The sequence below is a fragment of the Haliotis asinina genome, chromosome 15 (assembly GCF_037392515.1).
Source record: "Haliotis asinina isolate JCU_RB_2024 chromosome 15, JCU_Hal_asi_v2, whole genome shotgun sequence".
Lineage (NCBI taxonomy): Eukaryota > Metazoa > Mollusca > Gastropoda > Lepetellida > Haliotidae > Haliotis > Haliotis asinina.
This window is the reverse complement of record NC_090294.1, coordinates 39,907,916-40,052,094: the sequence shown is the minus strand read 5'-3', so window position 1 is coordinate 40,052,094 and position 144,179 is coordinate 39,907,916. Positions and strand designations below refer to the sequence as shown.

The 144,179-nt window shown below is 41.9% G+C and overlaps 3 protein-coding genes and 1 pseudogene across 4 annotated transcripts; 1 reads left to right on the top strand and 3 right to left on the bottom strand.

The window, feature by feature from the left end:
- Window positions 1–59,141: 59,141 nt before the first annotated feature.
- Window positions 59,142–75,903, bottom strand: LOC137265748 (negative elongation factor A-like). The gene is made up of 11 exons (XM_067801197.1): window positions 75,694–75,903; window positions 73,158–73,329; window positions 71,810–71,971; window positions 71,352–71,441; window positions 69,824–69,972; window positions 69,531–69,594; window positions 69,145–69,278; window positions 68,103–68,226; window positions 66,687–67,024; window positions 63,858–63,957; window positions 59,142–62,600 (listed from the first exon to the last, which is right to left on the bottom strand). The coding sequence occupies exons 1-11, from the start codon at window positions 75,892–75,894 to the stop codon at window positions 62,422–62,424; spliced, it is 1,713 nt and encodes a 570-aa protein (XP_067657298.1). The 5' UTR covers window positions 75,895–75,903; the 3' UTR covers window positions 59,142–62,421.
- Window positions 75,904–80,376: 4,473 nt separating this feature from the next.
- LOC137266460 (insulin-like growth factor-binding protein-related protein 1) lies at window positions 80,377–93,773 on the bottom strand. Its single transcript, XM_067801958.1, has 4 exons — window positions 93,059–93,773; window positions 85,639–85,782; window positions 83,552–83,730; window positions 80,377–81,328 (listed from the first exon to the last, which is right to left on the bottom strand). The coding sequence occupies exons 1-4, from the start codon at window positions 93,447–93,449 to the stop codon at window positions 81,323–81,325; spliced, it is 720 nt and encodes a 239-aa protein (XP_067658059.1). The 5' UTR covers window positions 93,450–93,773; the 3' UTR covers window positions 80,377–81,322.
- Window positions 87,134–89,357, top strand: LOC137266136 (uncharacterized; annotated as a pseudogene).
- Window positions 93,774–96,060: 2,287 nt separating the features above from the next.
- LOC137265950 (SH3 domain-binding protein 2-like) lies at window positions 96,061–129,541 on the bottom strand. 2 transcript variants are annotated; one of them, XM_067801435.1, is made up of 13 exons: window positions 129,474–129,541; window positions 111,876–111,980; window positions 108,504–108,629; window positions 107,684–107,786; window positions 106,176–106,287; window positions 105,511–105,569; window positions 104,423–104,523; window positions 103,937–104,029; window positions 101,853–101,995; window positions 100,807–100,994; window positions 99,222–99,288; window positions 98,995–99,051; window positions 96,061–98,457 (listed from the first exon to the last, which is right to left on the bottom strand). In XM_067801435.1, exons 2-13 carry the CDS (start codon window positions 111,913–111,915, stop codon window positions 98,320–98,322), a joined length of 1,227 nt encoding a protein of 408 aa, XP_067657536.1. In that variant the 5' UTR covers window positions 111,916–111,980; window positions 129,474–129,541; the 3' UTR covers window positions 96,061–98,319. The 2 variants fall into 2 exon arrangements, with proteins under 2 accessions (XP_067657536.1, XP_067657535.1); XM_067801434.1 differs by lacking the exon at window positions 129,474–129,541 and adding an exon at window positions 118,229–118,405.
- Window positions 129,542–144,179: the final 14,638 nt, after the last annotated feature.

Sequence of the window (144,179 nt, the reverse complement as noted above, 5' to 3'; positions counted from 1 at the left end):
CAACACCAGACACACGACCGAATACATCAACACCAGAAACACGACCTTACACATCAACACCAGACACACGACCTTATACATCAACATCAGACACACAACCGAATACATCAACATCAGACACACGACCTTATACATCAACATCAACATCACCAGAAACACGACCTTACACATCAACACCAGACACACGACCTTATACATCAACATCAGACACACGACCTTATACATCAACACCAGACACACGACCGAATACATCAACATCAGACACACGACCTTACACATCAACACCAGACACACGACCTTATACATCAACATCAGACACGACCTTATACATCAACACCAGAAACACGATCTTACACATCAACACCAGACACACGACCTTATACATCAACATCAGACACACGACCTTACACATCAACATCAGACACACGACCTTATACATCAACATCAGACACACGACCTTATACATCAACACCAGACACACGACCTTATACATCAACACCAGTCACACGACCTTATACATCAACACCAGAAACACGACCTTACACATCAACACCAGACACACGACCTTACACATCAACATCAGACACACGACCTTACACATCAACATCAAAATCACCAGACACACGACCTTACACATCAACACCAGACACACGACCTTATACATCAACATCAGACACACAACCTTATACATCAACACCAGAAACACGACCTTATACATCAACACCAGACACACGACCTTACACATCAACATCAGACACACGACCTTACACATCAACATCAAAATCACCAGACACACGACCTTATACATCAACACCAGACACACGACCTTATACATCAACACCAGAAACACGACCTTACACATCAACATCACACACACGACCCTAGACATCAAATCAGACACACGACCTTACACATCAACATCAACATCACCAGAAACACGACCTTACACATCAACACCAGACACACGACCTTATACATCAACATCAGACACACGACCTTACACATCAACACCAGAAACACGACCTTATACATCAACACCAGACACACGACCTTACACATCAACACCAGAAACACGACCTTATACATCAACACCAGACACACGACCTTATACATCAACATCAGACACACGACCTTATACATCAACATCAGACACACGACCTTACACATGAACATCAGACACACGACCTTATACATCAACACCAGACACACGATCTTATACATCAACACCAGACACACGACCTTACACATCAACATCAGACACACGACCTTACACATCAACATCAAAATCACCAGACACACGACCTTACACATCAACACCAGACACACGACCTTATACATCAACATCAGACACACGACCTTATACATCAACACCAGACACACGACCGAATACATCAACACCAGAAACACGACCTTACACATCAACACCAGACACACGACCTTATACATCAACACCAGAAACACGACCTTACACATCAACACCAGACACACGACCTTACACATCAATATCAGACACACGACCTTACACATCAACATCAAAATCACCAGACACACGACCTTACACATCAACACCAGACACACGACCTTATACATCAACATCAGACACACGACCTTATACATCAACACCAGAAACACGACCTTACACATCAACATCAGACACACGACCTTACACATCAACATCAAAGTCACCAGACACACGACCTTACACATCAACACCAGACACACGACCTTATACATCAACATCAGACACACGACCTTATACATCAACACCAGACACACGACCGAATACATCAACACCAGAAACACGACCTTATACATCAACACCAGACACACGAGCTTATACATCAACACCAGACACACGACCTTATACATCAACACCAGAAACACGACCTTACACATCAACACCAGACACACGACCTTACACATCAACATCAGACACACGACCTAACACATCAACATCAAAATCACCAGACACACGACCTTACACATCAACACCAGACACACGACCTTATACATCAACATCAGACACACGACCTTATACATCAACACCAGAAACACGACCTTATACATCAACACCAGACACACGACCTTACACATCAACACCAGAAACACGACCTTATACATCAACACCAGACACACGACCTTATACATCAACATCAGACACACGACCTTATACATCAACATCAGACACACGACCTTACACATCAACATCAGACACACGACCTTATACATCAACACCAGACACACGATCTTATACATCAACACCAGACACACGACCTTACACATCAACATCAGACACACGACCTTACACATCAACATCAAAATCACCAGACACACGACCTTACACATCAACACCAGACACACGACCTTATACATCAACATCAGACACACGACCTTATACATCAACACCAGACACACGACCGAATACATCAACACCAGAAACACGACCTTACACATCAACACCAGACACACGACCTTATACATCAACACCAGAAACACGACCTTACACATCAACACCAGACACACGACCTTACACATCAATATCAGACACACGACCTTACACATCAACATCAAAATCACCAGACACACGACCTTACACATCAACACCAGACACACGACCTTATACATCAACATCAGACACACGACCTTATACATCAACACCAGACACACGACCTTACACATCAACATCAGACACACGACCTTACACATCAACATCAAAGTCACCAGACACACGACCTTACACATCAACACCAGACACACGACCTTATACATCAACATCAGACACACGACCTTATACATCAACACCAGACACACGACCGAATACATCAACACCAGAAACACGACCTTATACATCAACACCAGACACACGAGCTTATACATCAACACCAGACACACGACCTTATACATCAACACCAGAAACACGACCTTACACATCAACACCAGACACACGACCTTACACATCAACATCAGACACACGACCTAACACATCAACATCAAAATCACCAGACACACGACCTTATACATCAACACCAGACACACGACCTTATACATCAACATCAGACACACGACCTTATACATCAACATCAGACACACGACCTTACACATCAACATCAGACACACGACCTTATACATCAACATCAGACACACGACCTTATACATCAACACCAGAAACACGACCTTATATATCAACACCAGAAACACGACCTTACACATCAACACCAGACACACGACCTTATACATCAACATCAGACACACGACCTTACAAATCAACATCAAAATCACCAGACACACGACCTTACACATCAACACCAGACACACGACCTAATACATCAACATCAGACACACGACCTTATACATCAACATCAGACACACGACCTTACACATCAACATCAGACACACGACCTTATACATCAACACCAGACACACGACCTTATACATCAACACCAGACACACGACCTTATACATCAACATCAGACACACAACCTTATACATCAACATCAGACACACGACCTTACACATCAACATCAAAATCACCAGACACACGACCTTACACATCAACACCAGATACACAACCGAATACATCAACATCAGACACACGACCTTACACATCAACATCAACATCACCTGAAACACGACCTTACACATCAACACCAGACACACGACCTTATACATCAACAGCAGACACACGACCTTATACATCAACATCAGACACACGACCGAATACATCAACACCAGACACACGACCGAATACATCAACATCAGACACGACCTTATACATCAACACCAGACACACGATCTTACACATCAACACCAGACACACGACCTTATACATCAACATCAGAGACTCGATCTTACACATCAACATCAGACACACGACCTTACACATCAACATCAGACACACAACCTTAAACATCAACACCAGAAACACGACCTTACACATCAACACCAGACACACGACCTTATACATCAACACCAGACACACGACCTTATACATCAACACCAGACACACGACCTTATACATCAACACCAGAAACACGACCTTACACATCAACACCAGACACACGACCTTATACATCAACATCAGACACACGACCTTACACATCATCATTAAAATCACCAGACACACGACCTTACACATCAACACCAGACACACGACCTTATACATCAACATCAGACACACGACCTTATACATCAACACCAGACACACGACCGAATACATCAACACCAGACACACGACCTTACACATCAACACCAGACACACGACCTTATACATCAACACCAGACACACGATCTTATACATCAACACCAGACACACGACCTTATACATCAACATCAGAGACTCGATCTTACACATCAACATCAGACACACGACCTTACACATCAACATCAGACACACAACCTTAAACATCAACACCAGAAACACGACCTTACACATCAACACCAGACACACGACCTTATACATCAACACCAGACACACGACCTTATACATCAACACCAGACACACGACCTTATACATCAACACCAGAAACACGACCTTACACATCAACACCAGACACACGACCTTATACATCAACATCAGACACACGACCTTACACATCATCATTAAAATCACCAGACACACGACCTTACACATCAACACCAGACACACGACCTTATACATCAACATCAGACAGACGACCTTATACATCAACACCAGACACACGACCGAATACATCAACACCAGAAACACGACCTTACACATCAACACCAGACACACGACCTTATACATCAACACCAGACACACGACCTTATACATCAATACCAGAAACACGACCTTACACATCAACACCAGACACACGACCTTACACATCAACATCAGACACACGACCTTACACATCAACACCAGAAACACGACCTTACACATCAACACCAGACACACGACCTTATACATCAACATCAGACACACGACCTTACACATCAACATCAAAATCACCAGACACACGACCTTACACATCAACACCAGACACACGACCTTATACATCAACATCAGACACACAACCGAATACATCAACATCAGACACACGACCTTATACATCAACATCAACATCACCAGAAACACGACCTTACACATCAACACCAGACACACGACCTTATACATCAACATCAGACACACGACCGAATACATCAACATCAGACACACGACCGAATACATCAACATCAGACACACGACCTTACACATCAACACCAGACACACGACCTTATACATCAACATCAGACACATGACCTTATACATCAACACCAGACACACGACCGAATACATCAACATCAGACACGACCTTATACATCAACACCAGAAACACAATCTTACACATCAACACCAGACACACGACCTTATACATCAACATCAGACACACGACCTTACACATCAACATCAGACACACGACCTTACACATCAACATCAGACACACGACCTTATACATCAACACCAGACACACGACCTTACACATCAACACCAGTCACACGACCTTATACATCAACAGCAGAAACACGACCTCACACATCAACACCAGACACACGACCTTACACATCAACATCAGACACACGACCTAACACATCAACATCAAAATCACCAGACACACGACCTTACACATCAACACCAGACACACGACCTTATACATCAACATCAGACACACGACCTTATACATCAACACCAGAAACACGACCTTATACATCAACACCAGACACACGACCTTACACATCAACATCAGACACACGACCTTACACATCAACATCAAAATCACCAGACACACGACCTTATACATCAACACCAGACACACGACCTTATACATCAACACCAGAAACACGACCTTACACATCAACATCACACACACGACTAGACATCAAATCAGACACACGACCTTACACATCAACATCAACATCACCAGAAACACGACCTTACACATCAACACCAGAAACACGACCTAATACATCAACATCAGACACACGACCTTACACATCAACATCAAAATCACCAGACACACGACCTTACACATCAACACCAGACACACGACCTTATACATCAACATCAGACACACGACCTTACACATCAACACCAGAAACACGACCTTATACATCAACACCAGACACACGACCTTATACATCAACACCAGAAACACGACCTTATACATCAACACCAGAAACACGATCTTACACATCAACACCAGACACACGACCTTACACATCAACATCAGACACACGACCTTACACATCAACATCAAAATCACCAGACACACGACCTTACACATCAACACCAGACACACGACCTTATACATCAACATCAGACACACGACCTTATACATCAACATCAGACACACGACCTTACACATCAACATCAGACACACGACCTTATACATCAACACCAGACACACGATCTTATACATCAACACCAGACACACGACCTTACACATCAACATCAGACACACGACCTTACACATCAACATCAAAATCACCAGACACACGACCTTACACATCAACACCAGACCCACGACCTTATACATCAACATCAGACACACGACCTTATACATCAACACCAGACACACGACCGAATACATCAACACCAGAAACACGACCTTACACATCAACACCAGACACACGACCTTATACATCAACACCAGAAACACGACCTTATACATCAACACCAGAAACACGACCTTACACATCAACACCAGACACACGACCTTACACATCAACATCAGACACACGACCTTACACATCAACATCAAAATCACCAGACACACGACCTTACACATCAACACCAGACACACGACCTTACACATCAACATCAGACACACGACCTTATACATCAACACCAGACACACGACCACAGACATCAACATCAGACACACGACCTTACACATCAACATCAAAATCACCAGACACACGACCTTACACATCAACACCAGACACACGACCTTATACATCAACATCAGACACACGACCTTATACATCAACACCAGACACACGACCGAATACATCAACACCAGAAACACGACCTTATACATCAACACCAGACACACGAGCTTACACATCAACACCAGAAACACGACCTTATACATCAACACCAGAAACACGACCTTACACATCAACACCAGACACACGACCTTACACATCAACATCAGACACACGACCTAACACATCAACATCAAAATCACCAGACACACGACCTTACACATCAACACCAGACACACGACCTTATACATCAACATCAGACACACGACCTTATACATCAACATCAGACACACGACCTTACACATCAACATCAGACACACGACCTTATACATCAACACCAGACACACGACCTTATACATCAACACCAGACACACGACCTTATACATCAACATCAGACACACGACCTTACACATCAACATCAGACACACGACCTTACACATCAACATCAAAATCACCAGACACACGACCTTACACATCAACACCAGACACACAACCGAATACATCAACATCAGACACACGACCTTATACATCAACATCAGACACACGACCTTACACATCAACATCAGACACACGACCTTATACATCAACACCAGACACACGACCTTATACATCAACACCAGACACACGACCTTATACATCAACATCAGACACACGACCTTATACATCAACATCAGACACACGACCTTACACATCAACATCAAAATCACCAGACACACGACCTTACACATCAACACCAGACACACAACCGAATACATCAACATCAGACACACGACCTTACACATCAATGTCAACATCACCAGAAACACGACCTTACACATCAACACCAGACACACGACCTTATACATCAACAGCAGACACACGACCTTATATATCAACATCAGACACACGACCGAATACATCAACATCAGACACACGACCTTACACATCAACACCAGACACACGACCTTATACATGAACATCAGAAACACGACCTTATACATCAACACCAGACACACGACCGAATACATCAACATCAGACACGACCTTATACATCAACACCAGACACACGATCTTACACATCAACACCAGACACACGACCTTATACATCAACATCAGACACTCGATCTTACACATCAACATCAGACACACAACCTTAAACATCAACACCAGAAACACGACCTTACACATCAACACCAGACACACGACCTTATACATCAACACCAGACACACGACCTTATACATCAACACCAGACACACGACCTTATACATCAACACCAGAAACACGACCTTACACATCAACACCAGACACACGACCTTATACATCAACATCAGACACACGACCTTACACATCATCATTAAAATCACCAGACACACGACCTTACACATCAACACCAGACACACGACCTTATACATCAACATCAGACACACGACCTTATACATCAACACCAGACACACGACCGAATACATCAACACCAGAAACACGACCTTACACATCAACACCAGACACACGACCTTATACATCAACACCAGACACACGACCTTATACATCAATACCAGAAACACGACCTTACACATCAACACCAGACACACGACCTTACACATCAACATCAGACACACGACCTTATACATCAACACCAGAAACACGACCTTACACATCAACACCAGACACACGACCTTACACATCAACATCAGACACACGACCTTACACATCAACATCAAAATCACCAGACACACGACCTTACACATCAACACCAGACACACGACCTTATACATCAACATCAGACACACAACCGAATACATCAACATCAGACACACGACCTTATACATCAACATCAACATCACCAGAAACACGACCTTACACATCAACACCAGACACACGACCTTATACATCAACATCAGACACACGACCGAATACATCAACATCAGACACACGACCTTACACATCAACACCAGACACACGACCTTATACATCAACATCAGACACGACCTTATACATCAACACCAGAAACACGATCTTACACATCAACACCAGACACACGACCTTATACATCAACATCAGACACACGACCTTACACATCAACATCAGACACACGACCTTATACATCAACATCAGACACACGACCTTATACATCAACACCAGACACACGACCTTATACATCAACACCAGTCACACGACCTTATACATCAACACCAGAAACACGACCTTACACATCAACACCAGACACACGACCTTACACATCAACATCAGACACACGACCTTACACATCAACATCAAAATCACCAGACACACGACCTTACACATCAACACCAGACACACGACCTTATACATCAACATCAGACACACGACCTTATACATCAACACCAGAAACACGACCTTATACATCAACACCAGACACACGACCTTACACATCAACATCAGACACACGACCTTACACATCAACATCAAAATCACCAGACACACGACCTTATACATCAACACCAGACACACGACCTTATACATCAACACCAGAAACACGACCTTACACATCAACATCACACACACGACCCTAGACATGAAATCAGACACACGACCTTACACATCAACATCAACATCACCAGAAACACGACCTTACACATCAACACCAGAAACACGACCTAATACATCAACATCAGACACACGACCTTACACATCAACATCAAAATCACCAGACACACGACCTTACACATCAACACCAGACACACGACCTTATACATCAACATCAGACACACGACCTTACACATCAACACCAGAAACACGACCTTATACATCAACACCAGACACACGACCTTACACATCAACACCAGAAACACGACCTTATACATCAACACCAGAAACACGACCTTACACATCAACACCAGACACACGACCTTACACATCAACATCAGACACACGACCTTACACATCAACATCAAAATCACCAGACACACGACCATACACATCAACACCAGACACACAACCGAATACATCAACATCAGACACACGACCTTACACATCAACATCAACATCACCAGAAACACGACCTTACACATCAACACCAGACACACGACCTTATACATCAACAGCAGACACACGACCTTATACATCAACATCAGACACACGACCTTATACATCAACACCAGAAACACGACCTTATACATCAACACCAGACACACGACCTTACACATCAACATCAGACACACGACCTTACACATCAACATCAAAATCACCAGACACACGACCTTATACATCAACACCAGACACACGACCTTATACATCAACACCAGAAACACGACCTTACACATCAACATCACACACACGACCCTAGACATGAAATCAGACACACGACCTTACACATCAACATCAACATCACCAGAAACACGACCTTACACATCAACACCAGAAACACGACCTAATACATCAACATCAGACACACGACCTTACACATCAACATCAAAATCACCAGACACACGACCTTACACATCAACACCAGACACACGACCTTATACATCAACATCAGACACACGACCTTACACATCAACACCAGAAACACGACCTTATACATCAACACCAGACACACGACCTTACACATCAACACCAGAAACACGACCTTATACATCAACACCAGAAACACGACCTTACACATCAACACCAGACACACGACCTTACACATCAACATCAGACACACGACCTTACACATCAACATCAAAATCACCAGACACACGACCATACACATCAACACCAGACACACAACCGAATACATCAACATCAGACACACGACCTTACACATCAACATCAACATCACCAGAAACACGACCTTACACAGCAACACCAGACACACGACCTTATACATCAACAGCAGACACACGACCTTATACATCAACATCAGACACACGACTGAATACATCAACATCAGACACACGACCTTGTACATCAACACCAGACACACGACCTTATACATCAACATCAGAAACACGACCTTATACATCAACACCAGACACACGACCGAATACATCAACATCAGACACGACCATATACATCAACACCAGACACACGATCTTACACATCAACACCAGACACACGACCTTATACATCAACATCAGACACACGATCTTACACATCAACATCAGACACACGACCTTACACATCAACATCAGACACACAACCTTAAACATCAACACCAGAAACACGACCTTACACATCAACACCAGACACACGACCTTATACATCAACACCAGACACACGACCTTATACATCAACACCAGACACACGACCTTATACATCAACACCAGAAACACGACCTTACACATCAACACCAGACACACGACCTTATACATCAACATCAGACACACGACCTTACACATCATCATTAAAATCACCAGACACACGACCTTACACATCAACACCAGACACACGACCTTATACATCAACATCAGACACACGACCTTATACATCAACACCAGACACACGACCGAATACATCAACACCAGAAACACGACCTTACACATCAACACCAGACACACGACCTTATACATCAACACCAGACACACGACCTTATACATCAATACCAGAAACACGACCTTACACATCAACACCAGACACACGACCTTACACATCAACATCAGACACACGACCTTACACATCAACACCAGAAACACGACCTTACACATCAACACCAGACACACGACCTTACACATCAACATCAGACACACGACCTTACACATCAACATCAAAATCACCAGACACACGACCTTACACATCAACACCAGACACACGACCTTATACATCAACATCAGACACACAACCGAATACATCAACACCAGACACACGACCTTATACATCAACATCAGACACACAACCGAATACATCAACATCAGACACACGACCTTATACATCAACATCAACATCACCAGAAACACGACCTTACACATCAACACCAGACACACTACCTTATACATCAACATCAGACACACGACCGAATACATCAACATCAGACACACGACCTTACACATCAACACCAGACACACGACCTTATACATCAACATCAGACACACGACCTTATACATCAACACCAGACACACGACCTTATACATCAACATCAGACACGACCTTATACATCAACACCAGAAACACGATCTTACACATCAACACCAGACACACGACCTTATACATCAACATCAGACACACGACCTTACACATCAACATCAGACACACGACCTTATACATCAACATCAGACACACGACCTTATACATCAACACCAGACACACGACCTTATACATCAACACCAGTCACACGACCTTATACATCAACACCAGAAACACGACCTTACACATCAACACCAGACACACGACCTTATACATCAACATCAGACACACGACCTTACACATCAACATCAAAATCACCAGACACACGACCTTACACATCAACACCAGACACACGACCTTATACATCAACATCAGACACACGACCTTATACATCAACACCAGACACACGACCGAATACATCAACACCAGAAACACGACCTTACACATCAACACCAGACACACGACCTTATACATCAACACCAGACACACGACCTTACACATCAACACCAGAAACACGACCTTATACATCAACACCAGACACACGACCTTACACATCAACATCAGACACACGACCTTACACATCAACATCAAAATCACCAGACACACGACCTTACACATCAACACCAGACACACGACCTTATACATCAATATCAGACACACGACCTTATACATCAACACCAGACACACGACCTTATACATCAACACCAGAAACACGACCTTACACATCAGCATCACACACACGACCCTAGACATCAACACCAGACACACGACCTTATACATCAATACCAGAAACACGACCTTACACATCAACACCAGACACACGACCTTACACATCAACATCAGACACACGACCTTACACATCAACACCAGAAACACGACCTTACACATCAACACCAGACACACGACCTTACACATCAACATCAGACACACGACCTTACACATCAACATCAAAATCACCAGACACACGACCTTACACATCAACACCAGACACACGACCTTGTACATCAACATCAGACACACAACCGAATACATCAACATCAGACACACGACCTTATACATCAACATCAGACACACAACCGAATACATCAACATCAGACACACGACCTTATACATCAACATCAACATCACCAGAAACACGACCTTACACATCAACACCAGACACACTACCTTATACATCAACATCAGACACACGACCGAATACATCAACACCAGACACACGACCTTATACATCAACACCAGACACACGACCTTATACATCAACATCAGACACGACCTTATACATCAACACCAGAAACACGATCTTACACATCAACACCAGACACACGACCTTATACATCAACATCAGACACACGACCTTACACATCAACATCAGACACACGACCTTATACATCAACATCAGACACACGACCTTATACATCAACACCAGACACACGACCTTATACATCAACACCAGTCACACGACCTTATACATCAACACCAGAAACACGACCTTACACATCAACACCAGACACACGACCTTATACATCAACATCAGACACACGACCTTACACATCAACATCAAAATCACCAGACACACGACCTTATACATCAACACCAGACACACGACCTTATACATCAACATCAGACACACGACCTTATACATCAACACCAGACACACGACCTTATACATCAACACCAGAAACACGACCTTATACATCAACACCAGACACACGACCTTATACATCAACACCAGACACACGACCTTACACATCAACACCAGAAACACGACCTTATACATCAACACCAGACACACGACCTTACACATCAACATCAGACACACGACCTTACACATCAACATCAAAATCACCAGACACACGACCTTACACATCAACACCAGACACACGACCTTATACATCAACATCAGACACACGACCGAATACATCAACACCAGACACACGACCTTATACATCAACACCAGAAACACGACCTTACACATCAGCATCACACACACGACCCTAGACATCAAATCAGACACACGACCTTACACATCAACATCAACATCACCAGAAACACGACCTTACACATCAACACCAGAAACACGACCTAATACATCAACATCAGACACACGATCTTACACATCAACATCACACACACGACCCTAGACATTAAATCAAACACACGACCTTACACATCAACACCAGAAACACGACCTAATACATCAACATCAGACACACGACCCTAGACATCAAATCAGACACACGACCACAGACATCAACATCAGACACACGACCTTACACATCAACATCAACATCACCAGAAACATGACCTTACACATCAACACCAGACACACGACCTTATACATCAACATCAGACACACGACCTTATACATCAACATCAGACACACGACCTTATACATCAACATCAGACACACGACCTTACACATCAACATCAGACACACGACCTTATACATCAACACCAGACACACGATCTTATACATCAACACCAGACACACGACCTTATACATCAACATCAGACACACGACCTTGTACATCAACATCAGACACACGACCTTACACATCAACATCAAAATCACCAGACACACGACCGAATACATCAACACCTGACACACGACCTTATACATCAACACCAGACACACGACCTTATACATCAACATCAGACACGACCTTATACATCAACACCAGAAACACGATCTTACACATCAACACCAGACACACGACCTTATACATCAACATCAGACACACGACCTTACACATCAACATCAGACACACGACCTTATACATCAACATCAGACACACGACCTTATACATCAACACCAGACACACGACCTTATACATCAACACCAGTCACACGACCTTATACATCAACACCAGAAACACGACCTTACACATCAACACCAGACACACGACCTTATACATCAACATCAGACACACGACCTTATACATCAACACCAGACACACGACCGAATACATCAACACCAGAAACACGACCTTATACATCAACACCAGACACACGACCTTATACATCAACACCAGACACACGACCTTACACATCAACACCAGAAACACGACCTTATACATCAACACCACACACACGACCTTACACATCAACATCAGACACACGACCTTACACATCAACATCAAAATAACCAGACACACGACCTTACACATCAACACCAGACACACGACCTTATACATCAACATCAGACACACGACCTTATACATCAACACCAGACACACGACCTTATACATCAACACCAGAAACACGACCTTACACATCAGCATCACACACACGACCCTAGACATCAACACCAGACACACGACCTTATACATCAATACCAGAAACACGACCTTACACATCAACACCAGACACACGACCTTACACATCAACATCAGACACACGACCTTACACATCAACACCAGAAACACGACCTTACACATCAACACCAGACACACGACCTTACACATCAACATCAGACACACGACCTTACACATCAACATCAAAATCACCAGACACACGACCTTACACATCAACACCAGACACACGACCTTATACATCAACATCAGACACACAACCGAATACATCAACATCAGACACACGACCTTATACATCAACACCAGACACACGACCTTATACATCAACATCAGACACACGACCTTACACATCAACATCAGACACACGACCTTATACATCAACACCAGACACACGATCTTATACATCAACACCAGACACACGACCTTATACATCAACATCAGACACACGACCTTGTACATCAACATCAGACACACGACCTTACACATCAACATCAGACACACGACCTTACACATCAACATCAGACACACGACCTTATACATCAACACCAGACACACGACCTTATACATCAACATCAGACACACGACCTTACACATCAACATCAGACACACGACCTTATACATCAACACCAGACACACGACCTTATACATCAACACCAGACACACGACCTTATACATCAACATCAGACACACGACCTTACACATCAACATCAGACACACGACCTTATACATCAACACCAGACACACGACCTTATACATCAACATCAGACACACGACCTTACACATCAACATCAGACACACGACCTTATACATCAACACCAGACACACGATCTTATACATCAACACCAGACACACGACCTTATACATCAACATCAGACACACGACCTTATACATCAACACCAGACACACGACCTTATACATCAACACCAGAAACACGACCTTACACATCAGCATCACACACACGACCCTAGACATCAACACCAGACACACGACCTTATACATCAATACCAGAAACACGACCTTACACATCAACACCAGACACACGACCTTACACATCAACATCAGACACACGACCTTACACATCAACACCAGAAACACGACCTTACACATCAACACCAGACACACGACCTTACACATCAACATCAGACACACGACCTTACACATCAACATCAAAATCACCAGACACACGACCTTACACATCAACACCAGACACACGACCTTGTACATCAACATCAGACACACAACCGAATACATCAACATCAGACACACGACCTTATACATCAACATCAGACACACAACCGAATACATCAACATCAGACACACGACCTTATACATCAACATCAACATCACCAGAAACACGACCTTACACATCAACACCAGACACACTACCTTATACATCAACATCAGACACACGACCGAATACATCAACACCAGACACACGACCTTATACATCAACACCAGACACACGACCTTATACATCAACATCAGACACGACCTTATACATCAACACCAGAAACACGATCTTACACATCAACACCAGACACACGACCTTATACATCAACATCAGACACACGACCTTACACATCAACATCAGACACACGACCTTATACATCAACATCAGACACACGACCTTATACATCAACACCAGACACACGACCTTATACATCAACACCAGTCACACGACCTTATACATCAACACCAGAAACACGACCTTACACATCAACACCAGACACACGACCTTATACATCAACATCAGACACACGACCTTACACATCAACATCAAAATCACCAGACACACGACCTTATACATCAACACCAGACACACGACCTTATACATCAACATCAGACACACGACCTTATACATCAACACCAGACACACGACCTTATACATCAACACCAGAAACACGACCTTATACATCAACACCAGACACACGACCTTATACATCAACACCAGACACACGACCTTACACATCAACACCAGAAACACGACCTTATACATCAACACCAGACACACGACCTTACACATCAACATCAGACACACGACCTTACACATCAACATCAAAATCACCAGACACACGACCTTACACATCAACACCAGACACACGACCTTATACATCAACATCAGACACACGACCGAATACATCAACACCAGACACACGACCTTATACATCAACACCAGAAACACGACCTTACACATCAGCATCACACACACGACCCTAGACATCAAATCAGACACACGACCTTACACATCAACATCAACATCACCAGAAACACGACCTTACACATCAACACCAGAAACACGACCTAATACATCAACATCAGACACACGATCTTACACATCAACATCACACACACGACCCTAGACATTAAATCAAACACACGACCTTACACATCAACACCAGAAACACGACCTAATACATCAACATCAGACACACGACCCTAGACATCAAATCAGACACACGACCACAGACATCAACATCAGACACACGACCTTACACATCAACATCAACATCACCAGAAACATGACCTTACACATCAACACCAGACACACGACCTTATACATCAACATCAGACACACGACCTTATACATCAACATCAGACACACGACCTTATACATCAACATCAGACACACGACCTTACACATCAACATCAGACACACGACCTTATACATCAACACCAGACACACGATCTTATACATCAACACCAGACACACGACCTTATACATCAACATCAGACACACGACCTTGTACATCAACATCAGACACACGACCTTACACATCAACATCAAAATCACCAGACACACGACCGAATACATCAACACCTGACACACGACCTTATACATCAACACCAGACACACGACCTTATACATCAACATCAGACACGACCTTATACATCAACACCAGAAACACGATCTTACACATCAACACCAGACACACGACCTTATACATCAACATCAGACACACGACCTTACACATCAACATCAGACACACGACCTTATACATCAACATCAGACACACGACCTTATACATCAACACCAGACACACGACCTTATACATCAACACCAGTCACACGACCTTATACATCAACACCAGAAACACGACCTTACACATCAACACCAGACACACGACCTTATACATCAACATCAGACACACGACCTTATACATCAACACCAGACACACGACCGAATACATCAACACCAGAAACACGACCTTATACATCAACACCAGACACACGACCTTATACATCAACACCAGACACACGACCTTACACATCAACACCAGAAACACGACCTTATACATCAACACCACACACACGACCTTACACATCAACATCAGACACACGACCTTACACATCAACATCAAAATAACCAGACACACGACCTTACACATCAACACCAGACACACGACCTTATACATCAACATCAGACACACGACCTTATACATCAACACCAGACACACGACCTTATACATCAACACCAGAAACACGACCTTACACATCAGCATCACACACACGACCCTAGACATCAACACCAGACACACGACCTTATACATCAATACCAGAAACACGACCTTACACATCAACACCAGACACACGACCTTACACATCAACATCAGACACACGACCTTACACATCAACACCAGAAACACGACCTTACACATCAACACCAGACACACGACCTTACACATCAACATCAGACACACGACCTTACACATCAACATCAAAATCACCAGACACACGACCTTACACATCAACACCAGACACACGACCTTATACATCAACATCAGACACACAACCGAATACATCAACATCAGACACACGACCTTATACATCAACACCAGACACACGACCTTATACATCAACATCAGACACACGACCTTACACATCAACATCAGACACACGACCTTATACATCAACACCAGACACACGATCTTATACATCAACACCAGACACACGACCTTATACATCAACATCAGACACACGACCTTGTACATCAACATCAGACACACGACCTTACACATCAACATCAGACACACGACCTTACACATCAACATCAGACACACGACCTTATACATCAACACCAGACACACGACCTTATACATCAACATCAGACACACGACCTTACACATCAACATCAGACACACGACCTTATACATCAACACCAGACACACGATCTTATACATCAACACCAGACACACGACCTTATACATCAACATCAGACACACGACCTTGTACATCAACATCAGACACACGACCTTACACATCAACATCAAAATCACCAGACACACGACCGAATACATCAACACCTGACACACGACCTTATACATCAACACCAGACACACGACCTTATACATCAACATCAGACACGACCTTATACATCAACACCAGAAACACGATCTTACACATCAACACCAGACACACGACCTTATACATCAACATCAGACACACGACCTTACACATCAACATCAGACACACGACCTTATACATCAACATCAGACACACGACCTTATACATCAACACCAGACACACGATCTTATACATCAACACCAGTCACACGACCTTATACATCAACACCAGAAACACGACCTTACACATCAACACCAGACACACGACCTTATACATCAACATCAGACACACGACCTTATACATCAACACCAGACACACGACCGAATACATCAACACCAGAAACACGACCTTATACATCAACACCAGACACACGACCTTATACATCAACACCAGACACACGACCTTACACATCAACACCAGAAACACGACCTTATACATCAACACCAGACACACGACCTTACACATCAACATCAGACACACGACCTTACACATCAACATCAAAATCACCAGACACACGACCTTACACATCAACACCAGACACACGACCTTATACATCAACATCAGACACACGACCTTATACATCAACACCAGACACACGACCTTATACATCAACACCAGAAACACGACCTTACACATCAGCATCACACACACGACCCTAGACATCAACACCAGACACACGACCTTATACATCAATACCAGAAACACGACCTTACACATCAACATCAACATCACCAGAAACATGACCTTACACATCAACACCAGACACACGACCTTATACATCAACATCAGACACACGACCTTATACATCAACATCAGACACACGACCTTATACATCAACATCAGACACACGACCTTACACATCAACATCAGACACACGACCTTACACATCAACATCAGACACACGACCTTATACATCAACACCAGACACACGATCTTATACATCAACATCAGACACACGACCTTACACATCAACATCAGACACACGACCTTACACATCAACATCAGACACACGACCTTATACATCAACACCAGACACACGACCTTATACATCAACATCAGACACACGACCTTACACATCAACATCAGACACACGACCTTATACATCAACACCAGACACACGATCTTATACATCAACACCAGACACACGACCTTATACATCAACATCAGACACACGACCTTGTACATCAACATCAGACACACGACCTTACACATCAACATCAAAATCACCAGACACACGACCGAATACATCAACACCTGACACACGACCTTATACATCAACACCAGACACACGACCTTATACATCAACATCAGACACGACCTTATACATCAACACCAGAAACACGATCTTACACATCAACACCAGACACACGACCTTATACATCAACATCAGACACACGACCTTACACATCAACATCAGACACACGACCTTATACATCAACATCAGACACACGACCTTATACATCAACACCAGACACACGATCTTATACATCAACACCAGTCACACGACCTTATACATCAACACCAGAAACACGACCTTACACATCAACACCAGACACACGACCTTATACATCAACATCAGACACACGACCTTATACATCAACACCAGACACACGACCGAATACATCAACACCAGAAACACGACCTTATACATCAACACCAGACACACGACCTTATACATCAACACCAGACACACGACCTTACACATCAACACCAGAAACACGACCTTATACATCAACACCAGACACACGACCTTACACATCAACATCAGACACACGACCTTACACATCAACATCAAAATCACCAGACACACGACCTTACACATCAACACCAGACACACGACCTTATACATCAACATCAGACACACGACCTTATACATCAACACCAGACACACGACCTTATACATCAACACCAGAAACACGACCTTACACATCAGCATCACACACACGACCCTAGACATCAACACCAGACACACGACCTTATACATCAATACCAGAAACACGACCTTACACATCAACATCAACATCACCAGAAACATGACCTTACACATCAACACCAGACACACGACCTTATACATCAACATCAGACACACGACCTTATACATCAACATCAGACACACGACCTTATACATCAACATCAGACACACGACCTTACACATCAACATCAGACACACGACCTTATACATCAACACCAGACACACGATCTTATACATCAACACCAGACACACGACCTTATACATCAACATCAGACACACGACCTTGTACATCAACATCAGACACACGACCTTACACATCAACATCAAAATCACCAGACACACGACCGAATACATCAACACCTGACACACGACCTTATACATCAACACCAGACACACGACCTTATACATCAACATCAGACACGACCTTATACATCAACACCAGAAACACGATCTTACACATCAACACCAGACACACGACCTTATACATCAACATCAGACACACGACCTTACACATCAACATCAGACACACGACCTTATACATCAACATCAGACACACGACCTTATATATCAACACCAGACACACGACCTTATACATCAACACCAGTCACACGACCTTATACATCAACACCAGAAACACGACCTTACACATCAACACCAGACACACGACCTTATACATCAACATCAGACACACGACCTTATACATCAACACCAGACACACGACCGAATACATCAACACCAGAAACACGACCTTATACATCAACACCAGACACACGACCTTATACATCAACACCAGACACACGACCTTACACATCAACACCAGAAACACGACCTTATACATCAACACCACACACACGACCTTACACATCAACATCAGACACACGACCTTACACATCAACATCAAAATAACCAGACACACGACCTTACACATCAACACCAGACACACGACCTTATACATCAACATCAGACACACGACCTTATACATCAACACCAGACACACGACCTTATACATCAACACCAGAAACACGACCTTACACATCAGCATCACACACACGACCCTAGACATCAACACCAGACACACGACCTTATACATCAATACCAGAAACACGACCTTACACATCAACACCAGACACACGACCTTACACATCAACATCAGACACACGACCTTACACATCAACACCAGAAACACGACCTTACACATCAACACCAGACACACGACCTTACACATCAACATCAGACACACGACCTTACACATCAACATCAAAATCACCAGACACACGACCTTACACATCAACACCAGACACACGACCTTATACATCAACATCAGACACACAACCCAATACATCAACATCAGACACACGACCTTATACATCAACACCAGACACACGACCTTATACATCAACATCAGACACACGACCTTACACATCAACATCAGACACACGACCTTATACATCAACACCAGACACACGATCTTATACATCAACACCAGACACACGACCTTATACATCAACATCAGACACACGACCTTGTACATCAACATCAGACACACGACCTTACACATCAACATCAGACACACGACCTTACACATCAACATCAGACACACGACCTTATACATCAACACCAGACACACGACCTTATACATCAACATCAGACACACGACCTTACACATCAACATCAGACACACGACCTTATACATCAACACCAGACACACGATCTTATACATCAACACCAGACACACGACCTTATACATCAACATCAGACACACGACCTTGTACATCAACATCAGACACACGACCTTACACATCAACATCAAAATCACCAGACACACGACCGAATACATCAACACCTGACACACGACCTTATACATCAACACCAGACACACGACCTTATACATCAACATCAGACACGACCTTATACATCAACACCAGAAACACGATCTTACACATCAACACCAGACACACGACCTTATACATCAACATCAGACACACGACCTTACACATCAACATCAGACACACGACCTTATACATCAACATCAGACACACGACCTTATACATCAACACCAGACACACGATCTTATACATCAACACCAGTCACACGACCTTATACATCAACACCAGAAACACGACCTTACACATCAACACCAGACACACGACCTTATACATCAACATCAGACACACGACCTTATACATCAACACCAGACACACGACCGAATACATAAAAACCAGAAACACGACCTTATACATCAACACCAGACACACGACCTTATACATCAACACCAGACACACGACCTTACACATCAACACCAGAAACACGACCTTATACATCAACACCAGACACACGACCTTACACATCAACATCAGACACACGACCTTACACATCAACATCAAAATCACCAGACACACGACCTTACACATCAACACCAGACACACGACCTTATACATCAACATCAGACACACGACCTTATACATCAACACCAGACACACGACCTTATACATCAACACCAGAAACACGACCTTACACATCAGCATCACACACACGACCCTAGACATCAACACCAGACACACGACCTTATACATCAATACCAGAAACACGACCTTACACATCAACACCAGACACACGACCTTACACATCAACATCAGACACACGACCTTACACATCAACACCAGAAACACGACCTTACACATCAACACCAGACACACGACCTTACACATCAACATCAGACACACGACCTTACACATCAACATCAAAATCACCAGACACACGACCTTACACATCAACACCAGACACACGACCTTATACATCAACATCAGACACACAACCGAATACATCAACATCAGACACACGACCTTATACATCAACATCAGACACAAAACCGAATACATCAACATCAGACACACGACCTTATACATCAACATCAACATCACCAGAAACACGACCTTACACATCAACACCAGACATACTACCTTATACATCAACATCAGACACACGACCGAATACATCAACACCAGACACACGACCTTATACATCAAAACCAGACACACGACCTTATACATCAACATCAGACACGACCTTATACATCAACACCAGAAACACGATCTTACACATCAACACCAGACACACGACCTTATACATCAACATCAGACACACGACCTTACACATCAACATCAGACACACGACCTTATACATCAACATCAGACACACGACCTTATACATCAACACCAGACACACGACCTTATACATCAACACCAGACACACGACCTTATACATCAACACCAGAAACACGACCTTACACATCAACACCAGACACACGACCTTATACATCAACATCAGACACACGACCTTACACATCAACATCAAAATCACCAGACACACGACCTTACACATCAACACCAGACACACGACCTTATACATCAACATCAGACACACGACCTTATACATCAACACCAGACACACGACCGAATACATCAACACCAGACACACGACCTTATACATCAACACCAGACACACGACCTTATACATCAACACCAGACACACGACCTTACACATCAACACCAGAAACACGACCTTATACATCAACACCAGACACACGACCTTACACATCAACATCAGACACACGACCTTACACATCAACATCAAAATCACCAGACACACGACCTTACACATCAACACCAGACACACGACCTTATACATCAACATCAGACACACGACCTTATACATCAACACCAGACACACGACCTTATACATCAACACCAGAAACACGACCTTACACATCAGCATCACACACACGACCCTAGACATCAAATCAGACACACGACCTTACACATCAACATCAACATCACCAGAAACACGACCTTACACATCAACACCAGAAACACGACCTAATACATCAACATCAGACACACGACCTTACACATCAACATCAAAATCACCAGACACACGACCGAATACATCAACACCTGACACACGACCTTATACATCAACACCAGACACACGACCTTATACATCAACATCAGACACGACCTTATACATCAACACCAGAAACACGATCTTACACATCAACACCAGACACACGACCTTATACATCAACATCAGACACACGACCTTACACATCAACATCAGACACACGACCTTATACATCAACATCAGACACACGACCTTATACATCAACACCAGACACACGATCTTATACATCAACACCAGTCACACGACCTTATACATCAACACCAGAAACACGACCTTACACATCAACACCAGACACACGACCTTATACATCAACATCAGACACACGACCTTATACATCAACACCAGACACACGACCGAATACATAAAAACCAGAAACACGACCTTATACATCAACACCAGACACACGACCTTGTACATCAACACCAGACACACGACCTTACACATCAACACCAGAAACACGACCTTATACATCAACACCAGACACACGACCTTACACATCAACATCAGACACACGACCTTACACATCAACATCAAAATCACCAGACACACGACCTTACACATCAACACCAGACACACGACCTTATACATCAACATCAGACACACGACCTTATACATCAACACCAGACACACGACCTTATACATCAACACCAGAAACACGACCTTACACATCAGCATCACACACACGACCCTAGACATCAACACCAGACACACGACCTTATACATCAATACCAGAAACACGACCTTACACATCAACACCAGACACACGACCTTACACATCAACATCAGACACACGACCTTACACATCAACACCAGAAACACGACCTTACACATCAACACCAGACACACGACCTTACACATCAACATCAGACACACGACCTTACACATCAACATCAAAATCACCAGACACACGACCTTACACATCAACACCAGACACACGACCTTATACATCAACATCAGACACACAACCGAATACATCAACATCAGACACACGACCTTATACATCAACATCAGACACAAAACCGAATACATCAACATCAGACACACGACCTTATACATCAACATCAACATCACCAGAAACACGACCTTACACATCAACACCAGACATACTACCTTATACATCAACATCAGACACACGACCGAATACATCAACACCAGACACACGACCTTATACATCAACACCAGACACACGACCTTATACATCAACATCAGACACGACCTTATACATCAACACCAGAAACACGATCTTACACATCAACACCAGACACACGACCTTATACATCAACATCAGACACACGACCTTACACATCAACATCAGACACACGACCTTATACATCAACATCAGACACACGACCTTATACATCAACACCAGACACACGACCTTATACATCAACACCAGACACACGACCTTATACATCAACACCAGAAACACGACCTTACACATCAACACCAGACACACGACCTTATACATCAACATCAGACACACGACCTTACACATCAACATCAAAATCACCAGACACACGACCTTACACATCAACACCAGACACACGACCTTATACATCAACATCAGAAACACGACCTTATACATCAACACCAGACACACGACCTTGTACATCAACACCAGACACACGACCTTACACATCAACACCAGAAACACGACCTTATACATCAACACCAGACACACGACCTTACACATCAACATCAGACACACGACCTTACACATCAACATCAAAATCACCAGACACACGACCTTACACATCAACACCAGACACACGACCTTATACATCAACATCAGACACACGACCTTATACATCAACACCAGACACACGACCTTATACATCAACACCAGAAACACGACCTTACACATCAGCATCACACACACGACCCTAGACATCAACACCAGACACACGACCTTATACATCAATACCAGAAACACGACCTTACACATCAACACCAGACACACGACCTTACACATCAACATCAGACACACGACCTTACACATCAACACCAGAAACACGACCTTACACATCAACACCAGACACACGACCTTACACATCAACATCAGACACACGACCTTACACATCAACATCAAAATCACCAGACACACGACCTTACACATCAACACCAGACACACGACCTTATACATCAACATCAGACACACAACCGAATACATCAACATCAGACACACGACCTTATACATCAACATCAGACACAAAACCGAATACATCAACATCAGACACACGACCTTATACATCAACATCAACATCACCAGAAACACGACCTTACACATCAACACCAGACATACTACCTTATACATCAACATCAGACACACGACCGAATACATCAACACCAGACACACGACCTTATACATCAACACCAGACACACGACCTTATACATCAACATCAGACACGACCTTATACATCAACACCAGAAACACGATCTTACACAGCAACACCAGACACACGACCTTATACATCAACATCAGACACACGACCTTACACATCAACATCAGACACACGACCTTATACATCAACATCAGACACACGACCTTATACATCAACACCAGACACACGACCTTATACATCAACACCAGACACACGACCTTATACATCAACACCAGAAACACGACCTTACACATCAACACCAGACACACGACCTTATACATCAACATCAGACACACGACCTTACACATCAACATCAAAATCACCAGACACACGACCTTACACATCAACACCAGACACACGACCTTATACATCAACATCAGACACACGACCTTATACATCAACACCAGACACACGACCGAATACATCAACACCAGACACACGACCTTATACATCAACACCAGACACACGACCTTATACATCAACACCAGACACACGACCTTACACATCAACACCAGAAACACGACCTTATACATCAACACCAGACACACGACCTTACACATCAACATCAGACACACGACCTTACACATCAACATCAAAATCACCAGACACACGACCTTACACATCAACACCAGACACACGACCTTATACATCAACATCAGACACACGACCTTATACATCAACACCAGACACACGACCTTATACATCAACACCAGAAACACGACCTTACACATCAGCATCACACACACGACCCTAGACATCAAATCAGACACACGACCTTACACATCAACATCAACATCACCAGAAACACGACCTTACACATCAACACCAGAAACACGACCTAATACATCAACATCAGACACACGACCTTACACATCAACATCACACACACGACCCTAGACATCAAATCAAACACACGACCTTACACATCAACACCAGAAACACGACCTAATACATCAACATCAGACACACGACCCTAGACATCAAATCAGACACACGACCACAGACATCAACATCAGACACACGACCTTACACATCAACATCAACATCACCAGAAACATGACCTTACACATCAACACCAGACACACGACCTTATACATCAACATCAGACACACGACCTTATACATCAACATCAGACACACGACCTTATACATCAACATCAGACACACGACCTTACACATCAACATCAGACACACGACCTTATACATCAACACCAGACACACGATCTTATACATCAACACCAGACACACGACCTTATACATCAACATCAGACACACGACCTTGTACATCAACATCAGACACACGACCTTACACATCAACATCAAAATCACCAGACACACGACCTTACACAGCAACACCAGACACACGACCTTATACATCAACAGCAGACACACGACCTTATACATCAACATCAGACACACGACCGAATACATCAACATCAGACACACGACCTTACACATCAACACCAGACACACGACCTTATACATCAACACCAGACACACGACCGAATACATCAACATCAGACACACGACCTTACACATCAACACCAGACACACGACCTTATACATCAACATCAGAAACACGACCTTATACATCAACACCAGACACACGACCGAATACATCAACACCAGACACGACCATATACATCAACACCAGACACAGGATCTTACACATCAACACCAGACACACGACCTTATACATCAACATCAGACACACGATCTTACATATCAACATCAGACACACGACCTTACACATCAACATCAGACACACAACCTTAAACATCAACACCAGAAACACGACCTTACACATCAACACCAGACACACGACCTTATACATCAACACCAGACACACGACCTTATACATCAACACCAGACACACGACCTTATACATCAACACCAGAAACACGACCTTACACATCAACACCAGACACACGACCTTATACATCAACATCAGACACACGACCTTACACATCATCATTAAAATCACCAGACACACGACCTTACACATCAACACCAGACACACGACCTTATACATCAACATCAGACACACGACCTTATACATCAACACCAGACACACGACCTTATACATCAACACCAGAAACACGACCTTACACATCAACACCAGACACACGACCTTATACATCAACACCAGACACACGACCTTATACATCAATACCAGAAACACGACCTTACACATCAACACCACACACACGACCTTACACATCAACATCAGACACACGACCTTACACATCAACACCAGACACACGACCTTACACATCAACACCAGACACACGACCTTACACATCAACATCAGACACACGACCTTATACATCAACATCAAAATCACCAGACACACGACCTTACACATCAACACCAGACACACGACCTTATACATCAACATCAGACACACAACCGAATACATCAACATCAGACACACGACCTTATACATCAACATCAACATCACCAGAAACACGACCTTACACATCAACACCAGACACACGACCTTACACATCAACATCAGACACACGACCTTACACATCAACATCAAAATCACCAGACACACGACCTTACACATCAACACCAGACACACGACCTTATACATCAACATCAGACACACAACCGAATACATCAACATCAGACACACGACCTTATACATCAACATCAGACACAAAACCGAATACATCAACATCAGACACACGACCTTATACATCAACATCAACATCACCAGAAACACGACCTTACACATCAACACCAGACATACTACCTTATACATCAACATCAGACACACGACCGAATACATCAACACCAGACACACGACCTTATACATCAAAACCAGACACACGACCTTATACATCAACATCAGACACGACCTTATACATCAACACCAGAAACACGATCTTACACATCAACACCAGACACACGACCTTATACATCAACATCAGACACACGACCTTACACATCAACATCAGACACACGACCTTATACATCAACATCAGACACACGACCTTATACATCAACACCAGACACACGACCTTATACATCAACACCAGACACACGACCTTATACATCAACACCAGAAACACGACCTTACACATCAACACCAGACACACGACCTTATACATCAACATCAGACACACGACCTTACACATCAACATCAAAATCACCAGACACACGACCTTACACATCAACACCAGACACACGACCTTATACATCAACATCAGACACACGACCTTATACATCAACACCAGACACACGACCGAATACATCAACACCAGACACACGACCTTATACATCAACACCAGACACACGACCTTATACATCAACACCAGACACACGACCTTACACATCAACACCAGAAACACGACCTTATACATCAACACCAGACACACGACCTTACACATCAACATCAGACACACGACCTTACACATCAACATCAAAATCACCAGACACACGACCTTACACATCAACACCAGACACACGACCTTATACATCAACATCAGACACACGACCTTATACATCAACACCAGACACACGACCTTATACATCAACACCAGAAACACGACCTTACACATCAGCATCACACACACGACCCTAGACATCAAATCAGACACACGACCTTACACATCAACATCAACATCACCAGAAACACGACCTTACACATCAACACCAGAAACACGACCTAATACATCAACATCAGACACACGACCTTACACATCAACATCAAAATCACCAGACACACGACCGAATACATCAACACCTGACACACGACCTTATACATCAACACCAGACACACGACCTTATACATCAACATCAGACACGACCTTATACATCAACACCAGAAACACGATCTTACACATCAACACCAGACACACGACCTTATACATCAACATCAGACACACGACCTTACACATCAACATCAGACACACGACCTTATACATCAACATCAGACACACGACCTTATACATCAACACCAGACACACGATCTTATACATCAACACCAGTCACACGACCTTATACATCAACACCAGAAACACGACCTTACACATCAACACCAGACACACGACCTTATACATCAACATCAGACACACGACCTTATACATCAACACCAGACACACGACCGAATACATAAAAACCAGAAACACGACCTTATACATCAACACCAGACACACGACCTTGTACATCAACACCAGACACACGACCTTACACATCAACACCAGAAACACGACCTTATACATCAACACCAGACACACGACCTTACACATCAACATCAGACACACGACCTTACACATCAACATCAAAATCACCAGACACACGACCTTACACATCAACACCAGACACACGACCTTATACATCAACATCAGACACACGACCTTATACATCAACACCAGACACACGACCTTATACATCAACACCAGAAACACGACCTTACACATCAGCATCACACACACGACCCTAGACATCAACACCAGACACACGACCTTATACATCAATACCAGAAACACGACCTTACACATCAACACCAGACACACGACCTTACACATCAACATCAGACACACGACCTTACACATCAACACCAGAAACACGACCTTACACATCAACACCAGACACACGACCTTACACATCAACATCAGACACACGACCTTACACATCAACATCAAAATCACCAGACACACGACCTTACACATCAACACCAGACACACGACCTTATACATCAACATCAGACACACAACCGAATACATCAACATCAGACACACGACCTTATACATCAACATCAGACACAAAACCGAATACATCAACATCAGACACACGACCTTATACATCAACATCAACATCACCAGAAACACGACCTTACACATCAACACCAGACATACTACCTTATACATCAACATCAGACACACGACCGAATACATCAACACCAGACACACGACCTTATACATCAACACCAGACACACGACCTTATACATCAACATCAGACACGACCTTATACATCAACACCAGAAACACGATCTTACACATCAACACCAGACACACGACCTTATACATCAACATCAGACACACGACCTTACACATCAACATCAGACACACGACCTTATACATCAACATCAGACACACGACCTTATACATCAACACCAGACACACGACCTTATACATCAACACCAGACACACGACCTTATACATCAACACCAGAAACACGACCTTACACATCAACACCAGACACACGACCTTATACATCAACATCAGACACACGACCTTACACATCAACATCAAAATCACCAGACACACGACCTTACACATCAACACCAGACACACGACCTTATACATCAACATCAGACACACGACCTTATACATCAACACCAGACACACGACCGAATACATCAACACCAGACACACGACCTTATACATCAACACCAGACACACGACCTTATACATCAACACCAGACACACGACCTTACACATCAACACCAGAAACACGACCTTATACATCAACACCAGACACACGACCTTACACATCAACATCAGACACACGACCTTACACATCAACATCAAAATCACCAGACACACGACCTTACACATCAACACCAGACACACGACCTTATACATCAACATCAGACACACGACCTTATACATCAACACCAGACACACGACCTTATACATCAACACCAGAAACACGACCTTACACATCAGCATCACACACACGACCCTAGACATCAAATCAGACACACGACCTTACACATCAACATCAACATCACCAGAAACACGACCTTACACATCAACACCAGAAACACGACCTAATACATCAACATCAGACACACGACCTTACACATCAACATCACACACACGACCCTAGACATCAAATCAAACACACGACCTTACACATCAACACCAGAAACACGACCTAATACATCAACATCAGACACACGACCCTAGACATCAAATCAGACACACGACCACAGACATCAACATCAGACACACGACCTTACACATCAACATCAACATCACCAGAAACATGACCTTACACATCAACACCAGACACACGACCTTATACATCAACATCAGACACACGACCTTATACATCAACATCAGACACACGACCTTATACATCAACATCAGACACACGACCTTACACATCAACATCAGACACACGACCTTATACATCAACACCAGACACACGATCTTATACATCAACACCAGACACACGACCTTATACATCAACATCAGACACACGACCTTGTACATCAACATCAGACACACGACCTTACACATCAACATCAAAATCACCAGACACACGACCTTACACAGCAACACCAGACACACGACCTTATACATCAACAGCAGACACACGACCTTATACATCAACATCAGACACACGACCGAATACATCAACATCAGACACACGACCTTACACATCAACACCAGACACACGACCTTATACATCAACACCAGACACACGACCGAATACATCAACATCAGACACACGACCTTACACATCAACACCAGACACACGACCTTATACATCAACATCAGAAACACGACCTTATACATCAACACCAGACACACGACCGAATACATCAACACCAGACACGACCATATACATCAACACCAGACACACGATCTTACACATCAACACCAGACACACGACCTTATACATCAACATCAGACACACGATCTTACATATCAACATCAGACACACGACCTTACACATCAACATCAGACACACAACCTTAAACATCAACACCAGAAACACGACCTTACACATCAACACCAGACACACGACCTTATACATCAACACCAGACACACGACCTTATACATCAACACCAGACACACGACCTTATACATCAACACCAGAAACACGACCTTACACATCAACACCAGACACACGACCTTATACATCAACATCAGACACACGACCTTACACATCATCATTAAAATCACCAGACACACGACCTTACACATCAACACCAGACACACGACCTTATACATCAACATCAGACACACGACCTTATACATCAACACCAGACACACGACCTTATACATCAACACCAGAAACACGACCTTACACATCAACACCAGACACACGACCTTATACATCAACACCAGACACACGACCTTATACATCAATACCAGAAACACGACCTTACACATCAACACCAGAAACACGACCTTACACATCAACATCAGACACACGACCTTACACATCAACACCAGACACACGACCTTACACATCAACACCAGACACACGACCTTACACATCAACATCAGACACACGACCTTATACATCAACATCAAAATCACCAGACACACGACCTTACACATCAACACCAGACACACGACCTTATACATCAACATCAGACACACAACCGAATACATCAACATCAGACACACGACCTTATACATCAACATCAACATCACCAGAAACACGACCTTACACATCAACACCAGACACACGACCTTATACATCAACATCAGACACACGACCGAATACATCAACATCAGACACACGACCGAATACATCAACATCAGACACACGACCTTACACATCAACACCAGACACACGACCTTATACATCAACATCAGACACACGACCTTGTACATCAACACCAGACACACGACCTTATACATCAACACCAGACACACGACCTTATACATCAACACCAGAAACACGATCTTACACATCAACACCAGACACACGACCTTATACATCAACATCAGACACACGACCTTACACATCAACATCAGACACACGACCTTATACATCAACATCAGACACACGACCTTATACATCAACACCAGACACACGACCTTATACATCAACACCAGTCACACGACCTTATACATCAACACCAGAAACACGACCTTACACATCAACACCAGACACACGACCTTATACATCAACATCAGACACACGACCTTACACATCAACATCAAAATCACCAGACACACGACCTTACACATCAACACCAGACACACGACCTTATACATCAACATCAGACACACGACCTTATACATCAACACCAGACACACGACCGAATACATCAACACCAGAAACACGACCTTACACATCAACACCAGACACACGACCTTATACATCAACACCAGACACACGACCTTATACATCAACACCAGAAACACGACCTTATACATCAACACCAGACACACGACCTTATACATCAACATCAGACACACGACCTTACACATCAACATCAAAATCACCAGACACACGACCTTACACATCAACACCAGACACACGACCTTATACATCAACATCAGACACACGACCTTATACATGAACACCAGACACACGACCTTGTACATCAACACCAGAAACACGACCTTACACATCAACATCACACACACGACCCTAGACATGAAATCAGACACACGACCTTACACATCAACATCAACATCACCAGAAACACGACCTTACACATCAACACCAGAAACACGACCTAATACATCAACATCAGACACACGACCTTACACATCAACATCACACACACGACCCTAGACATCAAATCAAACACACGACCTTACACATCAACACCAGAAACACGACCTAATACATCAACATCAGACACACGACCCTAGACATCAAATCAGACACACGACCACAGACATCAACATCAGACACACGACCTTACACATCAACATCAACATCACCAGAAACATGACCTTACACATCAACACCAGACACACGACCTTATACATCAACATCAGACACACGACCTTATACATCAACATCAGACACACGACCTTGTACATCAACACCAGACACACGACCGAATACATCAACATCAGACACACGACCCTAGACATCAAATCACACACACGACCCTAGACATCAAATCAGACACACGACCTTATACATCAACATCAGACACTCAACCCTATACATCAGCATCGCATATACCACCCAATACATCAACATCAGACACATGATCCAATACAACAACGTCAGACACACGACCAACAGATTAACACCAGACACACCACCCTAGGCATTAGCATCAAACACACGACCCTATAGATCAACATCAGACATTCAACTCTATACATCGGCATCGGAAATACGACCCAATACATCACCAGACACACGACCCAATACATCAACATTAGAAACTTGACTCAATACATCGACATCAGACACACGACCCAATATATCACCATGAGACACACTACCGAATACATCAACATCAGACTCTCGACCCAATACACCAACATCAGACACATGACCCAATACATAAACACGATCAACAGATTAACAACAGACACACGACCCTGTGCATCAACATCAGACACACGACCCTATAGATCGACATCAGACACACGACCCCATACATCGACATCAGACACACGACCCTTTGCATCGACATCAGACACACGACCGAATACATCAACCTCAGACACTCGACTCCATACATCGACATCAGACATCAGACATACGACCCAGAACCTCAACATCAGACACACGACCCAATACATCAACCTCAGACACACGATCCTATAATATCAGCATCAAACACGACCCCATAGATTAACATCAGACACACGACCCAATGCATCAAAATCAGACACTCGACCCAATACATCAGCATCAGACACATGATCCAATACATGAACAATAGACACTCGACCCAATACATCGACATCAGACATACGACTCAAAACATCAACATCAGACAGACGACCCAACACATCAACATCAGACACATGACCCATGTATCAACAATAGACACACGTCCAACAGATTAACATCAGACACAAGACCCCACAGATCAACATCAGACACACGACCCAACATACTTTGCGGAGTGTTATGTAAAATCTAAAACTTAATGTTTCCATTATGGCGCCTGGGACATAAATAGGAACTACAATAGGAAATCGCTTGCATTTAAGTCGCAGGACACGTAAGGCTGGTTCCAATAACTGCATTGTTTGAACGGGTCTGCAGCGTTTCGGCAATACGCTGCCTGCTTCTACCGGGAATAGCTCGGGACACGATTGTCAGCTATGTTAAAACAATGGCCCGACGGAAATGAGGTTTGTATGCATGCACTGGTAAACATAAACAGAGGTGATATTGGACATTGCACACATAAATGTTTCACTATGTCGGAGGTATTACAGGCTTAACACAACGAGCGCCAGGTGTTTAGCTTGAGGAGTTTCATCAGCATTCGTCGGAATTACATTCAGAACACACTTCGAATTTACGTGTCTATCTCGGCGGTAATGTGATCAAAATGGTCACACTTGGACGTTTATGTTATAATGATATGATCGAAAGTCATTCACTCTAATGAAATAAGTTAATGGGAAATTTTCAATTCAGCATGGCATATGAAAAAACTCAACCATACGTGGACTAATATTTATGCACAATGTATACCAAGAAAACAGACCTGAGGTTTATTTATGATGTTAGCCTGTTCTTCAGATCATAGTGTATTCGTTTACTTTGCTAACGCATATTAGCATATTAGAGTCCAAACGAACCAGCAACAGTACACAAAACTACCTGGATGTTTTTATAGTTCACAGAAACGACAGGTTCAGGCCAGCGCATTGTAACGAATTGGGAGTTACCGCCCTTCCGTCATCAGTCTTCTAAAAGCAATCAGGCGATTGAGATATATGAAGTTAATTGATAGCGGAATAACTATCAATCAGGTAGTTATGCATATACTTTATTTACACGTTTAATGGAGTCATTAATGATAACGTATATATTCACTTTGATTTGTCTAAAGCACACACACACACACACATACAGAGAGAGGGGGGGGGGGGGGGCAGGAAGGGAGGGAGGGTATCTCAGCAACCCTTTAACTCCGTGTACAGGGAATACAGACCAAAGTCACTTCCTATGTGAGACAAATCAGATCTCTCGTTCTGTCCCGTAATTGATGTCCTTGGCAACACATACATCTCATCTTATTCAAACCCATCTGGAAACCGGACTCTGAACACCATCATTTCTTTAGTTTGTGGTCAGTCAAAATTCTTGTGGGACCAATTAACAACGACGCCACAAGATCTCACAAGTTGGTGTTGGTGATGCAACAGCCGTTTTCAAATCTTCCGAGTTCCTCAAGGAATACCTTAACATGTGCAAGTAGATGCCAAGCAAAGATAAAAGATTAAAGTCTTTGAATCGCGTTTAGAAGTGATGCACATAAGGAAGGCAGTTTTATGGAAGTCAGCTTTACTTACTTACTTACTTACTTACTTACTTACTTACTTACTTACTTACTTACTTACTTACTTACTTACTTACTTACTTACTTACTTACTTACTTACTTACTTACTTACTTACTTACTTACTTACTTACTTACTTACTTACTTACTTACTTACTTACTTACTTACTTTCTTCTTCATTATGTGAATCACCGTGAACGGACCCCTCAAGTTTCGGGATAGAATACTGGCTTTCAGTAACCCATGCTTGTCGTAAAAGGCAGCTACCGGGATCGGGTGGTCTGGCTCACTGACATGCTTGACACGTGTCATCGGTTCCCAGTTGCATAGATCGATGCTGTTGATCACTGGATTCTCTGGTCGCAAGATCCTCAAGAAGTACGATCCTTGACCCAAACCTGCCCCATCACCAATTAGAATAACCTTAACCTACTAAAGTCCATTCATTCACCAGATTCTGGTCTCATCATGAACAAAGCCAAAATAAATGCCACCTCAGCGGTTCAAAAATCCCATCGCCCGACGCCGGGGACAAGTCGGTTTTTATTTTGTCAAATCAAACAATGGTATAATAATAAGAAGAACAATTATAGTAATAGTACTTATATGGCGCCTCATCCACATCACTAGGGCACATGCTCTAACGCATAACATACTGAACATAATTATTATTACCCCGGATAACCCAAGGTGCCTGTTAGACGCTAGAAGGTTATAGTCACATGACCTTATCTCACCGGGTACCCATTTTCTGCCGGCAGTTTTGAACAAACTCACTTGTCTGAGGTGAGACCATACGTTCACATGTGCTTCGTTGTGGCATCTTACTTGTCCGTGGACTACTAGATAATTTCCACTTATGGTTTCAAACTGCAAATAATCTTAGATTTTATTTTATGTCTGCTCATAATGAAGCTATTAAAGTTCGCAATAATAAAAAAGCAGAGCTAGTAGAGAGTGAAATTATCACTCTTCTATAAATAGTCCAGTAAACATTAAAACCACGCATTGTGTCATTAAATCAGCGCAAGTGGAAGGTTTTATCTTTGATGAATGGAGGTAATTTCAAATTTTGACATATGAGTGACAAACATTGTGTCCGATAAAAATGGTTAGCTATGTTTAAGTTAAGTGTGCAAACGATACAATGTATAAACTAGTTTAAACGGAGCAGTTAAGGTCGGTAAACTAAATGTTTACATAGAAAATTAAAACAAAAACCAGTTAATCGAACGGTTTTCGAACTCCGTGTTCTACATGCGTCTGATTAATACGTCATGTGATTGTTAGCCATACATTTCACGGCGGAGAGTTTGGCGGTTACCGTTGCAGTGGGTAATATTTGTTCCAGTTGTCTCTCCCCTGGGAGGGGTGACAGGGAAACTTGTTAAAGCGTCACTGACCAATGAGATTAGAGTTTTTCATGAAGGTGAGATAAAATCTCTAATTTGACTTGTGCCATATGTTAACAGCTGACTAGACTGCATATGTTTTGAACGGTACCACCGGTGGTGAAGAAAACACCCACCTTTCCACGCAGTGCCCAGCATCGTTACTATTTTCATACTGATTAAAAAGCACGAGCTCAATACAGTCGGAATTGTACCATCGACTCTTTAAGCAGAGGTTTCTATTTGGTGTGAAATTTCCTAGCACTGGAGTCAAACAAGGAAGTCTCTCCTGGCCTACTCGTTTTGATATCAACGACCTAAAAGATTACCTTGATACAAACAAGTACACTAAAGCCCCAGTGCTGACAATTCCAACCCTACTGTTTGCTACTGATTAATGTTCTCAGCTGTCATACAAAGAAAAGAAGGTGCCCGTATTGATATATGTAGTCTATTCGTTCAACTTCCTCATGTTTCCTTCATCAGAACTGGGTTTACTTCCTGTGAAAAGCCATATCAGCATGTTACAAGATGAAATGTTTCCTTATATAAATATTACAACTCCCAGCAGAAAACTGCACCCAAAGTCTTCCGATTGTTACATATGGCCCTGATGTATGTGATTCCACTATTACACAGCACAGCTCCAAAGTATTCCTGAAGCGGTCAAAATGTCCATGTAACAAAATTAGAGTAAATGACTTTGAAGTTCTCAAATCTATCATGGCTATTATTGCCTTCGGTCCATGCCTAGTCTAACGCTTAGTCTCTGAATATATGTGATTTTGATCGTACCAAATAATCTTATTCGAATCGAAATGGAGCCCCAGTGAGATACGAGAATCAGAAACTGGGAAATCCTGGACACGCTTCATTAAGGTTAAATTTTAGCGGAAAGGGCATGGCAGAAAGGGAAATAATGTGGTTTCACGGACTGTGAGACATACTGGTTCATGCCGCCATCTGTATCAATATATGTACCCAAATAGCACAGACGTTTAAAGGATGAGGTCAGTGTGCGAAATAGTTTCCAGATTTTGCTAGTCAATAAGGATAATTATGCCTAAGAGTTACTAACCCACAAACTAATTCACGTGCCCGACATCTGAATGCAGAAACTAAACAGAAGAATCCAAGAATAGATGAGAATCAGATATTGTCGGCATGTCACGGGTTTCATCATCAAGCTAACATTATGACCATTGCATGATTTAAAAATGTATCATAACTTAAAATGTCGGAGAAAGTGCTATGTTTACAAAATTCACCAGGCAGTCGAACCAGTGACTGTGGCGATTTACTGTCCCGACTGGACTTTTACTTGCCACGGGCTAATGGGCCAGTGGTTGTTTCGCACACTGTGATGGGGTGACTGTCTTAAGATACATGCAAAAAAATGTCAATCGTGATGGCGTGCTGATGGGAATATTGTTAGTCACAAATCCATTGTGAGGATAACCACACAGTTCGACACGTGGGAACTCTACAAATACAATTTGAAAGTCTGATGTACAAGGTAGAGCTCATCAAACAACCTTAACCAATTACGTGTCACCTGTCAGTCTTAAACACAGAGACGATAAGAACCAGAGTATCAGAGATGTTACACATTTGGCTTTGTAAACAACACAGACCACGAAGACCCCTTCCCCGAAACGAAATCTTCTTTTCTCCAAGTAAAACATTCAAAGACGCTGGGCCTTACGTTAGATCCAAACTCGGAATATGCAAAAGTAGACGCACATATTTCACATGACACGTCTAATACAAACGAAGCAAAGAAGAATGACTCGTCAGTAAATATAGCCCTTATTACCCTTGTAACTCTTAGTCAGTTATTTGTAACCTTAATATCACCATTGCTATGTTACCTAACTCTAAGAGAGAGAGACAGAGACAGGAGGAGACACAGGAGGAGAAAAAAGGGACAGTCAAAAACGTTCCTGAGGTCTTTGACTACTGTAAACCCGAATCCTGTCTGAGAAAGAGTCATAACATTAATATATGAGAGAGAGAGAGAGAGAGAGAGAGAGAGAGAGAGAGAGAGAGAGAGAGAGAGAGAGAGAGAGAGAGAGAGAGAGAGAGAGAGAGAGAGAGACTGCATACTTGCATCTATAAACTTTATAGCTATGTATCGTGGATCAGCACATGTACCGTGTCCCAAGTAGGTGTCCCTTGAACAATAAATTCTGAACTTTCAGAATACTCTGAACCAGGAGTGACGGACGTCCGATTCGGACGGATTCAAATTAACGACGCAGCAAGATTATTCCAGTGTTAACCTAGATCTGGATAAGTCAGTACCCAGTTTAGAAAATAATACAAGCGAAATATACCAACTAACATACAAGCAGGCTACTTACCCATGAAACATCTACTCCAAAACATGGAGGCTCACCTTAACAATATCCCTCACGGCGCTATTTGATTCCACCTGTTTCAAATAACACAAGCTGTTTGTTGTTACAATAAGTTGTGTTTACGCGAGGAGCTCAGGATTGACCTTTGCTCAAGCAAATATTCCAGTAAACATTGGCGTTTGTGTGCTACTATCGCACATCAGGTACGCTTTTACCGAAACGTAATTGCATGTAATATGCAAATACATGCAAGTGGTCATCGGGAAAAAAAACAATTAGAATGTTTCTATGTGTGTGTGAGAGAGAGAGAGAGAGAGAGTGTGAGGTGGGGGGATATCTTGGACGATTATTGCATCTGTAAGTTGTATTAACAGGAGTTGTCTAAAATAATTGAGATTTAATTAATTTATTACTAATTAATTTATTACTTATTACTAAACTAAAATTAGAAAGGTGTTAAGCTAGTGTGCTTACAAAGTGTGCTTCGATTATATCACAATTTAGACAGACCGTGCCTTTATGGGGAATTGAACCTAGATCGTTCGGCGTGACGAGCGACCACTTAACCATTTGTCTATCCCTCTGTCTTGTGGTACTAGTATATATATATATATATATATATGTGTAGTTGACCATAGGCATATTCAGTATCAGCGTGTAGGGTTTCATCGTATACAGAATTCCGTATGACAGTTTTTTATGTATTGTTTATGTCAAAATCTAAAACAAATACAGAAACATGAATTAAAATGTGTAAAAGTAACCTAATAGGATGGATGAAAAATATCAATTACTTATTAATTACTTTCCATTTTGATTGATTGATTCACCCATCTATCCACCCAAGCGTCCGTGAATTCATTCCGTCATTCATTCATTCAGTCAGTCAGTCAGTCAGTCAGTCAGTCAGTCTTTGTATAAGACATGTTCAGAAGTCTGGGAGACTCAACCTGTGAGGTCTGTAGAGCTGAAATCACGGGAAACTATGGCAAGAACACTACTCCCCTGTTTGACTGTTATTCGGAAACCACACCAATTAACCCAGGTTTGTCAGTCACAGTGCCCGTGTGTTGTCATTTCAGCGAATGTTGTTTTAAAACTGCTTTCTAAACACTCTCTAAATGTGTGGGAAACAGCAGGCATTATTGCTGACTTGGTAGACTGGCTGGGTCGTGTTCTCGATTCCTCTGTGCGGACAGCTGATTTACCTTGTTTTCAGTCACTAGTGCAAACATCACCACACTCTCCCTTCCCCTCTAAGACCAAGCATTCCATTCTTAGATTCTTCTCAGTTCCAGCATCTATTCTTATTGACTTCCCAAGTCTAATATCCCCTTTTCATCTACTTCTCATCTATAGCATCCCCTTTTCATCTACTTCTCATCTATAGCATCCCCTTTTCATCTACTTCTCATCTATAGCATCCCCTTTTCATCTAGTTCTCATCTATACCATCCCCTTTTCATCTAGTTCTCGTCTATACCATCCCCTTTTCATCTAGTTCTCATCTATAGCATCCCCTTTTCATCTACTTCTCATCTATATAATCCTCTTTTCATCTACTTCTCATCTATAGCATCCCCTTTTCATCTACTTCTCATCTATAGCATCCCCTTTTCATCTACTTCTCATCTATAGCATCCCCTTTTCATCGACTTCTCATCTATACCATCCCCTTTTCATCGACTTCTCATCTAAAGCATCCCCTTTTCATCTAGTTCTCATCTATAGCATCCCCTTTTCATCACCTTTGAGCTACAGAATCTAATATCATCACTTTTCATCTATAGTTTTGCAACTGTCATCACTTTCATCTACAGTTTTCCAATATCAACCAGTTTTCATCTATAGTACCAATCTGTTTATGATACCCTTAAAATATTTTCCATAGTATGTGAGGTGTTTCCTGTGCTTAATCAAAACACGCAGTAGACTGATACCAGCTGACTGGGTTCATGTTGAAAATCGCAAACTTTAAAATTACATTTGTACAAGCAAAGAGTGTTAAAACAGCGATATATATCGCTTCCTGGCAAATCCAACAATGAAGGACTGTGCGCATGACGTACAGCACCGCAACATGTGGGCACCGGATTTCACAGTAAGTGAGACAATGAGACAATGAGACCGTCACTCTGTGTGCATCGTTTACACGTGTGATCCAACCCAGGCGCCACAATGTGTCTCAGTCTACCATCAGTAAGTCTCTTCTGGAAATACAGGGTACATGTTTCAGTATCCTGAAATATGGGATGAAATTTCCTGCCACAAAGAACATTGTTACAAGAATTGGCGTGAAAAAAAATATAAATGGGTTTGTCTTTTAAATCTAAAAAAAGGACTCCTGAAATATATATCTACAATGAAATCCGAAAGGAACCCAGAACAAATATTCAGACACAACGTAAACTTGCCAAATCATGGCTTGAGTTGGACTACCCAACTTAATGTCTTGGGAACTAACAGTTATAGGTAAAACATTTGTGAGATCCTGTTGGAATGGGGCATAAAGCTACATACAAATCTCACTTACTCCAGAAAGGTGCTTTGTTCCTTGGCTGCCTACGTGTATCAAGAAAGGTGCTTTGTCCCTTGGCTACCTACGTGAATCAAGAAAGGTGCTTGTTCCTTGGCTACCTACGCGAATCAAGAAAGATGCCTTGTTCCTTGGCTACGCACGTGTATCCAGAAAGGTGCTTTGTTCCTTGGCCACCTACGTGTATCAAGAAAGGTGCTTTGTCCCTTAGCTACCTACATGTATCGAGGAAAGTGCTTTGTTACTTGTCTACCTACGTGTATCGGGTAAAGTTCTTTGTTCCTTGTCTATCTACAGCTGGAGGTCAACAAATATAATTGATAGCATCACCGGAAAGCCAATTACAGCCATTAAACAACTTCTCAGCTAATTAACAACAGCTGGTGGAGATTAAACTGACGTTACGGGCCTGTGGTTGGTTTCTCTAATGACTGCTTAATCCAAAGGAGCTCATCCCAAGTCATTAAACAAAGCTCAAAGGTTTCAATAGTTTCAAGTGTGAAAATGAATGTGCATATTACTACTTCACATAAACAGAGAGTTTTTATTCATATTTAAACATACATGTTTTCATGGTGATCAACGACGTTTGGTAACGATGCGTAAACAATTGCACTGTTTAACTTAGCAAGGTTTGAAAGTGGTGGTACAGGTCTTCATTCTTTGAAGAATGAGCGTCTTATGGTCGGAGGTTTCAGGGACATCTCACAAAGTTTCATCAATTTTTTCGATATTTTTGATTAATGAAACGAGTAACCTACGGGACACTTGTTGCAAGTACGAGTTAAAAGCATGGGGACAAATGCCTCTTGAGACTTGAGAGCCGAGGAAAACGATGCGGTAAGATGTTAGGACGCATGTCAAGATAAAATACTGGAAGGGCCATGGCTATCACTGATAGGCAGACAAACGTTCGGCGCTGGTTTGGTTTATGATTCACCAAGTGTTGCTATCTCTTTGCGTCCGTTATGACAGATCGTATAATGGTCTCTGGTTTTAAGTACAGTGTTATTTGGTACATGTGCTCAATTCAGCTGGCGTTAGACGGGAAAGTGATAGTTAGAAATGCCGAGCTGTAGACATCATGTTACATAAAGTGCCGAACTGTAGAGGTCGTATAACATACACTACCGAACTGTCCACAAACACCATATTCCGTGTTGTGAAGCGCCGAATGTCATACCTTACGTGTGGTCGAGCGCCATATTTCTTATAATGCCGAACGCTACATTACAGGCAGACAAGCGCCATATTATATACCGTGAAGAACTGAATACGTTGTGGCTCGTCTGTATTCTGCTTATAGTGGCTCGGTAGTTAGACGATTGTTTAACAAATTTTTATTTTGGTTTTTCATAATTTGTATTAAGTTAGTGTTAAAGTAGTCCAGTCTATTTGTTTGTACTGCTGAGTATTTCTGGCGCTTTTTTGAGTCAGTTGTTATTAATCACAAACTTCGTACGCGGATACGTGTAATGTAAATTCAGTAGGTGTCTTGGAAGGAAATTGGTCACTTGTGTAAGCAGAGACCATATAATAGATTATATGGTCTCTGGTGTAAGTTCAACAACCGATATTACTACTTGAAACGTAACACTGCGTTTATATAACGCGTTAGTTGGATACAGAAAGGTTAAGGTTGCAATATATTTTATTCGCAGCGAGATTGTAGGTTATGCAGTCAGCGTGAAATGTGAATATACATATACAGTGAACTCTGTCTAATTTGGACCGACTACAAAGTCCAAATTAGACAGCAGTCCTAGTTACACAGAAATTTCCTGTAAAGAAGATAACGTCGGGACTGTAACTTCAGTCCGGTATATACAGCAATCCGAGAAAGACAGAGTCCGAGTTGGACAGAGGACACCGTATACTAACATTGCACGTTGGTGGACGGTGAATATTAGTATGTCCCACAGACGATGAAGTAAAAACATCCAAGAAAGCCCACGCAAGTCGGGAGTTCGGAGTGATGCTAGTATGTTATCGTTATCTGTTGAAGCCCAGCTATCGGGAAGGGTCACAGATAACATATGTGATTGATAACGTGTGTGATGACTTTGGCAGATGTTTCTACCGAGATTGATCTTATCAAACACTTTTGTGCTACTTGTGGTTAATGCACGATAATTTTGAACATAACTGTACTATTTTTATATCCTTTCATATTAATCGACGACCTAGACTTGATTTGACTTTTAGTAAATATAACAACTGCCAAAAAAATTCAAAAGTGTATTATAGCAATGGAACAGTCGCTGCCCCGTACTTTTAATATTCGCTTCATTGTATACGGAAACAGTTTTCAAAATGAACTGCATTGATACTTGACACAAGTAGAAATAATGACACATACAGTCAACAAACGGCACAAACGGGACCTCTTCACGTTCCCAGACCACAATGCACAATATCAGGTCTGGCATTTTAAACAAACAACCTGATATATATCCCGCAGAAGTAAATTACCTGAAAATGCCACGCACAAAAACATATTGAAGACTCCAGCCATGTGACCAATATAGCAGTGTCAATGTCACTGTAAAGTTACTTAACCTCATTCCTAGTGTCATCTCTGGTGTATTATCAAATGTACACCGATTGTATTAATGAGAATAACATCATTCTGACCGTGTAGTACCTTATGACATTCACACAGGAACTTGTGGCGATTTATGATTGATTTATTTTCGTGTCCCCCTACACAATAGTGCCATCCTCTTTGTGACGCTATATTATCGCCAATACTACATATCTTATTGATACACATGCGATCCAGGGTCTAGATGTTCGAAGCTCTCTTAGGGCTAAGACAGCTGTAAGTGCCATACATTAACAATAACTTACGACTGTCTTACAGCTAAGAGAGCTTCGAAAATCTAGGCCCAGATTTGAATTTTGATACACAATTCACAGTCAGTAAAATGAAAGTCCTACTTCGTGTCACAGAGTGGGTCATGCATGATCAGCCAGGTGACAACTTGTGAATGATCTCAATACATATGTCATACACGTTCACTGCAAAGCTAAGAGTGAGAAGGTTATCATTATCAACATATTCTGACAATGTATCTTCTGTTTAAGATACAAGATACTAGTATCTTATTCCACAAACATTCCATAGGGGAACAGTAACAATATTCTATAGACTACATAAGCAAGATGTACAATATGCCTGTGTAAAAAATAACAATACATGTTCTCATACAAATGTGAACAAATGGCCACGGATAATCTAGAAATTTTCTAGGTTTGTTTAAATTTGTAGGTATGATAGAAAATTATTTCATTTGGCAGTGGTACATTATTGCAGAGACCATATCTGCATATGGTCTCTGATTATTGTACACTTTTACTTAAGTAGTCGGGGCTATGAATTCTAATACATTTAGAACCATGGCAATGTTCAATACATAATTGTCACAATGTAATTAGACCGGTTGGTTTCACTGCTAAAAAATACCAATGAAAGAATTGTAAAACCCTGAGCAGTCTGTGATTTGATTTAAATTGCTTTGAAGCGAGTAATCGACAGTGAGGTTAATCTGTTCATATACGTATCTGTGTATTTCCGAAGTCGTAGAGCAGCTATTACACTCAGGAAGAGTGAATCTGGCTCACAGATAGCGAGATTGGGGTCACAAGGGTGCTTATAACGGAAACCCGACACTGTGCGGATGTTCCATCCAGGCGGTAACAGCAACACTATTGAGGGAGTATGGTCAAACATGCTGGTCTGTTTACCTGTTTGGGTACAATAACTTGTCCAGTCGGTCAGGCAACAGGGGAAGATGCAGCCAAATATCCTTCTAGAGTTGGGAGTCTGCACCTCGTTGAAACAGCACTGCGCGTTACATCGCACCACCTGCACATGTATGCACTCACATCATCTGCACAGCATCAGCGTTACTGACTCCGGTTTAGCTTCAAGCAAAACACGTATATCCTGGCGTTGTTTCAGTCAACTCGCTGTGAAACAGCATACCAGAAAGACTACCGGTATGATATCGTCTGTGCCTGTCTCAAATGGTCGTCTGCTATCTGTCTCGATCGCTTCTGTTGCCCTCCGCGCTACAGATATAATGTTGGACCTACTTTTCTACATATCTGTCCAAACACAGTCCAGGCGCCTATTACGAATGTTTATACATCCATCACGTTTGCAAACTGACGCTTGTATCAGCTATTGAGCCCTTCCACTCTGAGCTATCTGCTTTATCTGACGTGCCGTAGCTACTTGGTAGCGACCCTCCTCTTCAATGAACCTTATCTCTGCGTTACGGAGGGAGCTCCCAGCTGTTTCTTTCACTATCATATATCCGTGGGGATTCTACTGACATAGTGTCATCTCATCGCGTTCCTCACTTTCAGCAGGAAGCGGCAAGGATCAAAAGTCATCATTCGCCAGTTACATCACCACCGCGACCGATCACATAAGCAGACGTAATCCAGGCACCGAGCAGACGACAAAAAAATTTCTGGTCATGACTGAAAATGTGGAACCGGCGGGGTCAATAACCTTCTCGGCATGAAGTGCGCCCGTCCAGTTGAGTTGGACGTCGATGAAAAATGGCCGGTGAAAGTTCAAATCCACTCCGCACCTTTATAAGCGTTTCCTGGTGTTTGGACAACAGTTGCGGCCAAGCTGAGACGCACGCGGAGACATGTAGAACAGTAACACTTGGTTTCTGTGGAAGTCAGCCACTTGCTAAGGAATTATCCACATACACCGACCATATGTCCGTCTAGGGAAGGAACTGGCCTGCGAGAAGTTATTTTGAAGCCATACAACAAGCAGTCGTTATAAGCCATGGGGCCGCTTCCTTGTTGAATATAGACTTCTGACTGTACCAGACACACCCGGTCGGGATAATTCGAGTTAGCACAGATTGAACACTTGTATCCGTGTCTCGGCGCGTCAACTTGTGGAGAGATAGTGCTGTGTGCGTGCGCGTGCGCGTGTGCGTGTGTGTGAAAGTTAGAAAAGAGAGGGGGGAGGGAAGGAGGGGGGATGTTTTATCTGCATCAATGAAGGCGGGTGCTGACGATACCCATTCTTTAAGCATCCGACACATCCCCACCCCAGCACTGTACCCACTCCGACGGCGTTCCGCACATTCCCCACCCCGGCGCCGGTCCACATGCAAGCCGCTGTATTCCGTGCGCCCCACCGAGGAGCATGTGTTCTACATCATGCATGACGCACATCCTTCGATCGACGACAGAGGAAACAACACGTTGGTTAAAGTGCCTGCCACATAGTTTAAACATAACACATCGCAATACGAGGCTTGTTACTTGTGCATATGCTTGAGCCTCGAACTTAATGACATCGCCTGTCTCACACCTCGACAAATACCAGATCATATTGTGTCTGAAGACAAAAACAACAACCTACATGTGATCCCTCGATGTTCACACTGATGACAAACATTTTCCAAAATTTACAAGTAATGGTACAAAATGGTAGAAAAGAAAAGTCACGTGTAAATATACCTCTCTGATTTTGAGTTTGTTTTCAAGCAGTAAAGATACCGTTTACGTCCAACTCAAAGTAGCATAATAACAACAGCGACGATGACACAATGACAACGATGGTGTTGTTGACGATAATGATGATGGTGACGGCGACGATGACGACGATGATGGTGGTGGTGGTGTTGCTTTAATTGTGTGCTTATATACCCTCGACTTATTTACTATCACAATCAGATCGCCTACGGTAGTGGTTAGGCTGTCCGCCCGGAGAGCGGAACGTCGCGGGTTCGCATCCCCGATCGCGTCGTACTACAGGACGTTAAAATATGGTACTTGCTCGTCTCTGTCTTGCACTCGGGATTAACGGGTAAAGGACCGGCTCCGGGGTGGGGAATGTGTCTGGGTGGGATAGTCATGCTTAACTGCGGCATGCTATCTCACTGAGCTGGAGACACGTGAAGGTCCTGGCTAGAACATGTCTTCAGCAACCCATGCTTGCCACAAAAGGACGACTATGCTTGTCATAAGAAGCGACTTACGGGATCCGGTGGTCAGTCTCGCTGGCTTTGTTGACACATTTCATCGGTTTCCAATTGCGCACATCCACGCTTATGTTGTTGATCACTGGATTGTCTGGTTCAGACTCGATTATTTACAGGACGCCGCCATATGATTGGAATATTTCTGTGTGCGGCGTAAACCTAAACTCACTCACTTTTGCTTACACATAAAGTTAAAGCAATTCGGTACAGGAAGGAGGTTTTGAAGAAAAGGAGATTCAGATGTTAAGGACGATGTCGTTGACGACGAAGACGATGACGATGCTGATGGTGATGCTGCTGCTGCTGCTGTTGATGATGGTGGTGGTGGTGATGATGATGATGATGATGATGATGATGATGATGATGATGGTGGTGGTGGTGGTGGTGGTGGTGGTGGTGATGATGATGATGATGATGATGATGATGATGATGATGATGATGATGATGATGGTGGTGGTGGTGGTGGTGGTGGTGGTGATGTCAAGTAAGTGTAATAAACGCACATTGGCAGATTAGATGCGTAAATTATCTTAAGCAGAACCCCAAACTTCGCAACGCTTATTCAAAGAGCTTCTTTATCAGCAGTAAGTGGCACTTCCTGCCTGCATGAAAGCCCTTATAAACACTGACACGGGACTGTGCTTGGTTGTCCGATGTTAAGGCGAAAGAGTAAATTGAATTTTGCAACGACGCGTAAACAGTGTAAACAAATCTTAATTCACAAGCGTGAACACGAAAACGTTTAAACTTTAAACTGACTTTAAAAAAACCCAGTCATATGAAACCTCTCGATGTTGCATATTTTTAATGCATGTACTTTGATTACTAGTCCGTACTAAAAAGATTTTAATAGTGCATGGCAAGTGGGTGGCATACCGCAGTGCCTTCCTCAAACACATGAAAGTATCACCTGATTGACCAGTCGCCAGGCAGGTTTGAAGAAGTACCATCTTATATTTGGGCATAACTTTGCCATGCGATGAATGAAACTATCTCTCAGCTTAGACTCTCTGCCTACTAGACCACGATGGTGATCTGTTTTATGCATGCATAGATGATAAATGAAGGAACGAAATGGATGGATGGATAAATGACTAAAATAACACATTATGGATGCATTTGTGGTGTGTGTAAGTGAGTGCATGTTTATTGGCGTGTGTGCATGCAGGTATTAATGTATTCCAAGGCTTTCAACAAAATGCTTGAGATGCCGGGATCCAGGGCCTAAAGCATGGGCATAATTGCAAAATCCCTTCTCAAAAATATCAGGAAAAAAGAGACCTATTTGATATCAAAGGGTTACATATTTGCATCATGTGTGTGCACTTTTCAGAAGTGCAAAGCACTATACTTATACTATACTTCTACTAAACATTATTTCATCTGAGCCTAGTTCGATTTGCGTGAAATGAGTGATAAAAGCGTGAATTTCACGCCAGATGCAAGGGCGGTGGGTTAGCCCAGTGGTTTAAGCGTCCGATCGTCACGCCGATTGTCGGGGTTTAGGTACAACGAGTGAAACCCATATCTGGTGCCCCCCTCCGTGATATTGCTGGGATATTGCTAAAAGCGGCTTAAAACCTCACACACTTGAGGTTTGTATGGTGGTTAATGATGGCCATCGCTTTCCCGCCATTAAAAAGCGAGAAAGCGATAACAGGAGACAAGAAATCGATAACGCGAGACTAGTTGGCAAGTATAGTACTTTGCACTCTTGACAAGTGCACACACATGTAATGTTATATGCAAGTGCACTGTTTTACAGATTCTGAGGCAAACGCCCTACATTAAAACGCCCATGGCGTTTTGTGCACAATGCAGCCGCACACTAGTCACTCTGGCATACAGCTCTGTCCAAATGTCACACAGGATAACTACACCAAACACTAATACTAATGACAGCAGTGTCATGTCCGTTGTACGTGCAGCCAGTGTCATGGCTATTTACTGAAATACTCTGACTAGAAGCGCTCGTATTTACAAAGGTCCTCATCAGCTTACATATTTGTATAGCTGTGATTGTAACGTTATAATACAGGGCGGATAAAAGATAGGATCAGATTGACCACGACATCCGAGAAGTGACCTTTCTACCAGGCCTTATCAACTGTGCATTATTCAGTCAGCCCAGGGTTGATAGACATGCAAAATGATCTTCCGGTGAGTGAGTCGGTGGGTGGGTTAAGTGAGTGAGTGAGTGGGTTGAGTGAGTGAGCGAGTGGGTTGTGTGAGTGAGTGAGTGGATTGGAGGGTTGTTGGTATGGTGGTGAGTGAATGGGTCGGTAGTTCGCTCATGGTATGGTCGAAAGGGTCTTTACATACAGAAAGTATATTAGCATTAATTTTACTTAAGCCTGAAAAACTCGCTGTGACCAAGACGTCCTCTAAACAAACCAAAACATTTCAAATTCCAAAATTTAAGAAGACAAAACACCGCAAGACAATAACAAAGGTTTACTTTTACTCAATTAAAAACAGTAGGAATGGTTCTCTGGACTTTGTTATCGATAACATTTTACGAAGGTATTTTCTATCTGAATAACACAAAAATACAAGGGCGTTAGGTGTCTCCAACAAAAAGAGGGACGGTAGAGTAGCCTTGTGGTTAAAGCGTTCGCTCATCACGCCGAACGCCCGGGTTCGATTCCCCACATGGTACAACATGTTCAGCCCATTCTTGGGTGACTCCCTCGCCTCATCCTCCCATGACAGTGCTCGAATATTTTTAAAGAGGCGTAAAACTAAACACACTTACTCCAACAAAAACTAAACGCCAGTTCTTTTTCCTGTGAGATTCAGAGTTAGACTTGTACAATGTACAAAGTCTCTTGTATACAGAATGATAGGCTCTGTGAAACATAACATCATCATAGTTGTAGCGCAGATAGAGGAGTCAGGTTCCCTTGGTCTGTTGCGCCTGCGCTAACGCTCCGATCTGTGTCGGAGCGTTAGCACTCGAATCGCAACAGACCCAGGGAACCAGGATACAGCTGGATTGACTGGACACACGACGTCTGCAGGAAACCTGCGGGATGATTGGCCGAATGTCAACCCGCCACGTCTGTCACGTGGCTGTCTGTACAACAACGCTGTTGACAAGGCATTAACATCGCCAAGCATTTGTGGACATAATCAATTTAGATTTCGAAAGGTTCTGTATACAATGTGAAAGTTTCGACGTCTTGTTTGTAGTTTCATGTTGGGTATTTGTCGAGGTTCAGGACAGTCCGATACAGTTACAAGAATGTCAGCCAATAGTGGGCTACTGCTGATGCATTATTTTTTGGAAGTCATTATCTCTCGGACCGTTCAAATTTTTACACCTATAAATCGTGTAAAACACACAATAGGGGAGCTTAAATTAACGCATCATCGCCAAGTGGGTTAGCTCCCTCACATTAACGTTGTTCTCAGGTATCCAGGCAAATTATTAAGTATCATGGGAGTTATTTTTATCCTTTAAACTTATCCTTTTAAATATATGGCCGAAACGTAAGCTTGTGTTATATAAATATACAGGTTATAGGCAAAAGACAGGTGAGTGGGGCATGGTTTGATGAGGAGTTTTTTTAAATGTAAGTGAAATTATCCCAGAGATATTGTCTAAATGTCGTATTGCACAACTCTCTTTTGGGCGATGGGGTAGTCTAATGGTTAACCCATGGGTGCAATGTGTGAAAACCACTTCTGGCGTTCCCTTCCGTGATGTTACTGGACACCTAATTGAACACAAAGCCAGCCAAGGAACACAATAAAATTAACGGGCCGACCCGAAGACGCATTCAGGGTATAGTGGAGACTTATCGGAACGTATACCCTGGATATATCGAGGATGAAACACAACCTGAATATCCAAGTACCCTTCGTTCCATAGACTGTCAAACAGACACTGAAGCAAATATATACCCAATATAAAAAGACCATATCACTGAAATGAAGAAAGTCTCTAGGCTCTTCATTTTGTTTTTGATTTTTTATCAGACTTTAGAAATTGTGAATTTGTATTAGTGAAAAACTTTCGTTTTAGAGACTAGACGTTAGTCCGTTTGTACCCATGAGGAAGTTGTTACGTACAACCAAACCGAATTTTGGGGCGCTGGGGTAGCGTAGTGGGTATAGGGTTCGCTCGTTATGACACTTGGTTCGATTCCCCATATGGGTACACCGCGTGAGGCCCATCCGTTTAGTCTCCGGATATTGCTGGAACAGCGTTAACAGCTGGACAAAACCTGACTCGCTCACTTGAACAGCACTCTCCCTGCTTGTCATCCTGTGGGAGAACAAACCAGTATGACAGGATCAAGTTTACTGTTGAAACCTTTACCCGATGTAAAACTCGTGCATTGGTGAACCTACAGTTCCAACATTTTCTTGTGAATTATACACCTCGAGCCATGAGCAGTTATAATTAAACCGAGTTTAGTTTTGAGTTTAGTTTTACGCCATACTCAGCAATATTCCAACTATATGGTGGAGGTCTGTAAATTATCGAGCCTGGACTAGATAATCCAGTGATCAACAGCATTAGTATCGGTGTGCTCAATTGGGAAACGATGACGTGTCAACCAACCACCCGATCCCGATAGTCGCCTCTTCCAACAAGCACGGGTTTCTGAAGACCCATTGTTCCCGGATCTTCACGGGTCTTAAACATATCTAGAATTCGACTTTAAGTAGGAGAAAGGCCAAAGGTAAAGCAAGTCCAAGTATCTTATCATACTTACCAAAACGGTTTTATTGCTAGCCCCCAATTATTAAAGCCCGATCAAAGAGGCATGCCAACTCTCTACAGCAAATTTACCCTTGAAGAGCTTGGCCCCGATCGACGTACCGTTACGACAGTCGTAAGCGATAAATAATAACGATTCATTTATATAGCACCTAGTATCCATAGGGCAAAGTTGCTCACTGGACGCTGTTATCAGAATCTGGGCTCTGCCAACAAACCGATCGTAGCGCTGCCACTGTCGTAAGACTTTGATAAAGTATGGGAGTTACGATCATCTTAGCGCTGTGAGGAACGGGGCCGGATTATTATCCTGGTTCGTTGTGGAGCAGGACTGAGGTCATAGAAACTCGCAGGTGCTAAGTCGCCAAACACGGCCATTCAACGTCTCTCCGAGCTGAGCTCTACGCACGTGACCGCACACCACCACCGCCACTGAACGTTACGCACTGAACGTTACGAACGCATTGGGGATCGTGGCCCTGGGTGGAATCGTCTTCAGCAGTCTCTTTAAAAGAGGAGGCGTACGGGTTCGAACAATCAGGCTGACATGGTTGATGTATCCCATCTGCGTAAATCGATGTTCACCATGTCAATCACTGGGTCGTCAGGCTCTCGAATCTTTACACACGGTCGACATGCAGATGGAATATTGAGTGCGGAGCTAAACAGCAAAGCCCGCAGCGACTAATGTAAAGAAAGAAACATTCTCCACATAGAGGCGTCTCGTTTGGTCTCAGATTTCACGACCATTACCGAACTCATTCTTCCAACATGCACTGCATGTAATGGAAATGTATTCTTACTCTGCTGTTTCAGATTGTTTCGCCACAGGTGTGCGCTGTGCGTCTTTGAATAACTCGTGCCCTTCTGTGATATTTAGCAGCAAACAAATGGTCAACACGATGCAGTCTTGGTGAGGCACTACCTAATCAACAAACATTCCAGCGATCGCATTATATTGCTGATAGTTACCATGGCAGTTTTACGAAATTCCAAATTGCATTAACAAACCAAAAACGCCGGCGCATGCTAATCGTTGCCAACTGGGCGTGCCGCGACACAGGCATTCATCAAAGACAAGAGGGAGCGAGTCAGTATGGTAGACCTCCCCTTTGAATGACGTTAAGGGTTTATCACTGCGTGTGTACGTTCCTTCCCACTTATTTCGAATTGACTGGAATCAAGGAAAATCTTCCAAATCTCGAACCGCTTTTGGGAGAGAATGTCGTGTTTTTTTTTATGTTTTGTAAGAATGCTAATTCAAAATGCTATCTGACGTCTCCTTGAGAGGTGGCCACATTCTTATGCCTTTCGGCGGTGCTCTAATGAACTCATTTGAAGAGCATTCGGGACGTTCTGAATATATTCCAGGTGTATTCTAACTTCAGTCGAAATATTCCGATACTTTTTAATACTGAACGTGCAGTCCAGCAGCAATCGAAATACATTGATTTGAATAGGCTTGTCTTTTCTATTCTCCATCGAATTACGCAATATTCTTAAAACGTAGGAAGAATGCTTTGAATGTTGTTCAAATGCCGTTCGATATTTTTCCACTTCGTTTGTGCTTCGAACGTTTTGACCATGTGAGTGAGTGAGTGAGTGAGCGAGTGAGTGAGTACGGTTTTACGCTGCTTTTTAGCAGTATTTCAGCACTATCACGGCGGGGGACACCAGAAAATGGACTTCACACGCTGTACTTTGAACATGTCTAAAATAATCCTGCATGTTACAAGAATTGTCCCGAATAGTTACGAAATGCAGTAAGACGTCTTAGACTTCAGTCTGCATTTACAGGAACCTCTAGAATTTTTCATTCCAACACAATTCCCAGTCAAGAGAGACGAGGTTATGAGACGCACATGCATGACTTAGCTGAAACCCTCAAGACAGAGAGTTCAATGTTGGATCGGTATTATATGCTTTCAACCATTGCAATGGGAGGTGGGGGGAGCCTAGTGGTTCAGGTTCTTCGCTCGTCACGCCGAAGACGCGGGTTCGATTCAGGGCATAAGGCATAGGTTAGTTACTTAGTCCCTCCGTTTCCTAAATAATAGCCGTTGTCTGATTGGTTAAATCTATTTAAACGTCTCGCGTTTGATTGGACGGCCATTTGTCGCTCAAAGGTTACCTGACGCGACCTTCTGCTAGGTTTTGTTAGACTCAGTGGTGGAGTGCAACGAAATACACTGAGACTAAGTTTAGACTGAAAAAAGGCAAGCTCGTATGTAGTAGCGACGATGGAAGCTTGCAATATCGCTGTGGGGAGTGAGTTTAGGTCTTTCTTGCAAAAGCAACATCATGACAGGGACACCGGAGATGGGCTTAACGCATTGTACCCATGTGGAAAATCCACCCCGGGTCTTCGGAGTGACAAGGAGATGAATTTGGCTACTAAAACCACCAATGGAATGGGTCTGAATCCTCATTCACGCTGTCACACGTAGACCTTAGCTTCCTACCACTAAAGAGTCGATATCCACTTTCATTTTCAAAAGGTTTCGTTTTGATGTTGCCCCAGATTCCAGCCCACGACCAGAGCCTTCACCCATACCAACAAACCATGAGTGTTTGGCCTCACACCTTGTAAAGATGACTAAGCCGCAATAACTCGGTGCACCTACTGACTGTAAGTGTCGTATGCACCCCAAGGAGTTGATATTGTTATATGATGTGTAGCTGACAGCGACATTCAGTGATCGTGGGAGAAATATCAGCGCCTTGAGCATGTACCATGTTGTCTGGATATTTGCTATATTATATATTAAATATTATATATATCATATAACATAACAATAAATAATACTTGACACAGCTTGTCACGACATTATGCCCACTGCACTAAAACATCAGGGTGAAAATATAGGATCTGAATCCAAAGAGCAGACGACACCTTCTTCATAATTGGTTTATTGTATAAACAAAACACAGTTTGATGCAGACATATGGCACCAAATGACAGGTCATCACCATAACAACACATTCACGTAGATACCAGACATACAGTATCATGTTGGTAATTGCACATATGGAAACAACATGCTTAATAGGCAGGTTCCACTTGAACATGTGACACACACTGACTCCAGGTCAATATGTCTGTACATGCTGGTTCAACAACACTGGCTGTTCATCAGCTTGGCCCAACAATTCTGGCAAGTAACAAATCTCGGATACCAAAACAAATCCCTCACAAACCTGTTCTAGTAATCTCATGTTCACCTACATAGGCAGATTAAGAGGGGTGCAGCCGTGTGCACCCCTACTTTTGTCCTGAATATCTATTTAATGACCCCCGGTGAAAATGAAGTGTGCACCCATGCTTTTTCAAAAAGCTGTATCCGCCAGTGCTCTCGATGTTTCTGCAGAAGACCCCAATGTCACTCATCAACATCTTTTGTTTGACACTCTTAAGAAACTGATTTGGTTACTAAGAATTACTTAACAGTTGAATAGCACCAAACTGTCTTCCAGAAGGGGCTCACAGTTTGCAGAATTCTTGGAGAGTCGGTTAGCGAGTGACCAGCCAGATATACTCATGGAAACATATAAGGGAACACATGAAAATACAAGTGTTCCTTTATTTATTTCCAAAATTTCACACATAGTTAGTGAAAAAACCTGGAAAAGAAAAAAGGAACACAAGTACCTTCATGTGTTCCTTATTTGTTTAAAAGAGTATATGTTGAATGTCCTTTACAAACGTGTTGTGATTCCCCAAACTGGTCCGCTCCTTTCAGTAACATCTTTCTAAGGTTCCCCTGAATATTTCACATAAGGTTGACACTACATCAGCCATCAGACAGCACCTACTCACAGCACAGCGGAAGGCAAGGTACTCAAGAAATAATATACAAATCTGGCATGTGCATCTAGACCTCCTGACACCAAAAAACAAACCATAGTTGTAATGTGAACCTTTCAGTCTGCACATGAATAAGTAAAACAATTTTGAGAATTATCCTGTATAGTGAATGCTGCTTTCAACAGTATTTCTGGAATATCTGTGTGTTTCTTCTCATGAGTGTGTGAGTGTGCTTTTATGCCGCTTTAAGCAAATATTCCAGCAATATCACAGCAGGAGACGCCAGAAATGGGCATCACACACTGTACCCATGTGGGGAATCGAGCCCAGACCATTAGACTACCCCAGCACTGTGTTTCTACACAAGATACTGAAGATACCCCACATCGGAGACAACATCAAAGACAGTTACTACACTGACAGACTGACAGTGAGTGAGTGAGTTGGGTTTCATCCCACTTAGTACAATATGTCAGCTATATCAAGGCAAGTTATCTTTGGGAAGAAAGACTGAAAGTCCTGCTGAGCTTAGGTATCAGACACTTCATGGCTTCCACTGGTGTGGGTGAGGTTCTAACAAGCATGAGTGAGTGAGTTCAGTTATACACCGCACTCAGCAATATTCCAGCTACATGGTGGTGGACTGTAAATAATCAAGTCTGGACCACACAATCCAGTGATCAACAGCATGAGCACCGATCTGGGCAAGTGGTAACCAATGACATATGTCACACAAGTCTTCTTGCAACAAGAATAGTCACCATTTTGTGGTAAGCATGGGTTGCTGAAGACCTATTTTACCTTGGATCTTCATGCGTTGGCTCTAACAAACATGGGTGATAATCAGGTAGAATCTGGTTTGATGATACCATTTGTGCGAACACTTTCAGCTGTACTTAAGCTCTTCAGACTTAAGGACCATCCTGACAGGGGGAGGGAGACAGTACAGTCCACAGACGGACCAGGAACTAGATGAGTGAAGTCAGCACCTTCTACATGGTCTAACACTAATGCAGGAAGTATGTCAATATTGTGGAGATTGTCATGATATAACTTATCATTCTTCCATACATATATTCTAAATCACTACCACAAAATCAAATAGTCAGACAATAAGTCATTTTAGTCTCCAAAAATGGGATATATTCATAAATTTAGGGAGTTTGAAAAGACACACCTCTATTTCTGTAAAAACTTGGAAAAATCTGAAGAGCTACTATCAGCTGACAATTAGTAAGTGTCCAACATCTGGAACACTATTTATACAAGCAGTTGCAAACCTACACAATACTTCGGATTGGTGGCTTGATGATGATGTTGTCTGACAGTTTGAGATTTTCTACCATCACACGCTGACTGTCATCGAGATGTTTGTTGATGTCTTTTGATGTCTTGGTGATGATGTTGTCTGACAGTTTGAGATTTTCTACCATCACATGCTGACTGTCATCGAGATGTTTGTTGATGTCTTTTGATGTCTTGATGATGATGTTGTCTGACAGTTTGAGATTTTCTACCATCACACGCTGACTGTCATCGAGATGTTTGTTGATGTCTTTTCCATTTATCGATCTTCTGGCCACCAGCTTGAGCAGCACAGCATGAGTATGGCCCATAGAATTGATGATGGATGGTAAACATACATGTATACATTCTCATGATGTGAAAAATACATACACAAAGGCAGGTTACAAGCATTTAGACTTTGCATGATATTTATAAACTTTGGTCATTCACCCCGGTTCCAATTCTTCACCTGCTCTCAATCATGGATCAGAGTTCCTGTAATAACCAGATCAGAGACTGGTCACAGTTTCGTAGGCTATCCATAAGTACAAGCCTTCAACTGGAAAAGGTTTCAACTTTTAAATAGATGTCTAGCCTCCCACCAACATTGGCTCCTTAGCAGACTATTTCAGACAATGTCCAAATGTTCTATCTTGAACAAGTTCCTATCCTAATAAAAGTTGAAATCAGAAAAGTCTACCCAGTTTGTTCCCAATCTCAGCAAGAGCTACCAACTTGAGTAAGGTCCAAAGCCATACGGACTTGCATCCTCAACATGCCTGAAATGTGAACACACCATCCAGGTTAAGCTCCTAATCAAGAAGACCCACCTGAACAAGCTCCACACCTATTCAGACATATATTGAGCACATGCCAGAAATGTGAACAGACTATCCAGAATGAGTTCGGCCTGAACAAGCTCCAACCCTGACATGCCGAATGCCAGAACCGATTCCTTCAGTGAAAGGCTCGCCTCTAGAACACTGACTTTGTCTTTCGACTGTTTGATCCCCGGCTCTGAGCTATCACATGTATTCCCCAATAAGTCACACACACCCATTGAACAATGGGTGGGTTGTGTACTAGGAGGCTCCCAACTCCCGGAATTTCTTAAAGCGTTTCCACTCTCCTGTGGAATAGTTCATTTGGAAGTAGGTGTCGGCGATCATCTTCCTCTGAACACCGTCAGTCTGTTGTACGGTCTCCTCCGTCTCACTGAGTCGGATGTTGAGGATATCACCCTGCTGTGGGCAGGGGTTGTCTGTTGAAGAAACAAGCTTAGGTAGGAGAGTTCATTCTGTGACAATAGCTTCTGGTCTGAAATGTGTGTGGAGTGAGTGAGTGAGTGAGTGGGTGAGTGAGTGAGTGAGTGAGTGAGTGAGTGAGTGAGTGAGTGAGTGAGTGAGTGAGTGAGTGAGTGAGTGAGTGAGTGAGTGAGTGAGTGAGTGAGTGAGTGAGTGAGTGAGTGAGTGGTTTTAAGCCAGTTTTAGCCATCTTCCAGCAATATCACAGCAGGGACACCAGAATTTGGCTTCACATATTGTATCCATGTGAGGAATCAAACCCAAGTCTTCCGTGTGACGAGTGAATGCTTTAACCACTAGCCTACACCACCACCCCAAGTGGATGTGGAAGGTGAGGTGATGTGTGATTTAATACCTTGGTGAGTGGATGAGTTAGTGGTGAGGTGAGTTATTAAGTAAGGCAGAGTGATTGGGTGAGTGGTGAGATGAGTTGTGGACTGGATGGTTAGATGACAGGTTAAGTGAGTGTTTGACGGAGTTTTAGAGGGATAAGATTTGCTCAGTTGGTGCTTCTTGAAGGTTATGGATGGTTGAGTGAGTGGTTGTACGGTTAAGGGCAACAAGCACTTGAGTGAGACAACGGGTAGAGAGATGTTTCAAAAGAGTGGGGGGTTGAGAGAGAAATGGTTGAGTTAGGATGCTGAACGATGGGAGTGTCATTGAGGTGGTAGAGTGTGGTTTGGAATGAGTGGCGGAGTGGTAGAGCATAAGGTGAAGGATTGGTGTCAATGAAATCCAGGGGTTCAAATTTTCTCTACAAGCTCCTGGCAAGTCATTTTAAGAACGTAACTTGTCCTGATTAATTTTCCCCTTGCCCTGATTTCTATGACATAATCATGATGATGAAATTATGAACGATTAAATCAACCTGGTATTTCATGTCAACGTTTACTGGACTATTCATCGAAAAGCGATAAAGAGCAGAGAAAGATAACCCTACTTTATCATCACTGCAAAATTTAATAGCATTTTGAGCAGATATGAAATGAAATCCATTTTTATTTGCAGTGTGAGACTGGAAGCAGCAATTATCTTGTAGCCCATGGATAAGTAAACTACCATTATTTGATTGCCCGAAATGAAAACTGACAGGCGGTGAATAGGCACTGTATGCATCAGGAACTTAGCAATGCTGAAATCATGCAGAATGAGGATAAGTTTTTTCTGAATACTGAATAAACTTCCATTTTAAGCCGATAAACAAATAAGCCAACCTCTTGATCCTGCCATAAAGCCAAGGATGAGGGCCTTCTCTGGCCGAGTGACTTTGTTCGACGTCTTAAACATCTCCTGTGCTTCAAGCATTTGTTCTCTCTGAAAGAAAAATACACACTTATTTAAGCAATATTCCAGCAGCATTATGGGTTTTGCCTATTGCACCCATCTGGGAATCAAATCGGGACTTTTGCTTACAACAAAACACTTCCACCACATGGCTATGTAACCATGGTAACTACCCCAACGAGGTCATCACAATCAAGATCATCAGAGATGTGTAATAACTACACCTAAGGTCAAGGCTGACTCCCACCAGTCAGATGGCTGTAATGCCACATTCAACAGTCGGGTTTTACACTGCATTTAGCAATACATCCAGCAATATCACTGCAGGAGACACCAGAAATGGGCTTCAGACATACCACCGATGTGGTGAAACAAACACAGTTATGTATATATATATATATGAGTGAGTGAGTTTAGTTTTACGTCGCACTTAGCAATATTCCAGCTATATGGCGACGGTCTGTAAATAATCGAGTCTGGACCAGACAATCCAGTGATCAATAACATGAGCATCGATCTGCGCAATGGGGAACCGATGACATGTGTCAACCAAGTCAGCGAGTCTGACCACCCGATCCCGTTAGTCGCCTCTTACGACAAGCATAGTCACCTTTTATGGCAAGCATGGGTTGCTGAAGGCCTATTCTACCCCGGGACCTTCACGGGTTGTATATATATATATATATATATATATATATATATATATATATATATATCCAGCAATATCACTGCAGGAGACACCAGAAATGAGCTTAGGACATACCACCGATGTGGTGAAACAAACACAGTTATTATGAGCAACCATTAGGCTAACCCACCTCCCCATACATACAAACGATATTATGATAGTATCTACAATTACTTACACATTAAAGGTAATAACAAGTATGATAAAAGCAGGCACTGAGTGCATTTGCACATCAAATCGTTGAGGATTATATAGAAGCGGAATGCTTAAGAAAACAAAGTTTATGGATGTCAATTTCTTAATGTGCATATTTACAATAAAGAAGTTGACATCCATAAATCTTGGTTTTCTGGTGCGTTTGCACATGGTGACCTTAGGTGCTGTGTATTTAAGAAACCTAACAATGGTAAAGAAAGCAGATAGATAGGTGAGCATACATAGCAAATTAAAATCCCGAAACATCCACTGTATTCATCTGAAAACGCAAACGCGATGTGATTAACACTCAGAATTTGAGAATTTGAGAAAATAGGGTCATAAACTCACTATCTGCATAACAGAGAGAAAACAAGGACCTGTGAAGGTCCCAGGGTAGAATAGTCCTTCAGTAACCCATGTTTGCCATAAAAGGCAACTATGCTTTTCGTAAGAGGCGACTAACGGGATCGGGTGGTCAGACTCGCTGACTTGGTTGACACATGTCATCGGTTCCCAATTGCGCAGATCGATGCTGATGTTGTTCACTGTATTGTCTGGTCCAGACTCGATTATTTACAGACTGCCACCATATAGCTGGAATATTGCCAAGTGTGCAGACCGCCACCATATAGCTGGAATATTGCCAAGTGTTGTGTAAAACTAAACTCACTCACTCACTCACAGAAAACAAGAGTCATCAAAAGATGACAAATTCCCCTTGTCCTCACAAACTCAAAAGAACAAATCATCTGGCAGCTACTGAAAGCCCAGTCTAAGTAAACTTATCCTCAGTGCTTTTCGTTACACTCCACCACTGAGTCTAACAAAACCTTATGAGAGGTTGCGTCAGGTAACCTTTGAGATTGACCAATCAGAACACAGCCTACCAAATCGCGAAAGTGGACATTCACACATACCTTTTGAACTTTTGAACATTGTGCCCGAACAATTCCGAATGTTAATTAGTGTACGATCCCTTCTGGGTGATGCACACAGTGCACATTACAACCATGACAACGGTGAGTAAACAGTGGCTGAAAATAGTGTTTTTGGCAATATTCAAGGATGTCATCTTGCGGAAATATTGGCTAATGGTAGCCATGTCAACAGAACCCCCCAAGCGTATATACAGCTGGTCAAATAACTGTGTTATATACAGATTTTTGTTTGTGGAGAAATCTGTGTCGGTAACCTGAATATTTTGAAAGTCCCTCCGATCCCTAAACAGTAGCTGTTGGTTGATTGGTTAAATCTATTTAACCATCTCGTGTTTGATTGGATGGCTATAAGTAGCTCAAAGGTTACCTGACGCGACCTTCTACTAGGTTTTGTTAGACTCTGTGGTGGAGTGTAACGAAATACACTGAGACTAAGTTTACTTAGGAGGCTGAAAGCCCAACTTGTATTTTTTTCTGTTAATTTCGTTTCCATGGAAATCACAAAAGAAAAAAATCTGCAAATATCCAAAGGCACCACTTCAAGACTTCTTTGATATATCTGCCAAGTTTTGTTGAAAGATATTGAATGGTTTTGGTGTTGTGCTCTGGTAATGAAATCCACCCCTCTCTTTTCAGACTAAGTCCAAACTGTTTCCATGGAAACCGAGAAAAATAAAAATGACACAAATAAGGCACAACAGCAAAAGGCACCACATCAGATTCTGTTAGATATATCCACTTACATTTTTTAAGAAATACTGAACGGTTTTGAGATATGCTGCGGAAACAAAAATGATTAGGAATGGACAGACGAGCTGACAGACGTTGATTATATCGGGCCGCAATACATGCCGGGGAGATAATAAGGTTCACACCGGCAATATTTCAAATTTCATTTCAAGCCATTTCAAATTTCCACATTGAACTGAACTCACTGTGAGTGAAAGGCCTTTCTTGGCTGGTGCTGCGACAGCTGTCTGTGCTTGCGGCGTTGTCGTCACCTGTACAGACTGCTGAAGTAGAGCAGGTTGCTGTTGTTGTTGCTGTTGTTGCGGCTGTTGTAGTGGAGTTGTTGTCAGTACAGCTGTTTGTTGTTGTGTGACCACTTGCTGCAGGGTTGTCTGAGGCTGCAGTATCACTGTCTGTGATTGGCTGCCTGGTTGCTGGGTGACGATCATCTGTGTCCTGATCTGTGACTGGCCTAACTGTTGCTGCAGTTGTTGCTGAAGGTTTTGTCTCGCCTGCTGTGTCGAGGCTGACAGGGTGACCGATGCTGAAATAAAGCAGGGAACAAATTTACTCATGACTGCTACATATAGTCACAATTTACAACATCATTCCAGTCATACCTCCAAAATGGGTACCTTGAACTCTTCAGAGTCCGACAAAGACTTTTGATGTTTGTTGTAGAAGAGGATTCCAACCATTGGACAATCAGGACTAACGCACACAATTATAATATCCTGGCACATGAGGGGTGAAACTCTCAATAGAGAATTACAGTTCCTACTGCTGATAACAGCATCTATACAAAATTGACATATTATCACACACTAACACACTTCCTATGCAGGTGCAGACCATTAACTGATGATTAAGCGCCCATGACAGAATGAGGACCATTGCATGTTACAGGATGGTGAATCCATAATAAGATTTGCTCCCTGTCTGAAGGTGTCTCCCTCTGTCATTCAGACAGAAGGGACAGGTTCCAGGCCACTGGTAGAGTACAAATCAGACCTTGAAAAACATCAAGGGCATATAACCGATATGTTGAGCTCCAAGACTTTTGGAACCGATTTACAACTACCAGTGCCCAATTGCCACCAGCTGCATAGGAAGTCTGTCTTCCACATCCATGTGGCCTGTTTTGTGTGGGAGTTTGAATCAAACATGGTGTTTGTGTGCTTCATCCCCTTGTTTTTCTTTGCTTTTGACAATTCAATGAATATTGACTCAGTTGTTTCATCTCCTATACTAACATGTCATTTAAAGTACTTATTAAGCACACAAAAGGCTCAGATTCAGGGAAAAAAATCACACAGACAAATTGACAGATCTAAAACCTTAAAAAAATATATGCCAGAACACCCTCTACCTCTTTCACAGTACCTCTGCAACAAACGTGTTGCCAAGTTTAATTGGTTACAAAAAGGAAGCAAAAAGGGTGTTATGATAGAAGCCTTGTCATTAGTTCACCTGACTGGAAAATGAGCCAGCATCTGGTTTAAACTGGAAAGAACCGGAAAGTTGTTCCTATTCCAGAAACACCACAGTATCCTTGTTTCACCTAAACACTCAACAATAAGGAAAGATTTCTGGTCGCTATTGGTTATGGTATGCCTTGTTACCTGTAGTAGTTGTGGTGACAGCAGCAGGCTGTGTCGGGAGTCGACTGCTCGCTGTGGGAACATATGCTGGGGTGGGTGTGGGCAATGTTGATGTGCTCGTTCCGACAGCAGGGGTGGGCATTTTCTGAAACCACAAAGTGTAAATAAGTAACATGAATCACAGCATCACTGAAATGTTGATCCTGAAACATAAACATACTAAAATATTGGAATTCTGTTCCAGAAATAATACAAACACCAGTCCAATAGATTTACTTGCACTAGTATATGATCCAAATAACATTACTAATCTGACTTAAGGAAACATGCAGAATGATGTAAATATTATGTTACTAACATTTGACTGGGACTGAAACTGTATTAAGTGTATTAATGGCTTCTGAATGTAGTAGTGCTACAAAAACCTTGTTTATTGTGCACAAGATCCCTACATAATTTAAACACCATCAACTTAATATTCATCACAACTGTTCTGCTCAAAGCCAAGGTGTTATGAGTTGTCTCCCTTGCCATAAGCCCCTGTGTCATAAAGGGACTAAAATATGATCAAGTGGGATGTCTCCACTGGTCTTAGTTTTAGCCTTAATAAAGATTTAAACGGTTGAACTTTTGCCGATTGAGCATGGTAACAAGAAACTTTCATAATTGTCGCAACATCACAGGTGTCTATTTTGTGATTAACCAATGGTTTCGAAGAAGCTTTACATCAAACTGAGTTTGTAATGTCATTCCTGAATCACAATGGACAAAGCACTGTTTCAGATCATCTTTCTAAATAAAAATCATCTTGGAATAAAAAACGAGCTGCTGGCTGTACCTTGAATGCCATGAAGCTCTAAAACAGTTACAAGTCTCTGCTTAGGAATTAAAGTTTGAAATTCTTGATCATTTTTTGTTGTTTTCACAAGTACTTACCTGCAGAATCTTTTGCGGGATTTTTAAAAATGGGGATTTACTGAAATTTACCATGGAGTTCTTAAAAATTTGACTAGGAATTCAGGAGGGACTGATTAGCTGACAACAAACAAACACTAAGACATACCGGTGTTGCTGGAGGTACAAGACCTGCAGCATAGTCTGGAGTGTAAGATGTCACTGTTGTCGTAGTTGTTGCAGATGCCGCTGAAGATGCTGCTGCTTCTTTCTCCTTCTTCTGCTGCTCAATAGCCTCAATTTCTGAAACAAACAAAATTCAATAATCAAATACACTTACACATGATAAGTGTAAGAGAGTTTGCCTCATGCTGATCAGAATCTTGGTTCTATGTCACAGCACGTCAAATTTACGTGTGAGGAAGACAAGAATGAACTTAGTTACCTCTGAAGGCAAGTAATGCCGTACAATGGACCTGTTTAAACCTGGTCTCCATTTAGTGAACTGCATTATGAGATGGTTTTGCTAACTAATCATAACTGATGTTTACTTACCAGCCATCTTCTTTCTCCGCTTGGCTTCCTTAGAACCAACTGGTACTTCATCCAGGTCCAAGAACTGACAAAGAACATAGTTTAGTTATCCACTAGAGTAAGCAAACTCATGGCAAAATGAAATTAAAAATTATTACTTTTATAACGTAAGATATTGTTTGGTTTTTTTTATGAAATTAAACAGAAGAAGAGGTTTCTGGAATCTGGGGTCTGAGTATCCGGGGTCTCACTGAACCTGTTACAGGCATATGCAATGGCCATCAAAACCACTGTGCCTACAATATTGACAGCACCTTTATCTTGCCCTCTCTCCGAGCTGAGTTGGACCTGCTGCTGAGAGGGGGAGTACTGAGGGGTGTGTTGTTGATCCTCCCGAATCCAGCACCTGCTGCCCGGAATGCTGGGGTTGTAGGACTCCTTCCTGGTAAGCCTTTCAGAGGAGCTAAAAATAAAAAGACAACAAAGTTGTGGAGAGTAGCCTCATAATACCTCAGTGTGAAACAATAATGAGGCATGTGACTGTGTTAAGTAAAGGATAAAACCAACTATGAGGTACTGTTTGAAAAAGTTAGACCACAGCAGAGGGAATTTGGGTAGGCCCAATTTCGCAAGGCCAAAAGCTTACTTGTTCAAACGAAACCAAATTGAAGGTTTTGATCCAACTTATAAACCAACCAAAGATATACTTTAGACATCATTTTAATATATGATATTTACTGTTAAAATCAACTGGGATGCGACTAGCAGTCAAAATCTTGCCTTGCACGCGCAATGCACATACTCTGCATGAACTTCCAACGTCCTATATTACCCATCTTGTGAGGAATGCATGGTTCATACTGAGGAACAATCTCATTCTTCACAGCAATCCTTCATAGCCTAGAGTATAAAACCACCAAGCTAGTAGACGAAGGGTTTAAGTTTCAAAACCAGACATCGGTACCATATATTGGAAAATGTCAACAATGTGATATTTTACAATGTTATACAGTGACAGCAAGAAAAAGTTGCATCAATCTTCAAAACAGGTAATAATTCAAACTCAAGAGCTATTCCTCAGAAAATGCCGGAAATTCTTTAGAACATCCACGGGATTTCATGGAGAATACCCACAAAACTGCCTGTAGAGGTTTACTGGGTAAAGGGACAACCTAAAGGGACAACCTGGCAAGACAATAGAGTCACATCACTGGAGGTCTATAAAAGTCAAAATATGTGTTAATATACTGTTATCTCAGAATAAGAGTGATCATGGACCATGAGACTGTCAAATAGATCCATGTTACCATCTGTCACTGAGTGTCAGATTCACATTATCATCTGTTTAACAGATTCATGTTATCATCTGTAACAGATCTATGCCATCACCTGTCAAACAGATCCATCTTACCATCTGTCAAAACAATGATGGAGAAGTAGAAACCTGTTACACCCACACTGAACACTGACAAGGGTTTTCAAATTCTCAGTTAATGGGATTCGCTTCAAAAGTTTTGGTCACTTAGGTTCTTTTCAGACTTACCATAGACATGAGAAACGTATAGTTTCAAATCTGACAGCACTCCAGCTATATAAAACTTTATGCCAGTGATACATAAGAAGAGAATTTGGGAACTGACATCACAAGAATTGGTCTACAAAAGTGGGACACATTGAAATGAATCAACTAAGTGACAGATACTGGCTTTCACTCCCATCTGTTGCCTCTTATGAAGGGATGGGTGGCCGAAGACAAATTCTTACCCTGACTTTAACAGGGCTTGGGCTTAAACCAAAACACTTTCACTTCAACTGACAAAGACATCAGAAACTATGAATTACTTGAATCGTCCATCTTCTTTGCAAAACTCCTAATCTTGATGGGCACAGAGTTAGGTACATTGTTCTTCTTATTGGCAGCTGCTTCTGATGCTAAAAACAGAAAAACAGACACTTAAAGTTAAACTTTCAGACTTACAGATCTTCACATTCAATCAGACAGTGAAGGCCACTTTTCAACATTGTCCTAATCACAGTGTCAAGAACACTATCATACTCCTGTCACAAGATTACTTTGGCATTTCGAAATATTTTTAACAAAAAACACTCCAAATCTAATAATGATTTTCAGAAACATGCTAAGGACTGTATCCATACCATTATCACATCCTGCATTCAACATAATGTTCCTGGTTGTCTTTCGTTTTTCGGCGATGGCCCTCCTAAATGCGCCCTTGACAGTCAAAAACAGATAATAGTGAATCATGATCTTTAGGCATCTTCAAGTAACACAAACTTACACTTTTGAAGAAGTTCAGCTCGAAGTGTGGCAGACTTAGGTTTTCTCTTAAGGGCGAAGTGTTTGACAGGCTGTGGAGGCTGGCCAGCAGCGTTCGACAGAGCTGTCTTGTTCAGGAACTGGCACTCAATAGGCAGCATGCGAACATCTGCAGACTTTTTCACTGCAAATAATTGAAATATTTACAATGTCAAGTTGTACAGGGTGGCAGAGGGCATCACATATGGAAACTTTTGCATTAGATAATATGTGTTTTCAGCGAGCAGTGTTTAATCTTGCCATAAGACAGCAGACTGCAACAGTCATTGCAAACACTTGGAAGATAGCTTGGGTTTACGATAAAGTTGTCTTTAGTAAGTTAGTGACATGGTCAACAACTGCTCATGCAATAATCGAAACAACAAACATTGTTCAGCATCCAAACAACCACACCAAGATAAATGTTTACCAACCACACCAAGATAAATGTTTACCAACAATGAGTCTAAGACATAACCCCTTTGGTACAGCCCACAATCATAGGTATGGCATTGACAAATCACCCAGAAGTGAACATGATAAACCCAAATTTAAATCATGACCATATGTTCCTAAGGGACACAACTCTGCAAAGGTCACTGCAGCAACTTGGACGACAATGCAAAACATGTGCAAACAAGCTAACACATTTAAAAGATCCTTATGACCGTTCTAAGAAAACTTTGGCTCAGTATTATTTGTTACATTACATTATTTGGTCATAAGTAAACGTTTGAATTGACCAATCTGAAAACAACAAATAATGAAGGATAACATTCGCACATACTATTGGAACTTGTACCTCGTTACAGATTTCTTCCAAAAGATACACATTGAGGACTCCATTATTCATGACAGTGAGTAAACAGTCACTGAAAATAGCGTCCTTTCAATATCCCAGTATGTCCTCTTGTGGAAATTTAAGCTAATAGTAACCACGCCATCAGAAACTCAAGGGTATATATTGCTGGTCAAATAGGTGTGTTTTATACAGATTTTCATTTGTTTGTTGAGGTCAGTGTCTGTGACCTTGGAAGAGAAAACTGATTTTGTAAGTTCTGCGGAACCCTAAATAGAAGCCCTTGTTTGACTGGTTTGGTTGTCTCATATTTGACTGGACGGTCAAAGGTTAGCTTGTGCGACCTTCTACTAGTGTTTGCTAGATTAAGTATAGCAGCATAACAATATAGTACTGAGCTAAAGTTGGCTTCAACTGTCCTCATGACAAATGTATCCAATTAATAAACTTGGAAGCAAAATGGTGCAGGTTTTTTTCCAGTCTGCATGATAAAATGGAATAATTAGAAAACGTGAGAAGTGAGTTGCCTTACCACTTTTCTTAAGGTCAGATAAGACCTCTGCAAATGTCTGACTGTTCTCCTCCAAGGCCGTGTTCAGAGAGCCTGTAGCTGGGAAGGTCTGTAGAATCTCCGCCACCATGCACACCCATGGGTCAGTGTCCATCATGGCCATGTTCAGAATCTCATCCATTTCCCGTTTCCACTGCAACCATTAAAAGTTAGTGTTACCATGACAACAACTATCAATAACCATGACAACAACTTTCAGCAACCATAACAATATTCTGTAATCATGATAGTATTCTGTGAACATGATGAAAATAATCATATGATGCCATGATTAATAACATTTTCAGTTACCATGACAAATGAATTATTACTAAGGGGATGGCAGAAAGGCAATGTTGTGTTTGCATCTAATCAGTTCTAAGTCTTTGAGCATGAGTCTACATCATTTTGACAGTGGCATCCCTTGTCTGATTTCTTCCCGATATAATTTCTTCACTTAAATGGTGAGATGAACTTACTTCCGAATGGTCCCATGAAAGGTTGTTCTTTTTTAATGGTGTAAATGGAAGGCAATATGTCGGAGAGTAGTTCATTAAATTCAGTCAAGTGGATCATAGTGATATAGGTTACGTGTCAATTATGTGTCTAAAGTGTGTTTAAAATCTCCACTCACTAGTACCCTGGATGCATTAATAAATATTTATTACCCCACTGGGGTTCAAAAATATGTTGAAAAGCCACTTGGCACAGGGCAAGTGACTTCAAGAAAGTAACTTGTCCTGACGAATTTTCCACTTGCCCTGATTTTATGACACAATGTGTGATGTTAATGTTTACTGGCCTATTTACTGAAGAGTGATAATTTCACTCTCTACTACCTTTACTTCATAATTACAGCGAACTTTAATAACTTCATTATGAGCAGATATGAAATTAAATCCAAGAGTATTTGCAGTTTGAAACCATAAGTGGAAATTATCTGGTAGTCCACGGACAAGTAAGATACCATTATCTGATTGCCCGAAACGAAAACTGACTTGTCCCGGGCGTCGGGCGATGTGATTTTTGAACCCCTGCCCCACCTCGCTCACTCTGCAATCTCACAGTATCAGTAAAATATGTTGACAAAGATAGTGGGTGCAGCTGCAAAGGTTCACTCGCTATGCAACTCACAGGTTTAAGGGAAACACCATACAGACAAAATAACTGGTCTGAAATCTTCAACAAATATATGCAAGAACTCCTCCTACCTCTGCAACAAATGTGTTGCCAAGCTTAATTGGAGATATAAAAGAAGTGAGAGTGATTTATGGTAGAAACCTTGTCACTGGTACACTCAACTTCCTAGTGTTGACACCTGATTAGATAAAAAGCCAGCCAAGTAACATTGGTTTCTGTGTATGCTTGTTTCATGTGTAACACAATCAACTACAAGTTTGGCTAGAGTGCAGTTTACCCGGCGCAGCATCAGCCAACGCCACTAAGTTATTATCTCACTATAATATAGCGCCTCCATCCTTTATGACCTTTAGGATTAGGGTTTGGGATTAGGCACCCTTTATGATCCTAGCTAGAGTTAGGATTTTGGGTTAGGGTTAGGGCATGGGATTACGCTCTGATACCCTTTCCAATCTTTAGGGAGTGCTAATTAACTTAATCTGAAAAGGTGCGCCCTATAAAGTGCAGTACCATAGCAAGTTCTTATCAAGAAAACACAACAGTGCAGAATCGACTTGTTCTAGGGTATATTTCTGTAATCCGATTTCAGACGGGAAAAGTCTCTGTAAACAGAAACCTGCTGACACCTGGGGTACATATCTATCATGTCTATACATTGACTATAGTACCCCTAACAAGTGGTATGATCCTTCAGCATCACTAAGTTTAGTGCAAAATCAATTCATTTACTAATAAATATTGTGTTCAACCAATTTAACCAAAAACAACGGTACATGTACAGAATAACAGATACCTGCCAGCCATATAGTTTAGAGTAATGTCTCCGCAACCCTAAACCTTAATCTAACCAAAAGTAAACTGCTTTCAACATGTTCAAAGCTGACGGAAAGTGAACGGTTTTCTATAGCCTTATCAAAATAATCAGCAAACGTCGATTATTGCATGACGTAAAGTAATAAAAAAAAACTGGTATGCTTTCAGTGCAGATGACACTGAGTCATTCAGTAACTCTGCGACTGACCACTCCATTCCAATGACAATTCAGAATCTCACTTAATGACCCAAAAATGGAAAGAGCGACTGTCACGAACAGATATGCATGTGGGTTAAATAAATGAATGGAATCACCGTGAAATCCCCAACACCTGATAATTGTTATGTCATTTAAATTATTCGCCCGAATCGTCGATTCACGAAATTACCAGAACATCAACATTTAATTCCGTAAGAAAGGTGATATTTCATCTACTGATACTGTAAATCTAGATTATCTGTCCGATTTTCATACAGACAAAATCTTGACTGTTCATTATGGCTGGAAAAAATGCGTTTTTATACAACTTTGTGTCGATATTTTTTCCGCGAAACGTCATCTCACCACTTCTGTGTTTCTTCGTGGAACGTGAAGGAAAGACAGCATGAGCTTGACCTTGACATGCGGCTGAAGTGTATGAAAACATTCCAGGATACTTAACAAACGTTCCTTGCTGAGCTGTGAGCATATTGTGCGTCCTGACCACAAATCGTCCGTCGATCCTAGTTTATTATGAAGCCACAGTGCAGTGTCACCGGAGGCCATATTGAAAAGAAGCGGGCCGAGCCAAAATACATAGTTCTGATTGGTTGATAATGAAAACCCGGAAGTTCACTCAGCTCTTACCTCCCCTTTACCGTTGAACTGTTGTTGGAAAGGATTTTATGAGTTCTCCTTTCGCTCATTATTGCATTTCATTTTTACTGGTAGTAACGATTACGTAAACAAAAACATCTCGCATTCTTCAACGAATAACCTACAAACGGTTATATAGAAAATATTTACTGTTGATATCACATAAACAGACAAGGCATTAGTGGAAATATATGACTGTTCGATTATCTCAAACTTACCCATTGGCATGTTTATTCGTGATCACCACTTCAAGTGACGCTTAAACACTAGACTAACCCACCGCCACTATTGATAAATATGGCGGGAATAGTGCACTTTACCGGGCGCTCTTTTCCCGATTTTTTTTCGGATGGATATACTCTCATTATCAACCATCACGCATCAGTGTCTTTGCAATCCACGTAAATAATATGAAAGCGTATAATCTCCATGCAAAAAAGCATGCTCAAAGCGCTAACACGCTGATCATCATTACTACCCCGGATAACCCAATCTGGCTGTTAGATGCTAGAAGGTTATAGTCATATGACGTTTACCTCACCGGGTACCCAATTTTTGATGGGCAATTTTCGAACAAACTCGCTTGTCTAAGTTGACGTCCAAGAAACTCTTAGGAGTCAAACTGGCAAACACGCCCCTCCCCACTCCCTCGCCCATCCAAGGACTATCCGAGCTCGACTGTGCTCAACTTCAACTGATTTGTGACCTGAGCACTACGCACATGACCACTCGCCACCACACTTAAGGGGTTACTTATATTTTATTTTACTGACGAACTAAATTCAAGAAAAATATCAAGATATACCAATATACCAATTAGGTTTCTGAAAAATTGGGTGTTCCGTGACTGTAGCTCAACAGAATATAATGTCAGCATAAACAGACACAAACAGAACTTGTATTGACAAAAGAATTAACAAACACATGTAACATCCACATATACGTTATAAATGTTCAACTTCAAGCCATATATACTACCGGACTCGGAGTGATAATTCTTTATTTTCATACAATTGTTCCACGTTGCTCTCAGAATAAGCAGAAAATTGGACTGTCTCTTACAAAACAACGCTGTTATCTTAGGGTCACATGCAACCCAAAACACAACTTTTCAGATTCTGATTCCTTCCGGTGCGGACTTACAGTTATCAAGCATGCAAATAATCCATTCCAAGATTACACTATCCAGTGTGCCAACTTCACAGATATTTACAGAGCAAACACTGCATGTATGATGAGAAACGTTTGCGTGTTACAGTAAATTTTGAGCTGTGACCATAAACAGATTTCCGAGTCTAACTGCCTTAGCATCAATGGTGAAAAGAATTATGCCTAAAAGTTTATTGTCCGTGGTTCAGTGGTTTCGGAGAAAATGTTCTTGACGCGAGGAAATGAATTCTAATTCAGTGTTTGGGAACTTGGACATTTTAAAGGAATTGAAATAATTACATGAACATGAAAAAAAGAAAATTGAAAAACACCCTACCCAACACATGACGTGACATGTTGTTAGTGTTATAGCAACATGCCCGAGTAATAGCTATAAATGGCTTTTTCAATATGACTGCCAACACAGCTCATGATGTTTCTGTAACTTCCTCCAAATTCCTCTGGCAGTCGATCGCAATGTCTTTTAAAAGCTTGACTTCACGATACTTATTAGGCTCCTCCATCTCCGTATCTCTCATGCGTAATGCCCGCTGGATCATCAAACTGTGTAACACCAGTGTCAGCTTGTCAGCACCAGTTACAGCTGACGTAAGCTATTCGTTCGCAGCGGTGTTCGTGCGTGGGCGGTGAGGTAACTGCTACGTAAACCTAACGGGCAACGAAGTGAACGCCGCCTTTTAAAACAGAATGTGTTCCGCGTGCAACAAAAGAATCCGTTTGGGATGTGTGTGTCACGATGTACACCTGCTGTATGCGTGTTATCGTTTTCGCGTCATACTTACTGACTGAAGAGTAACCCTTCCACCCCCGCTTGTGTAATGGACCAATCGGTGCAGACGAAGAGTTCAATTGTCAGAAGAATGAGGATTATTTGTTTGATTATGCAAGTTTGTCAGGCCGTAATTTTCAGGAAGACTTACGTTTTGCTCAGATGAAGCATGCCAGGTGTTCGTTAGTCTCAATGGAATCCCAGGTTTGATTCCCACTCGTGGTCTCGTGATACTGTTGAAACAGAGCTACAATTATTAATGCTACCTAAAGCAGACAAACGATGTAGGCAGCTATTAGGCTACCGCATCGTTCATTTGCCCCAAAGCCAGTCTAAGTAAACTTAAGCACATAATTATTCGTTACGCTACAAATATGACGAATAATAATACTAATGTTAATTACTGTGTTGTTATACGCCGCACTCACAAGTAGTTCAACTATATGCATATCTCAGGATATTCGCCTCCTCAGCTTTGAATAGGGTGGTGGAGTAGCCAAGTGGTTTAAAGTGTTCGCTCACCACACCAAAGATCCGGGTTCGATTCAAAGCATTCAAAGCCCATTTCTTGTGTCCCTTGCCCACTCACTCCTCAGCCCTGAAATTATTAATGGGTAGCCTGGGCCCCATTTTGTACTTGCATAGTTGAATTTATTTTTTACCCGTGAAGATCTTTAGCAATCCATGGTTGTCGCAAGAGGCGTCTAACAGGATCTGGTCTTCAGGATCGCGGACTTGGCTGACACAATCATATTATCATGTCCCAATTGTGTCAATCGATGCTTATGCTGTTGAACCTTGGATTGTGAGGCCCAGACTCGAGTATTGCTAGACTGCTGCCATTTTGCCGTGTGCGACGGTAAACAAAACGAAATAAAACAAACACAGGAGTAACGTTGACAGCTGCGTTATCACGATTCTCCCACCCATACACTCTCCACCTCCCCTACCCATTCATGCACTCATCCTCTCAACCATAGCTCAAAGCGGTGTAAAACATGATAAAACAAGTGTTTGCCACTAACATGGCAATGTCCTTCGCCGCTAAAGAAGAATGACATATGTATAACATATTCATTACTCTTCACTGTTTGCTCTCACACAAGATGCGTGAAATGACTGGTGTCTGGAGGACACTGGATGCAGCGTTTCATGGAATATTGCGTTCGAAAAGTGGACAAAGTGTTGTGGTCATATTGAAAATAAGATCAAGGTCACCCGAATCCCCCAGTGTAGGATGTCATCAAATTTGAAGACACTGGGAATAACAGTTCATGAGATGTACCATTAAGGAGAGTTTGAAAAGCGGTCAAAGAGTCTAGGTGACCTTGAAAATAAGATAACTCAGTCTCAGTGTATTTCATTACACTCCACCACTGAGTCTAACAAAACCTAGTAGAAGGTCGTGTCAGGTGCGACCAATGACCGTCCAATCAAACGCGAGACGGACAAATAGATTTAACCAATCAGACAATGGCTACTATTTAGGGATCGGAGAGACTTTCAAAATATTCAGGTCACTGACACACATCTCTCCACAAACAAAAATCTGCATATAACACAGTTATTTGTCCTGCAGTATATACGCTTTGGGGTTTCTGTTCACATGGTTACCATTACCTAATATTTCCGCAAGCTGACATCCTTGAATATTGCCAAAAACACTATTCTCAGCGACTGTTTACTCACCGTTGTGATGGTTGTAAGTACGCCGTATGCATCACCCCGAAGCAAGCGTACGCTAAACAGCATTCGGAATCGTTCGAGTACGAACCTTTTCGAGATAAAAAGTTCAAAAGGTATGTGTGAATGTGCACTTCGCGATTTGGTAAGCTGTGTTCTGATTGGTCAATCCCAAAGGTTACCTGACGCGACCTCCCATAAGGTTTTGTTAGACTCGGTAGTGGAGTGTAACGAAAAGTACTGAGGATAAGTTTACTTAGACTGGTTGTCATCAAATTTGAAGACACTGGGGACAACAGTTCATGAGACATTGCGTTAACAAGAAACGGAACGACCGTAGGGACGAAAGCTGCTGAATATATAAGCCCCCGTTTCGCGTTGCGGCGTTGGACAATAGTGAATTTATGTTGCGTATTAATGCCTGCTCAATCCATGCTCTAAGCGCACATATGTGTGGGCACTGAGAGTCGTTCCAGCTAGGCAGCCTTAAATACGTAGGTTTTTAGACGAGATAAGGAGATAAAGACTGAGACTGAGCAGGAGATTGTTCCATTACTTTGTTGCATTGCAAACAAACGAACGTTGTCCATGGTTCACAGATTTCACATGCTTACTCACTGACCCATAGGCTCACTCACCCTTACACTCACCTTCTCACTCACCAGCCCATGCACTCACCTTCTCACTAACTCACCATCCCATACCCACTCCCCTCCCGCCATACTCTCACGATTTGTTTACACCTCAACATTGAGAATATCAAAGACTGATCTAATTAAAAGTTTATTGCACGATTTAGAAACATCCTGTGAACAGATTTACAGTAGTCGTTTTAATCTTGTTGAATCCAAATTAGAATTTATATATAAATGATTTTAAAGTTTCTTAATTGTACATCATGACAAATCAACAGATACAATGTTCACATTTAAAAGAAAGCTGAAACACCTTGCACAATGGCTGAAGCATGAATAATAGAAACGTCAGTCAGTTTGGTTTTGAGCTTTTCACAAAAATAATATTTGGAGGAGAGTACCAAAATAAACAGTATATCACAATTATACATTCGTGGCGGTTTTGAGAGGTCTAACATCAATGTTACAAGAATATAGTTTGCATATGATCTGACATTAATCTTTAGCACCATTTGAAATCAATTAAGTTACATATCAATTATGCATGCCATACAATCACTCAGTAGAAATCGGCAACAGGGAATCAAGCAAGTTCAACTTTTACATGCATCACCAAACGGAAACCAGTTTCTCCAGAGCTAATTCCAAACTGGAATCAGTATTAGTACATTCGGCTCATATCGGCTATGTCCGTAAACAAACTCCGATCAAGTCTGAATGAAAAACCTGTCTGGGGAATCTTGGTTTCCGTGATCTATTTTACAGTTGGTCGCAGGTCTGACTGGTGAGCAATTACAGGCATGTCAGCTTGGTAGGGTGTCAACTGGTGCATGAGACAGGATGTCGAGAAACTGGTATATCTGCTTCAAGACGGAGTGGAGTGTTTTCGCTGCAGCTGTTCGATTGGCACCCCAAGTAGCGCAGTCCGGAAATGAACGAAAAGTGACGAATCGTCGAAGGGCTTTACAATGACGTCTTCAAATGGTGCTTATTTCCCTGGTGCAATCACGTGACCGACAGACAGACATACAGACGAAAACAAAACTGTTTAGAGGTGAGCTTCAGCTAGCAGGTGGTTCTCTCACACCTGAAACAAAAAGAAATATGATAGATCCAAAGATTTTGCTCCCCTAAACTAGAATCTGAGAAACGAAAATGCCATTTAATCGTTTTGTTGGACATTAGGTGTTCAAAAGATTAGTTGGGTAAAACTGATAATAAACAATCTCAAAGACATTGCTGCTGTTTAGTCCACTTAACTTAGTTCAAGTACCGGTAAATTTAACGATAGTATTCAAGCAACACCATGCGGTATTGAATTTAGCTGGGATACCAATTATTGAATAAAATTCGAATGCATTACGTCTGTGCACTTTGCGCATATGTAAATTTGCATACTAGTCTATGATTCTCATATGATATGAGAACAATATTTTTTGGGTTTGATTTCAGGAGTATGTGGACAAATATCCACTGAGTTTAGTTTAATGCCGCACTCAGCAATATTCCAGCTAAACCGCCAGGTCTGTAAATAATCGAGTCTGGACCAGACAACCCAGTGACCAACAACATGAACATCGGTCTGCTCAACTGGGATACGATGACATGTGTCAACCAAGTCAGCGAGCCTGACCACCCGATCCCGTTAGTCGACTCTTACGACAAGCATAGTCGCCTTTTATGGCAAGCATGGGTTGCTGAAGGCCAATTCTACCCCGAGTCTTATTTCGGTACCTAAATGTACGGATTTAAAAATTAAATGCATTTTTACTGCACCGTGTCTATCCTTTTCACCATGCGAACACACAAAATGAGCCATATGCGCGAGTTCTACACGGCCAAGAATAGTACATAAAATCTTAGGAGGCAAACAGGATTTCAAAATACAAATCTGGGGCGTGACTCATTCTGGGTCGCTTTGGTGATATATTGTGGGTATTATCAGATTTGATTTTGAAAATGTGTTCTTGGAGGTCGCGTTCGGTACACAATCTGGTAATATCCATCACAAAGGGTTTTTGATCTCACACACATTTCATGACAGTGACAGTGACAAGTTATCACTGGTACGTGATCCTTAACTTGTGACGTCACTTATCTAAGGTGTTAATCGTAATACTAATAGGCGTAAGCCCAGGATAATCCAAGATTAATGGTTCTTAAGAGCAGGGAGACCCTATAAAGGTTGTAGGTTATCCCTGTATTATCTGTTTAGCCATGAGCCATTATCAGTAATCAACTGTAATAATTTTAAAAAATTGCTTGTGTTGTTGTGTTTTAAGTGATCCTCAGTTTGTGACGTTACTTGTCTAGTGGGGTTAATCATGATATACTAGCCACAAAAAGAAACTGTGCACACACAAAACATAGACACTCAGTAAACTGAGGTTACAGACCACAGCAAAATGTCAAAAGAACATGAAGAAATATCCGTGACGATGACGTCAGAAGTTAAATTTCTGAGGGTTCGAACGACAGTCACAAAGTCAATAACGGGTGTGACCACCGTGTTGTCCGATGACGATGACGTTGTGTCAGGCATGGTGGTAACGCAAAGTGTCGTGGCGGAATCCCAGTCTAACGTAATCGATTCCTGACAGTGTTGGAATGGATACTGCACAGTCCTGGAATGGTCAAGGGCATGGTGACTGCAGTCTGGAACCAATGTTGGATAACTGAATCACCTGAATTCATCCGTCCTCCCTTGGCGTCGGGACTCTGGGACGCCCAGAACGTGAACAGTCGGCGACGTCATTGGTGTTTCATTAACGTCTTACCAATGCAGATATCGTAGTATGATGGCATTGGAAACCGCAACCTGTTTCTCATTCCTGCTCGAACTATTCCAGTGGATTTATGACGTTGAGCTGACGTCAATCTTGGGAAGTTTAAATGACCAAATATCAATGTTTTGACAGCAACATGAATTTCTGAAGATAACATGTTGTGTGCAGCAGCACTAGCTGAACTTGCAGTTACACACTGCAAGGCCACAGGCCACAATCAATGACTTTACATTCGCCTGGCACATGAACGTTTAATTGTCTCCAATACTTATTGTTTTCATGCCTGTATTTGTGTATGAAGACGCTGTGTGTTTATATTCATATTTTCGACAGACTCTTTATGTGGCTAGTATATTACCACTCTTAAGTGACTGATTTTACTATAAGTAGACCTTTGCCGATTTGCAAACATTCCTGCCTCAATAGCATTTAATTGTTATGAACGACGTAAACGCAGTTAATCCCACCCTCAGCTATTTCATTCCACATCCGGTATCATTAAATAAGAATCGACCTTGACCTACCAAAGATCCATCAACGACCTTGATCCTAGCCTTGGCGTAGTCCTTGCCCTCGGTGTTCTTGGCTACGCACGTGTAGTCACCCTCATGGACTTTCTTCAGACCCTCGATCTGCAGCCACCCAGTGATCTGGAAGGCACCTGGTCCTCCACGGGTAGCGGTCAGCACGCACTTGTCATCGCCTAGGGGGCCACAGAAACAGATATTATGAACTACACGAACGCAACGTTGCATTAATTCGACTCTCGCGCCCGCTACCAGCCGACCATTATTTCACGCATACCTCATACAGTCACTCCCTATGAGCGCTCTGCACAACTTGTGATTGAAACTAGTTCGGCAAACACCGACAATTCTCTGTTTGGAAGCTGTTCGCATCAATGTTTCAGCTATCAAAAGTGATACGTCTTTTACTGCATCAACAGGAATAAACAGCCTGTGAGGTAATAAGGGTGTCAATGCAACTATTAGATAACATGCCAGAGAAGCTAATAGATAACACGATTTATTTCTTTTCGTTTTCCGGAACAAAGCCTAGATCTGTCTGTATCATCGAACACAAAATTATTCAGTCAGTAGGCATATTAAATAATCAAACGAAATCCTTACCTTTTTATATACGTCATACGTTAGTGAGTGAATGAGTTTAGTTTTATGCCGCACTCACCAATATCCCAGCTCTATGATGGCGACGGTCTGTAAATAAGCGAGTCTGGACCAGACAATCCAGTGATCAACAACATGAACATCTATCTGCGCATTTGGGAACCGATGACATGTGTCAACCAAGTCAGCAAGCCTGACCACCCGATCCCGTTAGTCGCCTCTTACGACAAGCACAGTCGCCTTTTATGGCATACATGGGTTGCTGAAGGCCTATTCTAACCCGGATCTTCACGGGTCATAAGTTAGAGGCATATTTCGAGAGGACAACGGTTTCAAGTATCCGCTGCGTGCTCATGTACCGGAGTCGACATGTGTGTAGCGCAACAGTGCAGTGCTATGGCGTCAGACTACCTCGCTAAATGTTCGGGTTCGATTCCAGGTGGAGGTACCTAGATTCGGGTCCCGAGGTGGCCACATTTGCGTAGTATCCTTGTACAAGATACCTAGATCCACATTGTCTCAGTTCACCCAGCTGTAAAATGGGTACCCGTGAGAATGGACTTGCAATGTAACTAGTTCATTGCGTCTTGCAGGCAGCATCCCTGTATGACCCCAGGGAGTTGAAAGACTATCGAAAAATACGATAGTGTCCTATGACCGGGGATAGCAATGTACGTAGCACCATGAACAGGCAATATGCCTGGATATGAGAGCCACATGACCGGACCGTTATTACTATTATTACATGTGTTGAAATGTTCATCACCTACAATAATTTGAAAACGAAATGGATGCGAACACTTTGTTTTCACACTACACCGCAACGCATGAGTCAGACTTGTCTGTCAGAGGCTATAGTTCGTTTGCAGTGAAAACATACTGATGAATTTCACTTTAACCCATCCCCCGCCCTCGTGGCTCGTCTAATCATCGGTTAATCCATCTTTTACTACCACTGAAAATAATTTCAATGAGTTTTACTGAGTTGTGAATATAATGTACAAAATGTAATTATAGCTATTTCTTTGTTGTTTTGTTCTATACTGAATTCTTTGACGTAGTGATTTCAACACAATCTATAGTGTCAACGTGGAAACGGAAAAATATCATTATTAACTTATTCAATACTCTGTGTAAACGAACGGTACTGTTTCAAGTGATGGGTGTCACTACTGCTGGCAATACAGGTCCGTCAGATTCCACATCACTGGATTAAACAGCGCTAATTGATATATAAACACATATTCGGCTGCTCACTTCATGCTGAGATCCGGAAAGGACACCTGACGGATTGCATAGCTTTTAAATAACCATAAATGTACTAAGTACGAACGGGACGGAGATTTAATGCCGGTGATGACAACTTGCCGAATTGGGCAGCTGCCGGTTCCACCGTATGCATAGTATATCACTACATCATAGTATAGCACAATAAATAGTGATGTTGCCTTAACAACAGCATTATATGGTACAGCAATACTGACCTGGCACAGAGAAAGATTTGCCGTCCACTCTGGTGAAGAGCCAGGCAATGTTGGGGGTAGGGTTGCCAATAGCCTCACAGGACAGAACCACAGACCCACCAGTGTAGTTGCGGGTGAAGTCTGGGGGTGTCACGATCGTTGCTCCTGCAGAATGAATGAATGAAAAAAAATAAAATATAACGAAAACGAGCCTAGTGAATATATTTATTTTCTCAAGCTGTAGAAACGTAGACTTGTCACAATTTCTAGATTTGGGTGGGCTTTCCTGCATTTACTTGCATCAGGGTCGGTATGGCAGACTAATAGTTTTTCTAAGGCATGGGGGGCGATGGGATAGCCTAGTGGTTAAAGCGTTCGCTCGTCACACAGAGGACCCGGGTTCGATTCCCCACATAGGTACAATGTGTGAAGCCCATTTTCTGGTGCGCCCCCGCCGTGATATTGCTGTGATATTGCTAAAAGCGGCGTAAAACTAAACTCAGTCACTCACTCGAAGGGATGGGGTAGGCGTGAATATTGTTTTAACATCATGTAACAACACTGACACCAAGTTACATGTAAACATAGTAAAGAAAGGTATCATTACTGCCCAATGTTCCTCACATGAGCAGCTGTATCGATCTCCATATTACAATAGTTACCATGGTGATGCAGTAGCCATGTTGAGAATCTACACAAGCATAGTATGAAGCACATTCCTGCCAGTTACCACATTAAAAGAATAGGTATGAAACATATTCAAGTCAGTTACCACATAACAAGAATAGGTATGAAACATATTCAAGTCAGTTACCACATAACAAGAATAGGTATGAAACATATTCAAGTCAGTTACCAGATTACAAGAATAGGTATGAAACATATTCAAGTCAGTTACCAGATTACAAGAATAGGTTTGAAACACATTCAAGTCAGTTACTACATTACAAGAATAGGTATGAAACACATTCAAGTCAGTTACCAGATTACAAGAATAGGTATGAAGCACATTCCTGCCAACAGCACATTACAAGAATAGGTATGAAGCAGTATCCTGCCGACTGCCACATTACAACAATAGCGATGAAACACACTCCTGCCAGTTACCACATTACAGCAATATGTATTCCTGCCGATTGCCACATAATAGTTCACTTTGAGGAATATCGTCCGGATTGGCGAGGTATGTTAAGGAGAATGTCCGAAACCTCCCTATTATTTTCGCTCGTGAAGCTTGTTCGAGACCGTTCGTCACGTGCGAAAATGATAGCGAGGTTGAGGACTTTCTCCAACTTAAAACCAAGTTCGATCTAGCGTATAACTCAAACCAATGTTCTTGCGATATTCACGAGCCAAACTAATGGAGGACTGATCTAGCTGTACATGGCCATGACCAAACATGTCGTTAAACACACAAATAAACGTGCTCAGCTATGGGAGGGCGGTGGTTATATATTCACGTACATCATGACCTGTGCATCAGTGAACATCGTGGGACTCAGTAGGCCTATGCAGTATGAGTGATTCCGACATCGACGAGTCTGTTACACAACACAGTTTCACAGACACTTTTGAGGTTGACGTTAATTCAGATTGTCATATGTTATTAAATTCTTATTGTGACTATAATGCACTTCCAGACTTTGATGTGTAAAAATGTGAGGTGGCTGATCTTGAAGGTTTTTCGTCTGGTTCTGATTTGTACAAAGCAAGCCAAGAAATTGAAACCAACGCTTTCAATATGTTGCCCTGTAACCCTCCCCCGCAAGTGAGGGTGTCAAGCCCGACACCTGAAACTCCAGAACATAGCGTAGATTTTACTTCAGCAAGGTTTGGTCAGCCATCATCAGATTTTGACATTAAGAAATTGTGCGGCTCAGCATATTCATCTGATACTGAAAGCAAGAGTAAGTGGGCACTTCGTTTGCATCAAGAGTGGGTGAAAGAACGGGGTAAGAGGGGCAGAAGAGAGGATATGGATTTAAACCCTGACATTGTGTCACTGGCTCAGAAGGAATGTGAACTAAATAAAACTTTGATGATTTTCATAGCTGAGGTCAGAAATCAGAAGGGCGAGGAATATCGTGGAAATACGCTTTGCGAAATTGTCTCTTCTCTGCGGTATTACATCAGAAGAAATGGCACACATTTACACCTTTTCGAGTCTCCGTTCTTTCAGGGATTAAGGTCTGTGTTAGATGCAAGAATGAAGTCGCTGGCTAGACAGGGAATTGGAATAGAGAAAAGACAGGCTGAAGTGATCAGTGTAGATCAGGAGGACGTGTTGTGGGAGAAGGAGATCATAGGGGAGCGCAGCCCACAACAATTGTGTACCTCACTGGCCTCAATTGTGTTCTTAGAGCAGGCGATGGGCATAGGTATCTCTGAACGGGTCCAAACTCAAAGATCTAAATAACAGTAGGTGTAGATGGGTCAAAACGTCTCAGATACATAGAAGATGTATCCAAAACCAACAGAGGTGGCTTAAAACATCGAAAGTGTGAAAGAAAGTGTGTCTACGTCAACCAGAATTTAGAGCGTCCAGAGAGATTCCTTGTCGGGCTTTATGAAAACTAGCACGTCACTCAGGTGAACGATCAATGGATTTGGCAGGAAAACATGCTTCCTGATATATCTTCATTGTTTGTATAGACGTCGGAGTCTTATGAGCTACGCGCAGAATCAGTTTCATCTGCTCTACCTTTTACAAAACAAATGGGTTTAGTCATTGCTGTATACAGCGCCTGCTTCTCGTAAAACTCTTTCTGCTCCAGTCCATCATATCCTTGTTTGCTAGTAAGAAGCGACTAACGGATCGAGTGTTCAGGCTCGCTGACTTGTTTGACACATAATCGTATAATAATTCCAATTGCTCATGTTATTGATCACTTGTTTGTCCAGACTCGATTATTTATTTACAGACCGCCGCCATGAAGCTAGAATATTGTTGAGTTCGACGTAAAAGTAGACTCACTCAATAAGGCATAATTAAAATAAGATGCTTAAACCTATGCATGGGACAGTATCATTAATCACTTTAACTATACTATGTTTCAGACTTTGGAAACATGTGTTTACAGTAATTACATTTGAAAACTGGTCCTATGTTTTGACCTAAAGACGGAAAGTGCACCACATCTTACTTGAGACCCCTGAAATGTATTCGAGAAGATGCGTGGTATGCTGATATTCCGGTTGGGTTGCACCCTTTGAGAGGCACTGTCGGACGACTGTGTAAAATGGCAGGATTTGGTGGATTTTATTCAAATCATTCACTGAGGGTGACTACAGCAACACGTCTCTATGATTCTGGCCTAGACGAGCAGCCGGTAGCTGAGAGGACAGGACACAAGTCTCTGGCAATCCGAAGATACAAGGCATGGTTAGTTGATACATTTGAATGCTGTTTGTATTGTTTGCTTTTCCGAAATATAAAGAATGAATATCGTTCAGTGTGCGCATAAGACAAATCTCAAGGAAACTATTTCCATAACACACAATTCATTCCTTTATTGCAGAGGACCTCCACAGAGATGGAAGCCCGTGTGGATGGCGTCATTCAGAGGAAGTCCAGTAAAAGTACATGCGCGGCTCTATCGACAGTCAGCAGGCCTACTGAGACAGACACGGCACCGTCAACAGGAGCTGCACCAGTTTTGACCACCACCAACAAGAGTGATGACGGCACTGCTTCGGAAAAGGAACGTGATTTGGAACTTGTTCTGAGGGACGGTGCCTAGACGTTATACCGGCCATGACATAATCTAATGTTATTTATCAAGACAGTTGAGAACGTGAAACCCATTTCCTGGCGTAAGACCGTCCGGGAATTTGTCACAACATAATTTTGTGCAAATCCTGCTGTATTATGGGAGGGTCATCGCTCTTCTTGAACTATGGGAGGGTAACCATTCTAGGAAAACTATGGGACGATTTGATATTTATACAAAAACTATTGTAGAGTCAGCAAAATGATTACATCTATTCAAATGTCAAGAACCTTCCCGTAACTTAGTTTTAACCCCTTATATAGTCACCATGGCAACCCGGCTTCAGTAGCATCATATAAGAAGTCTGCTTCAAACAAAATGATCTGGCAAGTTCAGATTGACTCAAATTATTAATTCTTCTTTTTATGGATTTTCTGTTCATGTTTTGCAGATATAACTTTTCCCTTCTCGAAACTTGCTGCTGAAGTATAAGTGCCAATATCTCGCTCTTGCAAATAGCCTTTCTCCAAGGTTGTACTAAGTGATAGGCTCATGGACGCATGTTTACATGTTTTTTGCTTTTGTTTTGTGACACCATTGATGTAAAAATAACTTTTAGCTTGCTAGTAGGAACAACATCTCAGATGAAGTAGTGCAAGATTTCCCACTCACTTTCGATGAATATGTGATGGTTTTGTTTTTGTGTGTGATCCTAATGTGACCCAAGATGTTCTCGCTCTTGCCAAGAACTTGTGTACGGAATGCCGACGCAAGAGAAAGGGACCAACTACGTGGGAGGCTGTTGTTAGGCCTACTGTCATTTTATGTTATACTACATGTATGAGAAATAAATTTTCCATCAAAAATGGATGTGCTACAATGAAAAGTTAAGTGTAAATAAAATGACATACATGTACCTGCTGATCTTGTTTACTTTGAAAATGTTTCTGTTTTATTTTATTTTATACTACATGTATGAGAAATAAATCTTCCGAGAAAAACTGGACGTGCTACACTGGTAAGTGCAGCACCCCAACTTGCAAACAGTTTCAGGGAATATGTCTAGAAAAACTCTCCTAAAACCAAGAAATATGTATAATTCCTGAAAATTTCAGGTATTTTGTATATTCCTTAAGTAAATCAGACATTAAACATATTACCTGAAATTTTCAGGGTTTATACATATTCCCTGATTACACATATTCCCTGATTACACATATTCCCTGATTACACATATTCCCTGATTATACATATTCCCTGATTTCACATATTCCCTGATTATACATATTCCATGATTACACATATTCTCTGATTACACATATTCCCTGATTATACATATTCCCTCATTATACATATTCCCTCATTATACATATTCCCTGATTTCACATTTTCCCTGATTATACATATTCTCTGATTACACATATTCCCTGATTACACATATTCCCTGATTACACATATTCCCTGATTACACATATTTCCTGTAACACAGTTATTCTTTCCTTATAATACGTCAACATCAGCGGACAGGCTAATGACACCAGTTTTTCATTGGGACAACGTGTTCTTACTTATTCAGTCCAGAAATCATGATGTAGTCCAATGACCACTTCCTGAGAGACGTGTGCAAGTCTGTTTACAATACAACGCAGCCTTCCAGTCTCACCATATGTGCAAGATGTCCGCCGCCTCGCCTACTGTTATATGCTGTTGAGCATCAACCTGAATCACCCTGGCGTCCTAAACAAAACCATGTTCCAACAGGCCAGGCCCATGCTTACAAACCTCCCACTGATGCCGTGGTGCAGTCACTGACCCCAGTAAGATGCGCAGATAGCGCCCAGGCTTTCAGTTCCCACAACGCGACATGACGGGTGAAATCTTACACTGAACAAACCACATAGTTACATAATTTCAAGTTCATGGAGTTTGTGGAAGATTTTATATCGCCAGCATCACCATGGTAACAATGGGAACGGATGTTGGGGAGTCCGCCTCATATCCAACGTGTTGGCCATAAGACCTGGGGGCTGTCTTGGAGGAATTAGGTCAGGTAGTTCCACGGAGGAATGCCCGTGGGTCATACAAGTAGGGTATCTTATCTCAAGGTATCTCAAAAGAGCAGGGTTACTTTAGTATGCATCATGGAGTAAGGTATTCCCTACTGTCGTAATGGAGTCTGTTTTGTTTAAAAAAAAAATATTTAATTTCTTTGAAGTCTTCTTTGTGTTGTTGGTCAGGAAGTTCGAGCATCCGTGTCGTTATGGACAAAAAAGATCGCGGTGAGAGATGCCAGACCACATACAGCTGGTGTTGATCGCCACATTCAATAATACTATAGTCATAGGAGGAGAGCCTTTAAAAACATTTACAGGAACCACTATGATCGACACAATTAATCTGAGTAATTTTTATGATAAATAGTACCTCAATTTAGTTGATAAAAGTATAAATATACCCGGTGGGCGTCTGATATTTGTAACTGTCTCAAGTCGTGTTGATATGTTTGATATCGGTAGACGCACGGGTGAGATTCTCTATAAACACCCATAAACACTGTCAATATCTCCTATATGTATTTAGTACTTTTTTTATTCATCACGTCGTTGTTCAAACAAAGGAAATGGGAGCATAAACGTTCGTTACATAGTAACACCACAAAGAGCTCAAATGGGAAAGGGTAAACAGTATCTAGACAAGTGTGATTCAGTGAGACTTATGTCACACCTAAACGCTACCCACATGCACAATAGCGTATCGCAAGTTTACATTTAGGTCACACGGCACACCTTGTGACTCAAGTTGCGCAAATATTGTTTGTCCCCGTTCACAACCGAGTGTCATTTTCTTGTCTTACAATAACAGACCAACGCTCTTATCTACGTGTGACGATGTCGATGACGTAACGCCATGTGTGGTAAGTTGGCAAGATGGCGGCCATCAATTTGTTATCCTTCGAAAGATATATACAAGCGTATAAATTCTTGAACAAAGACATATAGTTTTCATCGTATTTGTAAAAACAAAATCAGGACATTATCGATAAAAAGTTTCTTTAACAATAATAACGTATTAAATGACGACGTTATTACACATTTGTATGTGTTGCCTTTTTCTCATACCGTCACTTTGCTGACGTTATTTCACGCATAGTATATATACGATGTACAAAAATATATAATATAAAATCACATAACGACGCACATAAAAAATATGCTGATGAATCAGTTTGCTGACGAGATGTTCCATGTATCTCACGGACTGTATAAAATGTGACAGACGTTTGCTGAGACGGCTTATCTTAAAATATTGTTTAGAAAAAAGATAGAATACTTTGAATAAAAGCAAAAAATGGCTATCGTCTATGAACCAATGTTTACGGGGTGGGCGAAATGACCAATCAAAACAGAGGTCAAATGGGGGGAAAAGACAATGGTGAGAAGAGGCTCGGAATCTCATCCTGTTTCTACATTGTGAATTCGTTTGAACTTTCATTATCTATCACAATACTCAAACCTCAGCCAGGTACAGATTTACAAGTTACGATGAACATGAACTAAGGAAAATTTAACCAGTTGCGTTATCGCAATAACGGTGCCCTTGATGTTTCGACTCTCCCATTTATATAATTGGAGGAATATTTTGGGCGATCTTTACGCCACTTACGATATAGCATATTAAGATCATACTCTTGTGTAGATCTGAATGATAGGAACTGTAACGAAATGCTGTACCTGGTTCGCAGGGTCCTTCCTTCTTAATCTTAATCTTTTTGCCGCTCCTCGCCTCAGCTGCGTACATCTGACAGACATTATTGTATGTGACGCCATCGTCTCCACAGATGATCTCTTCGGTTTCGCAAAGGCAGTAGTGTCCGACGTCCACCTTGCTGCACATGAGACCAGTGCCACAGTCGCCGTACCCCTCGGGCTTCAAATCGTTGTTGCATTCCTCACCCTCCATCTTCAAGCAAATTTCGCAGCATCCGCACTCATCTTGTATCTTCCCTGCCAGACATGAGACAGCGGGGCAGGCACTTCTGTCACACTCTCCACAACCTTTCAGTGTACCTGCATAGCAGACGACAACTAGCCCACACAGGGCGACCAACCATAGAGTATTCATCTTGAAGATGGACCTCAGTTCCAACTCCCTTCAACGATGAGCAAAACAAACACTCAGTAAACCTGTGTCTTAAAAATGGTGGCTCCAGAAACTGACGTGGCTGAACTGAAATAGATGTGTAATCCTATCCTTCAACCCCCGCCTGCTGACTGTAACCCTCCCTCTCTCCCGCTGATCCGTGGGGCAAACCATTACAGATGGCGGACACAGGAAGTGCGGGGTAACAACTCACGCTGGTGGAATTTCCTCAGATGTCTGTAACGCCAACTGGAAATACTTGTTTCAATCATGTCCGATCTGTTTGTGGGACAGGGGTAATAAATCGGACGTTATGTCACGTATTTCCTCGATCCCGTGATTAATATATACCTATTGTTCTAACGCCTCCCCCCCTTTGTGGTCATAATAGGATCGCCCGATCAACACAATGTGTGTGTTAATTTGGGTACCCTATTATCTGGTGCAGGTAATCGTGTTATTGAGATAAGACGAAAGGAAATAATATAGTCGAAGTCAAGATCACTAAAGCAGCTTCTATTCTTCTTGAGTGTTAAAACATGCAGATGCGGATCAGTGAATCCTGAATCCAAAAGTTATCAATGTGTGTTTAGTTTTACGCCATACACAGTTATATGGCGGCGGTCTGTAAGTAATCGAGTCTGGACCAGAAGATCAAGTGATCAACATCATGAGCATCGATCTGAGCGACTGGGAACCGATGATATGTATCAACCAAGTCAGCGAGGCTGGCCACCTGATCCTGTTAGTCGCTTCTTACGAGCGTGGGTTACTGAAGACACATTCTAACCCTAACCTTCACGTGTCTTGTCAAAATGTATATTTATTTCATTGGACACTGGAATACTTCGTCGAATTCTACAGCATGTTGTGGAACACATAGTCATGTTCGCCAGCACATATTCAATTTCTATTATTTAAAATAACTTACTTTTTTCGGTAAACTGAAAAACGGCATTACACTCGCTCAGCTACATGTACATTTTCATTAGGCAACAATACCGTACAACAGCTTTCGTCCCAAATATATTTTATCTTCAACACCAAATGCAGAGTGATGGAGGGTTTTGAATAATGAACAACTTTTTGGGGGTGTTTTACAAGAAACAGCTGGTGCTCGCTATTATTATGAACAATCTAGACTAACACTTATATTAGTTTATATAGCCAGTCGACTATTGCGATAAAGTGGACTGCACAGATGCATATGCACTGATTGTGTCAGGCGCAATCGTTCGTATTCAGGTTCGCCCTGAACATGAATCAAACTTTGTTTCAAAAAAGTTGTTTACTAGCTTTCAAATCGCAAACCATGAAAAGAAAACATGTACTGTTCAAAGCAACGATAAAACAAACTCATGCCAGTTTTTATCACCCCAAAGTCTTAGTAGACAGACATACAGACAGACAATAGTTTTTTAATGTCTTATATCTGAACAGACATGGAAATAACAGTATATATACTGACCAGCAATATAAACGCAAGTTTCGATAAAATGAAATCCCATAAAAGTAAGCATTCATGGTTATGTGTTCTATTTAAAAACTTGATCCCCACGCCCACGCCCACCCCCCACGCCCACCCCTCAACCGCAACCCCCTCCAAAAAAATACAAACAAAAAAACCCAAAAGAAACAAACAAAAAACAAAACTAAAACAAAACAAAAACCAGCAGAGTTTCGTTTCTTTTGCTTATATATACAATAAATATCCGTACAATATTAATCTTAAGAATTATGAGGGGCATGATGTTATAAAATGAATAACAGTAAGATATTAATAAATAGAAATATACCACATGAGAATTGTACCATGAAAATGTATAGTATCCACGTAAAAGATGCTTTCTACGATTTCCTATTAAACATCAGATGTTTTGCATCTGAAGAAACATAGATTGGCATCAATAATCATTAAATAAAAATCTTTATAAGAACTTTCTAAGAGATTTGCTGATAAAAAGTATATCAGGAGTCGGTATATTCGTAGCTCACCACAAGATTGTTGTTGGGAGTCCATTAGTGTCCATCTTGACCAGGCAATAAAACAATAAGCTTTCATCGGGGGCTGGATAATCCAGGCGTGACATTGCGGACCCCCCAACGAGTTGCCTGGCAACATGCAGGAAGAGACTCATGTTGTGTTCAATGTGGTATAGACTCACATCATTCCTAACTACTTTTCTCTTTCCGTGACATACAACGAGGCCTGCCGGAATGACACGAGTATTACGAACGGACTCGGCGACGCTGGGATTAGCCTTCTGTTTGACTCATATGGGGATGGTCCCAGTGAGTGATCCGGTTACAAACCTTTGACGTTGACGTTTTGCATGGATTGCCAAACTAGATTAGTGAGTGAGTTTGGTTTTACGCCGCTTGTAGCAATATTCCAGCAATATCTCGACAGGGGACACCGGAAATGGGTTTTACAAATTGCATCTATGTGCTGAAGCGAACCCGGGTCTTCGGCGTGAAGAGTGTACACTTTAATCATTGTTAAAATGACTTTTCCCCAACTTGGTATTTTAAGTTGTTCTCTAATCATCATTCTCTAATACCATTTTACAGGTAAAAATAACAAAACATTGCATGTTATCACCAAATTTAGAAACATGTCATAACATATCACAATTAACAATGGGTGGTAACTACCTACAGCACTGTTTAGACGGGAATATGCATTTGCACGTGCGTTGCCATAGCGATTGTGCAGCTGACAATCAGAGCTATGAATGAACTCTAGCAGACTTTCAATATGACTACACTCATGAAAAATATTGTGAGAAAATATCTAAAATAAACTATTTTGTATTTCAATTAGGATGAAAAAACCCCATAAAGGATGAATGGTACATGACGCTTTCATAAAATATATTATGCAGAAATGACACGGTATATTTGCTCTCCAGTAAACTCATCTATTTCGGATGATTCCACAAAAAGTTTTAAAAACAAACTTTAGGAAAAACGAACGTCATTGATAATTTACAATCAAACTTTGGCTGTGTTCAAAACTACGCAATAAACGCAAAATAACTTTATATTTCCATTCTTGTGAACACACCCACCTGCATAGTTTTGTCCAGAAGTTTTCATGCTTATGATACAAGATGTGTTCGGAAGCGGTAACTAATCTGACTGCATATTATGTGGCACGTTATCCTGTGTGTTCCTTCAATTTCCTCAAATTATTATCATAAACTTTAATAATTTTAAGAATTTACATTTTATCATAAAGATATTATCAAGCTCGTGGCCTCCCGTATAATATCACATGTTTGAAAATATCAAGTAGAGAATGATGGGGTGCCGGTTACAAAGAAAATAAATCATATACTTAACAGCAAAAGAAACGCAACATTGTCAACAGACATAAATATGAAGCGCGATTTAATTTTTGTTTCGAAACTTGCGTGTCTTTTTGCTGTTCAGTATACTTCGTACCAACCTCTGACATTATTTCCAGAGTACAATATCAATGGATTTTTTAACATCTTAATCTGTGGAGAACCTGTGTATATCACACACCTTGTCTGTCAAAGATATTCGCTGTCTCTGAGACTCTTCATGTCTACACTCATCCGTGTAGATAGCTAAATTACTATAAGCTTGAACATAAAGAGAAGAACTAACATTGTCTATGTTTCGACACCTGATGGTGCTAAACATGTCCCTCTGACCATCTACTGAGACTGCGCTTTCGTCTGATGGTGCCAAACATGTCCCTCTGACCATGTACTGAGACTGCGCTTTCGTCTGATGGTGCCGAACATGTCCCTCTGAGCATCTATTGAGGCTGAAACCTCGCCTGATGGTGTTAAACATGTCAATCGGAGCATGTACTTAAACATAGTTCTCTGTACATCATGCTAAACATTTCGATCGAAACGTGCAAAGACAAGGCTTTGTCTTCACAGGGCTGAACATGTAATAAAACGTATCTAATCTTTATCTCCAAAGTATGAAATTCAAAACTCGGCAAAGAAGAACTCTTAATTTCAGTTGACGCACTCTGAACTTGCCGACACGTTCTATAACTGAGATAGATTTCTTCATTCTTAAATTAGTCCTCAAGGCACTAGATAAGTGGTAAACAGGTCTCCCTCCTACGGCTGCAGACAAAACACTGTTCGTCCACGACAGCCTACGAAAAATATCATTCCTTAAAAGCAATCAACCTCAACATGTCTAATATTCAGCAATGAAACATACACACTGCGGGCAGACTGTCAATCCACGTTTTTTTCATTATTTCTAAACAAATCTACATCGCAAAACTTAATTTCATCGAAATCATGTTAATCGATGTACCCATAACCAGAAATTCTGATTGGCTTTTGAGTCTTTGTCACCGTCGGAAGAAGGACTCTCCTTCTTGTATGTTACAAAGATGTCAAATCGGTGTCAAATCTTGCCAATATGAAATTCTCGGGAAAAGGGTACGAGTCTCCATCGGACAGTCCCGGAATGGCACGATGAGGTCACGTGAATCGCCCAAGGGGAGCAACTCTGTCTCCATCGTCAAACAGTCTACGTTTAAACATAGGTCTCCCTTGGCCACCAAGACTCTTAAATAGAAGTTCAAAACATTTGTAATAGTCTTGGGCGTCGCCTTTCGAAAGAAAAATGGATAGCATATGCTGGTCAGATGTTTATGTTGCATACGCTACACAACATCACAGTCTGGATGTACCTCCAAGGAGGGGAGACAACCGCTCCTAGAAAGGGAGACAACCATCTCCAGAAAGGCGTTGCAACAACCCATGTGTTCAGTGTCGTTTAACAAACAAATGTCTAATAAGCCGAAACCATGACATGTGACCAGTATCCGTCCAGCCATGGAGATACGTCATATCCGGAGGTCCGTGGTGCTATAGCCGCGCCCTAACATTGTGGTTCTGTTCGGCAGAGGCTTCCCTTTGTACGCTGCGATTAGATCCCCCACAGACTTGTAGTAGTCGCGGTTGTTGATGGAAACCTTTTTGTCCTGAAATGATTAAAACGTTTCTATTTCAGATCTATGAGTTCATGACCTTGGTCAAATGTTGTTTTGAACAGTATTTCATTTATGAAAGTTGAAACGGCAGAACACTTACCACAAGGGAAGAAAATTCATGTTTGACGCCGTATTCAGCACTATTACAGCTCTACCTGTTGCAAACATTCAAGTCTGGACCAGAAAATCAGTTCTCAATTTCAACAATCACACGAGTATGTGTGAGTGAATGAGTTTTGTTTAGCACCACACTCAACAATGTTCCAGCTGTGTGGCGACGGTCTGTAAATTATCGAGTCTGGACCAGACAGTCCAGTGATCAACAGCATGAGCATCGATCTACGCTGTTAGCAAGTCAGCGAGTCTGACCAAGATCAATTCTAACCCGGATCTCCAGGGGTTACACAGGTATAAAAATTACGTTATATATCTATATCTGTGTACAAGTCTGAAATAAAATCTCTGACTAATCTGCTTTATGATGAGGAATTGCATCTGTGTCTTGTTGAATTTCATTAAACCTCTCACCTTTTGTAATATTTTATATTCTTTAATGACTTCATTTTCTGTCATCACAGAGAGCACCTGAACAAAGAAACATAATTAAATGTTTAATCTCATCATATCTTTTGACGTGTCATCTTCAACTAAATGCACCTGAATCTTGTTTTGGTTTAACAGTTAGGTATATACTGTTAAAATTTGCTAATGTTTATTATATTTATACTTTACGAATCTGGAAAGAAGTAGCGTACCTTCTGGTCATTTGTACGGGACATCCTCACAAGATACGTCCCCTGGTCTTTCCGCTCACGTAAAATACTAAAAACAAAAATAATTATTTGTGAATGACATTAAATTTCAGTAAAAAAGATATTTTACTTAGATATTGTACTTGTCAGTTTTAAACTCGTATTGGAATAAAATACCCGATTTGGTCACAGATCAATTATAGTCGGTTTGCCGTGAAATCGTACCGATGAATGTCAATTTAGAAAAGAAGGTAAAACAAATAGGGAAATAAATGTTGCGAATCCTCATCAATTTACTCATTCAAATCTCAGAGTTTTATTCAATGAATGATAAAAGTTGATTAACAAACAATCATAGTTTCAAATCACTATTGTTGGTTTGAATTACAAGGAGGTATGCATATTAAAAGAAACAGCAAAAACAAGTGGGTTTTGTCTTAGTTGAAGGTCGTCTCGTACGCCCGTGCATTTGTTTCACTGTTCCAACTACTGCGCTTACCCCCTTGTAATACAAACCAATAATAGCCATTTGAATCAATGATCGTTTGTTAAACAACTTCTATCCTTATATGAATAAAATTCTGAGATTATAATGTTCAGTTAGCAAGCATATAATATGAGGCTTCGCAATCTTAATTTCACTTTACATAATTTACTTTCATGTTTAAACTGAAATTCATAGGTACGTTTTCACTGCAAACAGGCTATAGTCTCTACTGATTAGAAATGGTATGTCTAATATTTTAAAAAAACGGAATAGACTTCTGCGCATAGTCAAGAATGGGTAGTCTTTAACTCTAACATTCTATATTTGACTTTTTGAAACGGTTAAATTTAAGATCTTGATGGACGTAATGATATACATGTATTGCCACATTCTCAACCAAAAACGTAATGTGTTGTGACATATGAACCTAACCATTACCATGTAAATCCTACCGCTACATTCATTACATAAAGTACATGGAATGGGTGTAGCGGTCGAACTTCCTAAAAAATCCATTATAAAATATAAAATAAAAGTAAATTATAGCGTCTGTAAACATTATATGATTGCAAAAGTCTAGATTTATATTTTTGAAAAGTATTGTCCAAACAGAGATTCGAACCCATGCATCTAAAACATTATACGATTGCAAAAGTCTGGATTTATATTTTTGAAAATTATTGTCCAAACAGAGATTCGAACCCATGTGCTATTGTGCTATGGAGACCATGGATGTACCGCATCACCCCTCAGCCAAGGGGCTAAAATAGAAAAGCCTTGTCACTTAAATACGAAAATTTACACACTATAGCTGCGTTATTTCTTGTCTACCGTCGCACTCAGCAGTATCCCAGCTACATAGCGACAGACTGTAAATAATCGAGTCTGGACCAGGCAATCCCATGATTAACATCATGACTATCGATCTACGTAACTGGGATACAATGACATGTGTCAACCAAAGCCTGATCACTCGATCCTGATATTCGCCTCTTAAGGCAATCATGGGTTACATTTCTAACCTGGATCTTCATGTGTTCATTTGCTCTTAGCCCCGGAATGTCGGAAATATGGTGGTCGGTGTTCCAAGTTTATACTCACGACAGTGCTTTGTCCCTGTCATTTTCAGGGAAGAAGTACTCCTTCTCGTCTGGAACGGGGGCTGACGCTGGTTTAGGCTTCGGGTTTGGTTTAGGCGGTTGTTGTGCTGGTATCGTCCCTGATTTAGGCACCAGCTTCGGCTTCGGCGGAGCTGGTTTATCCGCAGAGGAAGTCGCATGACCCGGAAGCTACACACACGATCACTAGTTAGTTTATTATCGAAGCTCCGGCCCAAGAAGCATTGGTAACGTTACGTCTTGTCGTAGCTCCATAGATTACCACAGACTTATGAATGTCGTAGAGATACGAGTGAGTGAGTTTAGTTTTACGCCGCACTCAGCAATATTACAGCTATATGGCGGCGGTCTGTAAATAATCGAGTCTGGACCAGACAATCCAGTGATCAACAACATGAGCATCGATCTGCGCAATTGGGAACCGATGACATGTGCCAACCAAGTCAGCAAGCCTGACGATCCCGTTAGTCGCCTCTTACGACAAGCATATGTGCCTTTTATGACAAGCATAGGTTGCTGAAGGCCTATTTTACCCCGTGACCTTAACGGGTATCGTAGCGATTCGAACGCTTTGGATCGGGACCCATGTGATGTTACCTAGTATGTGGTTTTAGAGCACGATCAATTGTTTCAAGCGCAGATAGGTAAACTTGTACTGTGATTTACTGACTGATAGCTACTGAGTGAAATACACGGATGAGCGGCTGAGCATTGTATACATGGGTCACAAAGGTCTTGTTCATCAAAATTACAACGAACACCTTACTGATCAAGTGTTATAGCAACGACACTGACTGTGAATGTTTCCTTCAGCATAATGCTGAGAATATGACACAGCGTATGATTGCTTAAATCGATGCTCATGCTGTTAATCACTGGATTGTCTGGGTCAAATCTATTAATTGAATGCCGTAATGTAGCTGGAATATTGCTGGTAACAACATCAACAACAACAAAACTAAAATACAAGCAGTGGATGATTGCCTTTCAGGTATTCGTGTGAACAGACATGGTCGTTCTGAAACGTACACTGTTTGTCTTTGGACCTTTGGGTGAGTTGACATACGTATGCTTCTCCGCATTTGCCTTGTGTGGCTTTGGTGGTGGCAGTTTCGCCGGAGATTTCAGGTCCTGCTTTGTGGGTGCCTTATGTGCTTGATCATCGGGGGTTGCTAGGAAACACAAATAAATATTGTATTCTCAGATTGAAAGTTTGAAGAAACAGAAATACGGATTCTGTAATGCGATGATTTGACAACAACTCCGCCCTACATTTTCGAAGCTCTATTATCGCTATGATGCTCTGCATTAACATTTAAAGACTATCCTTGCGCTATGAGAGCTTCGAAAATCTTGACACCACGCTTCCAGTAGAGGTGAAGGTCACACGCTGATACCCATTCCAGTCGTCAGATACTAGAATCGAATAGAGGAGGCCTAGAATGTCCGGGTTTGCACTTGGTCAGCTAGTTTAAATATATATATTCATATCGCCAAAGGTACTGCTTCACCGACATTTAGCCAGGAATGAGGGCCAAAAGCAATAAAACTTGTTCCTTAACATCAACCTTTCTTTTGAAGAACAGTTTACTAAATGTGCATTTTCACAGTGAAAAATACAGTTTAGTCGCCTGTGACAATGGGAACTGTACTGAAGAATATATGTTGGCAAGATAGGTATGGTAGCTGTCAGCGATGAGGGTAACAAAACTAGGCCTGAGTGTGTCAGTAACTTCATACACGTCAGAGAGACAGAATCACCTATATCTGTCACAGTATCTGAAGATGTGTGCGAAATAGTTTCCAGATTTTGCAAGCTAGTCGGGCTTGATATGTTTGAAAGTCACAAGTCAACAAAATAATTCCCTTGCTCGAAATTTGAATGTAGAAACTCAACAAACGATAACAAAAATAGTTGAAAATAACACACGGGTTTCATCATTAAGCTGCTAATATGATCATCATGTTTAAATAAGTCGGACATGGTGATATATTTACAAGATGACCCACGAAAATGCACTATCCAGTTGGATAAGTGACAGTGGAGAATTACTGGCCCGACTGGACTTTTACTGTCCACGGGCTAGCGGACCAGAGGCTGTTTGGCACACTGATCCGGAGTGGCCTTCTCTTACACAGATAACATAGCTTATCCTCTAACTGGGAAATTTGTTGTCAGTCTCTACTTAATGCCTGAGACAGGTCAAGACGATTCTTCGTTGGTGGGTGTCTTGCTCTAAGTCAAAGTCCATTGTACCGAAGATGATCTGGTACATGTCGTGCTGGATATGGTAGGGCGCTGTCGTCGACACAAGACAGTAACTGACATCATGCAGTAGATATATCAGTGCCAACGCAGGGCAGTACGCGTTGAAGGTGTTAAGGAAGTGTTCGTTGACGTTCAGGGTGCGTTCCACTAACCGATCTTATCTAAGATCAGTCTCAGCAAGTAACGCTAATTTTACAATCGACTAAGCTAAAAGGTACATCCGTTCCACAAATCGACCTTAGGCCGATCGTAGCTGATGGTACGATCCGATCCATGAGAATGAACCGCCATCTTTGATTTAAATTCTACGTGGAGTTTAATCATTTGACATTTACACAGCAATGTAAGATGTTTGGAACGATAGCATATTCGATTAGAATCAGTGACATTAAAGACACCAAAATATGTTGTGATCAAACTTCTTTCTCCACAGGCAGGCACCTGACATGATTTCAGTTCAAGAACGGACTTCTGACATTTTGCGTTAATATGGTTGCAGCAGATGTCAAAACCACCCCAAAGTTGTTGCGTTCCTTTGGTGTTCTGGACCCCGTGCCTCAAAGCGATCGTGTTGCTAAGACGATTCTATGTTCACACATGGGAGTTACGGCTGTCGTAACGCTGCAATCGCTTTGAGGAACAGTACCCTTGAAACCATTTGGTTCGAAAAATGGCTCACCAGAATACGTTCGGTATTTTCACGAAAGTCGGAATCTTTAAGAACTGGATTTCAGACCTTCCTCCTACATCATGGTGACACACCTGGATCCAAACTGAATACTCCTTGTAGCGGTGCTGATCAAAACCCACTCACTCACCACACGTGGTGTTAAGGCCTACTCACGTGGTAGAGGCATTCGTGGCCGCTTGAGCTTTTCTAAGTCTAAGTCGTTAATCTGGTCATAGTCGGAGTCATCCTCGTCGCCATCCTGTGAATCTATAAAACAAATACTGTAAGTGCACCTGCACCGATACAACATAGAAAATCGCGAAAACATAAAAGAAACAGTTAGAGGCATTACTGAGAGTGGCATAAAACAACAAGCTGAAATGACTGACGAGCCAATGTCGCCCTGATTGCTGCCCTTCCGAAAACGACCAAAATGTGTTCACATTTACCAAACGACTGGTCAAAATGTCGCTTTCCTTGGTAACTTTTTACACTTTTTCACACTAATACTTCAAATTCTTTTGGTATTATTTAGAAAAGCTGGCAGATGGTGACGTCACGTCCGGAAGGGTTACGAATGGCTCCAGGTTTAATGAGGGTATCCATTCAGGGTAATCAGTTGTGTCAGCCATAACGGACCACGTGAATGCTACCACCTACCCTGATCATCGTCACTCTCCTGCGGTTCAAATATAGGCTTCTGAAGAAGGACGTACACATCTTTGGAGGAGCTGGTGGACACCACGGACCCTGCACTGAAACTACATGACGCCATGTTTCCTTGTAATTCGTCGTTTATCGACAGTCATATCATACAGCAGCGTGTATGCGTTTCATATATGAAGATGCATAGTCGGGGCTGTACATTAGATCCGAGGAAAGGGTACATGGACAACGTCATTAAGGGTTGTTTCGAAGTCAGGGAGAGGAGCTCTTTGTGTATCAGCACTCTTACTTTCACTTCTGCTACTTTCTGCTTACCCTGTCTCCCCATCCTTCTCCCCATCCTCTGTCAACAAAGACTACTCTCCTTTCCACTACTACTGCTCCTGTTACTACTACTACTACTGCTGCTGCTGCTGCTACTACTACTACTACTGCTGCTGCTGCTACTACTTCTGCTGCTACTACAGTTGCTACTACTGCTACTGCTGCTGCTACTACTACTACTACTACTACTGCTGCTGCTACTACTACTGCTGCTACTACAGTTGCTACTACTGCTACTACTATTACTGCTGCTGCTACTACTAGTACTACAGGACCCGTGAAGGTCCCGGGGTAGAATAGGCCTTCAGCAACCCATGCTTGCTTCAAAAGGCGACTGGTAGTAGCAACTGTAGTAGCAGCAGTAGTAGTAGCAGCAGCAGTAGTAGTAGCAGTAGTAGCAGCAGTAGTAGTAGCAGTAGTAGTGAGTGAGTGAGTTTAGTTTTACGCCGCACTCAGCAATATTCCAGCTATATGGCGGTGGTCTCTAAATAATCATATCTTGACCAGACAATCCAGTGATCAACAACATGAGCATCGATCTGCGCAATTGGGAACCGATTACATGTGCAAACCAAGTCTGCGAGCCTGATCACTCAATCCCTTTAGTCGCCTCTTACGACAAGCGGAGTCCTCTTTTATGGCAAGCATGGGTTGCTGAAGGCCTATTCTACCCTGGACCTTCACGGGTCCAATTTGCAAATAACAGAAGCTACTTTCACGTCAAAGAAATTCCTGTAAAACGATACACCCCTGCTTACCAGTCATCCTTTACGTTGTTGGCTTGCATCATTTCCTCCCGGATGGCTTTCATCCATGTCTTTAACAAAATAAAACCACATCACCTTCGCTTTATACTCTTACCAATATGTGCAGACTATTATCAGTGAGTGAGTGTGTGTTTTAGACCGTTTGTTAACGGTATTTCAGCAATATCACGGCGTGAAAACAAAATATGAGTTTCACACATTGTACCCGTGTGGGGAGTCGAACCCGATCTTCGGTCTGAAGGATGAACGCTTTATCCATCTAGGCTACCTCACCCCTTCCAGACGATTATAAACATAGTCCTGATTTCAGACTGTGATGCAGTGTACATGCACTCAGAACAGATTTTGTCCTGGTTGTACACGTATTAAATCAGTTCTACAAGGAATGTAAGCTTTGTGAAGGAGTGGGAGAGTCAGTGAGTTTAGTGTTTCGTTGCACACAGCAATATTCCAGCTATATGGTGTTCGTCTGTAAATAATCGAGTCTGGACCAGGCAATTCAATGACCTTCGATCTACACAATTCTGAACCGATGGCGTGTTAACCAGGTCAGTGAGGTAACCACCCGATACTGTTAGTCGCCTCTTACGACAAGCATGGGCCACTGAAGATCAATTCTAACTCGAATCTTCCCCCGTCGTGAAGGAAATGCTTACCATTCGATCTGCATCGCTGACGCATGCGAAGAAATGAACCTTTGCTGTAGGGTCAGGGGAGGTAATCCTGAATGCCCAGGGACTGGTAGGCTCTTCATCCATTGACAATAACCTGCAGCAAGAGTGAGTGAGTGAGTGAGTTTAGTTTTACGTCGCACTCAGCAATATTCCAGCTATATGGCGGCGGTCTGTAAATAATCGAGTCTGGTCCAGACAATCCAGTGATCAACAACATGAGCATCGATCTGCGCAATTGGGAACCGATGACATGTGTTAACCAAGTCAGCGAGCCTGACCACCCGATCCCGTTAGTCGCCTCTTAAAACAAGCTGAGTCGCCTTTTATGGCAAGAATGGGTTGCTGAAGGCCTATTCTACCCCGAGATCTTCACGGGTCATCTGCAGGGAGAAGGTGGATGTGTAAGTGGGTGGATGGATGGATTGATTGATGAATGGATGGAACAGAACTGCTAAACGTCGCTTGTTGAAGTAAGTGGGAAAACGATACGTTTTCAGATGAATTAGAAAGAGATTTTTGTTGGACAGTTTCCAGTGGTAGAGCATTCCAAAGTTTTGGAGTTGCAAAGCATAGAGTCACTTCACCCATCTTTGTTTCAGTTTTAGGAACTTGAAGGGTTTTCGTCATTTTGTGCTGAATACGTGAAAGAATGGTGCGGTGCTCCACGGGCAGGCAAGTTGAGCGAAGAATAAAGGTTGTAACACGTTTGCAGTTTTATATCCATCCAGCGCATGGTTAACGTCATATTCCATGTAAAAGCCTGCAGACTTGAAGGTGAAAGAGAGAACTAGATCTGACTTCCAACATTTCTGGACGAGTGAGTGAGTTTAATTTTACGCCGCACTCAGCATTATCCCAGCTGTATGGTGGCAGTCTGTAAATAATCGGATCTGGACCAGACAATCCAGTGACCAACAACATATAATTCACATATGTAAAAGATGCCCAATAACTGGTTCTCACTGTGTGATCATGAGGAGAATAGAACCGGTTGTTAGATGTGTCGCACGAAAACATATCCCACTTGGCTACTACACCCTGTTACGAGTGAGTATTTTCTGTAAATTTTTGTTATGATTAAGTAATAACTAATATTGGTTCACAACATTTAGTGTTTTGCATATTAAATACGATGGGTCACATTTCTTTTTAATAGCTGGTCAACACTTGTAACATTCTGTTTTTCCGGAATTTATCTGCTCCTAGTTTTCCATGTGTCTACTTCCGGGAGACTTATACCTTGCTCTCGTTGCATGATAATAGTATCTGAATATTTTAAACTTGTCTTTGTTCTGTTTTGCTGGTTCACAAGGGGATTTCTTACATTGTTGTCACGGTAAATTCTTAACCGTAACAACCGTTTCAGTACTACAGGCAGTATGAATATGCTTAACCCGACACAAATGATACGATGCCTAAAGTCCTGAATACCTTTAACTGAATGGTACCCGCAGACACATGGTTACGGGTGGGTGAATGAGTTCAATTACCTGTTGTACCCAATCAGCGAGAACGCCTGTAGAGGTCTTGAGGCTGTTTCGCTGACGTAGCAATATATACAGCCCTGGGATATCACAACAAATCTCTGACGCCCTGCAACAGAAATACGGGGTTATAGCAAATGGCTGATTTACGTAACGCCTATAGATAAAAACACTTCCTAATGATAAATAATGCTGTAATTGTATGTCTGTTCGATCGGCATTCTAGAAGCTGGAAGTTATACTCCTGCCGCCACAACCTTTTACCGACAGAGACCACAGGCCTAACTATAGACTCTATGTATCAGCTTGATTTTAGTTAATGCCCCTGTTTCATCACAAGCACCACCATTTATGTTACTACCACTGCATATGTATTTTAACCTGCAAATGTAATCGTACCACCATCTAGTTTCATACTGTCACTCCTTTTCGTACTAACACTGTAAACATTTTGCAGAAATGTGTGTTGATCGACAGCGTTGTTAATCTTATAATTCAATCGATAATTGCTTAATATTCTTTTGTTTTTGTTGGTTACATTAAATAGAATTCTGGCTTCATTTTTTTGTTTCCTGGGGAGGTGTGGTACTTAACAATGTAAACAGCCAAACTTCGTGACTATCATGCTGTTCACCCAGCAGAAAATGGGTACCCAGTGGGATAGGTCATGTCACTATGACCTTCTTGGGTTGTCCATGGAAATAGTGAACTGTCTGTGCTGGAATAGGGGCCACAGATTTACACATTTAAATTATCATTAATTATTATTACATGTATAACTATTTTTATGCCAGACAGAATATGCCAGTGCTGAAAGTGTACTTACATCGGAGAACCCTGCCAAGTAAAGATCTGGTCAAGCGGAAGCTCTCCAACATTCGTTCCCGCTTCCCTCGCTTTCTTAGAAACCCTGTGTGACGAGGCGGGTGATGCTGAAGTAACCCTTGGGCCCCTGAAAGTCATCATAGTGAGTGGGTGAAGAGGGTTTTACGTTGGTTTGGACACTCACAAAATAAACGTTGGTTGTTGGTTGGTTTGTTGTCTCCCTCAGCATTTTTCTAGCTATACGGCTGCTGTCGGTAAATAATCGAGTCTGGACCAGGCAATCCAGCGATCAACAGCATGAGCATCGAGTTACTCAACTGGGATACGATGACATGCGTAAACCAAGTAGGCGAGCCTGACCACTTGATCCCGTTAGTCGCCCCTGACGACAAGCATGAACTGCTGAAGACCAATTCTTTCCCTAGTGTTTATAGCAATCGCTCGAAGACCCGGGTTCGATTGCTAATAGGGTATAATGTGTGAAGCCCATTTCTGGTGTCCCTCAGAACTGCTGGAATATTGCTAGAAGCGGCGTAAAACTCACTCACTCATTCTTTCTGTTGCAGGGCGTCAGTGATTCGTCGTGATATTCGTATATATTGCTACGTCAGCAAAACAGCCTCGATTGCGAGGCCTATACAGGCGTTCTCGCTTATAGGATGCAACAGGAAACGAGTTGAACTCACTTACCCACTCTTCAGTGACTTATTCACTCACTCGCTCAGTCACTCAATCAATCACTCAGTTTCCACACATCAACATCGCATTATTGATTAATGTATTGGGGCCTTATGCCATGAGTAAGTATAACTTATAGCTCAAATGCAACACAACTTTGCAGATTTTGATACATTTCAATGTGGACTTACATTAACACATTATCAAAAATGCAAAAACAAGTTGAAAAAATAACGAGATGAAATAAAAACCCTCGAGAAATCGGATTCAAACGATGCACTGGTTCCACCCAAGCTGCGGAGAAAAGTGGTTTCAACAACAATGCTGCGTTGCGCACATAGAGCATGCGCAATGAAAAGGTTCGCGGGGCTTGAACCGAGATGCCGGGATGATTTATTAAGACACGTCTTTTATTACTCAAAGAAACCATCAACAGTGGTACATGAGTTACATTTTACACACAGGTATGTAGCACTTACAGCAACATGGCACACATAAGATTCAGAAATCTTGACAGTTTTTCCCCTAGAAGGCGACTCGTAAAAACATTACAACCATCTTGAGTCTGCAGTAATACTAGGATTTGCGAACAAGTTTTCAAGAAAGTGTAGTATTAGAAATACTTACATCATTTTTAAAAATGCTCAGGCTGAAAACTGAAATGCTTTAATTCATGTCTATGGAAGCATAAATTAGATAAAAAAAACATGTTTGTTGTGATAGGCAGCCTCTGTCACAGGCAAAACTCCATGTCAGTTGTATTAGCACGTATGTGTCTGCCTGCCTGCCTGTCTGATAATGAAAATATACAATACACAACTTTAATCATTAACCACATGCAAGTTGAATTTAACACCTATCAGGCTATACACCATAAATGGCTCGTGCACCTGAGTTCTGTCACATGATGTAATTACTCAGACAGGCAGATGTGATACTTGTACACATGATGAGTTATGATGTCTGTTGATTGCAAACAAACTGCATCCATTTTTCTGGGATGACTTGATCGAACGGTAACCGGTGCAAACTCAGGTTGTCAGGTTCAAGTTCTGCCTTGTACTTGGACAGTGACAGTTTTCAGCCACGCAGTAGGTCATTTTCTCAGTATTCGTTGATTTGGTCTAACGCAAATCAATATGTATTTACAGACCCAACATCTCTGTATGCACACACCTGAGCGTATCGGCGTATGAACCAGAATTCATGAATGAACTTGAGTACACCCCCACCCTAACTGGGTCCGGTATCCCGGCTGCTTCGTTTCGAGGGTAGTAAACATGAGTACAAAGTATTGCCCTTTTGATTTGCGACTGAACGCTTAAGTTTTTTAATGGTTTTTTTTCATAATCGGAAAAGTATATCAAATGTCATGAATAAATGATAATTGAGTTTTAACTGTTTCTTCAGTTGCGTGTGAGCTTTAAGTAATCTATACCAACCACCCATTCAAGGGGGAAACCTGCAATGCATAGTCAGTTGATATATGGACAATACTGGAGCGATTACGCATTAGTCTGCTGTATTTGTTATGTCATTTTACGGCATGTTTATAACGACACAAAGGAACATTAAAGGATGTGTAGTTGTTGACCAGGAAGAGATATTTATGGTATTTGAATGGAACAGGACGTACATACATAACGTGAATCGCTGAACTGTCTGGCGCGTGCGTGCGTGCGTGCGTGCGTGCGTGCGTGCGTGCGTGCGTGCGTGCGTGCGTGCGTGCGTATGTGAATATGAGGACAGATCCGCGCTGTTGAATTGTGCTTCACCAGCATTATTTGCTGGTTTATACAATGTTCTCGTGGAGATGAATCAGCTAGACTCTGCTTTCTCGATGCCGTCCATAGGAATGGTAAAACCTCTCGCAGCTCTTGTGAACAGGAAGTGGACTATACATTTCCGTGTGTGTGTGTGTGAGAGAGAGAGAGAGAGAGAGAGAGAAAGAGAGAGAGAAAGAGAGAGAGAGAGTGAGTGTGTGTGTGTGCCTGTCTGTATGTGTCTGTGTGTGTGTCTGTCTGTCTGTCTGTGTGTGTGGAGGGGAGAGGGAAGGAGGAATTTACTTTAGAAAATGGTTAATGATATGATAAACGTTGGTTGTTGGTTGCTTGGTTGTTTTACGACGCACTGGACGTTGCGACTGTGAGTGGGTGTGAGGATAGAAAAAAAGTGTGAGTGTGTGGGTGAGTCTGACGCATACATGAATGTACGTATGTATGCGTGCACAATTTGGTATGACGCATGCGTGACGCATGTACAATGCAATTTATATCCATCTTAAAATTTTCATTATGATATCCGGGCTCACAGGCTAAATGCTCGGACGCTATGTGAACGTTTTTATCGTGTCATCATGTACTGTTTATTCGAACTCAGTAACAGAATATTTTCTTCTTGATAATTATTTAGTCTCGCACGACCACCACACGTTCCTAGGTTCCTATTTAACACAAAATCTCCTCTGTTGAGTATGTTAAGCACAAACGGATCCCTACACTGCAGCAACAATTGACAACTTCCCATTGAGCAATCATCCAGTTACATAATCAAGCAGAACACGAGCCGTGTACATATAACGACCTACCTAGCCCCGTATAAGGCTCTGGAATGATGGCGGCGACAACTTCCCATTGAGCAATCATCCAGTTACATAATCAAGCAGAACACAAGCCGTGTACATATAACGACCTACCTAGCCCCGTATAAGGCCCTGGAATGATGTCGGCGTCCATACCGTTGGAGGATGTTGTCGCAGCCCTCAACAACGCCGGGTAGTCATGGTTGGAGTACTACACCTCTGTAAAAACATAAACAATTTTTAAAATTAAAAACAAATAAATAGAATGAAATATACTGTATATTTGTTGTCAACGCCGTACTTAGCTATGTTTCAGCTATATGTCTGCGTCTGTAAATATTCGAGTCTTTACCAGACAATCCAGTGATTGACATCATGAACACCAGTCCAACAAAAGGGTGTCGATGACATGTATCAACCACGTCAGGAAATCTGACCACCTGTTAGTCGCTTTTTACGACAAGAATGGGTTGCTGAAGACCTGTTCTAACCCTGATGTTCACGGACAAAGTAATAGTCAGTTTTATTACTGAATAAAGTTCCGATCATCAGGGTATGAGGAAGGTATTTTTGATACAAATATCACTGTGACCATAAAAGTTTACTGTTTAAACAGAATTCATAAGTTTCTGATACGAAGTCGTTAAAATATGCATCTATTCATGCTTGGAAATGTTTGATCGTCAGTCAAGAAGTTGGAGACACAATAACGAAGGATTCCACTCTATGAGGCAATGTCTTGGTACGGTATGGAGCGAACTTTCGACGCAGATCCTTACCGTTATCAGGCAAAAAGGGCTGTGTTTACACTGAATTAAAAGTAAATTAGCACATAAAATGCCCACCTGCACACATTTATGACCTGGAAAGCTATAAGGTTCTGTTCTGTGTACACACGCGCGCACGCACGCACGCACACATACACACGTGAGCATGCACTCGGTGTGAACGTCCTTCCTAGATCATGACGCAAACAGACCCTTTTTCATCCGAACATCGGAGACGCCTTTCTAACTATTCCTGTTTTGACCCACTTTGTCAAAAAAGGACATTATCATATCCAAACGAATCGTTTAACGGGGCCAGCGGTAATTCGGATTTCAAGGGATTTTGCTTTGACTTTTCACCTATGAAACACGCACAAATTCTCATCTTATTCACTTCCGCCTTATAACTGGAATACCGCTGAGTGCGGCATAAAATAGACTCACTCACTCTTATGGACAAAGTCCACGGCAATGGCAGGTGAACGGACCAAAACCAAGTCGCAAACTCATTGCAGTGCCGATAATACCTGTCCGCGTCCTTTCTCATTACCTACTTGTTGTGCTTGTAATACACAGACAGTAAATTTAACATTACAGCCAGATGTATGCACACCCTGTCACCAGGTTCAATAGACGTTATAGAAACGGGCCCAGTATATCGCACACATGGAAGGACATTTTGACACTTGTGACAGTGTATAGCATGTTTTACCGTGACGTTGTTATAACGAGGCGGCCATGACATTACTAAACTGATAACTTATGTTTGCTTACATGGTTGGTGTAAACCGTCAGTGTACATTGTACATAGTTACAGTTGCATTAGATTAACCACCTAAACTATATTTGAACTGCTTCCACTCTTGAATAATGTATAAGACTGTTGTCTTCACCGTTATTAGCCATCAGCAATTGAGATATTTTGCTATCTTGTCATATAGCTGGAATGTTCCTGAGTGGGGTGTAAAACCAAATTTACTCACTAAAATTATTAATTCCCTCTTCCCTCTCTCTATCCTTCAAGCCCCCTGAGTGAGTGAGTTGGGTTTTATGTCGCTTTTAGCAATATTCCAGCGATATCACGGCGGGGGACACCAGAAAATGGGCCTCACACATTGTACCCATGTGGGGAATCAAACCTGGGTCTTCGGCGTGACGCCCCTGAAGATCCGGGTTGGAATTGATCTTCAGCAACCCATGCTCTTCGTAAGAGGGAAGAAACTTGGTCGACACATGCCATCACAATTACGTAGTTCAATGCTACTGCTGTTGATCACTGAATTGTCTGGTCCAGACTGGATTATCTACAGACCGACGTGATATAGTTGGAATATTGCATCCGACGAACAAGCAAACAAATTGTCCTCCAATTGCTTTAATGTATTGCCATCATAACAGCACAATTCTCTCAACATGTAAAACGACTGCACTGTTGTATGAATGTCACAGCTGCAGCCTGCTGCGTTGAGCGCGATTCAGTCTGACATTACACTATGGGCGACAGCGAGTGTTGGCAGTCGAGTCGCGAAATACGCAAAACCCGTTGTCGTTATTTTTGTAGCTCCAACACTGACGTGACAGATTGGGCGTGGATGGTCGGGTGACTAGGTGTAACTATTATGTCCGTGAAATGACATAAGGAAGTGCTGAACGGTCAGATTGTAGTACTAGACTTATAAATAATTCCAGGGACTTTATTTCAGCTGAGGTTGTGTACTCTTGAAGGGAATCATTTAAACGTGTAATAAAATTAAACGTGTAATTACTTAAACGGTAAATAACTTAAATTAGAAAATATCTGGTTCCAATGTCAGCGTCATGTGGTACTCTCATTTGGGTAGATCGATGCTCATGCTGTTGTTCATTGGATTTTCAGGCCCAGCCTCCATCATTTACAGACGACTGTCATATAGCTGGAATATTGTTGAGCGCGGTGTTAAACATCAACGAACAAGCACACAAAGGGAAAATCATTCCTAGATGTACCATACTGCGTTGTTAGTAGTTTTACACGCTATGTGTGATAACTCTTCATCCCAACTTCCTGCTTCCTCGAGTCAGTGGTGCGTCTACTGGCATACGGCGTTAATACGCTAGGCGCTCATCCAAGGGAGGAACATTTACACGTGCGTTAGTCATGAAGCCTTAAAAGGCTTTTGAGATTATTTGCAGCAAGTGTGTATTTAGATGATTTTGTATGTCATTATTCAGTCGTAACGGGCAGGGGAGTTACAGTGACATAAGTCAGCTTTTCACCCCCTCGGCATAACGAAGGCAAAAACGAACAAACTAGAAATAACTATACGATGCTAAGGCTGCATAAAGACAATTAAATGTTTTGCGGGCACATTTTGTTCAAAAGTGACAAGGGCGGTAGGACTTTATTTATACCTTTTGAAAGAAAAAACAGTGACGAGTGAGGAACACTTTTTTCTCTCTCAGAAATACAGCTTGGGAAGTTTAGCGTGTGTTAATGAGTTGTATCTTCAGTCACGCTCGTTCGTGCAGACATGCATTCTTATAGTGGACAAATGGATGATCGGGACGCTGCCAAGCTAAAATTATTTTTTAAATGGCAATAAAATATTGTTACGGGCACAAATAAAAGTGACGAGAAACATTTCACTTTTATTAATTAGCCTTAATATATTTGATACAGGTAAATGACAGAGACCAAACACAAAAATGTGACAATTTAATGAACACCGATATTCACTTATATTTACAACCCTTGAAGAACATAAGCATAACTTCCGTTATGTTGAAGAGCATATCGGTTGATTCAATCAAGACGATTTCCCCGCATGGGTACAATACATGGATGTCTCACCAGGTATTCCTGACGAAGCATTGTTAAAAAGGATCATAAAAGTATCATCACTTGAAAGCCGAAGTTTTCGATGAATCCGATTTATTTTTTTTAAAAGGTATATGTTACTGGCAGCAAGGTGGATTTTGTATTCCGATGACTGTAAACGGCCTTGATAAGCTGATGTGTCTACGGCTGGTTCCTATGAGCTTACACGTCATTTGAACCGTCCGGTAGTCCAGTAGGTACAGCTTATTTTACGTCGAGGACCTGGTTCTAAGCCCATTCTCAGAGAAAATGTCTCATGCTCATGTTTAGCGTCCCCGTCGTGTGTATCATTTGTGTTTGGTCTTTGCTTACAACAATACTCTCTCACTACCTACTCATACTGAGCGGTGGCGTAACCAAGCGTACATAATGTTCGATCACCACGTCGAAATACCAATTTTGGCACAGTAGCATAATCCTTAATATCCTCTGGCATAAGCTTGGAACAAGTTCACTTGAAACGTCACTAACTTACTATTAATTCGTGGCAGAAATGTACGATATAATTAAACGGTGAATAGGTTTGATTTAAAGATGCCCTAACAATATTAAGTATTAGTATTACGTCATACCTGCTTTCTGGTGTTAAGATCGTGAGGGGTAACCTAATTGTTAGAGCATCCGCTCCCCACGCCGAAGATCCGAGTTCGATTCCCCAAATGGGCACAGTGTATGAAGTCCATTTCTGGTGTCCTCCGCCGTGATATTACTACAATATTGCTAAAAGAGGCATGAAACTGAACTCACTCACTCGAAGCAATAGCATCGGATCCTGGTAACATAAATGCCCGCAACTCTGCATTGACTGCCGTGGTGCCTCTGATAACAAGGACCACCCTGACCAACTTTAATCCACAAACACAACAATATAGGCAAATTATCCCGTACACGTCAACACTTGAATGGCACTAGCAGCAAACGCTAAAAAAAGCTTGTGAAGGGGATACACATGTATAGATGGCATGAAAAAACATGGGTATGCAATAATTTTCAAATAGCGAGAGCTGGGTGGGTGAATGATATACCCTCAGAGATAGTTTGGTCGAGAGTTGCGGTTCAAAGAGGGTATTGTGCCAACGTGTGTATAGAGGAAGAAGGAAGGTCCCCCGTACAGGTAGGGCCATGACAGTAGTCTTGTATTGACATAATGTTCTGTATAACTATTTATACTATACACAGTTTGCCCTTTAAACATTTGGTTTAAATACACAAAGGTTGTTGACGGTCTGCATGTGTTCTTTTCAGTGATGTAGTTTTGTGACTGGTGTTATCAGTTTGTATGTTTTGTTATCTCAGGATGTGTATTTAACTACAAATGACATAGGGAAGCAGAGATGGAACATTTCGCTGATATTATAGTCAAAACTGGATTATATTCTATGGTTTGACTTGCAATGGAAACTACAACACAACCCTCAACACAACCCTCAACACAACCTTCAACACAAATCCTCAGCACAACCCTCAACACAAATCCGCAACAACAAAAGTATCGACAATAGAGACTACAACACAGCGTAAAATACATCCACTGTATTAACTATCGCACAACATAAATTACAACCTACAACAAAGCCTGCAACATAACCTGCAACGTGTTTTCAATAAAACGTAAAAAACATTTTCAATACAACTTATAATACAATCTCCAATACAACGTAAAACAACTCTCCAATACAACCTGCGATGGACTTTCCAACACAACGTCATATAAACCTCCAATACAACCTGCAATACATTTTCAAATACAATGTCAAATAATTCTCCAATACAACTTACAACACAATCTCCAATACAACGTGAAGTAAATCTCCAACACAACGTAAAATAGACCTCCAATACAACCACCAATAGAACGACAACCACCATAACAAATAACACAACCTTCAATGAAACCTGCAATACAATCCTGAGTACAATGTATAATAAACACAACACAACGTACACCGTCACCCACCATTCTGCCTCCAACGTATTCCCGAAACACATAATACATTTCACATAACATGCAATCTACAATACAACGTACATAACGGTATGTCAAAGAGCCCAGTCTACAGTATCACTTATTCTGAACCAGAAAACAGAATGTACAGTACAACCCACGAGTCTACATACAACCAGTTGAGTAATGTTCACTGACAAGCACGTGTATGGTGCTTGTCGAAACGAGAAGATCCCGCACGGTGCGATAAACGCGATTTGATAAGCAACTTGGCCTGAATGTATCCAAACAATTTAATACACGGGAAAGTATGACTCAAAATCTTGAACATTAAGACGTGTTTAGTGAAGTTCTTCCATGTCGACTGCTCTAGTTAGCTTATGGCCCAGTACACCTTTGGACCAAGTACAGCTGTTTATGCCTAAAAACACTGAAACAGCCTTCTTGTTTCCTTATGTACTTAATTGTCCCTTACTGTACACACATACACGTTAGCTGACCTTACATACTAATTCACCCAAACCCTACCGGTTGCTTTATTTCAGCTGAGCAGCAATGTTAATGCAAACGTGAAAAGACACACTCCTGTGAACGCTAGGTATGCGACAGGGAGATATGCTTGATTCCTCCTGATCTCTGCTTACCGATGAAATATTCAAATATAGTGATAACAGCAATTTAACATCTAATGTCATACCCTGGGGGTATATGATTGGGGTATGTTCGTTACCTGACACTGGAAGTGTTGCATGTGTACAGCCATACTTGTATCAGGTGTATACAGGGACATACAGTCACGTCGGTTTCCTATGACCTACATACAGGCTCGTGACTAAACTCTATATATTGTGCAAGGTTATGTTTTCGCCGGAGGTGAGGTATACAAAAGATTCCTTACCTCCTTGATGGTTGATGGTTAGTTTGTTCCCTCGTGTTTTAAAGATGATTCGACTGTTTTAGCAAACAGTAGCCACGAGCAGCTTGTTACCTACAGTCGGGTTTACCGTGTCACTGTTTTTACTTCCTGGTTGGGAGTTGACACCGATACACACTTCGACGCGCTATATATTGTTATCCTGACCTGTTAGTACCAGCTAGGTAGTAATAGCATTACCTGACGGTCACTATAATTTATCAGTGATGATTAAACAAGTAAGATAACCTCGACATAACAATAACAACATAACAACGCTTAGTTATTCATCGATCGTATCTCGTTGCTACGTTTCACTGCTCTAAGTCTGTCTCCAGACCGTGGATGTTAAACCAAATAGAAACGCAAGTCAAGTCTAGAATTGCCTCTGCTCCATTTTGAGTGAGTGAGTTTAGTTACGCCGCTTTTAGCAAAATTCCAGCAATATTACGGAGGGGGACACCAGAAATAGGCTTCACACATTGTATCCAAGTAGTGGGGATTCGAACCTGAGTTTTCCTCGTAAATACCAGACGCTTTAACCACTTGGCTACCCCACCGCTAATGCTCCAGTTTCAGTTTAAAGGTGTATATGTACATTTAGGTTATTATTTATATTTCTGACATTAAATGTCAGTTATCTAACTTCATTTAATTTACATATCGCCTTTAGGGCGTGAGGGAATACAATACAGGGTGAGGGGAGGTGTGACACAATGGGACTATAACATCTTAGCATTTGACAGTATCCCCTTACATAATGTGTAGTGTCAGGCATACATCGACTACTGCCACCCGTACAAATATATATACTGTATAATACCTCTACATCGACTACTGTCAAGAGTACTACTACTACTACTACTACTACTACTACTACTACTACTACTACTACTACTACTACTACTACTACTACTACTACTACTACTACTACTACTACTACTACTACTACTACCACCACCACCACCACTACTACTGCTGCTGCTACTACTACTACTACTACTACTACTACTGCCACTGCTACTGCTGCTGCTGCTGCTGCTGCTGCTACTTCTACTGCTACTACTGCTACTACTACTACTACTAAATGTCATTATTATTATAGTTCATTTGTACCGTGCTATTTCCATTCACATTAAATGCTCAAAGCACACAGACTTAAAATCATACTAATCTACTAGTCACTTGAGATGACACTAGTCATCAGGATATGACAATCTAAAGAGATGAATTTGGAGACTTCGTTTGAACAACAACAACAACAACAACTACTACTACTACTACTACTGCCACTGCTACTGCTGCTGCTGCTGCTACTTCTACTGCTACTACTACTTCTACTGCTACTGCTACTACTACTACTACTACTACTACTACTACCACCACCACCACCACTACTACTGCTGCTGCTACTACTACTACTACTACTACTACTACTGCCACTGCTACTGCTGCTGCTGCTGCTACTTCTACTGCTACTACTGCTACTACTACTACTACTAAATGTCATTATTATTATAGTTCATTTGTACCGTGCTATTTCCATTCACATTAAATGCTCAAAGCACACAGACTTAAAATCATACTAGTCTACTAGTCACTTGAGATGACACTAGTCATCAGGATATGACAATCTAAAGAGATGAATTTGGAGACTTCGTTTGAACAACAACAACAACAACAACAACTACTACTACTACTACTACTGCTGCTGCTGCTGCTGCTGCTACTACTACGACGACGACGCCATGTGGACCGATGTGATAGTATAAAAATGTATTCTAAAAGTATATTCTAAATTCAGAGGCAATACATATAATACAAAAGCAGTGCTAGGGATGATAATATCAACCTCACTACAACCATAGTCAACCTCACTACAACCATAGTCTCACTACAACCATACTCAACCTCACTACAACCATACTCAACCTCACTGCAACCATACTCAACCTCACTACAACCATACTCAACCTCACTACCACCATAGTCACAGCTCACTACAACCATACTCAACCTCACTACAACCATAGACACAGCTCACATACCCCCGCTTCCAACTTTGGGACATGGAAATCACCACTATTAATATATAATGTGACAAGGATCAGCAGCTCACAAAACTTTCTCCTTGATTCTGCTAAAATTTATATACATGTTAGACAACAGTTTTTCCATGTACACATTTATTTGCATATATGAAATGAAGAAATTAACCATTTAGAACCAATCAGGGCTACATTTGTTCTTACATTGTGACATGAACAAAACAACCCATGTAGATACAGAAAAACAACCCATGTAGATACAGAAAAACATCACACGTTGATAACATCAAGGAAATAAGTAATCTAGACACAGAGAATAAACCACAGACTGGTACATATGACACAAAGAAAGACTATGAAAAGTGAACAGGGAACATCACACTTTGAATAATCACATTTTGCAATAAATAGCACATTGTACATCTGTGGGTCATGATTAACTTGTGTATTAAGTTTGGTGAACCTAGAATGCATAGTTTCGGTGATATGTTGTGACCAGGTAACCATCAAACATACTTTGCACCAAGTCATGTTTCCATGGAAACAACAGCAAAACAATTTCTGAAAAATAAACAGAATAGCAAAAGGCACATCAATGGGTAATGACTAACGTGTGTAGAGTTTGGTGAACCTAGCATGTAAACTTCAAGAGATATGCCCCGGACAGTTTCGGGACGGAAGGACCCACGTTACTACAAAGATTCCAGGACCCCGTTTCACGAAGCGATCTTAGCGTCAGGATGATGGTAACTCCCATATACTTTAACATAGTTGTAGCGCTAAGATGATGGTAACTCCCATACCTTAGACTTAGACTGTCGTAACGCTAAGATCGCATTGCGGAACGGGGCCTGAATCATTTTTAACATTTATATTGAACTCTGCGTCACTGGACAGGCCTATGGGGTTGTAGTGCATTCTAAATATACCACATATCTAAATATACAGCACACTACAGCCCTCTACTGAATGCCAACAGGTACGTGTGTCCCTTGGAATGATTAACACTGCCACATAAAACATAATATTAACTTACATTAACACACATTAAATGTGTACTGTCGCTTAACTTTTAAAAAATACCCTTTTGGTACAGTCATATTTAACTTTAAAATAATGGGCAAAAAGCGGTATCCTTTGGAGTATAACCATCAAATTCCTATGCCATCGACAATGTGTTGAAGAACGCTGGTCACGAGGTTCTACGACTACCGCCATACCATTGCGATTTGAATCCAATTGAAGTGATATGGGGGACATCAAGGGGAAGGTATCGCGCTACAACACGACATTCAAGTTATCTAACGTTGAAAAAAATGTTCACACGGCAATAAGGGAGACTGATATCAGTCGGTGGGAAGCCTGTGTCAAACATGCATTGGCAGTTGAAAATTAGTACTGGAAACTAGATGGTATTAGAGAAGAGGCCATCCCACCAATCTTAATACGTCTTGGAGATGAATCAGATACTGACCTGTCTCAAGAAGAGATGCTTTGTGATAGAAAAATCTTGAAAAATTCGAGGAAAACAAGTTGGTGATCAACCCCCAGAATACAAATCAAAGACCCACTTCAGTAATGTGTACATGCATAGTTTCACAGAAATATCATCAATGGACTGTGAATGATGCCTTGAAAATAAACCTGTCCCCTAACTACCATATGCTCAAAATATTTTCATGGAACCTAAACAATCAAAATTCTCTGTTATTTACATGTGCATGAAAAGACATCGCAATAACAGTTTGAAAACATCATATAAATTATGTGACATATTTGATTTGGAGATGACTGCTGTCCTACACCGGTATTGACACCGTTAACTAATGCAAAATACACGTGCTTTAAGCCACGTGACATGACCTGGCGAGTATAATGTAAAAATGTGACATGTGACCTGCCTATTTGCATGACCGGGTCGCTGTTCCGGTAAGTAGCTCAACACCCTTGACATGTGAGGTGTTGTTGTGACTTGAAATAATTTCAGACTTTCTTATTATCGAGTGATAAATTGTGACAATTAAAATCCTCAGTGGTAGAAGAATTATAAAGCCCCATACCAAACTGGAAACAGCACTTATAGGTTTGAAGTAAAGTTACCAAACACCGTCCTGAAACATTTTCTGCCAGACTATATGTAGGCAGACAGTCTGAGCACCGAGCCACGTTGTCAGGATAACAGAGTTCTGTGCGTGGTCTGATTGTCCTACACTTATTCCTGACATGCAAGAACATGCATGCTGATGATAAAATTCCGTTCTTTATATCACCTTATCGCCTGATCCTGGATGATGGCGAACACACCAAAGAAAAAGAACACTTTACTTCACGTTTAGTTGTAGATGCGTTTGACTATCATTACAGATGTTAAGCTGTACATACATACACACACACGCACGCACGCAAGCAAGCACACATACATACATACATACATACATACATACATACATACATACATACTACGACCACTACAACTACGATCACTACAACTACGACCACTACAACTACGATCACTACAACTACGACCACTACAACTACGACCACTACAACTACGACCACTACAACTGATGCTACAACTACAGAAGCTGTTACTGAACTTTTTTGTTTTTAGGACATAAATTCTGCAAAAACACTCACAGAGGTGGTCTGACGTTTTGATTATGATGGGCGTTTCATTGAGTATTATAAGTTTGTTCGTCTTCGACAAACCAAACGGACTTCAGGACAAAACCTCACAGAAAGCAACGGACGTAAAATACGACAGATACAACAGTGAGTGCTACCGTCTACACGGCAGTTGAAACGATGAGAGCGAGAGTGAGTCAGTATGATTTTATACCGCTTTTTACAATATCCCAGCAATACCAAGACGGGTATCGCCAGAAATGGACTTCACACACTGTATCCAGCTGGGGAATCGAACCTATGACGAGCTACCGCTCTAGCCACGAGGTTATTATAGTGTCTAATTCAGGACAGCCATCGACCAAATATTTCTAAAATCCCCAAAGTGTGTAACCAAGCCACATGAGAACAATTCGTTATTATTTAATCTGACCCGTGAAGGTCCCGGGGTAGAATAGGCCTTCAGCAACCCATGCTTACCATAAAAGGCGACTCAGCTTGTCGTAAGAGGCGACTAACGGGATCGGGTGGTCAGACTCGCAGACTTGGTTGACACATGTCATCGGTTCCCAGTTGCGCAGATCGATGCTGATGTTGTTGATCACTGGATTGTCTGGTCCAGGCTCGATTATTTACAGACCGCCGCCATATAGCTGTAATATTGCTGAGTGCGGCGTAAAACTAAACTCACTCACTCACTCACTCACTATTATTTAATCTGCATTCTTGTTTTTTATCACTACCACAGCATACAGTGTCTTGTCAGCTTTTGTTGGTGGTGGTTGGAGTGTTGTTATCTCATATCGTTTCATAGACAATACGCGGTGTGACATCATAACAGTGTCGCACTGCTAGAGCGAATACATATAGAGTTCTTTATCACTTGTTAGACCCATGTAACACTGGGGATAAAAGCAGAGGCCGCAACCCTGCAGCAAGGAGAATGCTTGCAATGTGACAGGAGTAACACATTATGATCAGAGTTACTTCCCTTTGACTAGACCTCCCGATATAGTCGGTATGAAATACTCGATAGACAACATAAAGTTGTGGTAATTAGTTCCGTTTTAGTTTAAAATAATAACTGTCACTTTTAAGGCAACTGTATTAAAAACAAAAACGCTGGCACTGGTTTGAACCCAAACACAACACGATAACGTCGGTCCCGTTAACGAGCGATCCGAAAACTTCGTGCAAATCGTGCAAGTTTTAAAAGGTGAGAAACGTAAGTGTGGGTCATTTTCTAAATACAAGTGCATGGTTGTGGCATAAATACCAACGTTGGACAAAGCAGTTATGCAGTAATCTAAAAGACCACCACAGATATTCCAAGACTTACGAAGTGCATCGAGACAGGGAGGTCGGTATGGCCACTTCACATAACTGGGCCAGTCAGAAAATCTGGTCCCTTTAAGGAATTCCGGAACTGTGCCTGTACTATATTGCACACTGTCGTTGAAAAGGCCCAGTACAGACAAAGAACTATGGTCCAATACACTGGCGTAACGGCTGCAAATTGGCCCTTTATAGTTTGGCGGGCACTGGCCCAGTTAAGTTTAATACAGTTTGTACTCTTTTATAAAGCTGATACCAAACACAACTATGAAAAAGAAAAAAACACACGACAACACACGTTTATCCATATGAGTTTGATTCATAAAACAAGATGAAAACGTGATGGGTTACTCTTCCATTGTCCTTCTGGATGAACCTGTTCAACTCTAGTTTCAAAAGTTAGTTCACCTGATGCAGACTTTTTAAAAAGGAATTTTCAAGGTTTCTTTTAGAATTCAGTTTTGACGTTTGTTCAATAAGACATGGTTATCAAACAACACTATGAATTATTGAATGTATGTTCTGGAATGATCAGATTTTACATGACCTAATAACATGATGCATAGTAAATGTTTCAAATACCCCTGTCCCAGCAATATTCATGCTGCATGTGGGTGTTCAATATTTAGTTCAGCACTCACCCTTAGTTGAAAATATAGTTTTAATAAGTGCTTCAAAAATAAGTACTTTACAGTGCCAGATTAAGTCAATTTACATTCAGAAATATGGAAAATGTCACATTCTACCATCTGGCCATATGTATTGAATTAACGACATGGTCCTGAGATAATCTCCCACAATTAGCCAGACAGGAAGTCTACTGTCCATAATGGGCCTGTACTTGGTCGGTACAGTATTAAGGTACAGTATTTACGCGGCAACCGCTAATATATACAGTTTTGTCTGTAACGGACCACTGACGGAAAACAATCACTGGTTCAGTACTGGCTCTATACTGTCGTACTTTATGCCAGTACCAGCGATAGAGGCGAGGATGATGCCAGTACTGGCCCAGTTACTTGATGTCAGCTGGGCAATAGTGACCTCACAAAGTTCGTTTGCAAGAACCCTCACCTGCAGCCAGGCCACCATTAGCAAACTGATAACTACTACCAACAAGCAGGCCAGACCCAAGGCCGCCCAAGACCAACAGTCACAACACCGACCGATCCGCCCCAAAACAGGGCCTAGAGTGTCGAAGGTCTCTTAGCACTAAGCCAGTGGTTAGTGATTCGGTTTTGTCAGAAGCGATGACAGAGTTCATGTTGTTTTACGAAATCAGCGACTGGCGTCAGACTGTGTGCAAGAATTTCATCCGCCCTTCATGACGACGGAGAAGGCGTCATGGTGTGGGGTAGCATCTGTGACCAGAGAACAAGATGACTGGTTAACGTTGGGAAAAAATCTGAATGCCCAGCGATACAAAGATGAAGTGTTGAGACTTTTTTGTGGTGACCTTTATTCGACAACAGCCAAGAGGAGACATTTTGCAGCGCGACAACACAACGCTCCACAGTGCCACACTTATTCAAGAGATAGTAGCACCCTCGTTAAAGTCAGCGTATTGCTTTGGCTAGCGCGGGTTCCTACATAAACATAAACTTCACTGAACATCTCTGGGATTATCTTGATAATCGGCTGAGACAGCGCGTACCACCTCCAGCGAGCCGCTGAACTATACTCACTCACTCGTTGCAAAATGTAAACGTTACCCCTCAGCAATCATTCTAATAGTTGTTTTGTCACTGTTACATATATATATTCCTTTGTAACACGGCAGAAAGACTGAGTGAGTTTAGTTTTAGCTGCTTTTAGCAATGGTCTAGCAATATCACGACAGGGGACACTAGAAATGGGCTTCGCACATAGTACCCATGACTGGAATCGAACCCGGGTCTTCGAACATTCAGAGAAGCAGTAATCACTAAATGCACTTTTTGTGTTTGGGAGCAACGTTTCTTTGCGTTTACTTTAATTCGGTATGAATTGATGTAAACTAATTGTGGAAGCCGTACAGTTATATGGAATTAAACACGAGTAATTGATTGGTTTGTTGGTTTACGCCGCAATATTTCAGCTATATAGTTGCGGTCTGTAAATGATCGAGTCAAGACCAGACAACCCAGTGATCAACATCATGAGCATCGATCAACGCAACTGGGCTACCATGACATGAGTCAACCAAGTCAGCCAGTCTGATAACCCGATCCTGTTGGTCGCCTGTTACGCCTGTTGGGTTCATTAAGATCCAGATCTTCACAGGTAGCAGGAGATTAATAACCTCGAGTTTCAGTAATTATCCTCCCTTTCTAAACATGTTCTTGCGTAATATATACAGGTGTTTATAAACAGACAATGAACGGTAAGTATCTTCTGCGACAGAGAGTCAACTTTTGTTGAGTTATAGTGTATAATCATAGAGTCATAGCGGTGGAGAGGAAAGAGCATGCAAGCCTATTCAAATAATACAAACGCGTCTTTGCATGTATGTTCCTTGATACTTTAGAGTCAACCAACCTTGGCCCAAGCTTGGGTTTATTAGTCTACCTGAGTTACATGTTCACAGGACCTCTGTCTAGATGGGAGATAGGCCGTGACGGGATGTGTCGCGGGCTGCGATTGGACGGTGTGATATAGGCAGCATTCAGCGGTACCCTGGCATACAAAAGAAAGCGCACATTTGGTGCCTTGGGATTTCAAAATCAAACTCCACAAGGACATGCAAGTCACTAGCACCATATACATATTGTTAAACACTCTACATACACTCTTAAAAAAAGGAAACGTATGCACTATGTTTAGAAGTATTTAGTGCGTTTGTTGAAGAGAATTATTGTTTTTAATTTTGATGGTAATATGGTAAAAATTCTCCAATACAACAGCGGCCTTCATTGTTGTGTTGATGTTTACTGAGTCCGCAAAATGACGTTATTGTTAATATTTTGTATGGCCACCACTGGCGGCAATTACAGCTAAGCATTGTCTATGCACATATTGTGCAATTCGACGATGTCGCTCTTGCCGAATTCTTCACCACCGTTCCTGCAGTGCGATATCCAGTTGCGGAAGTGTCTGACGCGTGTTTTTGACGTTTGACTTATCCGTTGATGTATTGTTTTGCTGTCAAATTCCAACGAACCACCAAGAAATCAGATCTTTGTGTGCTAGACTTTTCACCCCACACCATGACGCTTCCTTCATCGAATCTGTCAATCTGTCTAATGTCATTAGGGGCAAAACATTCATTTCTCAGACGTTAAACACGCTGTCTTCCATCTCGCTGGTGAAGACGAAATCGTGATTTATCACTGAACCAAACTCTCCAACAGTTTCTAAGGTTTCAGTGCCGGTAGTCTCTCAAAAAAACTGGCCTTCCTGGTCGATCCATAGTGCAAGCAATCTATCCCCAGCCTTGGCAGTTTGGTAGAAACCAGGGATGCGTTGTGCACTCCCCACGGCTGTGGCAATGACACAAGTGAGCGAACACGTTGTAACGGTCCTGGGCTTCCTGGGCTTGGATGGTAACTATTCGACGGCCGCTCACCTGCAACCAGGCCACCATCAGCAAATTGATAAACAACTACCTCCTAGGTAAGATCGGGAAGACCAATAGACACGACATCCCCAGAACAAAGTGGGTGACACACACCTGGTCACGTAACTTGGAGTCAGGTTCCGCTAGGCACAGTAAACGTTTCTTTGAGCACAGAACCTCATCGCATCGCACTTTATACGCTTCAGCAAAGTGCATGAGTCAGGATTTAACTAGAAATGTCCCATGATTCACTTCCTGAGACACTTGCCTTAAAATACGAGTACTTATATTTCAAATTGTGTAACCCTACAATAGATTTTACTTATCGAGTTAAAACAATCGGTGGAAGTCCATTTCCCTTTATTAAGAACAGAGAGCGTTGACAAAAATTGAACAAATAAAGCATTTTCGAGCGTAAGTGTTGAAATGTATAGGTAATTTGTTCAACAGTTGAGTTGGATTACGATTTATGTGCATTATGCCTGGGTTTAAGTGAATCTACAAGTATAACAGTATGGATGCCCACAGCAAATAGATATCAAATTTGTTTTGGGGATCAGCACAGCCATACGTTTACTCCATTTTATGGTTTTAATCCTCATTCCTCAGATCTATGGACGAGAATACGGTTGAATTATTTTTAATTAAAACTCTATTGAACGCGTAATGCAGGTTTTTTTAAACCAAGATTGTGCTGTAAGAAAAGAAACCCCAACGCCTGTACAAGCTTTAAACACGTTGGCCTCACTATGTCGAAATGGACGGTCGCGTTTTACACTGTTGATAGTAATGGAACTGTTTCATGTGCGTAATCAAAGTATGTATATATGATCTTAATAACGCCTCTGCATATTAATCGTTGAATGTACTTTTTTGAATGAATATTGTAAATGGGCAATAAGCGTGGTGTGTGTGAACAAACACTAGCAATAAAAAAACACACATCAGACAGTAAATATTTGTGTAGAGTAATTATAGGTACGCCCTGTATACATACAGAGTATAATGCATTTGTGAAGAAAGTAGTATTAACATTGCCAATTAAAGTAGCGTATGTTTAGCAAGAGGTGATGCGCCACTGGTTACTCAGTGTTGGCATAGCAACGTCATGAGATAGTCATCGGTTCTGTATTGCGATTCGGTGGGATGCGACTAGCGAATGCGAGAGAAACGGAATTCGACACATTCAAGCTCGACACAAACTTGCAAACTTCAACATCAAGTACCCGTGAAGATCAAGCTTAGAAGTGATCTTCAGTAACCCCTGCTTGGCTGACACATATCATCGTGTCCTAATAGCGTCGATCGATCGATGCTCATGCTGTTGACCACTCTATTATCTGGTCCCTGCCATATCGCTTAAATATTGCTGATTGTGGCACTGAGAACTGAGAACTTCCAAGAATCACATGGCTTGGTTGACACATTTCATCGTATCCCATTTGTGTAGATCGATGCTCATGCTGTTGACCACTGGCTTTACAGATAGCTAGAATATTGTTGAGTTCGGTGTAAAATAAAAGGCAAACACAACAGGAACATTGAAAAGAACTCCAACCAGAGCACTTGTAACTGGGACCGACCCGATTTTTCTGCATCTTCCTCCCTCCTTCCCCAACCTTGATTAACACTACCCTACGTTGTTCCATTCCTGTTTTACTGTCCCTTCGAAAACAAACGCACATACCTGCTTCTCCTTCATCCGTATTTGCATGTTTCAAAATGTCGATCCCTAATGTCTCTTACACGGAAAGTGATGCATGGAAATGGATGATTGTCGGAACGGAAGAGATATTGGTTGCCAGAACAAAAGCTGTGTTTATTTTTATTTTGCTATTAATGTCATAAATTAGTCATGTATCCCGAGACCGGAAGTACTTGTTCTGATGGTGTATCAAGTGGGACAGCCACTGACGTAATCTGTAATCATCTGTAATAATATCTCTAAAAATAGGTTTCACACACTGTACCCATGAAAGGACTTGAACCTCGATGTGACAAGCGAACGCTTTAACCACTATTCTACCACACCTCCTGGCTCGTTATAGTTAGTCCTCACCCTGTTAATTATGGTCCCTTAGTCCACACCAGTTAATCCTGGTCCGTTAGTCCGCACTCTGTTAATCCTGGTCCGTTAGTCCAGACCAACCCTGGCTCTTTTGGCTATCTTTTAATCCTGGTCCGTTAGTCCGCACTCTGTTAATCCTGGTCCGTTAGTCCAGACCAACCCTGGCTCTTTTGGCTATCTTTTAATCCTGGTCCGTTAGTCCGCACTCTGTTAATCCTGGTCCGTTAGTCCAGACCAACCCTGGCTCTTTTGGCTATCTTTTAATCCTGGTCCCTTAGTCCGCACGCTGTTAATCCTGGTCCGTTAGTGCAGGCCCTGTTAATCCTGAACCATTAGACCGCACGTTGTTAATCCTGGACCGTTAGTCCTCACCCTGTTAACCCTGGTCCCTTAGTCCACACCCCGTTAATCTTGGTCCATTGGTCCAGACCAACCCTGGCTCTTTTGGCTGGACTTTGTTAAAAGGTTACGACTATTTGATTGTGATAATTCATTGGCCTGCATTTTGAAATGCAAAGCCGTGCGTCATAACACAGGGGCGTGGATCACTTAGAAACAGAGTTAGAAAGACACGCAGGTGTAGATACCCTACCCAAGTACCATATGAAAGGAAAGGACCGACGAAACCACCCCCTCCTCAAGATTTAGATTTCATCACGTAAAGTATTTTTTAAGTCCCTTGGAGGCCTAACTAGATGATTTCCCTACAAAATGAGCTATGAATAGTCACAAACGAATCATTATTTCAAAGGTTAAACGCCACGAAACACCGAAATATTCTTCGTCAAAATCATGGATCGCCCAAGACAGCAAACCTCACGTACTGACAGCGCCTATGTGGGGCCAGATTCGACCGGCTGCAGCATTCCACCGGTCTAAAAACATATTGCAACATCTACATATCATTTCTCAACAGTAAGCGGCATTTTCTCCAAAATCACCATAGATGGCCTTGACATTCAAGTGACCTTAACAATAACTTTGACTGAAGAGGGGGCGGTTTCGTCGTTACATACATTTCCTATTACATAGTACAAGGGTAGGGTCTGTACACCTATATGGCTGTCTAACTCCTTTTCTAAGCGATCCACATCCATGTGAATCATAATGTACCAACCGAACAATACTCTCATGAGCCAAACAATACTCTCGTGAGCCAAACAATACTCTCGTGAGCCAAACAATACTCTCGTGAGCCAAACAATACTCTCATGAGCCAAACAACACTGTCATGGGCCAAAGCTACCCGCCTTTGACAAATTCATGGTTATACCTTCTTCATCACCGCGCCGTGATATTGATGGAATATAACCGGTGGAAAACCATACTCACTCACTCACACACTCACTCACTCACTCACTCACTCTCATAAGTGACGTAAAAGGAAAGTGGTCTGTCGAGGTTAGCTTTAACAAAACCGACGTCAGTGTTTTGAAATGTGTGCACAATGTTAGTGACTTGTGAGTCACAAAGCACTTTTCGACATATTTACATTTTTGTGGAAAATTTACCCTTTCGTTTGTACGTCAGTTTGTTTACTAGATCGTCATACGGATTTCTCAAACTGAGGACAACTTACAGATACTCGAAAGATTAATAGGTCGAACTCAATGTCAAATGATGATAGTCACAACCGGACTTCACAATGTATAGTACCCATCAAAATGTTAGATTCACTAGTGTAAATGTAACCACTTGCTTCAGTCAACTGTTCTAAGTTACATTTTGCATGTAACAGCGGGACACCTTATATTTTTATAGTGAAACTCCCATAGGCCATGGACAGACGGGTGCTCTGTCGGGAGACAGCACTCTACCCCGTATGCAGGCACGTGCGAAACGATCGTTTGTGCGTGCGACTCATCATCCTACGGGACCGAAGTCAGTCCAACGGCTGCAGCACGTACAGACATCCACCCACCTCTTCAGGTACACCCATTTTTAATCGCTAGGTTTTAAACTGTTGTTTATGAGGGAGGATTTTACGTATTTTATTAACAGTTTGTCATTTTTTATGAGTCAATGTTATTAAAATTGGCACCGCATCCCCAACACCTGTTATCTTATATCATGGAAAGTTAAAACCGCATATATAGTTTGTGTTAGCCGAATGTTTGCCAGAAGTCTTTGCAGTGGATTTGTATTAGCCGAATATCTTTCTGTTGTCCAGGATTAGTTTGTGTTAAACAATACCTGCAAGTGAATTAACAGTAGATTTGTTTTAGCAGAATATTTGTCTCTTGACTTAGAGGTGGGTTTTCGCATTAGCCGATAACTGAATGAACTACCCCTAGTGGGCGGTAAATATCTAAACAAACATCAATTGTGTATCACTTTTAGAAACGTATTTTATTTATAACGACAACGTGTATGATAAATATTTACACACCCAGTACGCCCTAGGATGAACGTTGCAGATGTAATACAACCTGTCAAACGAGCTTTAGTTAATTATGGAAAGGTTCCTCTACCCGAATAAGGTAATCCAGCAGTGGTATTGAATTACTACAGTTTGGGTGTGACAGATAATTTTACCGGATCCGGGAATCAGAATTGAGGATCAGCCGATTCATTCACGCGGGAAATAGAAAAGGGAAAAAGCCCACTAAAATATGGTTATGTCGCTTGTTTGTGCCCTGGGCGTGTAACGTCGAGACATCAGGGGTGCGGATAAAAACATTGTAGATTCCTGTGATCGTGTATGTCTGGTCCGATGTATCTGTTTGAGACATGGTGACCCCCCTTTTGGTTTAATTAGTGAGTGAGTGAATGAGTTTAGTTTTACGTCGCACTCAGCAATATTCCAGCTATATGGCACCGGTATGTAAGCAATCGAATCTTGACCAGACAATCCAGTGATCAACAGCATGAGCATCGATCTGCGCAGTTGAGATGCGATGACGTGTGTCAACCAAGTCAGCGAGCCTGACCACCCTATCCCGTTAGTCGCCTCTTACGACAAGCACAGTCGACTTTTATGGCAAACATGGGTTGCTAATTTACTATTAATGCAACATGTGGAACGCTGGCTGACGAATGGCTGACTGACTGAGTTTGGTTTAACGCCACTTTCAGCAATATTCAAGCAACATCATGGCGGAGATCGCAGAAATGAGCTTCGTACATTGTACCGTCTGGGGATTCAAATCCCTATTTTCGTCGTGACGAACCATCGCTTTAACCACTAGGCTACCCCACCACCCCTTATGTGAATGGATTCAGCCGATGTATCTCTACTGCGTCATGCCATCAATCCATTCGTCCTTATTTACCTTTGAGCACACACACACCCTCTGCCTACTCCCACTAGCATGTTACCTGCAAACACGGATGTTCCTGTCCTACTCCACTAGATTGTTACCTGAAAACATGAAAACACGGATGTTCCAGTCCTACTCCACTAGCGTATTACCTGAAAAAGTGTTGAGGTTTCAGTCCTACTCCACAAGCATGTTACCTGCAAACACGGATGTTCCAGTCCTACTCCACTAGCATGTTACCTGAAACAGTGTTGAGATTCCAGTCCTACTCCACTAGCATGTTACCTGAAAAAGTGTTGAGGTTCCAGTCCTACTCCACTAGCATGTTACCTGAAAAAGTGTTGAGATTTCAGTCCTACTCCACTAGCATGTTACCTGAAAAAGTGTTGAGGTTTCAGTCCTACTCCACTAGCATGTTACCTGCAAACACGGATGTTCCAGTCCAATCCACTAGCATGTTACCTAGAAAAGTGTTGAGATTCCAGTCCTACTCCACTAGCATGTTACCTGAAAAAGTGTTGAGGTTTCGGTCCTACTCCACTAGCATGTTACCTGCAAACACGGATGTTCCAGTCCAATCCACTTGCATGTTACCTAGAAAAGTGTTGAGATTCCAGTCCTACTCCACTAGCATGTTACCTGAAAAAGTGTTGAGGTTTCGGTCCTACTCCACTAGCATGTTACCTGCAAACACGGATGTTCCAGTCCTACTCCACTAGCATGTTACCTGCAAACACGGATGTTCCAGTCCAATCCACTTGCATGTTACCTAGAAAAGTGTTGAGATTCCAGTCCTACTCCACTAGCATGTTACCTGAAAAAGTGTTGAGGTTTCGGTCCTACTCCACTAGCATGTTACCTGCAAACACGGATGTTCCAGTCCTACTCCACTTGTGTGTTACCTGCAAACGCTGATGTTCCAGTAATACTCCACTTGCATGTTACCTGCAAACGCTGAGGTTCCGTTCCTACTCCACCCGCTTGTTTCCCTACAAACACGGAGGTTCAGATCCCACCAGCTTGTTCTCTGTAAGTGTTAAGGTTCCGTTCCTACTCCACCTGTTCGTTTACATGCAAAAGTGTTTAGTTTCCGGTACAAAGTCTCATCGACATGCCTTTTGTAAACAACATACGGGATGCTTTCTGTATTAGCAAATCATGCATTTTAAATGAGCGAAGATTTATGATCCATTTACGTTTACAATATATTCAAGTGCACTCCGCAAGGTAAGACCCATTTTGGATGTACACCTTGATTATATATGATGTCGCTGTCGTTTCGTTGAAGATAATAATATGAAATGACGTAATGACACGTGGAAGACCCAGAACCCCCTGATTCCATCCTGTCCAGGTTAGGGTCAAAGTCATAGTCAGCTGTTTACGGAACTGAGACGTATATTTAAGCTCAAATATACTGGTTGCTTTTCATCGATTTGGACGCCACATAATATTAACCACAGTTTGGTCCAGCCTTACATTCATCAATCTGTTTCCTGAAGCTTACCCAACCAGGATAGCTATTCTCGAAACGTTCGTAATCCTACGAACTTCTTAAGCCCATTCATAACACATAGACTACGATCGAAGTTCAGAATTCTTCGGGCTACGAACGTTTCGAGAATATGGGCCCATCTTTTAGCACTATGATTGTCGTAAATGCCATATATTAAAATTAACTTACGACTGTCTTAGGGTTTCTGTTAAGAGGGCTTCGAAAATCAAGGCCCAGTTCCTCAACAGAGTGAATCGTGAACCTTAACACTTGCAGGGAACAAGTTGGTGGGACCTGAACCTCAGTATTTGTAGGGAAACAATCAGTATCGTGTGCAGCTTGGATTTCTTATAAAAATCATGTTCAACTGAATACAGAAGTTGGCATCTATAATTTCCCCTTTATCTCTTAATATGTTCATGACAAGACTCGGCTGTGTCGGGGTTTAAGTGTGGTGGATTTAACATGGCCTAACCAAATGACCACTGAATGCATGTTGTTTATCTCAACCTGATTTTAATCAGACATACAGGGCACTTGTCTTAGTGAATCATGTAACAGACTTTACTGAATTTACATTGCTTCATAGTATTTACATAGTTATTCCATAGTATCTTCGTATTTGAAGTGAAAACCGTGCTCTGTTGACTTGGAACCGTGCGTGATAAAGCTCTTTCTCATCTGGGGACTTCGCGCATTTCCGCAACAAGCCGAGTTGTGCCGACTGACACTGTATCAGGTCACGGAATATGCCGAGCAGATCCGTATTCCGGACCTCTTCCTGAAAAGGGATTTCAACACTTGGAGGATCGTCACTCACTTGCTGCACAGAATGAGACAGCGGTAGAGCTATAATTTCCTTCAGATATGTGGCCTAACATTTCAGCGCTGATTAACCTGTCAAAACCTTACATGCTTTCTTAATCAGAAGACAACACGGTACAATTTATCGGTGTCTGACAGTGTTAGTGAGCGTTCAAGATCATTTTGTTAGTATATATCTCACCCTTCAAAGGACAGATTAGACGCAGTAGACCGTGTATGTTAACCATGTCGCCGGTGTCATGTGAACGCGATAAAGTTCACACCAACTGCCTCGTGAGAAGATGTGGGAGTAGGGGACCGGAAAGAAAGTGCTGGCGTTCGACAGTGTTTTGTTTGCTGACAACGGCAGTGAAGATAGGAGTGATAACTTACTGTTGAATAATTGAATGATTGAATGATCGAATGATCGATCGAGTTAGTGGGTTTTACGCCGCACTCACCAATATTCCAGCTATATGGCGGCGATTTGTAAATAGTCGAGGCTGTACCAGACAATCCCGTGATCATCAGCGTGAGCATCGATCTACGCAATTGGGATACGATGACATGTGTCAACCAAGTCAGCGACCACTAATCCTGTTAGTCGCCCCTTAGGACACGCATGGGTTTCTAAAGATCAATTCTTACCCGAATCTTCAGAGGTTTACAACTGTCAAATATCGTTGTGTCGAGCTTGAATGAGTCGAATTCGTTGACGCCGCTGACAATCATGGCCACGCCATGACATAATGTCGGTGGTACTCATTATTAATACCTACCCTTTGAAATAACGTCAATCATACACACTGTTGAGATCTATAGTTGGAGATAACGTTAATAGTACACACTGGTAATACCCACACCTTCTGGTAACGTCAATAGACAACGCTGATGACATCTCCGCCGTGAGATATCGTCAACAGAACACACTGGTGACACCAATGCCTTCAGGTAACGTCAACAGAACACACTGGCGACACCTACGTCTTCAGATAACGTCAGTAGAACACACTGATGACACCTACAGCTAGAGATAACGCCAATAACACTACCTACACCTGCACCTTGAGGTAATATCAGTAGTATACATTATTAACATTTTATCCTAATGGGATACAAGCTTGTTGACGTTATCGCTGCATGTCTTCATATCCATTTTGAGCGCATCGCTTCTCATGTAGATCACAAGTCTGTTCTTTCCAGACTTACGTAATTACAGAATGCCCTGTATAGGCTAGACACTGCTGAATGTGGTGTTGAACAACAAACAAGTGTATAAAGCGACCTTTATCTGTGTTTACTATTTACTGTATAAACCGCATTGTGAACATATTGATAATAACGAACGAACTGACTGGTGTAACGAGCTGACAGACTAACGAAGTGACGAATATAACTAATATAACCGACAGATGTAACGAACTGACGGATATAACGAACTATGGTTACATCGAGGTAAACTTAGTTCGTTAAAGTCGTAGGTCACTGTAAACAGTTGCACAAAAGATAGCTTCTCGACACACAGTCGATAATATATATTTAGGAGCATGATTCTCTTAGCTTATCAGCTAAAGCCGGGTTGTGGTTAAAGCTTGAAACACGTGCACATGGTACAAAGTGTCATTTAATATTTTCTTTTCAAGTGCAAGACACACAAAGAATGAATCCAGTGAATCATGAACACATTTATCAGTTGCTCAAACCCAGTGAGACGAGGTTACAAGGATATCAGGTGATGTGAAGCAATTGTCTGGAGAAATGTTCACTTAACTTAACTGTACTTTGCCTTTTTTTACTGCACTTTTCTGTAATAGCTCACAACGTTAAATTCATTGCGCCAAGTGAGTACCTAAAGGAGGCTGAGATAGGACAGCATGCTGCCCCGATTCACACAACGATTTAGCTTTTTTATGAACAGTATATTCTTTCTGTAAAATATATTCATTTCAGAGAATAGACGTTAGTCTACGTTACGTCAATCGTTACTGGTGTACTAAAATTACTTGGCCATTTGGCGTTACACTTGACGTAAAGCTATTTTCCGTTTGCCATAGTGTATCATTTGTTACAACACAATACTTGAATGTGTTTACATAACTTTACATTAATCAGTTTTAAACTCAGGTTGTGAAGGAGTTTAGTTTTCGGCACTTTCAGAAATATTCTAGATTAATCACCACGGGGGACACGAGAAATGGGCTTCATATCCATGCGGGACTCGAACCCGGGACTTCGGTGTGACGAGCGAACGCTTTAACCATTGAGTTATCCCACCACCCCTATGACTCAGGTAATAGTCTTGTGGAAATTGTATGTCATTCACAACATCCCTTACCCTGGGTATATTCGAGTTAAAGTCAATATGGTTCAATCCTCGCCAGATATTACCCAATCCCAGAGGACCGTAGCCAAACCTCGCGCGATATTGCCGTAGCCTGATAACACATTTCTGATAATACATGTATTACCACAAACTTACATCATCATGTTACCCTAGCCACCCTAGCTATTGCCACAATCTGATAATATATTCCTGAAACTACATTCAACATTATCCCAACCTTTCACCATGTTACACTAACCTCCTACGATATTGCCACAGTACGATAATATATTCCTGAAACTACATTCAACATTATCCCAACCTTTCACCATGTTTCACTAACCTCGTATGATATTGCCACAGTGTGATAATATATTCCTGAAACTACATTCAACATTATCCCAACCTTTCACCATGTTTCACTAACCTCGTATGATATTGCCACAGTGTGATAATATATTCCTGAAACTACATTCAACATTATCCCAACCTTACACCATGTAACCATATCCTCCCCTACAGCCTGATAATACATTCCTGAAAAACATTTAATATCATCCCAACTTTACACCATGTAAGACCCAAACAATATTGACATAACCTTATAATAATTTCCTCTGCAACCAATTTGAACATGTGTAGGCCAGTTTCATAAGATTAGTGACGTGAAAACCTATAAATCTAGAACCCTTGTATGTTTGTATGTTTTCTTGTTTTCATTGCAGTACTTATCTTCATTTAGTTAAACGCATCTGCTTCAATTTCTCATGAATACATGTACTGAATGTACATTAGTTTATTTGAAACCATTACAAGTTTGTAATTATTATGTTGCTGGGGCGGTAATTATGGAAGCGTAAAATGCTTGTTTACCAATCCAGGTTTCAGAAAATAAATATGTTCAAACCAGACAGACAGCAGTTTAGTGTACAGATAAACTATACTATAAAATATGGAAGAACAGACTCAGTCAACCTTGCTTTAACTGAAAGTACTCTCATCATCCCGTCATGACTACTGATTTCATAATTTTTAATTTTTAATAAACAACTAAGTAGTCATATGTCTGAACAAACGAATAACCAAGTACATCTTTCCCTTACAGAAAATATTTCTTGCAGCCTTTGTATAGACACAGTAATACCGTTTTTCCCGCTAAGTCAACTAAACAGTTGCTGTTGACTCTAGCTTGAGCGCTAGTTGGTAATGGTCAGTATCCGACTAAGACGAACTCTTATAACGTTGTGTACAGAAGGAAACATGGAGTTGACATGGACCGTCCATGTTTCCTAAAGCAATTAAATAATAAATAAAATATATTTATATGAAAAAAGCGGATGAAAAATTTCTCTAATTCATGACGTGCTCAGAATGAAAAATCACCTATGTTGTACATTCGTATCTACTCGGGTCATTCCGGAAAGCCGGATGGCGTTCTTGCAGGTTACGGAAAGAGGCGAGTAGTTACGAATGCTATGTTGTACTGTGTTTATTCGATTTGTTTGTGAGACCTATTTCATGTTGAAAATGGAGTCCGTGGTTACCAGTGTGTGGATTGGGGTCTCTGTGACGACGAGCCAGTTGTGATGATCTTGTGTTCAATGAAGGAGGCAAATGATGTCTAACGGAAACTGAGGTGACATTTATACAGTTACATGTACATACAGTTAGCACCCGAGTCAGCAAAAACCTGTGCCTAATACTGAGAAGAAGCTGGTGGTCTGAAAAGGTGACATATATACAGTTACATAAAGTTATACAGTTACATACAGTTAGTACCCGAGTCTGCAATAGCATGTGCCTAATACTGAGAAAAAACTGGTGATATAACAAGGTGTATGTAGCACCCGGTGTCAGTAACTCCTCAGTAACCTGTGCCTAATACCGAGAAGAAGCTGGTGATCTGACAAGGTGTATGTAGCACCCGGTGTCAGTAACTCCTCAGTAACCTGTGCCTAATACCGAGAAGAAGCTGGTGATCTGACAAGGTGTATGTAGCACCCGGTGTCAGTAACTCCTCAGTAACCTGTGCCTAATACCGAGAAGAAGCTGGTGATCTGACAAGGTGTATGTAGCACCCGGTGTCAGTAACTCCTCAGTAACCTGTGCCTAATACCGAGAAAAAGCTGGTGATCTAAGAAGGTGTATGTAGCACCCGGTGTCAGTAACTCCTCAGTAACCTGTGCCTAGTGCCGAGAAAAAACTGGTGATCTAAGAAGGTGTATGTAGCACCCGGTGTCAGTAACTCCTCAGTAACCTGTGCCTAATACCGAGAAGAAGCTGGTGATCTAACAAGGTGTATGTAGCACCCAGTGTCAGTAACTCCTCAGTAACCTGTGCCTAATACCGAGAAGAAGCTGGTGATCTGACAAGGTGTATGTAGCACCCGGTGTCAGTAACTCCTCAGTAACCTGTGCCTAATACCGAGAAGAAGCTGGTGATCTGACAAGGTGTATGTAGCACCCGGTGTCAGTAACTCCTCAGTAACCTGTACCTAATACCGAGAAGAAGCTGGTGATCTGACAAGGTGTATGTAGCACCCGGTGTCAGTAACTCCTCAGTAACCTGTGCCTAATACCGAGAAAAAGCTGGTGATCTGACAAGGTGTATGTAGCACCCGGTGTCAGTAACTCCTCAGTAACCTGTGCCTAATACCGAGAAAAAGCTGGTGATCTGACAAGGTGTATGTAGCACCCGGTGTCAGTAACTCCTCAGTAACCTGTGCCTAATACCGAGAAAAAGCTGGTGATCTAAGAAGGTGTATGTAGCACCCGGTGTCAGTAACTCCTCAGTAACCTGTGCCTAGTGCCGAGAAAAAACTGGTGATCTAAGAAGGTGTATGTAGCACCCGGTGTCAGTAACTCCTCAGTAACCTGTGCCTAATACCGAGAAGAAGCTGGTGATCTAACAAGGTGTATGTAGCACCCAGTGTCAGTAACTCCTCAGTAACCTGTGCCTAATACCGAGAAGAAGCTGGTGATCTAACAAGGTGTATGTAGCACCCAGTGTCAGTAACTCCTCAGTAACCTGTGCCTAATACCGAGAAGAAGCTGGTGATCTGACAAGGTGTATGTAGCACCCGGTGTCAGTAACTCCTCAGTAACCTGTGCCTAATACCGAGAAGAAGCTGGTGATCTGACAAGGTGTATGTAGCACCCGGTGTCAGTAACTCCTCAGTAACCTGTGCCTAATACCGAGAAGAAGCTGGTGATCTGACAAGGTGTATGTAGCACCCGGTGTCAGTAACTCCTCAGTAACCTGTGCCTAATACCGAGAAAAAGCTGGTGATCTAAGAAGGTGTATGTAGCACCCGGTGTCAGTAACTCCTCAGTAACCTGTGCCTAATACCGAGAAAAAGCTGGTGATCTAAGAAGGTGTATGTAGCACCCGGTGTCAGTAACTCCTCAGTAACCTGTGCCTAGTGCCGAGAAAAAACTGGTGATCTGACAAGGTGTATGTAGCACCCGGTGTCAGTAACTCCTCAGTAACCTGTGCCTAATACCGAGAAGAAGCTGGTGATCTAACAAGGTGTATGTAGCACCCAGTGTCAGTAACTCCTCAGTAACCTGTGCCTAATACCGAGAAGAAGCTGGTGATCTGACAAGGTGTATGTAGCACCCGGTGTCAGTAACTCCTCAGTAACCTGTACCTAATACCGAGAAGAAGCTGGTGATCTGACAAGGTGTATGTAGCACCCGGTGTCAGTAACTCCTCAGTAACCTGTACCTAATACCGAGAAGAAGCTGGTGATCTGACAAGGTGTATGTAGCACCCGGTGTCAGTAACTCCTCAGTAACCTGTGCCTAATACCGAGAAAAAGCTGGTGATCTGACAAGGTGTATGTAGCACCCGGTGTCAGTAACTCCTCAGTAACCTGTGCCTAATACCGAGAAAAAGCTGGTGATCTGACAAGGTGTATGTAGCACCCGGTGTCAGTAACTCCTCAGTAACCTGTGCCTAATACCGAGAAAAAGCTGGTGATCTGACAAGGTGTATGTAGCACCCGGTGTCAGTAACTCCTCAGTAACCTGTGCCTAATACTGAGAAAAAGCTGGTGATCTAAGAAGGTGTATGTAGCACCCGGTGTCAGTAACTCCTCAGTAACCTGTGCCTAATACCGAGAAGAAGCTGGTGATCTGACAAGGTGTATGTAGCACCCGGTGTCAGTAACTCCTCAGTAACCTGTGCCTAATACCGAGAAGAAGCTGGTGATCTGACAAGGTGTATGTAGCACCCGGTGTCAGTAACTCCTCAGTAACCTGTGCCTAATACCGAGAAGAAGCTGGTGATATAACAAGGTGTATGTAGCACCCGGTGTCAGTAACTCCTCAGTAACCTGTGCCTAATACCGAGAAGAAGCTGGTGATCTGACAAGGTGTATGTAGCACCCGGTGTCAGTAACTCCTCAGTAACCTGTGCCTAATACTGAGAAGAAGCTGGTGATCTGACAAGGTGTATGTAGCACCCGGTGTCAGTAACTCCTCAGTAACCTGTGCCTAATACCGAGAAGAAGCTGGTGATCTGACAAGGTGTATGTAGCACCCGGTGTCAGTAACTCCTCAGTAACCTGTGCCTAATACTGAGAAGAAGCTGGTGATCTGACAAGGTGTATGTAGCACACAGGTGACAATAGGCCCTCAGTAGCTCGTACCTGCATTGCTTTGCGTTAACATGTTTTGTCCATGAAATTATTGGGCTCGGAATGCATCTGGCTTAGTATAATTACATATGACATACTACAAATGTTGGTACATACCCTTCTCAAATGTTCCAAACAGAAAGCTTTTACAATAATGAAGCATGTGGTTTTATGGATTTATAAACTGTGACGTTACGGTGCAGATTCTGACAACGCTATAGAGCTAAAGGTGACTGACTTACAACCAAATCCAAATGATGGGGGTATTATAAGTTATTTAGTGGTCATGGGTAGATGGGTCTACATGTTCCCTGAGCCTGTATCTATATTACAGAGCACCTCATTGTCAATTTTAAACTGTTGAAAGCACAGGTATCGGATCATACACTTAAACCAAATTGTGACTCAAACGATAAGAATCTTGCATCTTGCTGGTTTTCCAGCAGGTGTTGTCTCAGTAAAATCAATGTACGTGCGTGCGTGCGTGCGTGCGTGTATGTATAACTTCAGATTAACATTAGCAACAGCATGAAGATGACATCAAATGGCATAACTGAAGTAGGGGTTGAGTAGATGGTGCTTAAAGACAAAGCCTACCACACATCATCAGCATAGGGAGAGTTGATCAAATTGTACAGTTATGAATTAACTTTGCTTATCGACCAATATTCCAGCAATACCCGGCTATCTGTAAATAATTCCTGGACAAGACAATCCATTGGTCAGCATGACGGTCATGGGCATCGAGTCTGGACCAGACAATCCAGTGACCATCAGCATGAACATCGATCTACGCAATTGGGAACCGATGACATGTGCCAAACAAGTCAGTCAGCCTGACCACCCGATCCCGTTAGTCGCCTTTCACGACAAGCTTGAGCTACTGAAGAATAATTCTTAACCTGGGGCTTCTTTCACGAAGCAGCCTTTACTAAGGTCAACCTTAACACCAACTGTTTAACATTTCTCTAAGGTTACCTTAGTGACTTAGGATCACGTAAGCGTTTTGTGAACGGAGACCCTGATCTTCGCGGGTTAATTACGTCTGATTCGGTTAGTTGTTTAGCGTACTATTAAGGACACCCTGTTTACAAAAAAAACACCCGTTTGATAAACAAGAATACGGGATGTTGAGGACATACAAGACCATCAAGAAAAGCTACGAAATTACACGCAATGTCAGAGTCTATACACCCGGAATAAACAGAAATACTATGGCAAAGCGTAGATGTGGGCTTGCGCCAATGCCACTTGAGACTGTCCGATACGACGGACTATCAGTAGATGGGAGAACATGTCCTAAGTGTGGAAAGTGACCATGATGTCATTTTACATTGCTCTTATTATGGTGGTCTTAAAATAACCCTTTTTATATAATGTTTACAAGCGTTTTAATCTTATGCCAGATGCAGGGAAGTTTTGAGTGATATTTACCTCTGAAGAGTTGTCTCTTTTATGAGCCAAAACCTGTGTTTATGTGCCAATTTTCACCACAGACATAGATGGTGTTTGTTTGAATTTTTTTGAAATTTTTTAACATATTTTACACGTTTGTACTCTTTTAAAAGTGGTTTTATTTTGCTCTTTTAGTCTCTGTTCCCATGGAACGGCGTGTACACATCGCATATTTATCAACTCATATTGTATATTTTATATGTACGAGATAAGATTAATTATCTGTCTGTTTGTCTATCTAGATGTAAGCTGACAATCCTCATTGCGGGCCAGTGACTATCCTAATAGTTACACAATAAGTATGATGAACAACCATTAATTACACCCTAAATCCATACCTTGCAGCTCT

Excerpts from the sequence above, each read along its gene's own strand:
- LOC137265950 (XM_067801435.1), bottom strand. The coding sequence starts at position 111,915 with ATGGACGCCGACATCATTCCAGGGCCTTATACGGGGCTAG. Across the intron at positions 100,995-101,852 it reads AAGGTCCAAAGACAAACAGT|CTTCCGGGTCATGCGACTTC; the intron begins GTACGTTTCAGA and ends TCGTGTGTGTAG. Across the intron at positions 99,289-100,806 it reads GACAGGGACAAAGCACTGTC|TATTTTACGTGAGCGGAAAG; the intron begins GTGAGTATAAAC and ends TTTTGTTTTTAG.
- LOC137265748 (XM_067801197.1), bottom strand. The coding sequence starts at position 75,894 with ATGGCCTCCGGTGACACTGCACTGTGGCTTCATAATAAACTAGGATCG. Across the intron at positions 71,972-73,157 it reads ATCTGACCTTAAGAAAAGTG|TGAAAAAGTCTGCAGATGTT; the intron begins GTAAGGCAACTC and ends AATTATTTGCAG. Across the intron at positions 69,973-71,351 it reads AAAGAAGATGGACGATTCAA|CTCCTCTGAAAGGCTTACCA; the intron begins GTAATTCATAGT and ends TTTTATTTTTAG.
- LOC137266460 (XM_067801958.1), bottom strand. The coding sequence starts at position 93,449 with ATGAATACTCTATGGTTGGTCGCCCTGTGTGGGCTAGTTGTCGTCTGC. Across the intron at positions 85,783-93,058 it reads GGAAGGACCCTGCGAACCAG|GAGCAACGATCGTGACACCC; the intron begins GTACAGCATTTC and ends TTCATTCTGCAG. Across the intron at positions 83,731-85,638 it reads CAAATCTTTCTCTGTGCCAG|GCGATGACAAGTGCGTGCTG; the intron begins GTCAGTATTGCT and ends GTGGCCCCCTAG.